The following is a 144,179-nucleotide window of genomic DNA, read 5'->3' as shown; positions in this document are numbered from 1 at the left end:
CTTGCAGTATGTCAGAATGTGACCTTATTTAGATATAGGGTCTTTACAGAGGTAATCAAGTTGAAATGCAGTCATAGGGTGGTTCTTAATCTAATATGACTCATGTCCCCCAAAAGGGGGAAATTTTGACACACACACACACACACACACATACATAGGGAGAGCTCCTCATAAAGATGAAGCAGAGATTGACGTGATGTATCCTTAAGTGAAGAAATGCCAAAGATTACCAGCAAACCACCATAAGCTAGGGGAGACTCATGGACCAGAATTTTTCTCATAGCTCTGGGAAATACCCAGTCCTGCTCATACCTTGACATTGAACTTTCAGCCTTTAGAGCACTGAGACTCTAGTTTCTTCCCGCTTTGGGTCACTCTCCAGTCCTTCAAATAGTTACATTAGTTACATCTTTAAAAAATTTTGTCCCAGGTTTATAATTGTCATTGGCAAAGAGGTTAGTTCAATTTTAGCTATTCCACTGTTATCAAAACCTGGAAGTCCATGAGCTAATTTTCAATCTTCGTTGAGTCCATGTTTGTCAACCTGTAAGCCAATATTTTTTGCCCCTGAATCTAGTCCAAGGTCCTGGATCTCATCCTAGGGTCTGATACCCTGTTCTCTGATAGTCTATAAGAAAAATTAGAGCAATATATAGGGGTCTTTAATAGAAAATATCAATGAGGGTGACAAAACATGAGAGACATCTAACTCTGGGAAGCAAACAAGGGGTAGTGGAAAGGGAGGTGGGCAGGGAGTTGGGGTGACTGAGTGACGGGCACTGAGGGGGGCACTTGGCGGGATGAGCACTGGGTGTTATGCTATATGTTGGCAAATTGAACTCCAATAAAAATATATATATATAAAAATAGTCAAGTAGATTGGTTATGACTGATCTTAAAATCTCCGATGAAAAACTCATTTTTCTTTTTTTGAGAGTGTTACATAGGACTTCAGCTGAGCCACTATTCAAGTACTTGTGCAGATGGAAACCTGCTCTCTGTGGAAGTCTGATCCTACCTTTACGTGTTTCTGCAAACCACTCTCATGCAGGTGTGTGTAGATTCACATGCTTATGTGCATGCATGTTGGTGTATTGGAGGGGAGCTAGAGGAATCCTTATTTGGTAACCACAAATCAGGCTCTTTTTGTTTAATAACACTTCAATTTTCTTTAAAATAAATGGCTGTCTTTTAGTCAACAATTGAACATATCTGTTTACTTGGAATGCTTACCTGTTAAATCCTCTGGAAGCAGCCTGCCAAGGACCTTGGAGAATTAGCCTGCAGGTCATTAACTATAAATTCCGAATTTTCTAAATTTACTCTTTAGTGAGTTCTATTACTAGAGAGACACACTCTGTACTATATTACTTTAGCTTCCCATAGAAGTGTCTTTTCAGAGAACAGTGATCTAATATTATGTCTTCAGTTTCCATCCAGTGTTGGTAACAGAAAGAGTGATATGAAGAATACTCTGCAACTTTTGTATAACTCCTGTTGAAGATTCTGTTCATTATATTGTTCAATATCTTATACAAAGGCCTAGGAAAATGGCATATATTCTTTTTTAACCACAAGATATTTTCTTCAAATAAAACCTTATGTGGAAGCTTAATGCCTTAAAATAGGTCAATATGGTTGAAATGGAAGCTGGAAGCCCTACAGCTGTGTCTTCCTTCTCCCTCTGCTTTTCTTTCTCCACCTCCTTCTTACCCACTACCTCACATTTCTCTACATAGTCATTTGTTGAAGATATCCTCTGAACATAGTGTAAAAATCATTAATGCTAGTCTAAGATGGATATTATTATGGGAGTTTATGCTAAGACATAGTTTGTCTCACCGCAGAAATAGTTGTGTTTATTTTGATATTGCCCAGATTGGTAATTGTATTTCCCTTTTTCCCTTGAATGACAGGAAATTTCAATAAGTGAGATGCTCAAATTTAGCATTTGTTCTTGTCCTAGAATAGATGCAACAGTTTGTCCCAATTTTTTCAACCAAAGGTGTAGAGGGTTGAATTTATTAAATCCCCAGTTCAAGATACATTATCATCCCAGAGTTGTATGTATATGAATTTGCAGGCATATATCTATTTACTTACTCTTATTATTTTTAAATTATGTTCTTATTCTTCATTTCCCCCATTTATACCCCCCATTGACAGCTCTATTATAATAGAAATAATGTGTAACTTTATCTTAGGGTATGTTCCCACAAAAGGTATTGTTTTATGTGTGTATTATACATAATATATGATATGTACAAAACATATGATATTCATGGAAATTTATTTCATACATTTCACACCACCTACTCTGTTTTCAAGACCCATATGCATTGCTCTGTGCAAATATAATCTATTGCTTTCAACTACTACATAGTACTGTCTGGAGAATATCCATCACATATTTTATGTCTTTTTCTCAATGATAGACACTGAGGTTGCCTCCATCTCTTGGTCACCATAAATAACATTGCAACAAGTATCCTTATACTTATGCCCCTTTGTAGCTGCATAAGAATTACTTTGGGATATAGACATTGGAGTGGTATTTCTGGGTTATAGCATATGCATCTCTTTAATTTCACTGGGTATTGGCAGATTATTCTTCAGAATGGCTGCACCCTGGGCAACCCCAGTGGCTCAGCGGTTTGCCGCCACCTTCGGCAGGGGGTGTGATCCTGGAGTCCCAGGATCGAGTCCCACGTTAGGCTCCCTGCATGGAGCCTGCTTCTCCCTCTGCCTGTCTCTCCTCTCTCTCTTTCTCTCTCTCTCTGTGTCTCTCATGAATAAATAAATAAAATCTTTAAAAAAGAAAAAAAGAATGGCTGCACCCAGCTGCATTCTCACCAGCAGTAATAAGGATACTTGCTTCTCCAAATCCTCAACAATTCTTGGCATTATTCATTTTATGTTTGCCAATCTGTATTTTCCTTGCTGTTTTAATTTGCATTTCTCTCATTCTTAATTATTTTGAGTAGATCTTCATATGCTTATTTTAGATTATTTTGGATTTCCTGTCTGTACACGACCTGTTTGTATCTCTTGCCTTTTTTTCTGTTGAGGTTACTGTTGCTGTCTTTTCCTTATTGATTTTCAAGAGTTCCTTGTATATTCTAGATTTATTATTTAATTGAAATATAATGTGAGCCACATAATCTTCCACTAGTAAAAAAAAAAAAATCTTCCACTAGTCACATTAAGGGAATCAAAATAAACCAGTGAAATTATTTTTAATAATCTATTTTATTTAACCTAACATTTCTAAAAAATTATTTCAACATGTAAACAACCAGTGTTTTTTTCATAATAAGGCTTCAAAGTCCAGTTTGTATTTCATACTTACAGTATCCCTCAATTTGGACTAGCCACATTTCAAGTGTTCATTAGCCATTTGTGGATAATGGCTACCATATAAGACAGTGAAGCTGTAGTTATAAACTATCTTTTCAGATTTACACATTGCAAATATTTTCTTCCATTTTGATATCTATTAACCTTTTTTTGAGGAGATATCTTTTCTGATCTAATATATGGTCATTTTTTATGAATCTTTTTATGTACTTGAAAATAGTTATTCTCTTGGGTGTGAGATTTTTCTTCATAAATATACTTTACATTTTTATATCATAATATTTTATGGGATTGTCCCATCAATTTTTGAGAGGAAGAGATGTAAAATCTCTCACCACAATTGTGAATTTATCAATTTATTCTTGTAATTCTGTTTCCTTTACACATTCCAGGCTATTTTGTTTATGATCTTCTTGGAGATTGCTTATTTTATAAATATCAAATGTTTCTCTTTGCCTCATTAAATGTTTGATACTTAAAAATACCACTACATTAGCTTCATTTATTATTTCTCGGTGTATCTTTTTTCCATGTCTTTATTTTAAAGCTTTTGTTATTGTTTCATTTTAAGTATGTTTCTTTTCTTTCTTTAAAAAAAAGTCAAATAATTCTTTAATTGAAGATAACAAAACTGCTACTGCAAATCTTTCTCTTTTTCATGTAGGTAAAATTTCCCCCAGCTTTACTGAGAAATAATTGACATATAACACTGGATTAGTTCAAAGGTGTACAACAGAGTACACACATACACACACATTGTGAAATGATTACCACAGTAAGTGGTAAGTTTAGTTAACATCTATCATCTTACATGGTTATAATTTATTTTTTGTGATGAGAACTTTTAAGATCTGTTCTCTTGGCAAGTTTCAAATATATAATACAGTATTTGTAACTGTAGTCACCATGCCATGCATTCTATCCCCAGGATTTACTCATCTTAGAACTGAAATTTTGTATCTTTGACTACCTTCACCCATTGCCATCCTCAAGTCCCTGCTTCTGGCAAACACCAATCGATTCTCTGTATCAATGAATACAGTTTTTTTTTTTAAGGTTCCACATATAAATAAGAGCATACAGCATTCGTCTTTTTCTGTCTGACTTGTTTCACTTGGTTATTAGCTTTTTGGATGTCATCTTTTACTACACAGACTTCCTTAGTTTTTATACTTAATTTGTTGGTTTTTTTTTTGTTTTATGTAGTCCTAGTTTATATACTAGGAAACATGTTTTTATTCAGAATATCTCTTTTTCTGTGTTTATCTCTCTCAGACACTCTGATATAAAATAGCTTTAGCAAAAAGTTCCTTAGAACGGGCTTCTAAAGTGCTTATATCTCTTAAAGAATAAAATGATATCAATCAGGATCTCTGCTTTTGGCAAGATAGAAAAACAGGGCTCTGACTTATGTGAAACAAATGAAAAAAAGAGAATACATGTGTATACACCCATATGCACTTATGTATACATATATAAAAATATATACACACGCATCCATATGTATATATGTATATAAGTTAAACCACAGCTTTCAAGTCTTTGGACTTCTGACAACAAAGGACAGTGAACCCTGAGAGATGGGAAACAAAAAGTGTAATCTCTACGATTTCCACAGCTTACTACCCAGAGAGATTTTAGGCAGCAGCATGAGGAGGGGGAAACGACATGGAACTCTGGTTTCTTGACTTGTGGATTTGGAGGTAGGTGTTGGGGATGCCTAGGAAACTAGGCCAGGGAAACTTGCAGGAGGGGAGAGTAGTAATAGAGAGAAAGAGATAGATAGATCAGTAGATCAATAAGGTGCTCTGAAGATCTACAGTAGCTCACTCATGACCCTTTAGCACATGTGATGAGGAAACTATTGAAGAGGAGAGAGAATGGTCCAAAAGAGCAGAATGAGCAAATATCAAACTCAGGCAGGGTCAAGTATAGTCTTGTTCCCACCAGAAAACATTACTCAATTCACTGAGCATTGAGTAGAGTAATTAAAAGGTCTTTGCTCCATTAATGGGAAAAAATTATACCTAGACCAAACATGGGCCTAGTCCTTTTTTTTTTTTTTTTTTTTTTTTTTTTTTTTTTTTTTTTTTTGCCTAGTCCTTCTTAACAAAGTGTAAAGCAAGACCCAGGAGGTTACAACTATTTCTATTAATGTAACTGCATCTCTGTATCTTAGAGCAAAGAAATACAAAAATATGCAACATTCAATGATGTAAAATTGACAATGTTTAATGCCCAATAAAAAATTACTGGGCAGGAAAAGAAGCCACAATGATGAGAAAAATTAATCAATATAAACTGACTTAGAAAGGACACAGATGATAAATTGGGAGATAGAAGTGCTAACACACTATATTGTATGTATTTTATATATTCAAGAAGCTAGAAGAAAAAGAATTTTCATTAAAGACATGAAATATTATTTTTAAAAGATCAAAGTGGAACTTGTAGAGACAAAAAAATATAATGTTGGAAATAAGCAACAAACTAGATTAGACACTATAGAAAAAAGATTTATGAGAAGGTCATAATAGGAACTACTTAAAATTAAACACACAGAAAAGACTGAAAAAATAAACAGAATACCAGTGAGCTGTGGGACAATTTTAAGCTGTCTAATATATGTGTAAGTGGAATCCACAAAGTAGAACAGAGGTGAGGGGGATGGAGATATAAAAATTTTTGAAGATATAATAGCCCCAAATTTTACAAATTTGGTGAAAACTATAAACCCATAGTTTCAAGAAGCTCCGTGAAGCCCTGATGTAAGACACATAAAGAAAACTAGAGCAAGGCATATAAGCAAATTGGTTAAAACTAGTTGTAAAGTGACAATATTAAAAGTAGGCAAGAAAAAAAAAGACACATTATATACTGAGGAATAAAGATGATAGTAGACTTCTCATGGGAAATGATGTAAATCAGAAGATAGTGAAGCAATACTTTTACAGTATTCAGGGGGAAAACTGTTAATCTAGGATTCTATACCAAATAAAAATAGCTTTCAAAAATGTAGGTAATGTAAGGAAATTTTCAGATATATATAAAACTGGAGGAATTCATTATTGGAAGACCTGCACTAGAAGAAATGTTAAGGGAAACTTTAGGCAGAAGGAAACAGATGCCAATGAATACCAGGTCTACACAATGAAATAAAGGACACTGGAAATTGTAACTATAAGGATAAATCTTGCCTTTTTTCATAATGTTTAAATATCTTTTAAGATAAGTAATTGTTTAGAGCAAAAATAATATGCTGTGTATTTTTTGGACTTATGTTAATATCAATATGTGACAAAAATGGCACAAAGCTAGGGAGGGGAGAAATATAATTATACCTTTGTATGTTGTTTTTACTTTCATTTAAATTCAATTTGCCAACATATAGTATAACACCCAGTGCTGCTATATGTTTTAATACCATACATTAACTGATATAATATTATTTGAGAAGAGTGATAAATTAAAAATGTATTATTTTAAGCCTAAAACAGCCACCGAAAGGCCTTACTTATAGCTAATAAACCAGCAAGTGAGATAAGATAGAATTATAGAAGCTACTCAGTAAGACAGTAGGCAGGAAAGGGGGAACAAAGATTAGATAGAACAAACAGAAACAAAAAGCAAGATGTTGATTAAAAGCCAACCCTATCAATAATCACATATAATGTAAATGGTCTAAAGAGCCCAACTAAAATGCAGAAATTGTCAGATTAGATAAAAGCAAAGTCCAACTCAGTATACTCTACATATAAAAAGCCAACATTAAATACAGAGACATGAATAGTAAAAGGATGAACTATACACCATGCTAAAATGAATGAAAAGAAATTTGGAGTAGTTCTATTAATATCAGACAAAGTAGGGTTGAGAGAAAATATAGTGATAAAAAGGTCATTTATATCATTCATAATGATAAAGGATTAGTCCATTAAGCAGACATTACAATTCTAAATCCTTATGTACCTAATAACAAAGCTTCAAGATATATAAAACAATAGTAAAAAAAAAAAAAGATTAAGTCTACAATTCTACTTGGAGACTTCAACATCCTTTTATTAATAATTGATAGGACAAATAGCAAATCAGTAAAAATGTAGAAGACAAACAACATACTAAATTGACCTAGAACACTAACAAAAGCACAAGGCACATGTTTAGGAGGTTTTTGTCAAGATAGGTCATTTTTGGACTACATAACAAATCTCAAGATATTTTTAAAAATTCAAAAAGTACAATATATATTCTTTAACCACAGTGGAATTAAATTAGAAACCAATAACAGGGCAGTCTGGGTGGCTCAGCGGTTTAGAGCCGCCTTCAGCCCAGAGCGTGATCCTGGAGACCTGAGATCTAGTCCCACATCAGGCTCCGTGCATGGAGCCTGCTTCTCCCTCTGCCTGTGTCTTTGCCTCTCTCTCTGTGTCTCTCATGAATAAATAAAATCTTAAAAAAAAAAAAAAAAAGGAAGAAAGAAAGAAAGAATCCAGTAACAGAAAGATCTTTGGAAAAATTCCCAAATATTTAGAAATTAAAATGACACATTAAAATGAGTAAAAAGAATAGTAAAAAATTAGAAAGTATTTTGAATGAAAATATAAACACAGCATGTCAAAATATGTAGAATGCTATCAAAACAAAGTTATAATACTAGATGCTTTTTTAGAATAAAAGGAAGGTCTCAATGATCTCATATTTCACCATGAGATACTAGAAAAAGAGAAGCAAAGTAAATGCAGAGTAAGCATGAAAAAGAAAATAATAAAGATCAGAATGGAAATCAATAAACTAGAAAACAAAAAATAAGGAAAATCAATAAAAAGTTGTTTCTAATAAAATCAATAAAATCAATAAAATCGATAAACTAATCAGATTAGGAAACAGAGAAGGCATAAATAATGAATATGAAGAATGAGAAAGGTGGGATCCCTGGGTGGCGCAGCGGTTTGGCACCTGCCTTTGGCCCAGGGTGCGATCCTGGAGACCCGGGATCGAATCCCACATCGGGGTCCCGGTGTATGGAGCCTGCTTCTCCCTCTGCCTGTGTCTCTGCCTCTCTCTCTTTCTCTCTCTGTGACTATCATAAATAAATTAAAAAAAAATTAAAAAAAAAAAAAAGAATGAGAAAGGTGATATCACAAAAGATTTTGCACTTATTAAAAGGGTAATAAGGGATTATTAGAATCAACTTTATCCCAGTAAACTCAACAGCTTAGTTAAAATGGTAAATTCCTAAAAAGAGAAATTACTAATACATATTCAAGAAGAAATAGATAACCTGAAAATTTTTTTATATATGAAATAAATAGAAATTGTAATTGTAAACTTTCCATACAGAAAGATGAAGTGGCTTCACTGGTGAATTCCACCAAATATTTAAAGAAGAAATACTATTTACACAAACTCTTTTAGATAATTAGAGGAGAGAGGGACTACTTTTTCTTATTCTTTCCATAGGGCTAACATTCATTTGATACCAAAGCCAGAGTAAACTATTATATAGATCAATATCCTGTACACATAGATGAAAAAAGTTCTTAACCAAATTTTAAAAACCAAATCAGACAACTTATGGGGCTGCCTGAGTGGCTCAGTGGTTAAGCGTCTGCCTTTGGCCCAGGGCGTGATCCTGGAGACCCGGGGGGTGGTGTTGAGTCCCACATCGGGCTCCCTGCGTGGAGCCTGCTTCTCCCTCTGCCTGTGTCTCTGCCTCTCTCTCTCTGTGTGTCTCTCATGAATAAATAAATAACATTTTAAAAAAATTATGAAGAGTATATATATTATGCTCTTCATATTTAGATTATTCTAAACCATAATCTACTATGGTTAAGTTAATTCCAGGAACACAAGTTTGTTTCACTTTAAAACTTAATCAATATAAATCACAATATTAAGAAACTAAAAAAGGCAAAAGCATATGATCATCTCAACACAGGCAGAAAAAAATATTTGATATAATTCAGTACTATTCCTAATAAAAACTCTACAAACTAGGAATAGGAGCAACTTATTCAACCTGATAAAGGGTATTTACAAAATTCAGACAGCTAATTCATACTTAGTGGTGAAATACTAAATCTTTTCCTCCTAAGATCAGGCACAAGGCAAGGATGCTAACTTTCAATAGTTCTATTCAACATTAGGGCCTAACCAGTGCAATAAGGCAAGAAAAAGCAATAAAAATAGCCATATTATGAAGAAAGATGTAAAACTATTTTTTTCTCAGATACCATATATGTCTATGTAGAAAATCGTATAGATCTATACAAAAGCAGCAATGCAATATAGCTTTCTTCAGATCATATTTTCTCAAATTATTATTTATAACATTATTAATGGTTGCATACACAGTACTCAAATAGTTCCTTTGTTATGAACACTACAGTTAATTTTCATATTATTATTAATGCTACAGTAAATATCTCTATTAGTTTAATTTTATTCACATTTTTGTTATTTTCCATTGTGCAAATTCTGAATAGTTAAAGTTGAATTTCTGGGTAAAAGATGATAGACATTTTTAAACTGATATGCATTATCAGTTTTCCCCAAGGCAGGTTGTCCTAACTATTAAATAGTATTTTGTTATTTTAGTTCATACTCTATTGTCACCTGGGTATTATTTTTAATGATGGGATGTGGGTTTTTAAATTTTTCCCTGTTGACCAATTATCCAAGCACCTAATAATAATAATAATAATAATACTGATTCCCTATTGATTTGAAGCATTATGTGACTATATTGAGATATTGTATATTTTCAGACTTCTAGATAAAATTTTCGTTTGTATCAGTACCTTTTCTAATGTTTTAGCTTTATCATTTATGTTAATAATTTCCAATGCTAGTTTTTCTCCAATTATTATTTTTCGAAATCTTTTTTTACTATAAAAAAGCTCATCAATTTACCATTTATATAGTTTCTAGAATTATTTCTCCAAATAAAAATACTGACTGGGATTTTGTTAGGATGACATTAAAATTTGTAAATTAAGCTTGATGGAGAATTGTGCATTTTGCTTTTTATAATGTTGAATCTTTTAATGGGAGACATGGTCTGTCCCCCTTCTTATCCAAGCTTTCTCTAAGTATATGTTTGATTTCCTCTTTAGCTCCATAATGGTTTAGGATAGCATTTTCCAGTTGATTTGGTATATGTGTGCATCTGCATTGGCTTTCTAATCTTATAATAGTGTCTACCAGAGAATGAAGATAATAGCTTTTGCTTCTGAGTAAATTTTTGAGTTTTTCTTTAGGGCCTGTTACATGGTCAACTTTCATAAATGGTCACGGACACTGGAAAAGAAGATATATTCTGTATAAACTGCCGGGTTTAATGAAAAAGTTAAATCAATTTTCTTAATTACATTATCTATATTCTTCTATATTCCTATTATCTCTATCAGGTCCCAAAAATATGTATTAAGAAATCTCATGCTTCTAATGTGTTTCTATCAACTTCTGGTATTTCCAATAGTTTTTTTTCATGTAATTTGATGCTACATTATTCAAAACATAGACATTTTATGTTACTTTATCTGCCTTGTGCATTTTGCCCTTTATCAATTAAATATGGACCTTTTTATCTTGTTTATTGAATATTGCTTTGAGTTCTACTTTAATATTAATCTTCTGGCCTCTGTTTTCTTTTTGTTCACATTACTCTGGTATATCTTTGTTCATCTTTTTATTTTTAAACTATCTGTGTCATTTTAAATGTATGTCTTGTAGATAATTTATAATTGGACTCTTTAAAATTCATTCTGAATGTCTTTGAATTTCAGTAGGTGAGTTTATCCTATTGTTATTTATTACTATCACAGAAAAGTTTTCTTCTACCTCTTTCATCTTATTTTTAGGACCATTTTTGTACTTTAGAAATATATATCCTTGTTTTATTTTTGGTAAATACATCAATGTTTCTTTTGTTTTCTTCTCTAAGTGATTACCTTTAGTTAAAAGTATATAATTACCCCTAACTGTCTTTATCAATGTCAACCAAATATCAATTGTCTAGTATTATCAAAATATCACCAATATTACCTAATACCTTCTAATATATTATTTACAAATTAGCATAATTTACTTCCCTCAATCATTCTCTTACTGAGAGTGTGTGTTAATTTAATATGTAATGTTTAGACTAGTAAATTACTGTGTATTTACTATCATTTTATGTTATATATATTTTCTTTTGATAATTATTTTTGACATTTCCCTTTTTTTGTTATTTCATTGATAGCAGGTGTTTTCATTTAAATCTTTGTCTTGGGATGCCTGGGTGGCTTAGTGGTTTAGCACCTGCTTTCAACCCAGGGCATGATCCTGGAGTCCTGGGATTGAGTCCCACATCGGGTTCCCTGCATGGAGCCTGCTTCTCCCTCTGCCTGTGTCTCTGTCTCTCTCTCTCTCTGTGTCTCTCATGAATAAATAAATAAAATCTTTAAAAAATTAATCTTTGTCTTAATAATTTCAGTATTTACCAGTCTTTTTACAGAATACTTTCTTCAGTGTTGTTATTTTTATTCATTTATTCCTGTCAGCTGTTTTGTCTTTAATTCGTTTTTATTTCCTTCAAAAAGACTGTGAGTGGCATATTTTTTTGCGTCCTTGTATATCCAAGAATATTTTCTATTGCTATTACACGTAAGCAACAACCAGCATAGAGTTTTCAGGCAGTAAGTCTTTTTTTCCTCAAAACTTTGTTGCTATTATTCCATTGCCTTTGGCATTTAAGTTTAAGATAGGTAAATTCTGAGATTAGCTTGCTATCTTTTTTTTAGGAAAGTTATTTTATTTTCCTTGACTATATTTTTTTATAAGATTCTTCATTTTATTCTTGATATTTGAAAGATGTAAGGTCTGTGTCTAGTTTCTTTCTTTCTTTCTTTCTTTCTTTCTTTCTTTCTTTCTTTCTTTCTTTCTTTTTTCATGGATGTGCAATTTTTCTAGCAACATTTTTGTTATTTTCCATTGTCAAAGATCAGTTGACTATATTTGTGTGGGTCTAATTTCAAACTCTATACTCTGTTCCATTGAGCTATTTGTCTATTCTTTCACATTGAATATCACACTGTCTTGATTACTGTAGTTTTATATTAAGTCTTAAAGTCAAGTAGTGTAATATTCCTTAGAATCAATTTATTGATACTCACAAAACAACTTGCTGGGATCTTGGTTGGAATTGTATTGACTCTATAGATCAAGTTGGGAGAAATTGACATCTTGACAATATTGAGTCTTCTTATCCATGAATATAAACTATCTCTCCATTTAGTTAGTTCTTCTTTGATTTACTTCATTAAAGTTTTGTACTTCCCCTCAGATATTGTGATGTGTTGCATTTTATTTCTGATGATTCTTAATCATGGTACCTTGTTTTCTTGTGGGTTTGGATGAAATTTTGTGTTGTGAGTTCATATTTGGTTGAACCTAATGGATGGGAATACTAAGAACATCTGATGGGTTATTTTAATCCAGAGGATTTGTGCTTACTTTTACTAGGAAGCAAGGAGCATTAGCGACCTATGACCTCTTCAGTCTCTTTGGAGGACCTCGGTTTAATAGGTCATCGGATTCATTTTCCTCAATTAGCATAGGGCTACAAGTTTAGTCTCTTGATTTTAATGATAAAGGAACTTAATTATAAAGCAATCCTGTCCTTATAGTTCTCAGTGCACCTTCTCTCAAGTTGTTCTTGCTTTCTCCATCTCACTCTCTTGTAGATTTTCTTTTCTTGAGAACTCAAAATGCCTTAAAAGGTGATTTTTATAATCCACTCAGGTCTAGTCCATTATAACTCTGAAAGGTTGGTAGTCATTTCTATATTTTATCCATTTCTGCTTTTCATTCAATTGTCTTTGAAATCTCAGCTTCTTTTCATTCTGTTTCATAAGAGGTAATGACTTGTTGCATTCTACTGAGAATACAGATTTCCGGACATTTTCTTTTGATGCCCGGAGGTGATCATTTTTCAGAGGTATGTTCTTCCACTGTGTCTTAGATGCTGTTCCATTTCTCTTGCTAAGTAATTCTCTTACTTTGAATTATTTTCCCTTATTCATCTTCAAACAAATTAAAATTTGTATTATTCTTTCGTTAGAGATTTCCAATAGCAGAAATCCCTGTTCTTTGTCTATTTGAGGCAAAATCTCAAATCTTCACTTTCCCAGACCCAAAGTTAACTTTGGGATAACTTTGGGTTATCCTAGGTTGTGTATACAACCTCTAGTCTGCCAAACTCTGGTAATAACCTAGAAGGCATCTTTTCCTTTTGCTATTTATTTGCCTTGTTCCCTGATCTGCTGAATGGATGGAATATATGAAAAGGTAGATTTCCTAGCTTCTCTGAACTTGTAATGAGTGGTCCCTAAGAGTTCTTGCCAAAGAGATGTAGAAAAATGCAGGGTTTAAGTTGGTGGCCAGTAGGAGGGAGCAAGAGATCAGGCAATAGTTTTTTGGTCAAAACTCAAGATCAGCACCAAGGAATGGCTCCTCACATTGATGCTTGGCATAGATCTCGGTTTCTAAGTTTGAGTCAGAGACTAAATTAAAAAGTCTTTGTGAGCACTGGGTGTTATGCCATATGTTGGCATATTGAACTCCAATAAAAATATATATATACAAAATACCCACAAAATAAATAAATAAATTAATTAATAAAAGTAAAAAGTCTTTGTTTTATGTGGTACAGAGTCCCAATATATCATATGGCAAGGATTGGCTAGGTGTTTTTCCCTAATACACTTCCATCTACTTTCCTGTAAAGTTCTCTTAGTTTTATTGGTTGTAAAGTTTTTTTTCAGTATCTTTGTTCATATTTTAAGAAGATATCAGAAGAGTCTACATTGGCTACCATGTTAACTGTAAGTTGAATAGATAGTTTTTAAATGGCACTAAATAAAAAATACTTGGTGATCCAACTTAATCGGTACTGTGAGATATTTCTATCCTTCTCTTTGCAAAGAGGTGCTTCAGTGGGATTTTCCAAGTTTGCTCTTCCTTAGTGAGGGCATAAAGGAAGCTTAGTAGTCAGGTTAGGTGGATGGGGAAAAAGAATTTCAAGCTTTTGAGGGAAATGTGGTAGACATCTCCAAAGTAGACAAATTGCTACCACTACTATTTTCTTCACTTTCAGAACTGTCTGGAGACAGCCATGAACCTCTGACTTGAAAATGGATCCTTACTTCATTCATTAATTCATCCACCCATCAATTTATTGAGCTCTAGTCTAAAGGTTGACATTAATTAAGGGAATAAGAAAGAGCTCCTCATACTTCCCAAGGTCAATTGAGGGTAAAGGTATTTAAATACCCAATTACAATGCGATGCGACAAGCACCACAGCACACATGGGCATAAGAAAGACAACAGAATAATTGATTCAGCCTCACAGAGAAATGAATTTTGAGTTGATTCCTGAAGTTTGAATCATTCACCAAAGGAGGAAATGACATACACAATCGAAAAGTTATTTGAAGCATGGTCTGTGAGGGAAATTGAAGTTACAGATGTGTTTGTATGTATTGAATGGGCAGGGGGTGGTAGACAAAGGCCAGCTTATGAAGGACCTGGCATATAAGGCTGGAAGATATTCTCTTCCCTGAGGATCCAGGCGGTCATTGAAGGTGACTTAGTCTACTTGAGCTGTCACAAAAAAATGCCATGGACTGGGGGTTTAAACAACATTTATTTTTCATAGTTCTGGGTGCTGTAAGTGTACAATCAGGGTGCCAGCATGGTTGAGTTCTTGGTGAGGTCCCTTTCCATGGATATATCTTTACATGGTCTTTCCTTGGTATGGAGAAAGATAGGGGGTGGAGAGAGAAAGAGAGAGGGAGAGAGGTCTTGAGTAGTTCCCTCTTCTTATAAGGGTACTAATCCTATCATGGTAGTCCTACCCTCATGACCTTATCTAAACCTAATTACTTCCCAAAGGTCCCATCTCCAAGTACTATCACTTTGAGAGTTAGGGCTAAAATATGTGGATTTTGGAGGGTTATAAACAGTCTATAGCAGAAGGATTTTAGATAGAGAATGACAGGATCAGCTCTGCATTCTGATACACAATAGCAACTTAAAAACACAAATAGAAAACCACTTACAAGCAAAGCAAAACTGTTTTTAGAGTGCTTTTTAAAATTAAAAATACTTTTTCCCACATTATCTTGTTGGATTTGTTCTTTGAAGCCACTTGTGATGGATTATTGGCCCCATTTTAAAGATAAGGAAACAGATCAGAACGGTTACTGACTTGACCAAGGTGGCTCGGCTAGTAGGTGATGGAGTGAAAGACAAAACTTGGGAACCTGGAAGAACACAGCTGAAGTATTTTCCCAACACTTGGCTCTGGGGTTTACCTGGGGCTACTTATTTCTGTCTGCAGTGAGGCCTGCAGCAAAGTTTAGGAAGCTGCTAATTTACTGGAGATGTAGTAAATGGCAGAGCTGGCAGGTGTAAATCCAGCCCAGTGCTCATCTGCTCTACCAGGATGGTAAGTACTCTAGATTTATGTCCCGTGTGAGTGATGAGTTCTAAAGGAACGGGCTCCTTACAAAATTGCACATAAACAAAATTAGCCTTGAAAATCTCTTAGGAAGGTGCCAAGTTGGAAACCTCAAGCCGTTCAAAAATGTTTTTCAGTGTTAGAACAGAACAGTGTGGATGAAATATTTGGATTCATATTTGAGGGTCTGCTGTTTGAAAATACTTGTTATCTTTTTGGAACAGCAAAATCCCACTTAGTGTGGTGAGATGCTCACACCAGGAGATGCATGAGGGTGGGTGAGAGCCCATCATCCGTTTACTCCAGGGCATGTGTCTACTGAGTGTTAGAATGTGTAGAACACCTAAAATTGCTCTGTCTCTGCTTTCATTTTTATAGAACCTTAGTAGTCGATTTGGGTGAATTAAATGTGCTTATGATGTGATTTTACTATATGCACAGATGATGCAATGCATTAACCCCTGGACTTTTTCCCACTGCACCTGGAGTTGACCTCAGGATCCATCTCAACTCAGAACTCATTCAAGGCAGCTATAACCAAGTCAATGGGAATTGGCATCCCTGAACTATGTTGATGTTATTTTTAAAGATATATTTGAAGCATTTTGAACAATATCAATTGCTAAGAAAACTTAAATGGACTCTATTATTCTAATTACAGAAGGCAGAGTTAGCCTAATCCCTATACCCCTAAATTGAGCCCCTGTGCTTGTGTGAAAGCTGGAGGAGGGTAGGAGCATGCCTGTAGAGGAGCAGAGTGAGAGATGGGCGAGTGTGGCAAAGGCCCAGGTTGCTGGAAGGAGAGGCTTTGGTTTCCTTTCTCAAGGAGCAGGACTCAGGGAAAGGGGAAGGTGGTGGGGAGTGCACTGACTTTCAGCCCAAATCCCTGCTCTGTCCCTCTGCCAGTAGACTGCCACAGAACTGTCTGAGTGCCTCAGTCCCTCATCTGTAAAGTGGCTGAGAATTCCTCTCCTCCTGTAGCTGTGAAGACTAAATGAGTGACAATGGCAGGTCAGAATGAGTCATCACCCTAGGGGATGGCCCCAGGGGACAATGCCTCCGCCTGATCCAAGGGCCTGCAGCTGAGGTGATTCCTACCGGAGACTTCATCCTCCCCTGCCCTTGGCTCCTGCATCCTTGCAGGGTCCTTCCTGCCGGATGCTTCTCCACACCAATCTGCCTTCAAATAAATCAATAAGTGGACAGATGAGCCAACTTGGGCATTAGAATATTTGCAAAGGGTGGCTCTCAAGACAATGGACGCATGAAATAATCTGTTTCGGCACTGGGTGAATTTGTTCCAACCAAAGGGCCATCACCAGTGTCAAAGACAGTTAGTGTCACACTGCCTCTGTATCTATTTCTTGTTAGCTTTTTAACGTTGAACAGTAAACACATTTCACTGTTTTGCAAACCTCTCCAAAAACAAATATTCTGACAGCAATGTTAACCATTTTCTCCCCTCCCTGCAGCTCTTCCCATCACTTTTCTTGTTCACTGGCTCTCATTCTAAAACTTTTTAAATTTGAGACCCTGGGAACCCGCTCAGTTCAGGACTAGGAGCTGAGGAAAGTTCTGACAGAAGATTTTTGCTCTTGATCTCCTTTCTCTTCACACAGCTAAAAATAGACATCTCTCCACCCCACGCTGTCAATTCCCCTGTAATTAGAAAGTCCAGCAGGTTCTCACCTGGTGAATCTTTACCCCAGCAGGATGTAAGGAAACAGGTGGTAAAAAGTGGGTGAGGGAGGTAAAGCTGGGGGACTGGGTGAAGCCAAGGTTTGGAGCTAAAAGCTGATGGTCAGGGCAGCCGGGTGGCTCAGCGGTTTAGCTCTGCCTTCAGCCCGGGGCATGATCCTGGAGACCCAGGATCGAATCCCATGTCAGGCTCCCTGCATGGAGCCTGCTTCTCCTTCTGCCTGTGTCTCCGCCTCTCTCTCTCTCTCTCTGTGTGTGTCTCTGTGTCTCTCATAAATAAATAAAATCTTTAAAAAAATAAATAAGTAAAAGCTGATGATGGTCAACGAAGGGGGAGGCTCATGCAGGAAGGATGGATTCTTGTTTCTGGAGGACATGGCACTAGGGGGCTGCTCCCTAGCCCAGCATAGTCAGGCATTCGGAGGGGCTGGGCACGTGAGTGAGACTTGGGTCTTCAAGGAGCTCACTGCCTTGTACCAGAGATGAACATATAAACAATCACAAAGTTGTTATGCATACAGGTATTCCTGAAATGATTTTTAAATGTTAACATTGCTTATTTCTAGATAGTGGTAGGAGTTTGACTGACTTATTTTGTTCTTCGTATTTTTTTATTGCTTACTTTTTAAGTAATGAACATGTGCACTTCATAAAAAGTGAGAAACTTATTACTTTAATAAAAATAACAATACTACATAGTGAGGTTTCCAGAAGTCCACTGCAAAATGAAAGCCCTGAGGCTTTAAAGTGAGAGGGGCCCTCTGGTTGAAGACCATTTCTAAACCAGAGTATAATTAGTTAAGTTTTTTTTTTCTGGACAAGCCTGTTATCTGAGGACACAAAGAGAGTATCACTGGAATGGAGTGTGAGGTGGGAAGAGGGGAGAGGTGGCACTGGAGGGCCAGGCATGGGCCAGGTTAGGAGAGCTTTATTTATGTACCAGGCTTTAGGTGGGCATGTGTGCTCCTCAGTCTGGGGAACGGGTTTACATGATGGCATGAGATGGTATGTCAGGGAGAACTCAAAGCCACAAGAGAAATAAACATAGTGTAATCTTCCTGGGGCATTAATTTTATTTGAACATCCTTGGGGAAGAAGTTGAATAATTCAGTAGCTAAGTAATTTAAAGTATGATTATAGCATTGGGATAAGCCTCTGGCTGGGTTCCAGGCCAGCCCCCCTAAGGGGGAGTCTGTTGGCTCTGCTCTACCTTTGGGAGAGTCTCTTGGGAAAGTTTGAGGAAACCTGCTATGGTGACAGGAAGTGAAGGGAAGTGTAACCATCCTTGTGTTTTAGGAAGGTCTCTTAGTGGTTGGCATGAAGAGGGAGGGTGAGATTTGAGGCAAGGAAGCCAATTAGAAGGTCTTCAGGATAGCTTGCTTTAGAGAGGTTGAGAGCTCACCATGGCAGTGGCCATGGGGGTGGGAGGTGCAGGCATCTGGCAGTGGTATTGGCAGGGATCTGGATATTGTCAGAGGAAGAGAAAGGACAGCTGGGAGTCCAGAAGGACCCCCAGGCTTCCACCATTAATGACTGGGGGATGAGGAAACTATAAACCACAAAGAAGAATTCAGGAGGAGGATGAAGTTTTGTTTTATACACCCAGATGGGGGTAAACCTGAGATCACTCAGGGAGAGGGTTCTGAGAGGGAAGTAAAGATAGACAAAGGAGTGACTGTAGTAATGGCAGCCATAGGATGCTGGTGGAGGGAGACCTAGTGATGAGCAGACCCCTGCACTTACTCCCCAACCACACCACACATCTTACAGGAGGCTAGGGGTCTGAGGCCAATATGGGCTCCCAACCTTTGCTTCCTCAACAATCTGCCAGGACTGCACATCTCCTTGTGTCTTTCTGGCAAATACTCTGTCACCTTTCAGGTCCTCTCTGACAACCTCTCTTGTAAGTGTAAAGGACAATCCCTTCATTATGCTCCTTCCCATACATAAACTTCAACACTACACCTGTAGCCCTTGGCAGAGTGCTCTGGGTCTCCATGACCAACTTCCTCCACCAGACTGTGGGCTCCTGTGCCCAGCTTTGCATGGAATAGGTGCTCAATGAATGCTTTCTGGATGAGTAAATGAATTGTCAAAAAAGAAGAAGAAAGAAGCAGGGAAAGGAATGTTCTAGAGAGAAAAGAAAGAATTCTTGGTCAAGAGCATGAAGTACACCAAAGAACAAAGTTATGTAAGGGCTAAAAAGCACTCATTTCACTTGGCAGTTGGCAGGTATCCTTGGCAAGAATAACTTCCCTGCCATGGTGGGGGCAGAAGCATATGAAAGCATGTTTACATTAAAATGGGAATAGGAGACACTGAGTGGAGATACTGAGTGCACACATATCCCCTAAGAAGCTCAGAATGGAAGGAGAGAGAGAAAGCAATAATGACAAGTGACATAGATTTGAGGAGAAGACTTGAGGGGGGAGGAACCGGTAGAGAGGGAAGAGCTGCCATTGTGAATGAATGACAGCAATCCATTGAGCTGGCAGTGGATGAGACGGAGGACAGAAGAGGAGGTGTTGGCTGTGAACCTGGAGACAGATGCCTCTTCCACTGTGAACAGGAGGTGAAGCAAAGAAGGTACAGGTTTAAGGAGATAGGGAATATTGTGAATGGGAGAAGAAGCTAACATCGACAAGTAGTCCCAAGACACAGTTGAGACTGGAAAATATCGCCAGTCCTCCAATCATCATGGTTATATGAATTCTCTAGCACTGCTCAGGTACCCATGTGCATCTGGACTGAAGGGTGTTTGTAGGGCAGGTGGCACAGAAGACTGAAGGCATGGGGAAAAAATGAAGGAGCCTGATGTGGGGAGAGTTGAAATCTTGACCTGAGTTCTTGAGTATAGGGAAGGAACAAGAGGAAAGGACACTGGGAGAAGATACAAGTTTCAAAGAACCAAGTATCATTGAGTCAAAAAGCAGGTGTCACAGAAGAAAGAGAGCAGGAAAAACTGTTTTTGCTTTTTATACTCCTTTGTATATCGTCAGTTGACATACGCATTGTCCATCGTTAGTTTAGAAGTTGCGGACAATATAATTATTTGCATATCATAAACATACACAGGTCCACACACGGACATATAGATATATCTCAAAAATAAATTGCCCCATCATTTTTTAAGCACACTGCATGGACTCTGATTACGATAGCAATGTCGCAGTGCCACCATACACTTTAAAAAGATACAAAAAAGCTTACTTAACCTTATCAGCTGAACAAGTAGTTAAGTGAACAGTAAAAGTCAGAGAATCAACTTGAGCAGGTGCTTTATTAAGATGGGAGTTTGTGGTGTGAGGGAGGGATAATGGAGTTTCTGAGGTGGAGTAAGTTGTGTCACACCCAGGAACTGTGAGACCAGGGTGCTGGAGAGCCACCCAGTTGCCTTTGAAAACACAATTGGTGATGTCTGAGTTGAAAGAGGGGCAGCCCGGGTGGCTCAGTGGTTTAGTGCTGCCTTTAGCCCAGGGCATGATCCTGGAGACCCAGGATTGAGTCCCTTGTCAGGCTCCCTGCATGGAGCCTGCTTCTCCCTCTGCCATTCTCTCTCTCTCTCTCTCTGTCTCTCATGAATAAATAAATAAATAAAATCTTAAAAAAAAAAAAAGAAGGAGAAAGGAGGACTTCATCTCAGGTACCCAGAGGCCTCAGGGAATCTGGTCAGTCTGGCAGAAAGCACATCAAGGAGTGGCTTTAGAATCTTTTCAGTTTTTAGAAGCCGATGTCAATGTGTCCCACTCTCTTCATTAAAACTTCCTGCCTCAAAACAGTGATTTTGGACTCCTATGAGCCTCATTCATTTAGACTTATAATAGTTCACTGTTATGCATTGTGATTTAATAGGCATTGTGCTGGATCTCTTTACTCCAAGGCAGGCTCCTGGGTTGGGAGAATCAGAGGGTGGTGGACAAAATCCTTCAAGGATATTTCATGGAACACCAGCCCTATAGGATGCCTCACCACAAATGGGTTCTGTAGTTAGATGTATTTTGAGGGGGGATGCCGATTTCAGCTCACTCTCAGGGGTGCAGAATGCATATTCTTAATGTGGGAAATTATACTCTTAACTCCATTTCTGCCACACCAACAATGTAGTTAATATCACAAATTCTGTGTAAGCCAATATTCAGTATTTCTATGCTTATGGTAAGTGAATCTTGTGTACTGTTGAGCCAAGTAGTGTACTGTAACTGTGTTTCCTTTCTTGTGTGCTCATTAACAGGGATTATAACAGCTTGCTTTTTAAAGTGCCATCCTTCTTCAAAGTAAGTAACCCTCCAATCCCACTTAAGTCAACTTGCTCTCTGTACCTGCTGTAAAGTTGCCATCTGGGGCTCTCCTTTTCTACCATCCTAGAATTTACCTTTCTTATTGTCCTGTCTAGAGCCCTGTTTCCTGGGATCCATGTTTTCCTCTTTTTCACTTTTTTTTCCACTAAATATCTAGGTGCTCTTTTTTTTTTTTTTAAAGATTTTATTTATTTATTCATGAGAGACACAAAGAGAGAGAGAGAGAAACAGAGACACAGGTAGAGGGAGAAGCAAGCTCCATGCAGGGAGCCTAACATGGGACTCAATCCCAGGTCTCCAGGATCACACCCCCAGGCCAAAGGCGGCACTAAACTGCTGAGCCACCAGGGCTGCCCTCTAGGTGCTGTTGAAAAGACTGTACCTTGTAGGTCTAAAAATATCTCTATTCTACTCTCATGCTTGAATCTTAGTTTAGTTGGGAATTTAATTCTATATTGAAAAGAAATTTTGCTCAGTACCCTACCACCCAGCAATTACACTACGAGGCATTTACCTCAAAGATACAAATGTAGTGATCCAAAGGAGCACCTGCACCCCAATGTTTATGGCAGAAATGTCCACAATAGCCAAACTATGGAACAACCCTAGATGTCCATCAACAGATGAATGAATAAAGAAGATTGATATATAATATAGAGAGTTATATATTATGGAATACTACTCAGCCATCAAAAGATGAAAGCTTACCATTTGCAATGATATGGATGGAACTAGAGGGTTTTATGCTAAGCAAAATAAGCCAATCAGAGAAAGACAGTTATCATATGATTTCACTCATATGTGGAATTTAAGAAACAAAATGAGGACCATAGGGGAAAGGAAGGAAAAATAAAATAAGACAAAATCTGAAAGGGAGATAAACTGTAAGAGACTCCTAACTCTAGGAAACAAACTGAGGGTTGGTGGATGGGAGGTTGGTGGAGGGATAGGGTAACAGGTGATGGGCATTAAGGAGGGCACATGATGTAATGAGCGTTGGGTGTTATATGCAACTAGTGAATCACTGAGCTCTTCCTCTGAAACTAATGATACAATTATTAATGTTAATTAACTGAATTTAAGTAAAATAAAATTAAAAGAAATTTTGCTCAGAATTTTGTCTTTTAACCTCCCATGTAGTTATTGAGAAATCAATTGTCATTCGTATTTCATGCCTTTTGATGTGACATTTTTTTCTCTATGCAAGAATTTAAGACATTGTCTTGACCCCTGTTGGTCTAAAATTTCATGATGAGGAGCCTAAATGTAGGATCTTTATTCGTTGGTTGTGTTGGGCAATCAGGGAGCCATTTCAGTTAGGGGACTGATATGTTTCAGGTCATGGGAGATATTTTTGTTACACATGTTGGATGGCTTTCTTCTCTCTGTTTTTTTTTATCTCTTCTCTTTTTCTGGTATGTCTATTAGATAATTGTTGAACTTTTTGGATTATTCTCTACATTTATTTATAGCTTTTAATCTTTCCTTTTTAGTTTCTTCGTTTTGGAAGACCTCTTTGACTTTGTCTTCCTGTGATTCTATTACATTTTCATTTTTTGCTATCATATGTTAATTTTTCAATAATTCTTTCTGTTCTTTTTATTATTTATTATTTTTTATAATAAATTTATTTTTTATTGGTGTTCAATTTACCAACATACAGAATAACACCCAGTGCTCATCCTATCACGTGCCCCCCTCAGTGCCCGTCACCCATTCACCCCCACCCCCAGCCCTCCTCCCCTTCCACCACCCCTAGTTCATTTCCCAAAGTTAGGAGTCTTTATGTTCTGTCTCCCTTTCTGATATTTCCCACACATTTCTTCTCCCTTCCCTTATATTCTCTTTCACTATTATTTATATTCCCCAAATGAATGAGAACATGTAATGTTTGTCCTTCTCTGATTGACTTACTTCACTCAGCATAATACCCTCCAGTTCCATCCACGTCAAAGCAAATGGTGGGTATTTGTCGTTTCTAATGGCTGAGGAATATTCCAGTGTATACATAGACCACATCTTCTTTATCCATTCATCTTTTGATGCACACTGAGGCTCCTTCCACAGTTTGGCTATTGTGGACATTGCTGCTATAAACATCGGGGTGCAGGTGTCCCAGCATTTCATTGCATCTGTATCTTTGGGGTAAATCCCCAACAGTGCAATTACTGGGTCATAGGGCAGGTCTATTTTTAACTCTTTGAGGAACCTCCACACAGTTTTCCAGAGTGGCTACACCAGTTCACATTCCCACAGTGTAAGAGGGTTCCCTTTTCTCCACATCCTCTCCAACATTTGTGGTTTCCTGCCTTGTTAATTTTCCCCATTCTCACTGGTGTGAGGTGGTATCTCATTGTGGTTTTGATTTGTATTTCCCTGATGGCAAGTGATGTGGAGCATTTTCTCATGTGCATGTTGGCCATGTCTATGTCTTCCTCTGTGAGATTTCTGTTCATGTCTTTTGCCCATTTCATGATTGGATTGTTTGTTTCCTTGGTGTTGAGTTTAATAAGTTCTTTATAGATCTTGGAAACTAGCCCTTTATCTGATACGTCATTTGCAAATATCGTCTCCCATTCTGTAGGTTGTCTTCTAGTTTTGTTGACTGTATCCTTTGCTGTGCAAAAGCTTCTTCTCTTGATGACGTCCCAATAGTTCATTTTTCCTTTTGTTTCTCTTGCCTTCATGGATGAATCTTGCAAGAAGTTACTGTGGCTGAGTTAAAAAAGGGTGTTGCCTGTGTTCTCCTCTAGGATTTTGATGGAATCTTGTCTCACATTTAGATCTTTCATCCATTTTGAGTTTATCTTTGTGTATGGTGCAAGAGAGTGGTCCAGTTTCATTATTCTGCATGTGGATGTCCAATTTTCCCAGCACCATTTATTGAAGAGACTGTCTTTCTTCCAATGGATAGTCTTTCCTCCTTTATCGAATATTAGTTGACCATAAAGTTCAGGGTCCACTTCTGGATTCTCTATTCTGTTCCATTGAGCTATGTGTCTGTTTTTGTGCCAGTACCACACTGTCTTGATGACCATGTTCTTTTTTTTTTTAACGATTTATTTATTTATTTATGATAGACATACAGAGAGAGAGAGAGAGAGAGAGAGAGGTAGAGACACAGGAGGAGGGAAAAGCAGGCTCCATGCAGGAGCCTGACGTGGGACTTGATCCCAGGTCTCCAGGATTACGCCCTGGGCTGCAGGCGGCGCTAAACTGCTGCGCCACCGGGGCTGCCCTCATTGTTCTTTTCTTTAATGGAATCCTATATTTGTTCCATAGATACAATATTTTCTCATATTAATTAAAAGATATTAACAGAAGTTTTTGGAAATTCTATTCTTTCCAACATTGTTTTCTCTGGGTTCTTTTTTTCCACAACTGTTCATTTTGGTTGCTGTTTTTTAGCATATCTCATGGTTGTCATTCATGTTTAAGAGCAAGATCTTAAAAATGGAAGCACTTGTGTGTGTGTGTGTTATGTGTGTGTGTGTGTGTGTGTGTGTGTGTGTTGAGGGAAGACGACTTCTTACATAGTTTCCCTGTAGAGTTATCAAGCACCAAGCAGGATATAGGTCTTTCTTTTTGGTGAGAAGATAAGAGAATTCAATTTCTTCAGAAAAGTCTATCTCCTCCTGGAATCTCTGTCTCTGTCTCTCTACTTCTACCTGTACCATCTCTATCTCTACCTCTATCTTTGTCTCTATCTGACTGCTGTCATTTTCAAAGTTGGATGGCAATAGGGAGCTGGGAGGGGGTGTTCTCACTATTCAAAATGTAGTATTTCATTTCTGTTTTTAACCCTGAGATTCAACTCTGCTTTTGTTTTGCTTAGTATTCCTGCACTTGTATCTGAAGCTTTTCCAGTTCAGTATAATTAGAGGACCAACCTCTGCTCTGCCATCTGGGCAGGATGGAGAGTCCTGTGGCTATCCAGGGTTGCAAAGAAGAAGACCTGGGAGCCTAACAGTTCCACATGTTGACTTCAGCCAACTGATAACTCTTTTTTCAGCCCTGCCTCACCTTCTGTTTCTGAGGTAGCTGTTGCTTCCCATTGCCAAGACTTCTGGGGTCCTTGCAGGGAAAGCCACAGATGTGAGAGCCCCTCTGCACTCTGTAGAGTACAGCTTTCTTAACTCTTCTACATCAGTTACGGTGCCTCTATTTCCTTTTATTCTTGAAAAGGGGAGCTGAAAGGTCTCTGTGAGGCACCCTGAACATGGATGATGGCTCTGTTCTTTCTATGCTCAGTTTGGGAGTAGGGATCTCAACCAAGGTTCTTAAGCCAATGACACCATGTTTATCTCCTGCAGGCATCAATGTACTCAGGCTTCCACTGAAGCTCTGACCATCCTAGGGCACTGCAGGAACTGGAACTCAGGTCCTGTTGCTAAAGATACTCACTCAGTTCATCCTCAGTCTCACCCAAGGGTCTAGGGAGCCTATCCTTTTCGTTTTATTGTTCTCCACTTCTTGAACTCAATCTCAGTTGAAGTTTATCATCCAGGTGTTTGGCATTAACCTCTGAAACATAATAATATTATATAATATTATTAATAATAATATAATGGCTAATTAATAAGTAACATAACAACAACAACATTGACATAACCCCATCGTGGGGCCTTTGAGTCAAGGCTTGGAACAAGGTTAGCCAACTTCTTATTTGGGGGCTGGGAAACACCCCAATACTTTTGAGCTTCCTATAGCAATGAGAATAAAAAGCACGTTAACATCTCAGTACATATTTAACCGTACTTTGCAGCTGGAAAACCTGGTTATATTTAACCATGGCTTTTCCAACCTTACTTGGCAACAGAATACCTTTCCCCCTTAATGTTTATTAACACCTGTATCAGTTGGAGTCCACAGGAGACAGTTGGCACACTCAAATGGAGATAATATAAAGGAGCTTAATTTAGAAAGGGACCAGATACAAAAGTATGGGCAGGCTGTAATGGGCAAGGTGTGAACTGAGGCCAGCAGCAATGGAGTTGCTCCTACCCCATCCTGAAGGGCAAGGAAGGAACAGGGGTAATTTGGCAGGATCACATTGGTCAACCTTGTCAGTATCTGTCCAGAGTTCCCTGCTCTGGATCTTGACCGTGCCTGTGCTTTACATCTGCTGTCTGGTGGGGTTGAGAACTAGCTGATGCTGGGCCTCTGCAGCCCCAACTTTGGGCTTCATCCTCACCACATCTGCCCCTTGACACCTGCAGGAGGTGAGGAACTTCAACACTGCCATGGAGTCTCTGTTTCTCCAAGCATTATCTTAACAATATTTCTAAGGTAGAAGGAGGAGGAGTGAGGGGTTTGATGTCTGATGCCCACTCCCAGACAACTAGGATCCCAGGACAGAGCTCAGTCTAAGGTTTAGTGTCCAAAAGCCTGGCTAGGGCACTGGAGTGGGAGTCACTTGTCTAGAATCTCAGGCCTCTGGAACCAAGGTTGATGCCTATAGAAAGCAGCATCCTTACCAGCAGGCAAGTGGTCAACCTGGAGAGATGAGGCAGTGAGGGGTGCCCTGGATATAAAGCAACGGGGCAGAAAGCAGGACAGCTATACTGGAAGTGGGCAGGAGAACATGGAGCAGGAGCAGCTCTCTGGGCTGGAGTTCCTGGTTGCAGTGGCCTTTGATATGTTCTTTGATCAGCATGTGGGCAGCAGAGGCACTCAGGCTGCTAGGATAGAGGGCACTGATGCTCATTGTCATGAGGTTTCCCACTTCTGCAAGCAGTTCTCTCTCCTTACCTCTACCTCATTCTCTCTGCTCTTCTCCTTTCTGTTCATTTCCCCTTCTCCTGTTTAGTTCCCCACCTCTGCCTCTACCTTCTCCCGAATCTTGTAATCTCATTTTCTTCTGTGTTTTAGTGTCTTCTCCTTTTTGTGATACAATTTTTGTGTTAGGCTGTGCTATCTATATATTTTAAATCCCAGAGGTGTATCTGCTAATTGTATTTTTAGGGAAATAATTATGCAAGTTAAGATGATTAGATAATGAAAGTGTTCTCTGGGGCTGGCCTCTTTACAAAATGATGATGGGATGGTGATGGGAATGGGGATCATTTCTACTTAAACTAGCACTACGGCACAGCTTTTACCAGAACGCTTTAGAAACATCTGGGATGTAATCAGATCCAGAGGGCCAGCTCTGGGAGCTGCATCCTGGGAACAAGAGTGGATATTTGTGGCCTCCCAGGAAGGCAATGATCAGGAAGCTCTATGATATGGCTTGGGGCTTACAACTCCATGACATTCCTATATCCATGTGAAGACACTGGAGTTTTGAAGACACTGGAGTTTCTGAAATGTGTACACTTGTGCCTGTGTGTGTGCATGCACCCGCACTCACACACACACACACACACACACACACACACACAGGCATGATTATGGCTTCCCTCAGGCAGAGGGTTTTGCAGATACTAAATTGCTGAAACACATCAACTCTGGAATTGCTTCATTGCACACTAATGGTGGCCGTAAGCTTCCTGCTCACTCACTCTTGACATATAAAAAATGTTCATAAGACGCAGGCCTCCTTCTCTGGGTCTGCTCATGATCTAGCACTGGGTACCTTGCAGGACCCTCCTGGCACTCCTGGACCATCACAGGTGCCTGCCTTCCTTTGCACCCAGCAATGTGTCAACCTCCCTAGGCAGGAAGAGATGGAGTACATTTAATCTAAGGTCAGTGGGCACTGGAAGAGGTGGTGGTGAGGAGGAGGGCCTGAGCTGGGAGGGGGACAGAGGAAAGAAGTTTTGATAGTGTTGGGTGCGTAGGGGAGGAAAAAGGGGAACAAGGAAAGCGTGCTTCCTGCTAGGGAATGGAAAGTCTGGAAAGAGTAATTGCAGAGGAGAATGGAAGGGCAAGGGAGATGAATTCTGGGGGCCTGCCATTTTGCAAAGGGAGAATTCAACGCTCAGGAGGTTAAATTACATTCCTGAGTCACATGGTTAGCAAATAGGGGGCAGGGATGCAAATTCAAGTTTCATGGTCTTCACACTGGTCCATTGTCCTCACACTGGTCCACCCTGCCCAGGGAATAGGAATGCAATAGGGTGTAGAGTTAAACCACTGCCCTCCATGACTTCAAGAAAGGGGACTCTGTAAAGACCCTTTGACAAGAAGTACCCACTGAAATACACACTGTCACTAGGAATTTGTGATCCATCCCAGCCTTTAACCACAAGAGAAGGGCATTCCTTTCCAGAATTAACTAGAAGTTCTCTCACTAAACCTTAAGCCCTTCTGCACTGTCCACCTTCCCATAACCCATGCCCTTGTCCCTGTTGTCCCACAGCCATCTTACACTTTGGGTCAATGCTCTTCATTGTTTTTCACAGGTAGGAGAGGAAGTGAGTGGTTTTACACCCAGTGTGACAGACAGACATATTGCCAAAGACACAGTAGAAGGGGGAAGTATCTCAGATAACAGATTCCTATTCTTATGACTTATTTTGTTCCTCTGACTTATTTTTAATTTGTCGGTACAAGCACAGAACAGCCTTAATCCAAGGGTGTTCCTGATTTCAGAGTCTCCTCCTCTGCAGCCTCCAGTAAGGAAAAACATGGAGCTGAATTCTTCCATAAAATTCTGCCCCTGAGTCCTGACCTCTCACCCACCTTTGTAGTATTCCTGGTGGGGGTCCCAGAGCCCCTACCACATTCACTGCAGGCAGGATTGCCAGGTTCAGCAAATGAAAATATGCAATGCTCCATTAAATATGAATTTCAGATAAAAACTAGATACATATTTAGTTTAAGTGTGTCCCATGCAATATTTAGGACACACTTACACTATGGAAGCGTTTGTTCTTATCTGAAAAGATTTTATTTGGAAGATGTATAGCTGGGGATGCTACTAGCCTGATTTCACCTGATTGGGTCCAGCTAAACCAGAGTTAGAAGCAAAGCACCCCAAGCCCTAGGACAAGTTTTGTAACACCACACCATTTCCTTTGGGAGCTGCCTTTTCTTCTCAGACCTCCTTAGTCTAGACTGAAGCACTGTGTCTGCAATATCAAGTTCATGGAAACAAATGCACAGCTGAGTTTTCATAGACTTCTTTTTCTCAGTGTCAGTGAGTATTTTTTTCTGACTTGTAAAATAATGCATGTTCACTGTTAAAAATTAGAGATTAAAAAAAGACAAGAATTAACAAATACTGGTAAGGATGTAGAGAAAAGGGAACCCTGGTGCACTGTTGGTGGGAATGTAAACTGGCACAGCTACTCTGGAGGTTCCTCAAAAAATTAAAAATAGAAATACCATACGATCGAATAATTCCACCATCAGGTATTTACTCAAAGAAAACAAAAACATTAATTAAAAAATATATAGATACCATATTTATTGCAGCACTATTTACAATACCCAAGAAGTGTAAGCACCCTATGTGTCCATCCATACATGAATGGATAAAGAAGATGTGGTATATACGTATATGACGGACTATTACTCAGCCATAAAAAAGAATGAAATCTTGCCATTTGTGACAACATGGTTGGACCTAGAGGGTATTATCCTAAGTAAAAGAAGTCAGACAGAGAAAGACAAATACCATATGATTTCACTTACATATGGAATCTAAAAACCAAAACAAATAAACAAAAAATTGAATAGACTCTTAAATACAGAGAACAAACCGGTGGTTGCCAAAGGGGAAGTGAGTGGGGGGGGGGGCTGCAAAATAGATAAAAGAGATTAAGAGATACAAAATTCCAATTATAGAATAAATAAATCATGGAGCTGGAAAGTATGGCACAGGGAATATAGTCAATAATATTGTGATAACGCTGTATGGTGACAGATGGTGACTACACTTATCATGGTGAGCACTGAGTAATGTATAGAATTATCACATCACTATGTTGTACATTTGAAACTAATACAGCATTGTGTGTCAATTATACTTCAATAATAACAATTATGGAAATTATAAACCAATTAAAAGAAAAATAGACATTCAGTTTAATTGTAGCAGATAGACTGTAGAGCGAGACTGCCTAAGCTCAAATTCCACTAGCACTTAATAGCTGTGTGGTTTTAGGCAATTTCCTTAACCTCTCAGTGTTTCAGTTTTTCAATCAGTAAAATGCAGGTAATAATAGTGATTTAAGTGGATTTTTGAGAGCTAAACATGTTTGTATGTGTTCAGGTGCTTTTAAAAGTACCAGGTACGTAAGTAAGCCCTGATAATAATAAGGTAAAATTTAAAAAATTGTCAGCCAGAGGTAAGTATTATTGATGCTTTTTTCTATGCATTTATATATGCATTCTGTTGTGCAGGTTTGTAACACAGGTTTCTATATTGTGGCAAATTACATTTTCCATCTTTGGTCATACCAATTCTGCTTAGCATGCTCTTCTATAATGTGGTCTGGACACTTCTCCATCAAGATGTGGAATGAACTCCTCTCCCCTTGAATCTGGGCTGCCTTTAATTGGGTCAATAGTATGTGGTAGAAATGGTATGCTGGTACTTCCAAGGCCAGGTGACAGGAATTTATTATGGTTTCCGCTTCCCTTCTCTGATACACTCACCCTTGGGTTTTTCCTCTCACAACTTACCCCTATGTTGGGGTAGTCCAAGGCACATGGAAAGCCCTCCTGTGGGTGTTCTGCTCAGTGCCCCAGCTAACTAGTCTGCTGGCAGCCAGCTTCACCTAACAGCCTGTTGGGTAGGCCAGCCTACCTGAGCCTTCAGTGACTACAGCTGCCACCTGCCTGCAGCTGCATGAGAGACCCTGGAGCAAGAGCCACACAACCACGCCCAGTCAACCCACAAAGATGTAAGGGATAATCATCAATTACTATGTTATTATCAAACAATTATTTTTTTTGGAGCCACTAAAGTTATGAGATGGTTTGTTATGCAGTGATAGAGCTGGAAATATATTGAAGGAAAATAATCAAGAACCTAATTTTAAATATGGGCAAAGGGTCTTCTGTTCACAGTTTCACAATTACTTTCACACAATTACTTTCAAGAAAAGGACATTTTCAAATAAGCTGCCCTGACTGAGCAAATATATTCCATTCTCTTTGGACAAGTTAATGACCAGCCAGGCTTGAGCCCTAAGTCATTCATGCTTGAAGGCAACTTAGAGATCAACTATAGTTCCTTGTCCGTTTGTTGGTTTGACAGATGAGAATCAGGGAGTGGAAATGACTTGCTCAAGGCCACCTGGGTATATACAACAGAACCTGGGCTAGGGCCCAGCTCTCCTTACTCCTAGCTTAATTTTTTTTTAATTGCAGCATGCTACTTATTTATGATGATGGTTAGGGGCAGGGTAGAATTGGGGGTTTACTAAGGCCTGACAAAGATGATGAAAGGGTCTGGGGTCCTGAAGTCATTTGGGCTCCTTCACAGCTATATCTAGCTCCATGCTTCTGGAGTGAACATAGCTTCATAAGAACATAGTCTTCAATTCATAGGTGCCTTTCATGCTGTCTGGTGAGGAACATGTGAACTATGGTGTGTCAGGATCAAGTCTGTGGAGAAAAGGAGGGGATGGTGGTTGTGCTGAAGGTCAGGAGGAGTAACAGGCCTCAGGACATGCTGTTGTCCTGGGATCAAACGGGTCTGGCAAGGGTGGAGCCTGTGGTGAGTATGGTTGCTGGCCTGGGCTGTGTCAGTGGGACAGCTGCCCCTGAGGCCTCCTGCTCACCACCATTCCACATGAATGGTTCAGATTCAAAGAATAGCAGAACTTGGCAGATAAGGAGGCAGTCGTCCTCCTTCCAGGAGGAAGAAGACATCAGAGAGAGGTGCTCAATGAGGAGACAATGTCAAGACGCTTGTGATGAGTTGGACTATGTTACCCACAATTTGCATGCTGAAGTCTTAACTCCCAATGCCTCAAAATGTGGCCTTATTTGGAAATAGGGTTGTTGCAGATTTAGTTAGTTAAGATGAGGTCATACTGGAGTAGGGTGGGATCCAATATGATTTATACCTTTATAAAAATGGACCAAATCTTTGGACACAGACACACATATAGGAGTAAACCACATGAAGATGGAGTGGGAGGTTGGGGTGATGCTTCTATAAGACAATGAACGCTGAATATTGCTAGCAAATCACTAGAAGCTGAGGGAGAGGCATGGAATAGATTCTACCTCAGAGCCCTCGGGAGGAACCAACCTTGCCCACACCTTGATCTTAGACTTGTAGCTTCCAGGACTGTGAGACAGTAACTTTCTGTTATTTAAGCCACCTGGTTTATGGTACTTTGCTATGGCAACCCTGGGAAATGAATACAATGTTATATAGGTCAAACATAGAGTTTTGAGATGAAAAAATAAGATGAAAGGGGCCCGAGAGTAATTGGTTGGAGGAAGGAAGGATGGGTAGGGGTGACCTTGGCTTATGGCAAACTCCAGTGGGAGATTCACAATGCAGGCCCCAGGGATTCTGGAACAAAGTCGTGCCATCTGCACTGGAGAATTATGCACCCTTTGAGAAATAGCTCTTGGCATGTTACTGGATCCTGGTAGAGACAGAGCACTTAGCCATAACCATCAAGTGACAATGCATCTGGAACTGTCTATTATGAGCTGGGTTCTGTCAAACCTGCCAAGTTAGGAAGTCAGACAGGTCCGGCAGACATCCATTGTGGTATGGAAATAGTACATCTGGGGTTGAATCCGGGCAGGGCCAAAGGGCATGAGTAATGTGCAGGAATAAACAGCCCAGACCTCCTTGTCACTCACCCAGTTGAACCAATGTCCTTTTCTGATTTGTGCTTATAGCCATATAGGAAAATCCCATATGTCCAGCTAGAAAAGAAAGAAAAAGCCTGAGCTTGGTTTACAGATGGATTAACTCAGTACATATGTGCAAGTCAAAAGTGGACACCAGCTGTGTTGTCCCCACACTTAGGGGTGGCCCTAATAGGCAGTAGAGAAAGAAAGTGTTCCCAAGGGTAGAGCTATAAGGGATACACCTGATTATTTTCTTTGTAGAGGAAAAGTGGCCCAAGCTGAATGGCCAATGGTCTGGTCCAGGGTCAGAATGCAAAAGGAATAGGGGACCATAAACAAGGAGGTGTGGAGTAGAGGCATGTGGTGGACATATGGGCACAAACTGTGAAGATTTTTGTATTTCACTCACCAGTAAGTATATTTGCATTAACTCTTCCCAGCAAGCATCCATCATCAACTGGGAAAACAGGTAGGTCTAAGGACTTGTTCTGTTGACATTATCCAACCTTCATCATCAGCCACCCCAGACTGGCATAATGGGCTCACAAGTAGAGTAGTTACAGTGTCAGAAAGGAAGAATCTGTGGTCCCAGCAGCATGGACTTTCACTTACCAAGGCTGACTTAGTCACTACTAATTCTGAATGTCTAAACTGTTATCACAGAAATCAATTCACTTAGGCACTATTCCTCAAGGAAACCAATTGGCCACTTAGTGGCAAGTTAACTATATTGGCCCCCTTCCATCCTGAAAGTGTCATAAGCATACTTTTTCTGGGGCTGGGTTTGCCTTTCTTGCCCACAAAACCTCAGCTTGCATCACTATCTAGGCACTTACTGAATGCCTGATCCTGAGGTATGGAATCCTACACATGCAGCATTTCATCAGAGGATCCACTTCAAATTAAAGAAGGTGTTGGTGTGGGACCAAGACTAGGGGATACAATGGTCTTATCACATACTGCATCACTCAGAGGCAGTCATGCTAATGGAATGATGGAACAAATGTCTGTAGGCACAATGGAAGCCCTAGCTTAGAGGGAACATTCAGAAGGGATCGGGTCATCATTCAGGATGCAGTATTTACTAAATCAGTAACCCTTATATGATGCTCTATATTCCCACAAGAAAGATGCAGTTTTCGAGGAATGAAGGAGTAGAAGCAAGGGCAGCCCCATTAACCATCATGACCCATGAGGAGATGTTATATGCCCTGTTCCTGCATCTTTGGCTTCTGCAGGGTTGGAGGTTCTGATTGCTGAAGGGGTGTATACTTGCCAGGCATCACAACAAGTGCACCATTGATCAAGTTATAGGATGTTGCCAAAGCACTTCGGACTCACTGTGCCCAGAGACAATGAGCAAGGAGAGGAGCCATTATACTTACAGGGCCAAATGACAGTGAGCAACAAGAAGATGCCTATCTACTTTTACACAATTATGATAGGAAAGAATCTGGGTGTTATAGACGAATGTGTTCCTCCCAAGTTTCTGTTTTGAAGCCCTAACCTCCCATGTAGCTATATTTGGAGATGAGCCCTCCAAAGAAGGCTGAAAGAGGTCATAAGAATGAGGCTCTGATCCCATAAGATTAGTGTCCATATAAGAAAAGATATCGGAGAGCTCTCTCTCTCTTTGTGAACATGAGCTAAGAAAAGGCCATGTGAACACACAACAAGAAGACAGCTGCCGACAACCCAAGGGGAGAGCTCCTGTCAGACACCAGCCCTGTTGGTACCTTGATCTTAGACTTACAGTTTTCAGAACTGTGAGAAAATTAATTTATGTTTTTTTAAGCCACCCAATCTGGTGTTTTGTTAGATCAGCCTGAGCAAACACTTCAGGTGATCTACCTGGGTCTCTCCTGAAGCTCCATTTCCTCATCTTAAGTATGAATGAACATATGCAATCGCCCTATCCTGAGATAAATGACTATCATGGGCTCTTAACCCTCAGGAATGGAAGTTTGGGTTACACCACCTGGGAAGGCACCAAGACCTGCCAAAGTCTTGGCGAGGCATAGCTGAAGTTGAGAAAAATTTTAAAAGGGTAGTGGAAAGGAAATTAGCTGTGGCCTCATGGTCAATTGCAAAGATAGAACAATAGTCCCAGAGATGGGGCACCAACTTCCCTCTTCTGATTCCCCCTCAGGAAGAAAAGTCCCCTGGAGCCTTTTAAGGGATGCTGCCCAAATCAGTATGAAGTAAATTTATTTGGTGCAAGAGGTGGACTGTAGTGTCCATGAGAACGTGCCTTCTGAATCCCCAACTACAGGAAGCACAGATGACCAAGGATGCCAATTACTGTGCTATAAAATCTACCATCACATTTATACTGAGGACCCACTTCCCATGAGCTACTTCCAGTCAATGAATGAGTGTGGTAGCTATGGTAAAGAAGGTCAATTCTTGGATGACACAGAACTGTCTGATGACTGCCATTGACTTGAGGGCTCGTGAACTTTCTTAAGACTGTATCATCCTTAGGATGCTTCTACCTTCTATTCCTCTGGGCTTCCTTTAGGGTTAAACTGGCATCATGGTTTGACTGTTCTTCCAGCCTTCCCAGAGTCCCCTCCCATTTTCTTGTATAGATATTTCCCATAAAAAAATTCTTGCAAGTTTAATCTTCTCTTGGCATCTTCTTCCCAGAGGGCCCAGAAAAAGCAGTTCATTTAACCTTTGCTCATACCTCTGTAAATAGACATTTTATTAAACATCTCTTCAAACATCCCAGCTAAGGGTGACATCTGTTTTCTGCTAGGACCTTGACTGATATAGATTGTTATAGACCATAGATACCATAGTGTTTCAGAGAAGAGAAATTAGATGGTGTGGTGAGAATAAGCAGCAAAGGAGAAGTAGATTCTGAAATATGGGATCAATCTGGGATTAGAGATGGGCATTTCAGACGGGGTATGAGTGTGTGTGTGTGTGTGTGTGTGTGTGTGTGTGTGCATGCCCAGCATAAACAAAGGTATTGGGGCAGAAACAAGAACCTATGACATGATTTCTCCAAGAGTCCACACTTTTCCCCAAGGATCTCCAACTTTCCTAAGAGAAGGAAATCCATTAAAATGCTCATTTCTCCATTTTCGTTGCCTGGAATCCCTGAGGAAGCTTCATCATTTCCCCCTCTCTCACCTCACTGCATGTCTTTCTGTGTGTATCTAGAATTCTTGTTCAACGAGTGCAGAAGCAGTGGCCAAGGCCAGATGGGAGTCCAAGAGAGCACATGAAAAGCAGGGAAAGGAACACAAGAAGAATGAGTGCCTTGAAGTTCTGGGGTCAGAGGCTCAGAGTATGGGGACTGAAATGGAACTGAAAAGCTCCATTTCTTAGGAGCCAAAGAGCCTAGCAGTTTCCTTTAGAATTCAGAGGGTGAGGAAAGGTGAGTTTGACCAGAGGCACAGAAACCAGAAAGCCAGAGAAAACAGATATTTGGACAGAAACTTCTATAGTTCAGCTATCTTTAATCCACAATTTCTTACTAAGGTGGGGAAAACTGTATTCTGTTCATTCATTCATTTAGCACATATTTGTGGAGTACCTACCACATGCTAGGAACTATTCAAGGCAGTGGGGATACACTATTAAATAAGACAGATGAAAAATCCCTCTCCTGATGGAGTTTGCATCCTAGTGGGGGGAGGCAGACAACAAATAAGTAAACCAGTAAGGAAAATAACATGTCAGAAGGTGGTAAGTCCTACAGAGTAAAGCAAATCAGGAAGGGGAATACATTGTGATTGGGCAGCCAGGGAAGGCCTTGCAGACCAGGCAGCAAAGAGCAGAGATTTAAAGGAGGGGAAGGAGCAAGCCCTGTGGATTCCTTGCAGAGTGGTTCATGCGGTGGAAATAGTGAGTGCAAAGACCTGAAGGCAGGGCTGTGCTTGGTGTTCTCATTAACATCCGTCTACTTAGTATCTCTGTAGTTGTCCTCTTGTACACAGTTGGGCTGTTATGTGGAATCTCTGAGTTCCAGGGGTTTTCATTTCCAGACTGCATTAATTTCATCTAACTGTAGCATCTCAGAGGCACCAGTAGTGTGACAAAAAGTTCTCATGATGGCATCAAGCCTGAAGTCCATAATCTCATGATCTGCATCAGGCTCAGAAGCAGATAAGGCTCCTCAAGTATAACTCCTCTCGTGTCCTCTCTCTTGATTCAGAGACTCTGAACCACTAAAAGACAAGTAGTACCCTGGTTTTTGAAATTAAAAAAAGTTGAGTCCTGGTGCACTTACAGGTGGCATGGCGCTGAATAGTTACTCATTCTCTCCCAGTCTCTGTTTCTTTATCCATAGGTGAGATGATGGCAACACCTATCACACAGGTCAAGGAGGAAATCAAATAAGACTGTGAATCTTAAGGTGTTTGTGAACAGCTGGCTTTTCTATAGCACAAATACACTAACTGGACCATTACTCTATTTCTTAATATTTTAGTTATTATTTGTGCGTAACAAACTGTGCCAAAAAATTGTGGCTTAAAACAACAATCAAGGGCAGCCCCGGTGGCACAGTGGTTTAGTGCCACCTGCCCCCCAGAGCGTGATCTGGAGACCCTGGATTGTGTCCCACGTCAGGCTCTCTGCATGGAGCCTGCTTCTCCCTCTGCCTGTGTCTCTGCCTCTCTCTCTCTCTCTCTCTGCATCTCTATGAATAAATAAATAAAACCTTTAAAAAAAAGACTTTATAAAAAAATTAAAAAAAATAAAACAACAATCAATTATTTGCTCACAGTTCTGAAATGAGAGCTGGGCTTAGCTGGGTGGTTCTTCTATTCTTCTACTGGTCTGGTGGCGGCTCACTGTTGTGGTTACGGGCCCCATCCCTAGCTCAATGGGTGCTGAATCTCCCAATGTGGACTCACTCTCATGCCTCAGCAGGAGCTTTTAGCTGGTGTCTGGTTCTCCTCTGCATAGTTTCTCCCTTCTTAACAGGAAAATCCATTTTTCTTTCACATGATAACAGCCATTTTTCAAAAGTGTGAAAGCTGCAGTTGTTAAGCCTTTGGAGGCCTGGGCTCAGTAGTCTCACACCATCACTTTTGTCACACTTGAGTGGCCAAAGCCAGTCACAAAGCCAGCGAGATTCAAGGGATGGATAAAGAGGTTTCACCTTGTAATGAAAGGAGCTGCCAAGTCACATTGCAAAGGTGTGCAACACAGATGGAAGAAATGGGCCTTCTTTAGAAACAAGATACTGTCGAAGGGTTGCAGGGTTCTTGTCTCATAGAGTCATGAATTCGCAGGCACAAAAGGATGAAGTGAAGTGAAAGTTTTTTCGGTGAAGGTGAGAACAGAAAGGAAAGAAAAGAGCTGTCAAGAGTGAGAGGGGTCTCGAGTGGCTTGCCACTGAGGACTTTTACGGTTGGTCTTTTATATAAAATTGACCAGGGAATTGGCAAATATGATGTCAATAACATGTATGACAAACATGATGGATTTGCAAGTATCATGAGACTATCCTGTCTGTATTTTGAACAAATATGGTAGATTTGTTACCTTCCCTTCTCTCTGGTTAATATATTTTTTTAAAAAGATTTTATTTATTTATTCATGAGAGACACACACACACAGAGGCAGAAACATAGGCAGAGGGAGAAGTAGGCTCCATGCAGGGAGCCTGATGTGGGACTCGATCCCGGGACTCTAGGATTAAGCCTTGGGCCGAAGGCAGATGCCCAACCGCTGAGCCACCCAGACGTCACTCTGGTTAATATCTTACCTATAACACTTCTTCACATGTGGGATTTCTGTGGGCCTGGTTACATAGCCCTCTGCATGAGCCTAGTTACGTAACCCCCTACTTGTCCCTCCCTACCTAGCCTCACCTGTCCTCTACTCAATACTATAGTCTTATCTTCTGGCCTCAGCAAATCACTCCTTGTAACATGCAAAATACACTCATCCTTCTCAGGACCCCCCAAAGTTTTATTATGCCATTGAACTTGAAGTCCATTATCTTACGGTCTGCATCAGGTTATCCCACAGATGAGAGATCTCAAGTGTGGCTCTCCAGGTGCAGCTTCTCTTGATCCAGCAACCTTGAACTCAGAAGACAAGTGCTCTGCCCCCACACCCTTAAAACGCAGTAGTAAGAAAGGAGCTGGATAGACCTTATGGATACTTTCATTTAAAATTGAGGAGGTGGGAACCACAAAACAGTCACTGTCCACAAGACTTATGAAGTCTAGCTGGTCACATGATGGCTTCTCTATGTGGGTAAGAGAACATTCCTTGATTAGGGCCTAATTCTCCTCCCTGAGAGGGTTACCTAGTCGGTTGTTCTCTGCGGCTTTTAGATTTTCCCCATGGGTTCTTGGCTCTACTCTGTGGCATGTTTTTTTTCTTTTCCATAGGAAATTATCCATGTTTATAGCTAAGTACCTTCTCAGCCTGATTCCTGCTTGTAGCAAGTGGACATCCAAGTTCCTTTTTATTTTGAATTATCTCTTTCACTTTTAGTCTGATCTTGTAGTGCTTTCACTGACAAAACTCTCTGAAAAATTTTTTAGGGTTTTCTACGAATCTTACCAGGATTCACTCCATAACCCCCATACTTCATCATAATTCTTTTTGACATAGACCTCAAACTACTGAGGGACAGTGCCCTCAAAATTCTCAGACTCCCTTTCTGTTCACCTGAGAGGGTCTGCAGGCCACTGCCTTTCAGAGATCTTATAGACATGTCCTTGACTTGATCTTTGTGTTGAGGTTATTGTATACTTGAGAATCTTTGTTTGGCTGGATATATAAGGGATGAATTTCTCTACATTTCTTCAGAAATATGCCTGAATTCTGAACAGTTTCTTCTTTAGCTTATTCCTTTCTGAAAGGATCTTATCGTACAATAGGAAGCATCTAACTGATGCTATCAACATTGTGTCTAGAAATCTACTTAGGCAATTCCATAAGTTCATTAAAAATTTCATATCATTTGAGTTACAACATGCAATATTTCTGCCAATGATCTTGCCACTATGTAACATGGCCTGTCCTTCTTCTAGCTTCTAGTAACAATCCCTTCACTGCCTTTCTAGCACACACTAAAACCCTGTCTACCATTTATCTAGTCTTTATTAACAATTGATTCCCTGCTTTCCCAGCTCCAATATGCTGTCTTGTCCTCAAGCCACCACATCTTGTAGATTTTTGTTACAGCAGCACACCTGTACTAGATAGGAACTGCTTTAGTGGTTTTCTAATGCTGTGCAACAAATCACTGCACATTTTTTCAGTTTCAAACAAGAGCCATTTATTTGCTCACTCTTCTGTAGTTCAGTGATTTGGGCAGGCTTAGCTTGGATGGCTTATCTCTGTCCCACATGGTGTTGGCCAGATTCAGTCATATGCTTGCACTCAGCTGTCAGCTCATCTGGGGCTGGCTGATGGAGATGGCCTCATACACGTCTTCCAATTGGCTGGGGCTATCAACAGAGGCGCCTTTGCTCCTTTCTAGGTGGTCTCTCCAGCACAAAGCCTAGACTTTCTACACTGTAGTGGCAGCATTCCAAGAGGTCAAGCCTCAGTGGGCAAGCATTTATAAATTCCTGGCTTGTGTCACATTTGCTGATGTCTCATTGGACACAGAAAGTCACATGGCCAAGCTTATAGTCAGTGTAAGAGTTAACTAAGCAAGGGAACAGATTCTGGGAATCATGGTCCATTGAGGGGCCATTTATATAACAATGTATCACATATGATGCCCTTATTGATCTGTTTTTGCTGACTTACCGATTTGATTTGTGGTAGAGAATTCTAACACTTACCCATTTCTTGATTTTTGTCCTCCTCTTCTTCCAGGCACATAGGAGGATTTCAATTACTCTCCTGTCCCTCCTTCGAGTGGAGTCATGAGACCAGTGGGCCGTGTGGGTTGTGGGTGAAAAGCTTATATTTTTTCCAGGTAGGTAACTTAATTGCTGGTGTGTGCACCTCTGGTCTCTTCATTTCTCTCACACTTTGTGAACCCTGAAGTCCCTGTTGAGAGCGTGGTAGTTTCTGTTGGCCTGGGTATGCAACTGAGTGATGGCCATGTGAAGCAGAGCCCCCGCCCTTGCTCCCACACATTAATTGCTAACCTACAGAGAGTTAGCAATTAATCCTTACTGCTTTAGGTCCTTGAAATTTAGAATTTGTTACCAAGCCTATCCCGATGGATACAGAAGGCTGAGTCCCTCTGTGCTCTATAGTTAACTCTAGTTCCCTCCCTGGGTATTTTTTCGTTGTAACTTAAGCAGCGAAAAAGTGAGGATATAGATAGCTAATGAGTGTCCAATGGGGAAGATGGAGGAAAAGGGGAAGGAGAAATGCATTGGGCCACTGAGGATCCTTGCTTATTTACCAAGCATTTATAAAGAGTCTCCTATATGCTTGGGCTCTGTGTACTGCCTGGGGCAGGCAAAAACGAATAAGACACGTGCCCTGGAGGAGGACACAAGCTACCACGGGAGGCTGGTCCACAAACAATGAATCATACTTGAGAGCCATGAGTGCCACCGAGTGGTGGGACTGATTTTCTATTTTCTTTTGTATTTGGCTAATTGTCCCTGCAGGCCATTTCCATAGAGAAATTCCAGTTATGGTGTCTGGGTGGCAGCCTCATTGGAGTATGTGGCCAGCCTCCCAAGGTGACATCTTTGAAGGCCAGCACTCATCTGGATTCATAAGGTCTGTGATTTGTTTAAAAGTCAGTCTCATTACTTTATAATCACATATCAGATTCAATCCTTGCAAATGACAAATACGGGGACAAAACAAAGCTCTTCTGAGGACTGCAGTTTGCAATTTTGAGGCAGGAGCTGTGGCTGCAATGGGAAAGTGCTTTTGAACATTCAGTGCCAGCTCAGAGCGGAGGGCCTTAGGAGGTTGGACAGCATTCACGACAAAGCTTTGAGACTCTGACATTGTAAAGCCGCAGTACAGTAAGGGATTAACCCATGAAATATTAACTTCTAACTAGTGTTGGTTCATGCATTTTAAAGGCAGATCTGCCTTGCAAAGTCTGGGATGCACGAGGCTAAGCTGTAGAATGGTGGGCACTTCCTGAGGTCAGACCCTACAGGGACGCTTCCAGTTGCAGTGAGGGGACTTAACCTACAGGGGTTAAGTGAGGTGTGGGTTGTGGGTGGGGCAGAGTTCAGCTTTAGTGGGTATGAGTTTTACTTTTCATACAACATGAGAAATAAGAGAAGTTTTCCATCCCTAACTCTAATTTAATTTATTGGGAGCCCACATCCTGCCAGGCCAAAGGACAACTCAATCTTTTTTTTTTTTTTTTTTTAATTAATTTTTATTGGTGTTCAATTTACCAACATACAGAAAAACACCCAGTGCTCATCCCGTCAAGTGTCCACCTCAGTGCCCGTCACCCATTCCCCTCCAACACCCGCCCTCCTCCCCCCTTCCACCACCCCTAGTTCGTTTCCCCGAGTTAGGAGTCTTTATGTTCTGTCTCCCTTCCTGATATTTCCCAACATTTCTTCTCCCTTCCTTTATATTCCCTTTCACTATTATTTATATTCCCCAAATGAATGAGAACATACACTGCTTGTCCTTCTCCGATTGACTTATTTCACTCAGCATAATACCCTCCAGTTCCATCCACGTTGAAGCAAATGGTGGGTATTTGTCGTTTCTAATCGCTGAGTAATATTCCATTGTATACATAAACCACATCTTCTTTATCCATTCATCTTTCGATGGACACCGAGGCTCCTTCCACAGTTTGGCTATTGTGGCCATTGCTGATAGAAACATCGGGGTGCAGGTGTCCCGACGTTTCGTTGCATCTGAATCTTTGGGGTAAATCCCCAACAGTGCAATTGCTGGGTCGTAGGGCAGGTCTATTTTTAACTCTTTGAGGAACCTCCACACAGTTTTCCAGAGTGGCTGCACCAGTTCACATTCCCACCAACAGTGTTAATAAAGAACTTATTAAACTCAACACCAAAGAAACAAACAATCCAATCATGAAATGGGCAAAAGACATGAAGAGAAATCTCACAGAGGAAGACATGGACATGGCCAACATGCACATGAGAAAATGCTCTGCATCACTTGCCATCAGGGAAATACAAATCAAAACCACAATGAGATACCACCTCACACCAGTGAGAATGGGGAAAATTAACAAGGCAGGAGACAACTCAATCTTAGCTGCAACTGGGGCTCCTTCCCCTCACTCTGTTTTCCTTGAGTCAAGAGTCATAGTTTCTTAAAAAGTACAGAATATTTGCTGGTCACACTCTAGTTCCGGTGAACATGTCCAGTGTGTAAGCCCACACAGTCCTTGAAGCTAGCTGCCTCTGTGCAAGCTGGCAAGGATGGCCTTTGTGAATACCAGCTGCCCTGAGCCTAGGATCTCATCACCTAGATGTGCCTGCAGATCTGCAATTTGCTGAGGTCCTGATATCTCCAGGGCATACCAGGGAGTAGGAAATGGATGCACATTACTCCCAGAATCTATAAATCTTTATCCCATCCTAGTCCTGTAAATCTTCCCAGCCCTCTCCAAGGTCTACATTTGTCACTCTGCTCTCCCTCTGCCATCCCAGTCCCAAGCCCCAGCACATGTTCTCTTTTCAGACAATCCAGTTTATTTGGTTTTTTGAGGGTTTTTTGGTCACAAAGATCACATGCTTTAGAAAACAAAGGTCTTTTAACCCTGCCCGGTGGGCAAAAGTGTTGCAGGGTTCTTAGACAGTTGAAGAATTAACCTCATGGACACAAAAGGTGAAGTGAACTGATATTTTATTAAGTGAAAGTGCAGAAAAGAAAGAAAAAAAGCTCTCTAAGGTGAGAGGGGTCCTGACTGGGTGGCCATGAGGGCTTTTATGGTCAGTCTTTTATAGAAAAATGATTGAGGAACTTGATGTCACCACCGGTAGCACCGTGTTTACTTCTCCTTCGAAATTTGGTAAATTTCAGTGGTCAGTTTGTAACTATCATGAAACTATCTTGTCTATAACATTTAAGACAAACAAAGTGGTCTCATATTTCCTTATCTCTGGTTTTGTTTGTAACTATCATGAAAATATCTCATCTGTAACAGTTCTCCACATCTGTGAGCCTGGGATGTCTGTGAGCCTGGTGGTATAGCTCCCTACCTATCTCTCCCTACCTAGCCCTACCTGTCCCTTACTCAAAAGAAACATAGTCTGTATGACTTGGAGCCCTACTTACCCTCTTGAGAAAGAAGAGTAATACCTCTCATTTTTTCCCTTTTTCTACAACAGTAAGACCAAAAATGCTATATATATATGTATATGCATGCATACTTATTTTTCTTTTTAATATTTTCTCATACCTACATATTCTTCTCCTTCTCTCCCTCCTCCGTGTCCTCCTCTTTCTACTTCCCTTTCTTCTTTCCTTTATACAGGTAATGAACCTTGAGTGTGGGTAAAGAGAAGAGTCAGAGAAAAAGCAAGGGCTGCAGACTGGATGGTCAGAAATTAAGCAGGGTATATATAAAGTGGTCATTATAGAAGATGAAGAACTGCTTTCAGAAATATGGATCATCCAAAGGGCACTGCATTTATGAGTATCCTCATGGTGTTTGACCAGCTGGGATAGTCTCATAAAGTATCTAATTGGAGCTAGACATATAGACTATCAGGGTTTAGGAAGAAACTTCTACTACCAGCAAGATATATAAAGGCATGACATTCTATTCAATGGCCTTTAACAAATATTTATCTAGGGCCTACCAGGAGCCAGGGAATATGCAAGGCACATCAGGGGCTTTGTGTAGGCAGAAGAAACTCATAATGTGATGAATTTCAAAGGCAGGAGGACACCAACAACACAAGGTCTGTCATAGCGAGCAGCTCTTGTAACCAGCTCCAGTATGTGGTGGTTATGGGGGAATCCACCAGAAGAAACCCCTCCTCTCCCTCTTCTTCCTTCTCTTTTTCCCCCTCCTCCCCCCTCTTCTTTTCCTCTTGATCCTGCTCTTTTTCCTTCTCTTCATCTTCCTATTTCGGGGTAGGTCTCAAGTATCATAACACTTCTGACCACTGGGGATCTCAGGTCCAGAGCCAGCCCAGAGTGGAGAAGTAAGGGTTTATCAACACCATAGATTGCTATACCAGGTTATATTTAATCCCATTTTAATGTTACTACGAGTAATTAACTAGTTTTCATGATTTTTGAAAGGATATAGAAATACATAAATATAAATAAACACATCTCATGCCGTTGATACTCTGTGAAAATTGGATTCAGTCTTCATCAATTTTACTCTGAATTCCTTTCCTTTTGAGTTTGAGGACTGGTTCATGATTACATTTGGGTAAACTGCTACTTGTTAATTTCTCTCAAGGCCTGGCTATTCCAATGCATTTGGGGAGTTTGCAAACCAGTCTTCATTTTGAGTCTGAATTTCCAAGAAAGAACCAGCAGGGTTTTGGCCAGTGACAGTAAATGGCAGAGAGAGCAAGAGACTCGCTGCTGCAATGAGATATAATTGAGAGACATCTCCTTTTCTGGTCCAGAGCCTTGGTTCATGTGGGGATACCCTATGACAACAATGTGTTAGAGCTCGCTAATCAACAATATCAGCATCCATAAGAGGGTACATAGCCTTTGGCATTTTTCTTTGGGAAAGAAGATCTCAGGCTAATCCAGACCCCACTTCTCAGGTCCCCAGAAAAGGCTAGCCAGAAGTGGGACCTGCTCCACTGGGATCCAGATTCTAGGCACTGAGTTTGTATAAATCTGCCTTCTCTTCCTCTTCCAGAGAAATTCTGTATTCTTCTTTGATAAAGGTTTGCAAATGGTTGTGTTTTAGGGGAAGTCTTGTAATAACTGCCTGATTCAATGTTTTATTTATATGTCATTTCCTTCCTTCCTTCCTTCCTTCCTTCCTTCCTTCCTTCCTTCCTTCCTTCCTTCTTTTCTTGTTAAAAAATGGGGTCTCTTCTGAAGCCTTAGAAATTTCAGAGACCAGTAAGTGAGGAGTAGCTGAAAGGTGGGACTCTATCTGGGGTGTGGTGGTCAGGTGAATCCTGGGTCTTTTTGCTTTTGTTACTCTTACATTCATATCAGTGCCATCAAGTCATAATTGGTTCAGGTATGTTTTTTCTTAGTCTCATATGCTGAAGTTGGCTGTTCATACTGGAAGGCTGTCAAAGGGTTATGGGCCCGTTCATAATTCTAATGCCTTTGATTAATGCTGGGGCAGATACTTCATGAGCTTTTCCGTCAGAGAAGGAAGCAGACATATGGTTTTAGACTAATATGCCCTGCAGCTTCCTGCTTATTTGTCCATGGCTTACATTTTTCCCTGCTGGATGACTTTAACTTTTCTGTAAGCTCTGATGCAAAAGGTCAGAGGGTGTGTAGCCTCCCTTGTGTTTGCAGTAATCAATATATTTCATTACCTGTCACATAGTAGGTACTTAGTAAATGTTTGAAGCTCTGGGAATATAATTTCTACAACAAAGCAGCAAGTTTCTTGGTCACTTTGTCATTTCCATTTGTCCTTCAGGACCTACATTCAAAAATGGAGATTGGACAAGTAACTCTCCACATAGGAAAAAAAAAAGGTTTCAAAAAGTAGGCGATAAACCCTTTAAATTGCTGTCTCTTTTCAGATTGTCTGACAGTTGAGGAGGTCCTGTCTCCTCTCCAACAAGGATGATGTGATGTTGACTCAATAAAATAGTAAATGGTAATGGCAAGATCTGAGCAGACTCACAACTTTGATTTGAACATTTATTTCTGGTTAAAAATCTCTCTTGAAATTCTCTTACTTGGATCACTCCACTCTTTTCTTAAGCCACCTGCATTCCTTTGTTCTGAATTGCTGTTTCACTGCCACATTAATGCAGATGTCTGGTCCCAACAACTCTCCCCAGCTCACACCTTGGGAGTTCATCCTCTCAGGAAACTAGTTTCTCCCAGTGGGCAGCTCCAGCAGGAGAACTTTTGGAAGAAGCAGGTTGAGACTCTTGACGAAGAGAAGGGGATTAATTATGAATCTCATTCAACTGCTCCATCCCTGCCTCTTGCTGTCACCAATAATTAAGAGCTGACAATACAGCTGTTTTCAATGAGAATTTTCACCTGGGAAATTCCAAGTTCTTTAGAAACATCATTTGAAGATCCATTTTAACACCCTGGTAGCAAAGTATAATGAACCCACTGGATGCATAAATGTAAAATCACTTGAAAAAGTATTAGAAAGAAACCATGTGTTACAGGGAAAGAGTACAGGGTCAGTGGCAGGAGAGGGCCAATTCTGAGTTCCAGTTCTCTGACACATTACTTGTATCATATGAAGCAAGTCACTTAAACCCTTGGATTATTCATTTCCTCGGCTGTAAACATGGAGATAATGAAATACACAGGATTTAGTGAACATCTACTATTAATTATCTGTAAAATGCAGATAATTAATAGCTACATCTTAGTGAATTTCTTGCCCTACCAAGACATGTTGCATTTTATTATCTGTGTCTCTCAAATCTATAAAGCATTTGAACAAAATCTCTCTCAGCCACACACACATACACACGCTTCAAGAGAATAGCACACATAGGCCAGGGTAAAAGTAAGAAAATAATGGAGGCAGGGTAAGCCTGGCCCTCAGAGATGTGTACCTGTATATGTGTGGAAGCATTAGTTGTCCTGTATCTTATCACTATAATCCCTCTGCCAGCTCCCATCAGGCCACCCCTGCTCATCTGGCCCCCCACAGTCCAGGAACATTACAAATAGAAATGCAGAAACTATTCATGCCTACATCAGCTTTGGCATTACAACACAGATCTTTGCAAATCGTAACTGAGAGAAAATAGATGCTTAGGACCAAAAGTCAAAGTCTGGAAGGACATAGGGTAGAATTTCTGGAAAGAACAAATGGGGAGCCCTACTGTCCAATCCTAAAAGACAGAGCTTCCACAGGCCGAGAAGCTGAAGCAGCATGAAGGTGAGACATTGTGAGCATCCCAAATAAGGCACCAGAGTAAAGCCATGAGGAGGGCCTGAGTGATGGAGAGAACACAGCAGGAGTGAGGATGCATTAGGAGATATCACAGTATAATTGATGGTCTGGGCCAGGTGCAACCCTCCACGCCTATTATGGACTGATGTTTATGTCTCCCATAAATTCATATATTGAAGCCCTAACCCCCAGTGTGACAGTATTTGGAGGAGGGGCCTTTGGGAGTAATTAGATTTAGATGAGATCATGAAGGTAGAGCCCCCACAATGGGATTAGTGTCCTCACAAGAAGCAGAGAACAAAGTTCTGTCTTTTCATGCTTCCATAAAGAAGAAGTCATGTGACGACACAGTAAGATGGCAGTTGTCTGCAAGCCAAGGAGCAGGCCTTCACCAAGAACCGAATCCGCTAGCAGCTTGGTCTTGGACTTGCAGTCTCCAGAACTGTGAGAAGTTAATGCCTGTTGTTTAAGCCACTTGGTCTGTGATATTTTGTTATAGCAGCGGAGTCATCAGCTAATGCTCCCAGCACCTAAAATGCAGAGACCCCACCAAATCCCCCGCAGTAGGCAAAGGCATATCGGGGAAAACATGCCTAATAGGCTGGGAAACCCTGAATCAACAAGAAGCAGAACCTCACTAGTAGGCAGGACAGAGGCTTGGGATAGAAAATAAGTTGAATTACAGAAACTTAAGAAAATTCCATCTTTGTGCCCCTATTTTTATGGCCTGAGAAAGCAATCCTTGCTTTTGTGAGGTGTTTCCATCTAGTTTCTGATTTCTGTCTGTGTTAGGATTAGCCAATGTATCCATCACCATCCCTCTTTGGGCTCATTGGCCCTCCATCAACTACATTTGAGACTGGAGAGCAGGAACGTTTGAGGCTCTCTCTTCCAACACTCTAGGGCATAAGGAGCATAGGGTCTATTCCTTTCTGCTGTGGTGCTGCCTGGGCATGCTGGCACGAGAGGTAGGGGACCCTGCATGCATAGCTCCTCTAGGCCTGCACCCAGGTCTCTGCTTCTCTTGGATCTACAATATTACCGGCTTGGGACCAGAGAAGGGGGAGGGAGAGCAGGCTGCAGGTCTTGTATTCTTTGTTCCTCTCTGCTTCTTGCCACACATTCCCATCCTCTGGTCTGTGCAAACATCAGCTGGTCAGAACAGGGTAGTCTGGCACTTTATTAGTTACTTCCAAATTTATTATTTATAGTATAAACCTTATGCCATGATCCCTTTATAGCTGTGGCATTTGATACTGCCATACCGGGATTTTGAGACTTAAAAATGTGTTCTCTCATTTGTTTTCTTTGCTGTGCATCTCAGTAGATTCTGAAGCTCATAAGCCGAGCCTTGGTACCTTTTGTTTCCTTTTGTTTTCCTGCTATAACGAAGCTTTTCAGAGGTAGCAAGTGGATGTTTCCAGTATGCTTTGAATGGAGAATCACCAAAATCATCCAAAGTAGTATTCGGCCACAGATGTATATCATTTATTCTCAGTGTTAGGCTTATGTCTTCTTGTGGCCAATAAGAAGAAAAAAATCATTTCAGGATTAATAATGTTCAAAGATTTTTAAAAAGTTGCTTAGGAGTAGCACGACTTTTTCTGATTTGAGATCCATAAAAATTCTGCCAGTAATCTCTATAGAAATATACAATGATAAGTTGGTAACATTTAGGAACTCTTGACAGTGAGTAAAGCATCAGATTTTCTACATCCACTACTTCTGGTATCTTCCCCCTGTGCCAACGACGTAATGAAGTGTAAAGCACCAAAATAATGAGATAATAAGTTAAAACAACATTACCTAAAGACTTGACTTTGATGCTCTTATTTGACCCAAGAGTAAAGTTAAGAATTTCTAGAGCACTTTTTCACAAAATGCAGTCCATGAAAAATCTGTGCCAGTATCCCCTTGTATGCTTAAAAATGCAGACTTTTGGGTCCCACCTCTGACCAACTGAGTCAAATTCTCTGAGGATAAGGTTCATGATTCTACATTTTCAACAATGGTCCCAGGCTATCCTTATATACACTAGATTATGTAAAACTGGAGTTCTTCACCTTTTTTAATGCCATGGACACTTTGGCATCCAGGCGAAGACTGTAAATCAGAGCAACATTTTAAAACGCAGAGTATGAAATGTACAAGATTGCAAGTGAAACTGATTATATTGAAAAACTCTCAAAATATTAAACAAATATACATTTGATACATAATGCCTGTGCTTCAACATTAATGCATCAAATAACAAGATCTAAAAGCAGATGTAATAACCACATAGCTTTGAAGAAATGATGATTATAAGTGCTGTTTTGAGGTTCTTGCAACACCTGTAATGTGATATGTTTTGAAAGTCTGTGATTTCCATTAGTGACAAAGTCACAGGTATTGCCATTGCTACGTTTGTTGTTTTTTGCCTACATTAATAATTAAAGGAAGTTAGTGAAAAACTAAAGATACTTTTTATTTCTCTTTAAGTTCATGGATCCCTCTCCATCCATAACCATGGGTTAAGAATAGCTATTTAGGGACACCCGGTGTAGTTGGTTGGGTGCGCAGCTCTTGATTTTGGCTCAGGTTGTGATCTTGGGGTCTTGGGACTGAGCCCCATATTGGGCTCTGTGCTCGGCATTGAGTCTGCTTGGTATTCTCTCTCCCTCTCTTTCTCCCTCTGCTCCTCCCATTTGTGCTCTCTCTCTAAAATAAATGAATAAATCTTTAAAAAAATAGTTGTTTAATGGGGATGAATGGAATGCATGAGGTTTGGGACATCCTGTATAAACAAAAATGGGTGTGTGTACCCATGCAAATATATGATATTTTTGCAACTATATGTGGCATAGATTGAAGTGATTTAAAGTTATAGGCTTGGTGAGAATGAGCTCAGCTAGTCAGTGTTAGCATTTAAAAGTAGATCCATATGCTTTGGCAATCAACTAGATGGATACTAGGTCCGAGGTCTGCAAATGAAAATAAAAGAACCTGTGTAATACATGTGACTGGGTGAATGCACCCAGTGCTTTCACACTTTCTCTGTTGAGAAGATCTAATCTATTCTAGAATACGCACATGTAGGTGAAAAAGGGCCAACCTCTATAATATGAAGCATCATAGCAATGACTTTGGCCTGGAAAGATTTCAGAGCAGGTGTTACCACTCAACCACTGAGACCATAAAAACACAACAAAAGATATTTTCCAAAGTGTGTTCTGCTACACATGTGTCTTGGAGAAGAGGTTCAATTAAAAAATTGTTTCTCTGGTCATGTAGGCTTGGGAAATTCTGCATCTAAATAATCCAATAATCTAAGTAATCCATAGTGTATTCACTAGGCTGGGAAATTAACAAGTAAGGAAACTTGTTTAATTTTGTTCACTGTGCACCAGAATTTCCTGGGAGCTTTAAAGAAATACCTAAAAAAGTATCCACCCCTCAGAGATCGTAATTTCACTGGTGTATGGTGGGGTACTTAAAATTTTTTTCAGGGAGGTGCTTGGCTGGCTTTGCTGGTGGAGCATGCAACTCTTGATCTCAGGATTTTAAGTTTGAGCACTACACTGAGTGTAGAGATTACTTAAAAATAAAACCTTTACATTTTCCCCCCTCAGGTTAAAGACTCTCGTGAATGCACCACTTCCCACAGACCTTGTATAATTTCCTGTGGCTGCTTCAACCAAGTACCACAATATGGGTGGCTTGAAAACAACAAAAATATATTCCCGCACAGTTCTGGAGGCCAGAAGTTCAAAATCAAGGTGTTGGCAGGACTGTGCTCTCTCAAAGTTTCCAGGAGAGAATCCCATGCTATGCCATCCAGGATGACCTCATCTTTAACTTGGTGACATCTACAGAGACCCTGCTTCCAAATTAGGTCACATTCACAGGTACTTGGGTTGAGACTTTAACTTCTCTTTTGAGGGGAAACAAATCAACCCCTGACAGATCTCCTTTGGGAAGAGTTACTGGAACACACTTTGAGAAGTGGTGCCCACTAGAATTTAAAATTTTGGGCAATGTAGCTTCCTAGTAAAACCTCCAAGATGCATTATTTACACATTCCTTTTTTCTCCCCCCAGTAACTGAACAATTTAAAGTGCGCTACAGAATTGTTAGGCAATAGAATGCCAAAAGAATGATTTCCTGCGAAGATGATTTTGGTTTTAGAGTGGTTGATCTAAAGTCATTCCTTATGACCTGAACAAGCCTTCCAGATAGATTGTCTGCTCTGACCACGCCTACTGCAGACAGTAGCCAGTTATCATCAGCAGAGGAAAGGGTGCTTACCTGTGTGTCCTCAACAGTAGGCAGGTTTGCTGCTGGCGCATCCAGGAAGAGTGTGACAAGCCACTCAGGTGCGTGCTTAAATGAACAAGGCCCCCAATACCCCTCAGTCTCATAGCCCTTGAAACTGTTACCTCGGCTAGAGGCTTCTATTATCTGGGAGGCAGAGTGGCCTAGTATTAAAATAAAATCAGGATTGGAACCCAGGCTCCGACTCTGAGGCCTGTGCTCTTCCTATTGCTGCACTGTATATCTCTGAGAATAGTAATGACGCTTGCCTTACAGGATTGCTGTGAGGATTCAGTGAGATGCTGTGGGTGCAGGTGGGTGTAAATGATAAATTCGGAAAAGAACAGAATCATTCTATAGAGTGATAGAATCAGCTGGAATGTTGGTCTTATTATTGAGGAGCACAACACTGATAATTGGCATTGGCTTTGAACATTATGAAGTCAGATGTGTAGCTGACTGCCTACCCATTTCCCATTCTCTGATATTTCTCTCCTTAAATCTTACCTGCCCTTGCTAAATGCAGTTCTGTGGTTGACCTGCTGATTTTAGTTCGTGTGGTTCTGGCTGTATAAAATGGAATTGCTGATTTCAACAGCCCTGTTATTAGGGTCAGAGGAGGGCTCTGGTTGGGAAATAGGAGGAAGCGACTCCTTCCTGTAATCAGAAGACTGAGCTGTCGGCAGGGGCTGCAGGGAGGGAGGGCACCTGGTGGATGTCCTGCTTGCCCTTGGAGGGAGCTTTCTTAGATGCCCAGCCTCTGAGGATTCTTCAAGATTCTGGAAGCGTAGTCTTTAGGGGAGCTGGCCATGCTGGCCATGTGGTAGAGATGAATAATACTAGGGCTGGTCACTGCAGGAACAGAGCCTTCTCGCAGGTGTGTGTGCTTGGAGTTCAATGACTGTATCCAGTGGCCAGTCATAAAAAAGAGAGGGAAAAGTGTCTTCTTAAAAATCTTGAAAATATCCAAAAGGCAAGTCTCATCTCAAATGTCTCCTTGTTGTGGGATTGCAGGGTTCTTGTCTCAAAGAGTCAAAGAATGAATCTCATGGAATAAAAGGGTGAAGTGAAAGTTTATTAAGTAAAGGTGAGAACAGAAAGGGAAGAAAGAGAAGTGAGAGGGCTCCTGAATGGGTTGCCACCGAGGGCTTTTATGGTTGGTCTTTTATAGAAAACTGACCAGGGGACTTGGTAACTTTCAGTGGTCAGTTTGTAGCTATCACGATAATATCTCATCTATAACATTTAAGACAAGCAAGGTGATCTCCTTATGTTCCCTTCTCTCTGGTTTTGTATGCCTTAATATTTCCACATCTAGGATTTCTGTGAACCTGGTCATATATGCCACTAAGTGAGCCTAGTCAGGGAAGTCAGGGGCCTCCTATCTCTCCCTGCCTGTACCTTAACCCTTTCCTTACTCATCCTCAACTGGCCTACCCCACACATAGTCTGAATTTCTATCATTGGGAGTCCCTTCTTTGGAGCTGAGACTTGTTGGTGCCGGGGTTTCTCTGCCAAAATGAAAATATCCCCAGATATGGGTGGGTTATGTCATAATTATCTGTTATCTGTAATGTTTTGGGATACATTTATTTGCTGCCCAAGAGTCTTGGGAACCTTACAACTACGTTGTAAGCCCCACCGTGCCAATGCAGCCCTCTAACAAGTCCTTGGTAAATGTTTGTAGAATTAGGATTGGGTTGAAAGAGATAGAAACTCTTACTCTGTGGGGGAGAGAATAATGGAGAGATGGCACCAGTGTGTGCAGTGCTACTTGGGAACTTTGTAATTTGGGGGAAAGAGACATTCAAGAAGCTACAGAGCGCAGTGTGACATCAACGATTTGAAGATAGGAAGATTTGGGTTGACCTTGTAATTCTATGATCATATGTAAGGTTATGTTAAACTCTCTGGTCTTGGTTTTGTCAACTGTAAAACAGGAATACTGATACCTTAACACCTCATGGAACCACTGTGTGGTTATGAAGATATGATGACAGTATAGTTTGTCTGTAAATGGTGAAAGGATGGACACTTTTTACTATTATTGGCATAGCTGTTATTGTCGTTATTTAAGGCAGAACATGCTCAGTGCTTTTCTGCCTTAAATGAACAATAATTTGTTTTATTTTTTTTAAGATTTTATTTATTTATTTATGAGGGACACACAGAGAGAGAGAGAGAGAGACAGAGACAGAGGCAGAGGCAGAGACACAGGCAGAGTGAGAAGCAGGCTCCATGCAGGTACCCTGATGTGGGACTCGATCCCGGGACTCCAGGATCACACCCCGGGCTGAAGGTAGATTCTCAACCACTGAGCCACCAGGCGTCCCACAGCAGCCATTTGTAGAGAATATCAGAGAAAGCACACCTGGAAGGGAGCCCGGTGGGGAAGTCTCAGCAGCACTAAGGGGGTGCTTTGGCCAAGTACAAACCTGAATGGGCCATAGCATCAAGGACTCTGAGCAAAGAGGGCTCAGAGGACAGCCTGCTATGGGCAGAAGAGAATCTCAATGGACAGAATCCTCCCTCAACTACCATCGATGGGGGTTACTCCCAGCTTCTAAGGATGGAGGAAGGGGATGCTGATATCCGAAGTGCCATATGGCCTCATAGTTTCCTCTAGACAGGGATGTGTTATGCAGGAGCATGGTTTCCCCCTCAGAATTGGCATGATCTGACTTTTAACCAATCTGTTGTCATTTTCATAAAATCCTAAGTGCAAGAACTGCAAGGGTGTTGTTGTATATGAACCTGACCTGGCTGGATGCTGCTGGTTTCTGGTGCCTCAATAGATGGCTAGGCCGGGTCAGGAGCTTCTCTTTAAGAATGTCATCTTGGATTGGCTCAGTTTCACCTGGGAGAGCTAGCCGGGGGGCACAAGGGGTTAAGAAGATAAGGAGGAAGGAAATACTTGCCCCAACTGGGAAACTGAGGAAGGCTTCCGAGAGGATATGGCACTTGAGCAGGGTCTTAAAAAGAGTGAGACTGGGACGCCTGAGTGGCTCAGTGGTTGAGCGTCTGCCTTTGGCTCAGGGCATGATCCTGGAGTCCCAGATCGAGTCCCACATCAGGCTCCCTGCATGGAGCCTGCGTCTCCCTCTGCCTGTGTCTCTGCCTCTCTCTGTGTGTCTCTCAAGAATAAATAAATAAAATCTTAAAAAAAAAAAGAGTGAGATTATAACACATGGGATAAGTTGAGGATGAAGCATGGTCCAGGGAGGATGGAGTGGAGGTGGTTTGGGATGGGAAGTCCAGAGCAGCAGAGAGGCAGACGCCCATGTGGCATGGGGCTGGGAGTGGGGCAGTGATCAAAGGGTGGGGAGACCTGCCTTGTTGACAATGACGTCCTTTAGGGAAAGAGCAGAGGTTGAGGTCTTGCCTCAGAAAGATAGGACATCTTTATAGATTTTGGAAACTAGCCCTTTATCTGATATGTCATTTGCAAATATCTTCTCCCATTCTGTAGGTTGTCTTTGAGTTTTGTTGACTGTATCCTTTGCTGTGCAAAAGCTTCTTATCTTGATGAAGTCCCAATAGTTCATTTTTGCTTTTGTTTCTTTTGCCTTTGTGGATGTATCTTGAACACCAATAAAAATTAATTTAAAAAAAATAAATAAAGATAGGACATCTTCGATGCAGGGTGGACTGAAGAAGCCAGCTCTCCAAGGGCAGGCACCCAGAGACGTCTTGCCTTGGTCAGAGGTCGTGCCTATGGTACAGACATGCCCTTGCTTTACATGTACCACGTAGGGCTCGTCTTCACATGATTTCCCTCCTCTATTAGTAAAACAAGTTTTGGCATTTTTCTGGAATTACAAGAGGGAGCTTCTTACACTTTGTAAGTGCTGACTGTTATCATTTCTGCTAAGTAGATGGAGAGCTTAAAGAATCCAGGGCAGTAAGCAAGGAAGAACTCTGTGCTGGTGGTTTCAGGAACTCAGAGCTCTCACATTCTTCCTTCTCTGCTCAATACCTATATGACTGCTTCCCCTGTCTGTGTCCTCACCTGTCAGGAGAGAAGACTGGTTAGGATGGTTGCTAAGAAGCCTCCAGTTCTGGAAGTCTAAGTGTCTGTATCCTGTTGACCTGGTGGTGAGGGCAAACTTGCCTACACAAAGCATGACAAAGCTGACTGCTAGCCAGTCAGTGCATCCTGGGGGTATGCTTTTAGAGCTGGACTGTTAGAAAAATAAGCAAACTACTTGCTTGTAATAATCTAGATTGCTTGGTTTAAGTTGGCCTGGTGTCTGCCGTTAATGTTTTAGGAAGGAGTATCTCCCCATCTCCCCAAACCCTTGGCAGAGCAAGGAGCTAGTGTGAAGATGGAAAAATGCTAAGTAGGAAGAGAAGGCCTTTGTTGGTGCCTCTGACTTTAAGAATTAGAGGTCATCCAGCCATGTCAGTCTGACCTTTGGACTCACACAATCTGGGGCGGGTTGAGTCTTAAAAGACTGTGAGTCATCATCCTCTCTCCTTTGCATTTTCCCAATGAAAATTTCCCTCAAAGAAATTCTAGTAGCGGAAATGATTACATAATTGCAACCCTGTTCTGTTGTTGCAATGTTTTCCAGCTGCTCTTACTATTTATTTCCCCTCAATACCTGTTTACGTTCCAATAGGAAAGGGTGCTCAATAAAAATGTTGCTGAAGAAAGAAAAAACGTTGCTGAAGACAGGTTACTTCCAGGGAGCCAGCGATTGCCCCTGGGATGTCCCCACCCCTGAAGGCTGCTCCATGTCAGCTGGCCCAGGGGATGACTCCATTAATTAGCTCACACTAGGACCCCTGGGGAGGACTAGCCTGGGCCTTTTGCTCCTTGGCCCCTCTCTCTACCCTTTCCCCACAGGCTAGGTTGCTAACGTGGATGGCCAAGTCAAATGTCTATAAAAAAATCCCGCTTCCTGGCATTCCCTAGTGGCTGTGTGACAAATCAAGGTTACCTTGAAAGGAATGCAGAGGGGGGAAAATCTATCCATCTGTCAAGATGTGAGTCACCAGCGTGATGTCATCTGAATCGCAACCTGATTCCATTAATTTTAACTGTGTAAGCACATAAAATACCAGAAGAAAATGAAACACGTCGAGTTACAGAGGCGCACACACTCACACTCCACGCCCCCTGCACCCCCCAACCCCCCCACGACACACAATACACAGATGTGCAGACACTGGTCTCATATGCCTGGGCATAGGTAGAAGGTCCTATTAGTGGAACAACTGGTTGTGCGGAGGGATGGCTTTTTTTGGCAGCGTTAATGAGGGTGACCTTCGGGTGGGGATATGCAGGCTGCACAGAATGGAAGGGAACAGGAGACCTTGGCATCCCTCTCTCTCGAAACATGGCAGGGCTTACACAATTAGGCTTAATTATGCTCTGCTCTGCCTTCACTGAATGTGTTCCATGCAGGTGAAGCCTGGCTTTCTCTCCCCGTGCCTTCCACAGCCTCTTTTCCTGATGCTCTAAACCTGACTGGCCTCCTGCTTTAGTTGTTGGAAACCAGACATAGAGGATATTGTAATGGTTGGAGACCTGCTTCCTTGGCATTATCTGTGTCCTCTCTATTCCTAGAGATGAGTCTCTGCCCACTTCCCAGTGGGTGTTGTGGGACATCTTTATGACCCTAAGGACTGTTATGTTGACAGAGACCATTGGGGCAGCCTTGTTGTAGCCATAATGGCTCAGGGCTGCAGCCAGGAGATGTGAGTGTGAGTCCCACTGCTTCTCCTGGCCTCAGTTTTGTCCTCTAAAAATGGGAATAAGAAAACCTACCCAGCCTACAGTGCTGCCACATATGGCTGCACAGGCTGGGCACTGCCCGGCCAAAGACTCTAGGAGGCATATGACTATGCGGTCCATGGAGCCCCCTGGAGTTGTGCAGAGCAGTGGCCCTGTGTGCCTGCTTCAGAGCTGATGTGGGGGTCACATGGGATAAATGATTATTTACTGCCTACAGCTCCCTGCTTTTGCTTATTTTCCTAGAATGTGACCTCTGAGCTGCCCGGCTAAGGTAGAAACCCATTGTCTCCCTCTCTGTCAAACCCTCCATCTTATCTCTCCCAGTCAACCTTGCATTCTTGATACCTGAGCCTCGAGTTTCCAAGAGGAAAAGAGAGGTGGAAGGACCTGCAGTGACCATGGCTTTGCTGGGGCTGTCCTGGGAAAAGTGCATCTTATCGAAGGCCTTGAAGGAGGCAGCTTACTGAATACAGGTTGGACGTCATTCCAGGGTGGGAAGGGTTGAGCAGGCCACGGGAAAAATGAGCACATTGCATGTGTTCCCCCACTCCATGCACCTGCCAAACCACTGGCATCCTGACATGCACCATTGTCTGTGGTTAACTGAAGCCTGGGGCAATGGCAGCAGATGAGACTCATAACACTCATGACAGCCATTAGTTTTCACCTCACCTTTATTTATCCTTGGTGGCTCTCCTCCTCCATCCTTCTCCAGCCACCAACAAAGTGGTGGACAGCTGGATTGGCACTGGTTTGTGTGATAGGATGCAGCTACGGTACCATGCTACGATAAATGGGTGATTATACACTACGGTGAGCCCCCAGAGGACTCTGGGATGGTTGAGGAGTGGAAACAGGAGCATCCTAGGAACACTTCTGTTTTGGGGACATTCAGTCTTAGGGAAGAGGCTCCACATAGAGGAGCAAAGCAATGCTTCCTCAATAGGTCGTGCAAGAGAAATAACCTGGAACTTTTGAAAAATATGAATTCCAGGGTTCCATTTCCTGAGACTGATCCAACAAATCTGGAGTGGAGCACTGAATCTGTATTTTTTTTTAAATAGACATTTAATTTGGGGATAATTTTAGGTTTACAGGAAAGTAGCAAAGTTAATTTGTATTTTAATAATTTTTAAATTGTGAAATATAAAGCACATATAGATAAGTGCCCCGAACAAAAATGATACCTTGATGATTTGTTAAAAAGTCAACGCCTGTCTCATCACTACATAGCTAAGAAATAGGACATGGTCAGTCTCCAGAAGCACCCCCTGTGGCTCTACCTTTTCCTTCCTACCCAAAGTTTTACTACTTAAGCATGCACCCCTAAACACTGTAGTTTAACTTTTCATCATGAACATTTAGTATGGTTTTACCTATTTTTGAACTTTTCATAAATGTAATCATATAGTATGTATTTTGGGGGTCTGGTTTCTTTTACTGGATGAAATCCATCTATGTCCTTGTGTATAGGTGCAATTTACTCTTTTCCACTATTCTATCTAATTCACTGTTATCCAGCATAGTAGTCACTAGGGGCATGGGGCTATTGAAATTCAAGCTGATTAAAATGAAATAAAATTCAAAATTCAGTTCTTCCTTTGCACTAGTCACATTTCAAGTGCTCAACAGCCACTTGTGACAAGTGGCTACCATCTTGGACACTGCAGAACAGAAAATTTCTCTCATTCCAGGAAATGCTTTTGGACAGCTCTGCTCTGGAAATGCTCAATTTTCTGAATGCATCAAGATTTACCCATTCTATTGTTGATGAACATTTTGATTGTTTGCAGTTTCCGGCTATAGTGAATAATGCTGCTGAAAATGTTTTTGTACTGGTCTTCTGGTGCCCATGTGTAAATATTTATGTTGGGTGTATATCCGAGAGCGGACTTGTAGGTCCACAAGTGTGTACATTCAGCTTTAGTAGATAATGCCACACTGTTTCTCTAGTGCTGCACTAATTTATGATCCCACCAGGATCTCCTTTCAAAAGCATCCCAGATAATTTTTGAAGATCAACCAGGTTTCACTGCTTAATTTATTCAAGGGGGTGGATTTTCTCTTGATACATGGAAAGAGACTTCTAATGACTCAAATTGTGTGACCGTAAAATAGACTCTTAGGAAAAATACTTCATCAGGTAGTGAGGACCCTGTCTTTAGAGGTATTCAAGTTGATGATGCACAACGTTCTGATATAGCAGCTTTAAAAAGAATTCCTAGACTTAGGAAGAAGTCTTTTTAAGTGATGTAGAAAGTCCTTTCCAACTGTGAAAGTCTCTGATTCCATGCCTTTTCATGACAATGTTTGGTTAGATACATGCTCAACAGTGAAATTCTTCATAGTTAGGCAGCATAAGGGAGAAAAGGCTGGTGCCATGGGGCTGGATTAAACACAAATTGGATCATTAGCCCCAGAATAATTGAGTTAGTTGTCTTGATGATCAATGAAGCACCAGGTACTCACTTAAGCCCACTGTTCCTACCTGCGCTCTTGGGATAATGGGACTGATGACCACCTCAAAGTCACTCTCAGCAGACGTTTATGTGTCCTCCTTATTTCTAGTTTAATGGCTTTATTGGATATGTGCCTATTATTATAACTGTCTCAAATCATTTTTGGAAGCAAGTGTGGCCTAAATTATAACACTTGTAAAAATGCCCTCATTCCAACATTGCCTGGTAGTCTGTTCTCATGTTTCTATGTTCTCTCTCTCTCTCTCTCTCTCTCTCTCTCTCTCTCTCTCTCTCTCCACTCATTTTTCCTGCTCCCCCTGGAATTCCCTTCCAGCCTTGAGGGGTTTGGAAATGAAGGGATTTATTTTAGGTCACAAGAGGAATAATCTTCCTGCTCAAGCACTCAACAGGCTGCCATTTGGGATAGAATGGCTTCCTTGTAACTCACTTGAAGACTGATTGTTTCTAGTAAGAATGCTGTTAGGGGATTTGGAGAAAGGTCTTAAATCTCTCTGGGTATGTGTGAGCAATGAGATTTCAAAGGGAAAATGAGAAGGAGGCTGCTCTACTAACCTGAGCCAATGCTAGGCCCATGAATGGCAACTATTTCTGCTCCCCTGATGATGACCTGCAAGCAGTGCTGTACTCTGGATCTCCCCTCAACCCGTAGAGTATTTTGAGTGGACATGTCAAAAGCCACCCATTTAGGATCCCAAACAACCTGTAGATATAGCTACAACTGTGCCAACATAGAGATGGGATCATGGTGCTTGCAGGGTGGTGGCAGCTATCACTCCGGCCCCACAAAATTTGAACTAAGGGATGATGTGTCAGGCTTTGTCCACCTAATTTTTCAGATGGAAGGGCCAATTGGGTCATGAGAGAGAATCCCAGAGAGATAACCTTGGAGCTTCTGGGGAGCCTTGGAGCTCCTTCTTATGTCCATTGGTTTAAGGAAATATCCTTGAAGGCTGCAGATAGAAGCTGTGAGAAGAAACTTAAGAAGTTGGCATGGTCAGACCTAGTACCCATGGTGTCTTCTCTCTGTGGCTTTTGGCTTGGCCCCCATTTTCTTGGCTCTTGGTTTCCCTAAAACTATAGGAACAAGGACAATCAAAGGGATATGTCTATAATGCCCTCTGTCCCAGGAGACGTACGAGGCTTAATTAGCTGGTACCCACAGGATGTTCTGAAAATGAGAAATGCCTAGGATTATTATCTATCAAATGTCACATACAAATATGCTCATGTTCCCATTATGGATGTGTGTGTTGCAAACTTGTTCAATCGAGTGTGACCCGTTTGGTAGTTTTAATTACAAATATCAATAAAATTGGTTGATATTTATGGGCGCAGACCCTTCAGATCTGGGGGAAGGAAGCTAATTGCGCAAGACAGTGCTGTGATTGAACTCCAAGGGAGGTGCGGGCTCCTGCTAGCTGGGTGCGAGGCTGAGACAGCTCCAGTCTCTCCGTGTTAATTAAATGTGATGAAATGAATATTAACTTGTAAAATAGAGGCCTGGGCTGGGTTTACTAGGTGGGTGGGACTGAGGCTGGGGAAGGGGGCTGAGGTGGCTGGACTCAAGTGTTGGTGTCTTCCTGAGAGGCAATAGTGGTTTGCATAGTGGTTCTCAACCCTGGCTGCACACAGAATTGCCTGAGGGGCTTCTAAAACGTACAAAGGCCTGGACTGTATGCCAGAGATCTGTAGGGGTGGGGTTGCCCTGGTTATTCTCATGAGCAGCCAGGACTGAGAACTACTGATGCTGACGCACGAGGCTCTGGGCTAGCCACGTGTTCCTGAGTCTCTCACTCTGAGCCTCAGTTTTGTCGTGCTTTGTTTTTGTCTATAAAAATAAGATTAATCAAAGCTACATTGCATATCTGTGATGACCAAATGAGATCAAAGGAGTAAAAGGGCTGGGTACCTAGTGGAGCCTCAGAAAAGGCTGGCTGGTTTCTGCAGCTCTGAAAGATCAGTACTCTTTACTGCTGGGAATAGAGTCATTAGCATCTTTAATCAGATGAGAGAGCCAATTCCAGAAACCCCAGAACCAATTCAGAAAACTCATCCTTACATTCTGTTTCTCTGGCACCACTCTTAGCACCAGGATCTATATTAGTCAGAATTTTCCAGAGACACCAAACCAATGGGATATCTACTCCCACATGCATACCCACATTCACACCCATGTCCACATCGACACCCACATCCATACCCACATCCTCACCCATGTCCACATCCATCCACATCCACACCCACACTCATGCCCATATCTACATCCACACCTATATCCATCCACATCCTTACCTATGCCCACACCCATGTCCACATCTATCTACATCCATGCCTGCACCCATGTCCATGCCCATCTACACTCACTTCCATGTCCATCCACACCCACATCCATACCCATACATACCTCCATATATGTGTGTATATACACACCCATACACATACACACATATAAAGAGATTTGTTATTGAGGTACTAGCTCATGTGATTTTGGAGGCTGAGAAGTTCCATGATCTGCTGTGTGTAGGCTGGAGACCCAGAAAAGGCTGGTGATACCATTCAAAAGCCAGAGAACCAGAGTGCTGGGAGTGGGAGATGATCAATGTTTCAGTTCAACCAGTCAGGGGAGAGAGAGAGAGAGAGAGAGAGAGAATGAAGAGAATCCTCCTTTCCTCTACCTTTTTGTTCAATTCAGTCCCTCAATAAATTAGATGATGTCCCCCTGTACTGGGGAGGGCAATCTGCTTTACTAGGCCTACCGATTCAAATGCTAATCTCTTCTGGATTAGCAATGTTACAGACACACCCAGAAATAATGTTCAACCAGATAACAGGGCATCCCTTGATATAGTAGGGGTGACACATAAAATTAATTGTCACGTTTCCCTTCCTAAGATTTAAGTGCATGTGAGCCAGGATGAATTCAGAAGACTGCAGGCCCCTGGAAGTTTAAGCCAAGGTGAATTCTTCACTGAGCACTGATAGCATTGCCTATGATAAGCACTCATCTTTCAACCGCTCATTTTCCATAGGAACAAAAAGACATCTCCAAGAAGGTGAGTGGTGCCAGGTCACAGGCTCAGAGGGCGTGGCTGGGAGTTGCTGAACCAGCACTGCAACCCCTGTTTGCTGAGTTCTAGCCCCCAGCTTGTTCCATTCCAGTTCCAAAAATTTGCCTTTTCTATCAACTGTGAGGAGAGCTGTCCTGTTGGTTTGCTTATTGAGTCACCTGAGATGCGGTCCCTTGGGAGAAATCATGCCTTGAGAAGCAGGGAAAGATGGTGTGTGATATATAGCTTTTGACTTGCTTTCTCACTTCTTCTATCAAGGTGCCCTGATTTCACCCACCTTCCTCATATATCATATCTTCCTGGCTTCAGACCCACACAATGTGGCCAAACAGGGTTGTTCAACACTCCCAACAGGCTCCATTGTTTCCTCTCATGCTGTTCTTTCACCTGGAATGTTCCCTAGAACATCTGTAACCAGTCATCTCCAAAAGCCCAGGGAAAAAAACCCTGCTTCCCTGTCCCCTAATCCTTTCCTGAAATGCCCTCCTTTGGAGAAACTACAATAGCAGTGTGTATATCTCGTACCTTATGGACTGCACATCCTTGTTTTGTTATTTGTGAATGTATCTGTCTCATTCCTATTACTGGACTGGATGTTGATGAGGGTAGGACAGAGCCATAGGAAAAGCATGATCTTGGGAATTAGGCACACATGGGCCTGAATTCCATTCCTGTCACCATTAGCTTTGTGATCCCAGGAGAATCATTTAGATTCTCTAAGCCTCTGTGTACTCATTAATTAAAATGAGGAAATAATTCCTACTTCTCAGGGCTGATGTGAGGATTAGTTTGATACATATTTATGAAAGAGTCTGGCAAAGAAAGGTTTTCATAGATGCCTGTAGAATGATTAAATGAATTGATATAAACTATCTGGCATGAATGTTGAAAAATCACTCTCACTTACCCTATAGTTAAAAATTGCATTTTGGGATGGTGGTGAGGAATTTAAAGCCCTTTGAGATGCTCAGAAATTGCAAGATTTGGGCCAAAGGAAAGGAAGGAAGTGGAATTTCGGGTGGCCATTATGAACCTAGAACCCTCACTGAATCCTTAGGACAGCCTCATGAAGTGGGGATTATTTTCTAGGAAAGACGGGGCTATCATATTGACTCTGCCACTTACCATGGGCCCATGGGAATTGTTTGCCTTCTTCAGCTCTTAGTTTTCTAATGTATGAACTAAGATAGCACTCCTGTGACACATGACTTACATCTATAAGAGAGTGTCTGGGATGTGCCTGGCACTCCACAAAAGGCAGCTATATGGCTGGTGTTACGATGATGTCTGTATCAGGAACAGCATGTCGACATGGCTGGAATAGCAGAGTTGGTGTGGCAGCCCTTGTGTGTCTATGCCAAGTGAGCCCTCTTTCTGTTGCGTAGCCAGCTCTGGGCAGCCTGTGTTAGTCCCAGATCACAGCATCACTGAGCAGGACTTCTCCATGGGTGTCCATGGTGCATCTTTTCAGAATTCTTCGCATTTGCTCCCATGAAAGTTCCGTCCATTCCTGTGTTTTCCAAAATCGGGCCTGGCTCCTCTCTGGCAAATCCCTACCCGACTCCATTTCCCTTATCAACCTGCAGATCGTCTCTCATTTGTCATCTTTATTAGCTTTTAATCTCCCATCAGTTTAGTGCTGGGGTTTAAGAGTAGGATTAGTGAGGGGAGTTTAATTGGATGATCCTCCATGGCCCCTTGAACATCGGATTCAATAAAAGTTTATGAAAAGATAAAATCGCAAAGGGTTTTACAGCCCCAGACACAGCAAGAGACTGGTTCAAGAACAAGGTAGCTGTTTTTCAACCTCAGATAATCCGTGTTTCAACTTGATTAAATGAGGAAGTGAGTTTTTCTGTCCCTCTCCTTTCCTCCCTGTTTCCTTATCCTTTTCCTCCTGGTGTAAGCAAGAAGCCACTTTCCGCCAGCCTCTCCTTCCCTCTCACTTTGATTCTCTCTGACAGGAAAAATAATGAAACCTGGGTGCACCAGAAAATAACATTTATTTCACGCAGAAATATGCTGAACCACCACTGAAGGTGGCTGAGGTGATGCATTTGATGGGAAAGAGGCCAGTCTTCAAGACAGGGCACGTGGTCCATGAGGGAGGAGGGCGAGAAAGTGCTCCTCAGCTGTGAAGTCCTGCTCATCCTGTACCTACCCTCTCCCACTTTCTGGCTTCCGTCCATGGAGAGGGTGAGGGTGGGGTAGACTGTGGGGTGATTTGTGAATTTGTTCATGTATTCATGCAGCAAACATTTATTGTGTGCATACTATGTGGCAGACACCGTGGAAAGCACAGGAGGCATAAAGATGAATAAAACCTCTTCTAACGACAGGAGGACATAGTCTCAAGGGGGAGATGGAGGTTTACAAGTAAGTTCTATTTTCTTTTTTGTACAACAACCACAATTGAAGGAAGGGATGGGCCAGAAGTAGGGTGAGGAAGGGTTCTGCACAATGAAGAGCATAGAATTTGGAGTTCCTGGTGGGAATCTGGTAGGTGTGATGTGGGTGAGACAAGAGAGGAGAGAAGCAAGGGAGGAGGTAGAAAGAGGATCTAATGAATGGGTGTTAATCTGTGGACTCCCTGGGCTGAAGATGTAAGGAAGATGTCCTGGTGTGGATGGCCCGAAGACATTTAAAGAGTAGTCTACAATACTCATCAATGCATTGTGGGAATAGTTATTTATCCATCTATCCATCCATCAATAAATGTAAAAGCTCATAATCACTGTGACCATGAGCATGCAGCTTCCCAGGGATTCACAGAAATTTGAGATTGGTTTTCGGATTTCTACGGGCCACAAACTGGGGTTTCACATCAATCTTAAAACACCAAGAGACCCTCAAGGATGTGTGATTTACACAACTCTTATCAAATATCAAGTGCAATTATGTCAGTGGTATAAAATAAAGCCAGAGCTTAAGTGAAGAACTAGTTGGCCCACCTTGGTGAGGTGATCTAGTGGGCATCAAATAAATCTTCACAGGGGGCCATGCTGAGTTAGGCTTTGAAGGGTGGGTAAGAGTTTGCTAGATGAATGGGAATAGGTGTGGGGCACAGAGCACCTCAAGAGGAGGAAATAATGAGGAGACAGGAAACACTAAGATAGTCACAAATGCTGGGGTGCCTGAGCAGATGTGAGTGCAGCAATGGGAGTCAAGCTTGTAGATATAAGCTGTAGAGGGAGTGGTGGGAGTCATGGAAGACCACTCATGCCAAATAAAGTGTGGTTGGTGGAAGACCACTGAAGAGTTTGCTTATAGGAGGATCAGACTAAAAAAAAAAAAAAAAAAAAAAAAAAAAAAAAAAAAAAGGAGGATCAGACTAGTATCTTCATTTTGGAACAACCATCCTGGCTCAGCATGGAGGATAGGGGGTGAGACTGGAATCAGGGTGGCTAGTCAGGAACAGCAGTCCAGCAGAGAGGTGACACAGGCTTGGATAACAACGTAAAATGGAAAAACTTTATAATTGGTGGAATATGGGGATGGGGCACAGAGGAAGGTTGTATCTCCAGCTCCCAGTCCGGTGCCCAGGTGATGCCATTGTCTGGGAGGGTGATGCAGGAGAATGTTAAGGTGTGTGTAGGGATGGCTCAGTTTTGGATATGGTGAGATTTAGGTATCTGTTAAGTAGGAAAATGTGCTGGAAGGCATGTGATGCATGAGATGATCCAGAGAGAATGTATGCCATGGTAAAGAGAAGATATGGAAGAGAAGAATGGGGAAGAGAGAAGAAAGGAAATGTGACCCGTGGATTTCTGATCTTTCTCCTGACAGTGTTCTAGGATCCTGTCTGCTTCCACACACCTGTGGATGGGGACGTTGGAAAGGTTTTACTTGTCGCAGCAATAGAGGATGACTCCACATTGTTCACAGATGTGTGGGGCAAGGGATGGGTGGTCTGGGTGCATTGCTCTTGATGTCTGGACCTGGTGCAGTGCCACTCCTGAGCAAAGCCCCACAGCAGCACAGAGCCTGTGTGTGGCTCAAAATGAGAATAATTTGATTAGGAGCTGGATGTTTGATTGGAACTTTTGGAATAAGAGCTCCAAAAGCTTTGTGGAGCTTGTAGCTTGAATGATCATAAAAAAAAAAAAAAGAATGCAAAATTGTGCATGCAAAGTTGGATATCAGACTTTGGAAGGGGTCACAAAACTGAAGAATTCTGAATTTATTAGCTTTATGATAAATTCTTCTTTGTGAGAATGCTGGAAAGCCCAGGAGGTGCATATGTGTGTTGAAGATATGGTCGTGGGATGGTGTGTGTGCACATACTGCATTAGTTTGTGAGGATGATCTAGGGAAAGAGGGAACCCAAGTCTGGGTACTTCTTGGACCTTGCCCCATCTAGCAGGGTGCTCACATGAAGAGGGGTCCTAAGACCATGCATGGAGTATATAGCCTGGAAGTCAGCTGGAGCGGCTGTCCTTTAAGCTCTAGATAAGATTGGCATGGAACTCTTGTTCCAAGTTTAGGGGGGAGCCCAATGCTTTCCCCAAGACTTCTATAAATTCCCGAGGGACTTATATTCTCATGGTCACCTTTATTCTTGAGTTGTACTGCTATCAAATTAGTTACGGACCCTCTCAATATTCCTGCTCCAGATTGCATTGACTCAGATGTGGAACTGATCCTCTTTCTGTGATTTATACACACATGTACACACTCATCCACTCACATACACAAGGTCTTTATGTATGAGGCAGGCTTTACTGAATAAGGATGGATATGTTGAAGCAACACAAATGATTTGGAATTGAGTATTAGGTATCATGAATTTCTTTCGGCCTCCTCTTTCCTTCCTGCCATTCTTTATCTACTTTGCTCTTCTCTTCCTAACTTTTGTTCTTTGCAGTTTAACAATCCCTTTGGATCACTGTTAACCAGCATCCTCTGCGATTCACCCTTTAGGCCAAGTGTATCAACTGACTATTGTTGTGTAAAAAGCTCCCCCACCCCAAATTCTATGTCTTAAACAATAAGTCCTTATTGTTTCTGACGAATCTGTGGGTAGTCCTGCTGATCTTGGCAAGACTGGGCTGATCTTGGCTGGGCTTGTTCAGGTCATCAGCTGGTGGGTCATCGTGGGGATGACTGGTCTAAGATGGCTCAATTCTCTTCCACGTGTCTCTCAGACTTATCCAGCATGCTACCCCAATGGGGTTGTCACAGTGGCTCATGTTGTCACTGTGATTGAAAAGAGGGAGTGGAAATGTGTGAGCATTTTGCTTAAGCCTCTGTTTTTATCACGTTTGCTGTCCACATGGCCCAGCCTGGAGTCAGTGTAGGAGGTGTGCTACAGAAAGGCACGGCCATGATACATCATGAGAAGCTGGGGCTGTTAGTGCAATGCATCATTTATACCATGTCTTTCAAGAAGTGTTTTCCTAAGAAAAGACTGTTCCCTCTAAGAGGCATCCTGGTTCCAGCTGTTAAGACAATAGTTTCACTCTGGTACATCTGATGCCTGCTTGGTATCTTATTAAGCAGCAAAATAGCCCATGGTATGACATTTTATAAGGGCTTAAGCATTTCTACATGAAAGGGACATTTTTGTAAAGTATTTATTTACTTTCCTAAATCTTATTGGCAGATCTAACCTCTATTTTTCAGGGACCTGCCTGAGTTCCAATAGACTGTTGAACAGAGGAAGGAGGTAAAGCTGAAGTTACTTTGCCAGCACTTGAGATCCATTCACCAAAATAAGAAACTGAGGCAGTGAGAAAAGTCTCGGTGATTCTGAATTCTAAAATGCAAATGCAATCACATATACCCCCATCCCCCGCTCCAGGAGCACGAGGGCAAAATGGACATCCATTATCAAGGCAAGGTCTTGGCAAGGTCCCCCTGGAAGGGCCTATCTGGGGAGTTGGAGAATGAGAGTCAGGGTGGCTTTCTGATCATTCTGAGTTGGGGGGGAAGGTAGGGTTGGGTAGGGTGGTTCTGCTCTGCGCCTCTCTCTTCAGTACATCCTTCTCAAGGTGTGTGTGTGTGTGTGTGTGTGTGTGTGCATGAGAGAGAGGCAGGGGGAGAAGAGATGGCGTGTGTATATTCATATGTCTATACACACATATATCAACATACCTCAGGGCTTTCTGCTGAGAGAGGCACAGCTTTGACACTGCTTTGCTCTGCTTTGTGTTAAGCCAGACAATAAAAGAAATGATTAGGGGCTTTCAGAGCAAGCACCTGACAATAGGGAGAGGTGAATGTGGGCTGATTGAAGCTCCATTTACCCCCTTCCTGCAGAGCAGGGAGAGGCAGGCAGGGATGGTCCCACACCTGCATTTTGCAGGACCAGTCCCAGGATGAAACCTTGCCCTCACTCCTCCTCCCTGACTCCCCCGGGGCCTCAGGGTTGGTTAAATTTAGTGTTCTGGCGTTTCCAAATCCATGCGATTTCTTCCAGGACTGTGAGTCTAAATGTCACCCTCGCTGCACAATCACTAACACATTGTGCTGATGGGGGTGGTTCAAAGGCTGTGTGGATGTGAGGGAAAGGAAAGTGCAGGCAAGTCTTAGGAAGGGGAAAGGGGAAAGAAAGAAAAGGAGGTGAGGGGAAGGATGAACAGGCTTGCTTCTCTCACCATGCCCAAACCAGCCCAAATGGAGTCACCCGGAAGGAGACTGGCCTCCTTGGGCAGAGCTGGTCACTTTGTAGTACTGTCTACAGGCACTGCAACAACTGTATAGCCCATCCTGAGGGGCTACCCATGAAGCTGGAGATGGGTGGTTGTTTCAATGAGCCCAGATCTAAGAGTGGTTCCCACTTGGATTCAGTAGGACTGTTGACAGACTTGGATCTGCTCCTGAGGGGCCTTCCCTGGGTTCAGTAGGGGAACAGAGAGAGTGTGCGGTAGTCTAGAGCCAAAGAAGTGAAGCAACGTGGGCCATCACCAGTGCTTGGCCTCCTGTTGGCTGTTTGACCAGGGGCCAGCCATTTTTCTGAGTCTTGGTTTCTTATTTTGTTAAGTGAGGATAAATATCTCTGCTCTACCCACTTTGCAGCCATGTGGTGAGGATTAGATGAGATGATGCACAACAAAAAGTTCGAAAAGAACTCATCTGGCCCCATCAGTGTAAGGGCTTTACACCACTGCCCAGATGGAGGAAAGTAGACTTTTCAAAAGGTAGAAAGGCGTGTAGTACCTCAGATCTGAGGCAGGACTTCTGGGCTAAAATCCTGCCCCACTGCAGACTAATTATGTAACCTCAAGGTGGTCCTCATATCCTTTCGATGCTTCCATTTTGTAATCTGTAAAGTGGGAGAACAGCGATGCCAACCTTATGGGGTCACTGTGAGATTTAAGTGAGTTGAAGTGTTTTAAGTGCTTGGACAACATCTGGCAAATAATAAGCCTTCAGTCAATATTGGCGATTATTATTTACCTTCCTGGAGTATCTTGCTTGGGGATCCCAGAGTTCTTTCCAGATAGATTTGATCTGATGATTCTGGAAACATTAATCAACTCATGTAGAGTTTCTAGCGCTCCCCACCGCCAAGCCGGGCATGCAGTTGTTGCTCAAGGTTTGCTGCTTTCTGTCTCTGTCCCTTCTCATCCTGCCTCATCTCACTGGGCCATGGGCTTTCTATTCTGTGGGTCCTGGGAGAGAGAACTCACAAAGGCCCTGATGAAAAAATACATCAGTGGTCTATTGTTATGGTCCCATTATACTCAGTCTCTCATTCTCAGGCCCAGCACAGAATTCTTCTTCATGCTTTTTGTGTTTGATTAGAAAGAAACCCCATGAAGAACATACAGCAATCCTCCTCCTCTACATACATAAACCTTGAGAGAATTCACCTCTCTGGGCCTCAGTTTCCCCCTCTGACCAGTGAGATCATCTCCAAGGGCTCTTCTAGCAAATCATGACACTTTTGACTTCATTATTCCTAGCAAATGACAGGCCCTGGCCCCTTTCCATGACTGTATCCCTGGCTATTTTAGTTCTTTTCTCTTGGTTTCTTCCTCTGGAACACGCCAAGTGTTTATGTCATTTTGGAGAATCCAGTAAACTGCATTATAGGGAGGAGACTGGGAGTAACACAGGCAAAAATCTGCTATTTTCACATGAATGCTTTAGGCAGTCAGCCATGATGGGAAATGAAGTGTGTGGGGAAAGTACAGGGTGAATAAAGAGGGCTTTAGTGAGATGATGAGCCTTTTATCGCTTGTGCCTGCGCGTGACATGGTGCCGATCTGTCAGCCCAGGGGCTGTGGCGCGTGGGGAATGGTTCTGCCTTGAAGTCTTCCTCTCCACTCCCACCGCAGGTCACATTTTGATGGGGGAAGAACTCGTGGTTCTTTACCCAAGTTCTGCTAAGCATAAAGCAGGAGGAGGAGGGGGGCCAGCCTGGCAGCTTGGGGATTCACACTGGGTGTGGGGAGCTGTTCCTGTGGATTACAAGATGCTGAGAGATTCAGGGTCCTCCACCCATGGATGGAGTGGCAAGGGCTCTTAAATCACAGTCCCTACCACCTTGACCTTGGCGTGGTTTCTCTGCTTAGCAGCAGGGTGGTTTAGGCCAAGTGCCAGGGCGTGAGGATCAAGAGCAGCTGGGGTTCTGACTAGCTTTGCAGTTGGGGGAGTGGGTGGGGAACAGTCACCCCGTCTCCTGCTCCGCACTGAGTGTCACTCAAGCTCAGGCCTTTTGGAGAGAGGACAGTGCCTACATGTTTTCACTCTGGGCATAAGGTTTTTTTATTTTATTTTATTTTTTATTTTTTGTTAATGAAAACCCTTTATTTTCTTAGAGCAGTTTTAAGTTGTCTTTTTTTTTTTTTTTTTAAGATTGATTTATTTATTCATGACAGACCCAGAGAGAGAGACTGAGACATAGGCAGAGGGAGAAGAAGCAGGCTCCCTTCTCTGCAGGGAGCCCGATGTGGGACTTGATCCTGGGACTCTGGGATCACGCCCTGGGCCAAAGGCAGGCGCTCAACCACTGAGCCACCCAGGCGTCCCGAGCAGTTTTAAGTTTAAAGAATAATTGAGGAGAAAGTACAATGGATTCCCCTATATTCCCTTTCCTTTCTCGCAGGTTCTCCTATTAATAGGTTGCATTGGGGTGGTCTGTTTGTTACAATTAGTGAGCCAATATTGGAATGTTGTTATTAACTAAAGTCCTTAGTTTACATTAGGCTTTACTCTTGGTATGCATTTTACAGGTTTGGACATGTGTCCACCATTACGGTATCATACAGATTAATAGTTTCATTGCCAGAAAAATCCCCAATGCTCCACCCTTTCATCCCTCTTTTCCCTCCCCACGGAACTCTTGGCAACCACCAACCTCGCTATGAGTCTACTATAGTTTCACCTTTTTCAGAATGTCATATGGTTGGAATTAGACACATGCAGCCTTTCGACTCGCTTTGCTCACGTAGCAAAGCGTATGCATTTAAGAGTTCTCCATGTCTTTTTGTGGCTTAGTAGCTCATTTCTTTTTAGTGCCGAATAATATGCCATTGTATAGAGGTGCCAGTTTGTTTATCCACTCACCTGTTGAAGGATAGCATGTTTGCTTCCAGGTTTTGGCAATTATGGCTAAAGCTGCTATAAACATTCATGTGCAGCCTTTTGTGTGGACGTAAGTTTTCAACTCATTTGGTTAAATACCAAAAGCGTGATTGCTAGATCACATGGTAAAAGGGTGTTTGGTTTTATAGGAAACTCCCAAACTGTCTTCCAAAGTGGCTGTACCATTTTGCATTCCCATCAACAACGAAGGAGAGTTCCTCTACTCCACATTCTTGCCAGCATTTGGTGTTGTCAGGGTTCTGGATTTTAGCCATTCTAGTAGGATGCAGTGGTCCCTCGTTGTTTTAATTCATATTTCCCTGATGACATATGATATTGAACACATAGAACAAAGGATATATATTTTCATTTATGAATAGCTTTAATAAGTTTTTAAAATCTGTCTTCCCCACCCCCACCCCAGCCAATAGGAAATTAGAGGCAAGTCTGTGACAGGGATATAAGAAGCAGGCATACAGCTGATAGGGTTGGGAGTCAGAAGACTTGACACTGGTCTTTGTGCCCCTGAGCCACTTGACCTTGGGAATCACTTCACTTCTGGTGCTCGGCTTCCTCACTTGCAAAATGTGGCTTTTGTACTGGATCAAGGCCACAAAAGTTTTCTCAGGCCAGTGCCCACCAGCTGGAATGAAAAGGGAGAGGTGTGCAAGGCTCAATATTGTGCCTGAGAAGTGCCGTGTTGCCAGACAAGATAGCAGTTCTCGAGAATGATCTCTAACTTCCTGTCCTGTTTACAATTCTATGCAACTTTAAGTGACAACTGACAGCCTGGCAGAGAGAAAGAAAAGGTAGACTTTAAACGTCGATGTGGTGGCTCAAAAAAGCTCATTAGTGTGGGGCAGACAGTGTTGTGAAGTTAGCAGAAGTCCTACCTCATCACCTGCTGGAACCCCCCACCCCCGACATTCAGGCCGATATAAGCATCGCTGGCTGGACTGTGAGCTCTGCCTAGAAGGAGAGGAATCCATCTGTCTCCTCATCCCTAGAGCACTGCACCGGAAGGTGCTTTGCTTATGTCTTCTGGACATCTTGCGAGTACCAGCCATGGTTCTAGGTACTGGGGATGCACTAGGAGGCAGGGAGACATAAGTCCCCACCCTCACGGGGCTTCTACCATAATGATGTATGTGAATAACAACAAAAAAATTAATTTGTTTTCTGTATATTCTGTTTCAGAGAGTAGGAGATTGTCATCCAATTTAGAAAAATGTCCACCTTAAACATTAAAAATAAGAGAGTGAATTTCAGTTACTTGGAAGCATCTCAGAAGGCGCAACAGAGTGGTAGTGAAGGACTGACTGATTTCCTGGCTGGGTGCAGATGGGTGGCACCCTTATGTGGCTGCAGCCTACTGTTCCATGCCTACCTTGGCCCAGGCCAGGGACCCAGCAGGGCTTGAGTAGCTTTTGTAGTTTAGGACTCCCCAGTTCTCTGAAGGTGAAGGGAGAGTCTGGGGAGGATGCGTTCCCACTCTGAGCCCAGAGGTCCCCCTGGGAGGGGCGTGCCACAGCGAATGAATGAGCTACACATACAGCCTGCAGCAGGCGCAGACTGGGAGGCTGCCGTGAGCGCTGGCTGCCCATCGCCTTATCTCCCTACAACGTCCCAGGGAGATTATTAAACCCACTTGAAGATCGAGTCACTTTCCTAGATTAAGTGTTGCCTGTAAAGAGTGGAAAAAGTCTAGGAGAGCAAGGAGATGCTTATCAGTGTTTGGGTGCTGCTGAACTCTTCTTTCTTAGCGGAGTGGTTTGGTAATGGCTTTCTTCCCAGTAGAATGAGATAATTTCTCCTTTTTGCCATCATGAAAACTTCCTGTGAGTAGTGACCTTGGCCCTCTCAGGAGAGGCGGGAGAAAGCTTCAGGTATCAGACAGACTTCCCTGCAGGATCTGGAAGGAGGAGGCTCACAAGTGGCTGTGGGGTGTTTGGGAACTCCCTTAAGGACAGAACAAGAAGAGACTGGAAGATGAGCGTTGAAGCCATCAGGGACTACATTGATCTCAGGCTCTGATGTGCCTGTGACTACTTGAGGATCTGGTATGTATTTCTAAGGAGATTTATTTCTAAAGAGGAGTACCCAGTAGGTGCAGCTGGTCCAAGACCACACTGGGGTATGAGAGGGTCGAGTCACCTATGTTATTTTACAGAGGAGAATGTGGCTTGACAGAAGCCACCCAGCTAGGAGGCAATGGAGCTAGAAGAGGATCACAGGTTTCCAGAATCCTAGGCCCATGTTACATTTTTTTTCTTCTTTGTAAAGACAGGCAGGTGTTGCCCACTTGCAGTAAGGCTCTGGAAGACCTTTAAGGTTGTTTGGAGTTCTTTCCTAGAACTTCAAGGTTCATGTACTTTCCCCCCTATTTGATCACTCAGACAATTACAAATATTTATAAACTCCTACATATCCTGAGCACTATGGTGATTTACAGGAGTAATGGGTAGTACACGAATTAAAAAAGGAGATGCGACTTTTCTTTTTCTTTCTTTCTTTCTTTTTTTTTTTTAGATGCAACTTTTCTATGCAAAACATAGTCAAGGAAAAACAGATGATTCAGGGCTGATAGTAATGTCAGACTGCATTCTTCATGAGGCTGAAGGAGAGAAAGCAATCTCTTTGGGTCCTGATAGTCAGGGAGAGCTTCTTAGAGGAGGAGGCCAGCTCCAATGGGGCTTTGGGGGATGCATAGGATTTGAAGAGATGGAAGGAGAGGCAGGTGGCTTTCCCTCTCACTGGATGGGCCCTTCCCATTCATTACTTTCTGTTTCTTCTCTATCTTCCTTCTCCTTTCTCTGCTTGTGCTCTCTCCCTTTGCTCTCTTTTCCTCTTATCAGTGCCATATAAGTAGAAAAATAAGGAACTTATGATCAAATATCTTCCCTTATCTGTTTAGCTTAACAGTCCTATAAGGAAGGCAGCACAGGGTGTTAAGCCCATTTAACAGATAAGAAGAGTGAGGCTCAGATTAGGGATTGAGGGTTTTCTTGGGGTGTCCAGCTTTCATTGTTACAACTAGGAAGCTCTTGAGCAAATGAGATGAGTTGGTCACTGGAATTTTCTCCTTACTTGCCAATCCCTTGGTGCTGGGGCATGACTTTGGCCCATTGGGCAGGCTAAATGAGTCATTATGGTGGGCTAGTCCAGTACATTGTCTTTTCCTTCAGAATGGGGAGCTGGCCACATAGAATGGAGGGTACAGAGGCATGTTCCATGATTCTGAGCCTATCTGCAAGTACAAGTAGGCACTTGTGAACCTGATCTCTGGATCATCCCTGGGGTGTCCTTTGTCTTGAAGTTGAGCACTCCAACTCTTCCTCTTCCTCTTTACCTTGCTAGAATGACCCTCAGCCTCTGGAGTTGAAGTTCTTCAACTTTGATGCTACTACTTAAGGACTTTCTCTCCCAGTAATAACAGGTCAACTATAAATGCACAGGTCTGTCCTCTCAAAATGACCCAAACTTGAGCATTAAAAAATAAGAGACTTGGCAGGGGTCTTTGCAAGTGACAATGTTGGAAGCATGGGATGGATGCAGAACTTCAAAATCTGTTCTTGGTAGGGATTCCTAAGTCATACCAGTTCAACCTCTCTCACTCAGTTTACCTGACTCCCTTTTGGATGCCTAAAAAGCTTCTGGTTTCATTACCCTTGATCTTATACAGTAACAGTTGCATGGATTTTGATTGCAAACATGGCTGTAAATATGAAAGCAATGAAAAACACAACATCTATCCCTTTATCACACAGTCTGGAGGGGAGCCTCTTTCACACCAGAGGGGAAGAATTGCTTGGGCTGAAAATCAAAAGAGCACAATTCTAGTTCCAGCTCCATGGCTAAATGACTGTTTGAACTCAGACAAGTCGTTTCCTCTTCCTGGATCTCAGATTTCTCATCTTAAAAGAAAAAATTGGATTGGAAACTTCCCTAAATCCAGTCCAACTCCAGGGTGCCTGATTTCTCTGCTTTTGCAGGAAAAACATGATGGTTCCTGTCTAGCAAAGTTGGAAGGAGCTGGAGATACCCAACTGGAAAAGCTAACAGCAATGGAAGAGTTGGAAGACATCACAGCTCAGCACAGGGGGTGGGGCTATCTAATGCAACAGCAAATGGCTCTAGGACCCTGATCATTCCTGTAGGCAGTACTCAACACTTGCCGACTGAGCCACCCAAGCACCCCAGTACTGTATGCTTACACAGCACTCAGGAGTTTCCGAAGCCCTTTCACAGACCTTCCACCCTTTCTTCCTCACAGCAACTGAATGAATTAGAGGGATTCACCATGGTTTTGTAGATGAGAGGTTAGAGATGCACAAGTATTAATGGGCAGACAGGACGCAACTGCAAGCCTTTTGACTTTGAGTCCAGTGCCATTTCCACTACAGGAGAGGTGTTGCCAATAATTTGGTTCATAGTGATAAAATGGTGTCATCATATATGGAAAATGGCTTTCACCCAAAATGGTAAAAATGATACAAGTTTCCACCTGAGAGCATAAGTTTCAGTTATCTGGAAACTTTGCTCACCCAGAATACTTCTTTGATTTCAGACAAAGAGGCATACACGAGGCATTATTGTGGTTCAGTGTTTGCAATCAGTTCCATGCTAAGTCATTAAGATGGGGGGTACAGAGTATATACAATTATCCCCCCCCCCATAAATCACATATTCAAGTGCACACAATTGGAGACAATATAACAAACAGTAAAGATGTATACCTGCCCTTCCTAGATTCACCTATAGGAAGAATCTACTCAGTAAGGGAAGGCTGCATCTTGCAACCAGGCATAGGCCTGTGTGGCCTGCAGGCCTATCCCCATGATGACAAGAATGATGAAGACAATGGCCAACATGAGATGGTTGCTTGTTATGTGACAGGCAGCCCTCTCAGAGCTTCATGTGCATTAAGTTGTTCACGCTTTACTCTAACTCCTCAAGGGAGGTATTATCACTATTATTATTCAAGATGAGGAAACTGTGGAATACAGAGATTAGCTGGAAGGGTCTGATACTCTTGTTCAGGTGAGCAATATCTGTCCCGTGCCATGTAGATAAATAGACTTCTACTTGGAGCTTGGACAACATTCAGTGTTCCTTCCCTCCCTCCCTTCTTTTCTTTCTTCCTTCCACATTCCTTGAATGTCTATTAATTCCAATAACCATGCACAGACTCTACCTTTAAGGAACTCAAAGTCCAAGCAGGATTTGGGAGTAGTCAGGAAGATGTAGACATGCGCATGAGTTTATCAGTTCATTTCCTTCCAAGATAGAATGAAGATTCTAGTAGAATGGAAGTGTGGGCTACCTGTAGCAGATACTTAAAGATAGAAAATGGATGAAAGGGATGGCAGTAGGAAAATCAAAGGACTTTAATAGCCTTGCCCTGTAGTTCACACTGGGCCTGCTGTAGCCTGTTTTCTTCCAAAGATACAGGGACCTGATGCCCTGGAGGAGTTTGGATAATGGATCTTGACTGGTAGAGATGGTTCTCATGTGCATGAGGCAGGCTCAGAAGGGAACTGGATGGATATTGGACACTTTTCACATGAGAGAAGAGCAGTTCCCTCACGAATCCCAAGGGCTGTGGATAAAAGACAGCCTTTCTAGGAAATACCAGCACTTTTCATCAATCAGTTAATTCTTAGATGTTATTCAAACTTGGAACAAAGAGCACTGCATATGTGCTGGAGGCAGGGCACACAGATGCTGAACCTGGGGCCCTGCCCACTGGGGGACTGGGGAGAGGAGGCAGGTGCTTTGCTGGGTGCGAGCTCGACAATGTGCCCAGTGCCCGAAGTGCAGTGCCCACCTCTACCGTGAGGAAGGTGGAAGCTGGCTGGGCCAGGTGGGCCAGCAGGTGATCGGGGAAGGATTCTTGGGTAGGGTAGGCCTTGAGGGAAGATGAAGATTGGGCTGCTGGGGCAAAAGCTATTTGGGGCCAAGTTTGCTGAGCAAACAGTTCCTCTACCAGCCCACAGGCTGAAGATGCTGAGAGGCTGGATGCACAGTGGACAGGCAGAGGTGGGAGGAAGAAGGTGGTAGAGACCGTCTCCCTCTCCTAGGCTGGGAAGGAGGCCCAGGGCTAACTGACCACCAGCACAGGTGGAACAGACCTTGACTGGAGGGATGTGGGACTGGGAATGACTCTCAGAGAGGGCTGGGGGAGCCTTGTCTAGTGGTGAGTGGCCCTTTGGCCATTCTCAGAGAACACTTCACATCATCTGAATGGTGGCATGAATGAAGACCTTCTGGATGAAGGTTTGTGGGAGCTCACTGGCCCTGGTGGAGAAGCAACATTCACTCCTTCAGTTGCCACCTCTGTCTGTCTCCCTCTCTCATTGGTCTGTACACACTACTCTCTGTCTGTCTGTCTTTACAAAGCCATTTTTTCTTTCAGTCGCCTCTCACTTTCTATTTTAGACAGTTTATCCTCTCTCTCCTCCATGCTCTTTTCCATATTTTATCACATGTGCCTGTGTGTGTGTTTGTGTGTGTGCACGCATCGGGGCTGGGGCAATTCTTGTGGATGTCAATTTCCCTTGCATTTTGAGGACATGGAACTAGTAGAAGATTAATGCTTGGGCAAGTGAGTGCAAATGCCCAGCTCTAGAAAGGCATGAGAAATGCTCCTTACTTCTGTGTTCCTGTGTGGGAATATTACTTTAGTAGGTGTATGTGTGTGTTGCATGTGCATGCATATGTGTGTCCATATGCGTGCATGTGTGCATGCTCAGGGTTGTCTGGAATGAAGCCACAGTGGCAGCCTACAAGAAAAGAAAGGTAGAGTAAGGTAGTAGGATCCCTGTTCTAAAGGAAACTGAGTGAAAATTCCCTCTGTACCCTCCCATAACCATGGGCACAGAGGCAGAGGAGAGATTTTGCTGGCCCTAAAGGAAGCAGTTTCCCAGTCTCTTGGAAGATGAGTTCATCCATCAGCAGGCATGGGAGTAGATGCCATGCCCTGCTCTAAGCCCTCACAATGTGGGATCTGCAGTCTCTCTCCTTGTTGAAGACTGTAACTCTATGAGGGAAAATACAGTACGGCTTCCTAACATGTTGGTCTGGTCTTGATGGTGAGGTGCCTAACCCAGCCCTTGCCACCCAGGAGGCACTCAACAAACATTTGTTGAATGGGTGTGTAAATTCAGAGGCAAATCAAGGGATTCCCAGTGAGCATGGTCTGTGTGGGAGAGTGAGAAATCTATCTAGTATTTTCAGAACAAACATAGTATAGTTGCTGAGTGTTGTGCATGGTCTCCCTACTACTTTCTCTCCTGAAGAATTTCAAACCTTCTTTTTAGCCCTTGGAACCTCCAGACCCATAGCTCATTCTTACTCCCTCTTATCAACGTGGTTTGGTGGGCTTCTGAATCTAGGCCTTGAGTTGTACACTTTCTTGCCATACTGGGATGGGGGGTTGGTTGTGGGACTAAGAAATCCCCCCCAAGACTTCTGCTACTCCTAGCTAACAGAGAGCAGAGTGTTGTCTTTTCGTTTAGGGCATGGAACACAGTCGCATGACTTGTCCAGGATCCCAGCCCGCAGGAGGGTGTGGGGGGGATGGGACTCTGCCTTGGTCTTCATGACCTCAAAGCATGTCCCTGGACCTTTTTGGTGTTCAATCCTGCTGTTTTCATAATGATGTTCAGTGTGAACTGAAAATGCTGCTGCGGTCACCTCCTCCAACCTAGAAGGAAACAAAGGAATCTACTGGGACTGTGATGCAGGAGCCTGGCCCCAGGGTTCTGGCATCAGGAAGGGAGCTGGTGGGGACGGGGAACAGATGGGTGACTTATGCCAGCAGGTGGGTGCTGCCTCCGTGGCGACATCAGGCAGATGCCCAGTATGGAGACTGGGGGTGCAGAAATGGGCTGGATCAGAGGAAAAAATGGGGGGAGTCTCTCTCCTCTGTATAATAGCCTTCTTCTGACAAGGAGCTTCTGTTCTGTTCCACTGGAAAGCTTTTAAGAACGCTGAAAAGGACAGGCAATTACAGGAAGGTTAGGTGCGCCTGATTGGATGTTGTTACAAATCACTCATTGTCATACACGGCGTTTGGAAAGGAGGCCATCGGGGATGATTGCCGTTTAGGGTAAGTGATTTCTGTTTAGAGTGAGCAAGCAGATGAAGGCTTGGCTGGCGCTCAGTGCCCTCTCTCCTTGTTTGCTGTCGTGCTGATGATTTTTCTTGGCACACTGGGGTCACTAGAGGTGCTCACAGAATGCACCATGGGAAGGTGCTGGAGATGAGCCTTCTAATTCCATCCCCACCTCACCCTAACGTTTACTGTACTGATGGGGAAACTGAGTCTATGGAGAAGGGAATAGACGGGTCCAGCTTCCTATAGGTCAGTAGAAGAGCTGGACCAGAGTTCATGTCTAGGCCCCAGTCCAGTGCTCTTGCTTACAGCAAGGCCCCAAGCTGAGGATCCACTAGGACTAGGTGTTTCCATCAACCTGCCTGGTGTGCACTGTGCACTTGGAACATATCTCACATGGTAGCCCTTGCAACTCGAGGCACTGCACCTAGCCGTACTGTACAATGGTTCCTCTGGGTCCACTCACACACTGTCACTTGGGATTCCCTTGACCACATGATGTCCCCAGGAGGCAGGAGACAGGGAACACAGCTGGACTGTCCTATTGCTCCCCTGGTATATCCTGATTTACCTTTCTCTGTGTCTCTGCTTCTGTCTCTGTCTCTCTCTGACACACAAAAGCACACACGCACACACCTCTCCTCTACTATTGTGTCTGAAATACAATTATAGTGGGCAAACTTCCTGGATTCTTGAAGTCTGTTCTATTTTCAGGTGTCTAAATTAACATGTAAGTGTTCTGGGAAGGATCACATGGTAAGCAACTAGGTGACAGCAAACAAATAGTAGAGAAACCCACAAAACAGGGAAAGAAAGTGGTAGAAGAAAGGGCAGCATAAGTAAATATCAGCAAATATGCAGTTTGGCCCATCAAAAACTTTCCCACAATTTTGTCAAACAGGAACCTGAAACAGAGGACCGTTATAGAATACACTATGGTTGTACGCCTTTGGTCCACTAGTTTTGAGCATGGAGCTCATAGGTTTATTGTGTCCCCTAGAATGGTATGTTGACGTCCTAACCCTTAGTACTCGGAATATAACTTTCTTTGGAAATGGGGTCTTTATGGAGGTAATCAAGTTAAGATGAGGTCATTAGGGTAGACCTTAAGTGAATATGACTAGTGTCCTTATAAAAGGGGAAATTAGCACAGACATACCCAGATTATGTACAGAGACTCAGGGAATGTGCTATGTGATGGCAGAGATCTGGGTGATGAATCCATAATCCAAGGAACACAGAAGATGACCAACAAACCACCAGAAGCTAGAAGAGAGGCATGGAACAGATTCTCCCTCATAGCCCTCAGGAGGAACCAACCCTGCTGACACCTTGACCATGAACTTCTGGCCACCAGAACTATGAGAAAATAAATTTCTATCATTTAATCCACAGTTAGTGCTATTTTGTGAAGGCAGCCTTAGGAAATGAATATAGTGATCTTCCTTCTCCACTATTTTTCTGTTTTACCTCCTATTATTTAACTGGACTTTATTTTATTGAGGTGAAAATCCTCTGGTTATAATAAGTGTTAATGTTACCAGGATTCGAAATAAAACTGTGATAGACCTGTGGAAAGATCCCACCATCTTCACTCCTGCCCCAAGCAGGAATCCATCCATTTAACCATATAACTGTTTGCTGAGGGCTACCAAGAGCCTAGTACTGTGCTCTGTGCTGGGGCATAAGGACAGATAAAATAGTCTTCACTCTCAAGGAGCTCACAGTCTGGTGGGGAAGATGGCCCCACGGACAGGTAATTGTGGCATAATGCTGGGGTGGTAGTGACCACCGAGTATTATGGGCACTTAGAACAGGGGAGGTGATCCCAGGAAGAAGTGGGAGGAGCCAGGGAAGGTACCTGGAGAAGACACCACGGGAGCTGAGCCTTCAAGAGATTATCCAGGAGGAGGAGCATCATGAGCAAGGGGCAAGCAACATGGAATAGCATGTGAGTACATATGTATGAGTGTGTGTGTGTGTGTGTGTGTGTGTGTGTGTGATGTCCTGTATAGCCATGGACCCATCAATGTAAATTGTGCCAGCCTCTGTAAGGCATGGCAAGCCTTGCTCAGGTTCGATTCCTCATGAGCTGAGGAATGCCAGTTCCTAGCATGGTCTCCAAGCTGACTTAGAGCCCCTCTGCAGAATGTGGGCTAAATGTGGGACTTTGTCTTCAGCTCCTGAGTCAGTCTTTAACCTTGCTAGTGTCTTTTGCCTATACTTCCAAAGGGAAGTTTCTGAAGTTCTTTTGCTGATAATCCTGACTTTTTTTTTTTTTTTTACAGAATTTTCCTTTTTTATCCCTAAACCTTTGAACTAACCCAGGATACCTAAGTCTATTCAAAGATTTTCTTTGTATCTCTCGGCCAGGGTCTACTCAACATGTGTATATGTTTATGTGTGTGCATTTGTTTCACTTAAAACTCTTTTTCATTTGAAAATGAACATTAACATAGCTCTTTTTAAAAAGATTTTATTTATTTATTTATGAGAGACAGAGAGAGAGAGAAAGAGAGGCAGAGACACAGGCAGAGGGAGAAGCAGGAGCCCTATGTGGGACTCGATCCTGGGACTCCAGGATCATGCCCTTAGCCAAAGGCAGACACTCAACCACTGAGCCACCCAGTTGTCCCTTAACATAGCTCCTGATCACGTTTGGGAGCAATGCCTTGCTGCTTACTAGCTGAATGTCAGAAGCTGAGCTGGGAAAGTGGAGAAAAGAACTAGGTTTGGAGCAATAGCTTCACACAAACATTTAGAAATTTGCCTAAAGCCCAACTTCACATATGAAATGTTCTCCCAAAATCAGAGTAGACTTCCCTTATGCATTGTTCTGGGACCAAGCTCTGAAGAGGCAGATGAAGAAAGCCATTAACATTGATTATCAGTGATTGGAGGATGCCTATGGCATAATTTATTGTTTTATTTGCTGTGAATGATCCTACCGAAGGAACATGCAGCCAAGAATGAGGATACCTGGATTCTAGCACTGGTTCTACTATAAGTGACCTTGGGCAAGTCACCGTCATTCAACGTAGTCTTGGTTTGCTTACCTGCAGAATGTCCCTTCCAGCTATAACATTCTGTTATCTTTCTTTTATGTATTCCCATCATCACGGACCTGGAAATGCTCATTGTTCTATTATGGTCATTCGCAAGTCAGGCACATATGAGAATGGTGTTGTATAGTAGAGTCAAATTCATCACCTGTTACTTCCTAGATAATAAGCCGGGGGAGTGGAGTAAGGTCAAAGATGTGTGTGTGTGTGTGTGTGTGTGTGTGTGTGTATTAAACTCTCTTTTCCTGAGACTGGGAATTATAGTGGTGTTCAAAGGATAATTCACAGCTCCAGGAATGACTATCTGAAACAGCATGATGTACTGAAAAAAGCATAGAGTTAAAATTTGAATTCTCGCCCTGCCACTGACTAGCTATTGGGAACTTGCAAATCACCTAACCTCTATGAACCTTGGTTTCCTTCTCTGTGAAATGGCTATAACTGTAGAGTTGTGAAAATCAGTTGATGTATTCAAAAATATTTGTTGAGTGCTGGCTGCATGCTGGGCATTGTGTTGGGTGCTGACAATCCAAGATGAGTCAGACAGACTGGTTCCTACCTTTTAAAGAGTTTATAGTTCAGTGGGAGAGACAGGCAATAAATAGCTAAATTAACAAACACACAAACAATTAATCAAGTGCTATAAAAACAGAGTGTTAAGATGGGGAATAAGGGTGGGAGAGGCTCCTAACTTAGATAGGGTTGTCAGAATAGATTTCTCTGGGAAAGAAGAGAAGTTGGCAAGGGATGTACAAGTACATAGGAGAGGATAGTTCACTAGTGGGCCCTTGAGGTGTGAGAGATCAAAAGATATGATATATGAGGAAATGCCTTGTCAACAATATGGCATTAATTCATATTAATCTCCTGATGCCATTCTCTGACAGCCCTTAGGTCTGCCCCATATTTTCCTCTCTTACGCCCTTACAAAAAATGTCCTCACTCTAGTGTTCCCCTATGCCTATTGCCCTCATGACATTTTTCTCATATGTGAGTAGGTGTGTGTGTGTGTGTATATGTGTGTGCGTGTGTGTATGTGTTGTGGGAGGATAGTGTGTGTGAGTGTATGCACATTCCTATGTGTGCATGTTTGAGGAGGGAGGACTCTATAGGCCTGTCACCAGCTCATACTGAGAACATCGCTTGGATCACTTATCCCAATGATTAAATTAAGCCCATTTTCACAAATAAAATCAGTTTGCAACTCTCAGCCAGGGACAGAGTGATCTGGCCCGCTTTCCTTGCTCTGCTTTTCCCAAAGATAAAAAGGTTTGCAAATTGTGACATCCATATCAAATGCTAATGGCACAGTGGGGCCTCTCCAAGAGAGCTGATAAACTTCTCAGATTGAGGGCAGACTCTTAAGGGAGAACAGCTCCAGATGTAATATTTGGTGCCACATCCAAGAAACACTAACATTTTGGAGTGCTCAGGAGTAAAACTCTAGGAAATAGAAGTCAGGGAGGGATTACTCTGGTGGATTTGATCCAACAGAAGAAAACAAAAGCTGGTCATCTTCAGCTTTCTCCAAGGACCTGAGCTTTACTGTGTCAATTCTAGAAAACAAACAAAAACGAAACAAGGAATATCTAAAACACTAGTCTAAGGGGTAAAAAAATCCCCAAACCCAAGATTCCTAATCTAGAAGAGCCTTCCTCATGCTGAGAAGAGGAAATTGAGTCCTATGGATATAGCGTGTGTCAGAGGAGCCCAAACAGCAGCCCCCAGGCCTCCGATCTCCCTGTCCTTCTCTGCCCTGTGCTATATTCTTGGTGGGACATTCAGGGGTGTGGGAAAGCACTTGTGTTTCTCCATTTCATGGTGTGACCAATACTTACTAGTGTTATAAAGTCTGAGAATCAAGACATTAAACCTCAAATATGTAGCATGTCCTATTTTCCTGTTGGTTTATGCATGAGCTCTTAAATGTGGGCGGGCGCTGGTGCATGTGCCGTGGGAAAAGGCTGCAGGAGAGGCCCTGGGCATTGCTGTGGGGGAGCAGAGGACTGCATCCCTAAACGAGGAGGGTCTCTCTGACTTTGCCTGACAGTCACAAATAAGTACATTAGAGTAACCATCTTAATGGGAAATAAATTGGAGGGTTAGGTTAAAGAAGTCTGGGAGCAATTTGCCATTTGTTCCTTCAAGGGAGACTCAGCAGAAGGAGCAGGGGCTTTTTCATTTCCAGTCCTGAACATTTCTAACTATGGCTCCTGAGAAGAGATTAGGCAATAAGGCCAAAGGGGGTGGCTCTGGACAGGGTGGAGTTGCAGGCCTAGTGTAGAGGGGTGGCAGCAAACGACAGCCCTCCTGGGCAGCAAATGCTCTTTACCCAGAACCAGCACTGCCCAGCTCATGGCCTTTGTCTGGAGTGTTGTTGGGTTCACTCTGCTACATTTTCTTTTTTAAAAATTTTTATTTATTTCTTAGAGAGAGAGAGAGAGAGAGAGTGAGCAGAAGCAGGGAGAGGGGCTGAGGGAAAGGGAGAAGCAGGCTCCCTACTGAGCAGGGAGCCTGATATGGGACTTGACCCCAGGGGTGTATCAGGCGGGACTCCCTTCTGCCAGGATGAAGAAGCGACGCTTAGTCAGTCAGTGGTTCCCTCCCTCTCTCTGTCTAAGTTTTGGGGAATCTACATAGAGCCAAGACTTATGGCCATGCAGGCATCTATCCTCACAGATGTCCACACAGGCACATTTATTTATTTATTTTTTAAATTTTTTAAAAAAGATTTTATTTATTATTCATGACAGACACACACACACAGAGAGGCAGAGACACAGGCAGAGAGAGAAGCAGGCTCCATGCAAGGAGCCTGATGTGGGACTCGATCCCGGGTTTCCAGGATCACATCCCAGGGCCAAAGGTGGCACTAAACCGGTGAGCCACCCGGGCTGCCCCACAGGCACATTTATTACCTTGACCTGGTTCTGGGGCATTAGAATATAGTCATCTGAGGAGACATTCCTGCTCAATGGGGCGCTGCTTCTCCCTACCCTCTGTCCCTTCCCATCCCCCTGCTTGTGCTCTTTCTCTATGTCTCAAATCAATCAATCAATCAATCAATCAATTAATCAATCTTTAAAAAAATCAATGAAAAAGACAGTAAAACAGAAAAATAGGCACAAGGTATGAATAGGTAGCTTGCAAAAGAGCAAATCTTAATGGCCAGTAAACACATTAAGAAATTCTCAAAGTTGGGGTGCCTGGCTGGGTCAGTCAGTTAGTCATCCTAGTCTTGATTTCAGTTCAGGTCATGATCTCAGGGTTGTGAGATCAAGCCCTGCACTGGGCTCCATGCTCAGCAGGGAGTCTGCTTGAGATTCTCTTTCCCTTTCCCTTTTCCACTCCCCCCCCTCTCTCTTTTAAATATTTTATTTATTTGACACAGAGAGAGAGAGAGAGAGCACAGTCAAGGGGAGCAGGAGAGGAAGAGGTAGGGTCCCTTCTGAGCAGGGAGCCTGATGCAGGACTTGATCCCAGGACCCCAGGGTCATGACCTGAGCCAAAGGCTGATGCTCAACTGACTGAGTCACCCAGGTGGCCCCCCTGTTTAAAATAAATAAATGAATAAATAAGTAGATCTTAAAAAAAGAGAAGTGCTCAAACTTACTAGAAGTCAGAAAAATGCAAATTAAAGTAGTATTTTGAATTATCACTTTACACCTAACAGACTGGCAAATATTAAGAAGACCAAGAATATCTACTATTGGAGGGGATGCAGGGCAGAGAGTATTTACATACACTGCTGGAGGAAATGTAAACTGTTGCAGTCTTTTTGGAAAACAACCTGGCAATAGCTAGTGAAATTTAAAAAATGCATATTCCTTTTTATCCAGCAGTCCCACTTCTGGGAATCTATCTCATAGAAATAAAAGCACTGGTGAGTAAGAGTGTATATGCAAAGTTGTTTCAAGGGGAGTGCCTATCATTGGGGATAGTTGAATAAATTACAGTGAGGGAAATCATCAGCAAAAATGAAAAGGCAACCTACCTAATGGGAGAAGATAGAGCCAATAATGGGTTAATAAAAATGTATAAAGAACTTGCACAATTCAATATCAAAAAAACCCAAACAATCCAATTAACCAATGAGCAGGAGACCTGAATAGAGACTTCCTCAGGGAAGATATACAGATGCCAATGTGCACATGAAAAGATGGTCACTATCACTCATCATCAGGGAGATGCAAATCAAAACCACAGTGAAATTATCACTTCACACTGTCAAAAAGGCTATAACAAGTGAAGACAAGGATGTGGAGTAAAGGAAACCCTTGTACGCTGTTGGTAGGAATGCAAAACTGTGCAGCCACTGGGAAGAACAGTATAGAGGTTCCTCAAAAATTTAAAAAGAGGTGATCCAGCAATTCCACTTTTGGATATTTATCTGAAGAAAATGAAAATACTAATTTGAAAAGACATATGCACCCCTGTGTTCACTGAGACATTATTTACAATAGTCAAGATAATGGAAGCAACGTATGTATCCACTGATAGACGAATAGATAAAGAAAATGTGGTATGTATACAATGGCATATTCCTCAACCTTAAGAAAGAATGAGGTCTTGCCATTTGTGACAACATGGATGGACCTAGAGGGTATTACGTTAAATGAAGTAAGTCAGAGAAAAGACAAATACTATATGATTTCACTTATACGTGGAATCTAAAAACCCAACCAACCAACCAAGCAGCCAAACATCAAAACAAACAGAAACAGACTTATACAGAGAGCAATCTTGTGGGGGGTGGGGAGGAGGGGATAGGGATGGGTGAAATATGAGAAAATTAAAAATTAGTTATAGTTTTTATATAATTTTATAACAGTTCAGTTATAAAGTAAATAAGACATGGGGATACAATGTGCAGCATAGGGAAAATGGGTAATAGTATGTAACAGCTTGTATGGCCACAATTATACAGTTAGTGACAACTAGACGTGAACTAGATTTATAGTTGTGATCACTTCCCAATGCATATAAATGTTGCATCACTATGTTGTGGACTTGAACTTAATATAGTATTGCATATCAATTATGTAAGTATTCAATAAAAGAATACTACGCTATGCCTGTTCAAAGTCCAGTTAAAGATGTGTTCATCATGACTGTCCTTTGCAGTTAACTGTGAGTCCTCCACAAGACTTCTCCAAGTCCAAATTCAACTAAAAGGGGTTTAGATATTTCTACTGGCAGTTTTTGTGTCTTCAGCACCTCTTCTGCCCAAAGATAGGAGTCTCCATGACTGGGTATTCTCAAACTCTTAACAAAAAAAATAAGGCCTCTGTGTTGCCTCAGAAAACGCCCAGCTACTCTTGGGAAGCTGAATTTGGATAGTCTATTAAATATAAAATGGCAAGAAGGGTTAAAATTTAACCTCAAATCAATCAGCAAGAAATACCCAATTTATCATTCTCTGCCTATGGGTTATATCACCCACCCTGGGGGCCTTTTGGTTGTTAGGACTGATGAGTGGGCCAGCATGCTGACTCTCCTGTTCTGGCTTTGTGAAAGCTCCAAGACTGGGTGTGGCCCCATACCCTGGCCCACGTGAGATTCTGGTCCTCTCTGGGTGGAGGTTTCAGCAAGACCAACATTTCATGGCTCCTGAAGCCCCTCATCTGATCTGTGCTCCAAATGTGCCTTGCATTTTGGCTCCTAATCCTACCTGATTGTCCCTCCTTTGAAAAGCTTAGGATCTTACTGAGGCATGTTTATTTCTGCTTAAAAATAGGGTTGTTACCAATTTAAAAATATATATTATGAAATACCATAGATATGAAAAAGGTTTATAGATTAATATAACAAATGCCTGTGTAGTCAACACTCACAATGAAAAGTTCCCCTGTGTGCCATTCTCCTTGCATCTCCCTACCCTCTGCTCCAGGGTAAATAACTGCTTTTTGGTGTTTGTCATTCTCATGCATTTCATTTTTAATACACATATATGTGTCTCTAAATATTATGCTCAGCGGTTTAGCACCACCTTCAGCCCAGGGCCTGATCCTGGAGACCCGGGGTCGAGTCCCACATCAGGCTCCCTGCATGGAGCCTTCTTCTCCCTCTGACTCTCTCTCTCTCTGTGTCTCTTGCAAATAAATAAATAAAATCTTTAAAAAAATATATTATGCTCTATATATTTTTAAAATTTTATGTAAATTGTACCATAACATATCATTCTACTTTTAAAAATTTTGTTTCAGTTTTATTTTTACTCTGAATTACGTTTAAGAGATTTATTCATCACATATTAATTTCTTTGTATTCCCGAATAGTTTTTCATTGAGCATACCTCAATTTATATGTTCATTCTCTTGTTGATGAACATTAGGTTGCTTCCGATTTTTGCTTTATAAATAATGCTGCATTGAATATTTTTATACACATTTCTAAGAATCTAGGGTAAATACTTGGTAGTCAATTTCCGGGATTCTAGGTACGGTGCCAGATTCCTCTCCAATGTAGCCAGTATGTGTTGTGTGTATGTTCCTAAACCTCTGCATCCTCACTAGCAGTATAGTCAGATGTTAATTTTTTGTTATTATTGTTAATCTGATGGGCCTGACATGGCCGCACTTAGGATTGTACATTTTTCTGATGTCTAGTGAATTTGATCTTTTTTATTGTTCTTTTTTTCATATTTTAAACTGGATCTTTTTCTTCTACGAACTGCATGTCATATCCGTTGCCCATTTTTATATTGGTTCATTCATCTCTTTCTGCAAGTAGGCCTTTAGATATTCTGAAAACTAATTATCAGTTGGTTGTATGGCTTGCAAAGGTCATCTCTCAAGTTTTGGCTTGTCTTTTTCACTTCTGTTGAAACCTTTTGACAATTATAGAATGTTCCCACTGTAACATGGTGCTAAGCTCCAGTGCCATGAAGTGTGCTGGGGAGGCTGTGTGTGTCGGGGGCAAACTCAGGGACTCGGGCACACGTATTTCTGTCACTTCCTTTGGCCATCAGCCCATGGAGTGATGCGGATAAAAAGGAATCACAGGGTGGACGACAAGGCAGCCTGTGTTCTCTGCTTAGTGATTTTCCAGGCACTTAATGTACTACTTTGAATCCCATGGTAATATTTGCAAAAAGCCTCAATCGTAGAATAACTTAATTAAACATTACTTACAAGAGTTTAATATTCATTATTTGGCTTCAATTACTGTCTTTGCCCCCTCCCCTCCGTCTTTCCCACTGGATTGCTCTCTCCCCTCTTATTCCGAGGGTCTAATTAGACTAATGGCTGCTGCTTGCAGTGACCTTATGTCTGTTGAAAAACAAAACAAAACACAAAAAAATAAAGGCTCTCTTTGGTTTGAGTTCCCCGATGGTCTTTGCATGTGGCTGCCCCAGCTTCTGAATTCCATATTTCTTTTCTCTTTCAAATGCCTGATCCTACTTGTGCTGCATAGCGGAATTAATGATGTGTATTTGAAAAAGGCTTGGCAGCCAAATTGCAACAAATACAAGAGGGCTGGGGCACTGGAGAGAGGGAGGAGTAGGAGAAAAACTGAGCCTTCCAGCACTGACTCCGCAGCAAAGACTGCAGCTTGCTCGGCTGGCTGCTGGCAGGGAAAAGCTTTCAAAGGAGGGGGCACAAGCACAAAGCAAAGCAGGTTCTTTCTTATTCTTTCTTTCTCTGTCTTGGGGCTTAATAGCATCCTTGGCTCCCCTCTAAGCAGGTTCCTTCAAAGGCTTTGTGAGTCTTGCTTGTGCCCTGCTGCAGTCTGCATCTGCTGCCTCTGGTTCTAACCCCATGGAGGGTCCTTGTGACACTGGGGCTCAGGACCAGTCATGGGTGGAGGAGGCCAGTTGAGGGGTTGTGCTTTGCTCTTTTGGCTCAAAGGTCATATCCATGTACATGCACAGAGCCTATTTCAGGTGCCACACATGGGGCTGGCACTGTGGGGGATGCGCACATGGAAAACTCCAGTCTCTGTGGGGTCAGACAAAGGCTGTAAGAACAGCACTACCAATTTAGAAGGGAAGTGAAATAAGCCTTATCAAAGGGCATGGGAATCCCCGGACAGTGAGGGACTGGTTCTGATGGAGACTGAGTGTAGGAACAGGGAACCGACCAGGACTAATACAGGATGTGCTACCTGAGGTGTGCCTTAGGGGCCAGAGGACTTTGGGTTAATCAAAGAGGGAGGGAGGACATTCTTGGCAGTGAAAAATGAAGTGCCAAATGCCCACTGTGTTTGGGGTGCGGTGCTTGATTCCATGTGTCTGAAACACCAGGGGTGCTTTGAGGAAGCAGGAGGCTGGTGTTCCTGGGAAGATGTGACTAGTTTGGATCCAAGTGGTGCAACCTTGAATTCCACGCAAGGCAGTTTGGTCTTTATACTGGGAATACACTAAAGGCTAACACATGAGGAATGATTCAGTCAAATGTGTGTTTCAGAGTCATGGCTCCTGAAGTGGTGAGAAGGGAATTTGTGAGGAAAAACAAAGAGACAAAGCACAGAAGAGAATGGAGCCAGACCAGTTGGGAAGCGTTAGCCCATGTGAGGGGATGATGGGGAATATGGACTCGGAGTTACTTGGGAAGTAAGTTTGGCATGATGTGGTGACTAATGGGTTGTGGTGGTGGTCATAAGCTGGTCAGCCCTGATCATGAGCCTACTGCTAACTCCCATGGGGAGAGGCCAAGCAGAGCAAATCCACAAAGAAGGGCTGGCCACAGTGGTCCAAGCACCAGATCTAAGGGGACTGAGCCAAGTCAAGCTTGGTTCAGCCTATACCATAGGCTCAGAACTAAGGAGGTAGGCCAGGGCATAAGGACAGGGCTTTGCAGGTGATCCCAGGGAGGATGTGGGGGCACCAAGACCTCCTTCTAACTTGGAGTTCAGGATTCAGAAGTAGTGAAGAGCCCAGAATGTAGCCTTAGTTCAAACAATCCCCACTTTTTGCTGTTTAGGAAGGGGATGTGCCCGCATACAGCTTATACACTTAAAGGCCAGGCTTACCTCCAGATCACCCAAACCACCTGGCTTAGGAGCCATAAAACTCTAGAGTCTGTCTACAGGCAACAGGGGCATGTTCTCTCTCTCTTTTAACAATTCATATTGGTTTGCAATTTCCTGTTAATGTTTGGGTCTTGAGCAGAGGGGAGCAGAGGGGAGCTGGTTATTGTTGGGATCATCCGGGCAATGCTGCAAGTAGAATAGCCTCACAGTAGATCAGAAGAGGACAAGGATGCAGGAGGGGAATGAACTTGCTCCTAGGACATGGCAATTGAATGACACCATTGAAGTTGTAACTTTTAACTTCTTTTAACTTCTATCCCTATGGCCCTGTATACTGGAACAGAGAGAATCTTCTTCATTTTTCTTAGGTCTAGGACACCTGGGCCAGTGGTTGTTGGACATCTAGGCCTGCCTATACAATGTGAGATCTGTGCCTGAGGCATATATTAGGGTGAATCTTTGTTCTTATGGCTAGATTCCAGAAGGCTGAGCAAATTCAATATGGCATTGAGTGGTGGTCAAGTGCTCTGGATTTCAATCTTGTCTCTGTCATCTACTAGATATGTGTCCTTGAGTGAATTACTTAACTTTTCTGCGCTTCAGTTTTTTCATTTGTAGTGTGGGTAGGATGGCCATACATTCCTGATAGTATTGGCTAATCCCTATTGTCCTAGTGTAATTATTAATAGTGCCCCCTTTCACTGTCAAGTGTCTTTTTTTGAGTAATAAATCATGTGGTTATACTAAATATGAGATAATAATTGTATCCACCTCATAAGATTACAAAAATTAAATATGTGAAAGCTCTTAGATTAGTGTCTGACAATACATAGGCATCTGCTATTAATTGTATATTGAGTTTTATATTAGTTTCATAAGGCTTCTATAGCAAATTTCTACAGACTAGATGGTTTAAACCAACAGGAATTATTTTTTCACAGTTCTGGAAACTAAAAGACCAAAATCAGGGTATCAGCAGGGTGGTGCTTCCTTCAAAATCTCTGGAGAAGAATTTGCTGACTCTTCTAGCTTCTGATGGTGGCCAGCAATCCTTGGCATTCCTTGGTTTGTGGCAACATCACTTCAATCTCTGCCTTTTTCTTCATATGGTTGTTTTCCCTCTGTGTATGTCTGTGTCTAAATTTCCCTCTTTTTGTAGAGATGCCAGTCACTAGGATGCCTGGGTGGCTCAGCAGTTGAGCAACTGCCTTCTGCTCAAGGCGTGATACCGGCGTCTTGGGATGGATTCCTGCACTAGGTTTCCCATGAGAAGCCTACTTCTCCCTCTGCCTATGTCTCTGCCTCTCTTTCTGTGTCTCTCATGGATAAATAAATAAAATCTTAAAAAAAAGATACCAGTCATTGGGTTAGCCCCACCCCCCAATCCAATATGACTTCTTAAATTGGCTGCATCTATAAGAACCTATTTCTAAATAATGTCACATCATAAGTTCCATGTGGACGTGAATTTTGTGGAGACATTGTTCAACCCAATACAGATATATACGCCTTATTTCTCAATTATACTTGAAGCTACTTGACTTTTATACCTAGCACAACACTTGGTATACTAGCTAGCACATAGTAGGTGGTTGATTAATTATGGATAGATGGATACAGTGTTCCTAATGGGTGGCCTTTGTAAATTTATTGTGGAGGTAGTAGTGGGACAATGAAATTATGGAAAACAGGGAGAAGAAAAAAATATTTCTTTTTGTCATCTGTCCCTTGACTCAATGGGAAATCCTAGTTTCTAGGAGCTGTCAGTCTCATTGCTTGCTTACCCTTTGGCTAGACTTTAAAAATAAAATAAAAAAAGAACAAAAATCTTCAATCATTCTAAAAAAATTCAACCACGCAAATCAACAACCACACACACAAAACCCAACAAAAAGACCCCTCGGCACATCAAGAAGATGCTGATACCAAAAGCTGAAATAGCTTTTCCATAATGCAATGAAATATATTAAATTCAATAGACATCAAAGGAACTTCGGGAGCAATTGCTGAATTTCCGAAGTAAACAGGGCTTTCAAAAGAAACAAAAACAGCACTGGGATCTTGGGGGTAGGAACACATTTTGAGGGGGCAAAGCATGGAATCCCCAGGCTCTTGATCAAAGGGTGAATTCTTTAAAGAGTGGTAATAAACGAAGGCTTGAAAACTGTTTTTGATCCAAACTGCCCCAGGTATGGGTACTGACTGCAAACAACAAATCTATTTCCAAATAAGGGAGGCTGACGATTCTCTGTCCTCAGCCTTACATTTTGTGGGTTTTTCCAAATGAGGAAATAATTCCAGACAAAAAGGATCCATATAAGTAAAATACAGCCTCATACTGGCTGCAAGGCAGCATAAGGCCTTTGTGTATGGAATAGTTTAATGACAATTGTAGTACTCTCAATCTTGAAGACATTAACTTTTTAAATTTAAAAATTAAGTGTATGTGTGTGTGTGTACTTACATACCTACTTGTACACCTGAATGCCTACCAGAGAGGTGGACGGGTGCTCCCAATAGGGGAAAGCTATGGCCCATAAACTGGTCTATGGAATTAATTCCACTCTTTCAAGGAGAGTGAGTAGGTTTTTTGGAGTTCTTTGAGATCACAGATGCATAGATTCCTGGAGTCTGGGAGTCATTGAAACTCCCTCTCATAGTTCAAACAAATAAAATGGAGAGCTAAACAGGTGAATGACTTGCTCAACATCACATAGGTTCATTAAATGGCATTTCTCTGCCAAGTAGTTGACTTCATAATTCAACTATGTTCTCCATTTGTATAATTAGTTGAAGGATATGAGAATTTTCCAGAGCAATTATGTTCATCCAAAACCTGTGGCATAATGGTTCCCAAACCTGACTCATTTTTAGAATCATCTGGAATCCTTTTATTTATTTGTTTGTTTATTTATTTATTTTAGAGAGAAAGAGAGAGGAGAGAAGGAGTGGGAGGGATAGAGGGAGAGGGAAAGAGAGACTCTTAAGCAGGCTCCATGCCCAGCCCAGAGCCCAGTATGGGGTTTAATCTCACGACCCTGAGATCATGACCTGAGCCAAAATCAAAAGTCAGATGCTTAACTGACTGAGCCACCCAGTTACCCCTGGGATCCTTTTAAAAATTAAATTGTTATTATAAGTAAAGTTGCTATGAACATTCACCAACAGGTATGTGCTTTCACTTCTCTTGGTTAGGTACCTAAGAGTGAAGTGCTGGGTCGTATGGTAGGTGTACATTTAATGTTTTGAGAACTTACCCACCTGTTTTCCAAAGTGGTTATGTAAGTTTATGTTCCCATCAGCAGTATATGAATGTTCCACTTGCTCTTCATTCTCACCAACACTTGGAATGACTAGTCTTTTTAATTCCAGCCATTCTAATAAGTGTGAGTGATATCTCATTGTGGTTTCTATTTGAATTTTTCTAATGACAAATGATGTTGAGCATCTTCCCATATGATTATTTGCCATCTGTATATCTTTTTTGGTGACTTGTCTATTCAAATATTTCCCCAATTTTTAGACTGGGTTGTTTATTTTCTTTTTCTTTGTTGTAAAAACCCTTTACCTTCTTTTTCTTTTTTATTGAAATATTGTTGACACAGTATTACATTAATTTTGGATGTCCAACAGAGTGATTTGACAAGCTTGTACATATTTTCTTATTATTATGGTTTGCGAGCTTAAGTGTAAATGCGCATAGAAGCTTTATTTGTAAGAGCCTCAAACTGGAAGCATCCCAAATATTCACTAAGAGGCAAATCGGTGGACACATTGTGGTATATCCTTAAGATGGAATCTACAAGGCGATATAAACGATGCATTGATACACACAAGACCAATAAATTTCAAAATAATCACGCTAAGTGATAGAAGTCAGGCAAAAAAGAGTACATACTATATGATCAATAAATGTAAAATCCAGAAAATACAAACTAGTCTATAGTGACAGAAAGTAAGTCTGTGGTGGTCTGGAGATGGGGGAAACAGGGTAGGGCAGGGTGGGGGTGAGGGGAGAAGGATTACGAGGGCTGTGAGAGACTGGATGTTGGGTGCTTGATATAGTCACTCTCTTGATGGTGCCATGGTTTCATAGGTGTTTATGCATGTCAGAACTTGTCAAAGTGTTCACGTCAAACATAATTAGTTTATTGTAGTTCAGTTACACCTCAACAGATCTGTTAAAGCAAGAAAAATGAAAAAAGCCTGTAATAAAATGCAGATTCCTGGACCTCACCTCAGAACTATTGTATCCTATGGGATCCAGGAATCTGGGGCAGAAAGAGGATACCAGTTGTGCTGTGAAAGGGAAACATAGTACTTGATCAAACAAACAAACAAAAAAATCTAGACTAGAATTTTCCATCTACCACTTACCAGCTGTGTATGCCTGAAAACAAACCCAAAACCATATAACCTCTCTGTGTCTTAGTTTTTTGCATCTGTACAAATGGTACAGATATCTGGTAATAACTAGAAAAATATTTTCCTAGTACTCTTTCTTGAGAGGCTTACACTAAGTAACCAAATGGAAATGCCTGGCCCAAATAGTTCTCTATAAATGTGGATTCATTTAATTTCAATTTTCTCAGGAACCTCCAAAAGAGGAGTGATTGACTCTGGGAGGAAAGCCAAGGTGGGGGTTAGAGAGTGTGTGTCTGTATGTGTGCATACATGTGTGCCTTGTGAGGTTGACTCCGACAAGCTGAGGTTAGTTAGCACAAAGGTCCCTGAGGACTCTGGGAAGGGACATTAGCATCCTCATCCTGATCCACTGACTTCATGAATTCCCTCCCAAAACACATTAGGGAACAACCCCAGCTCCCACAGGGATTGTGATGATTAATGTTTGTTCCTTCTGCATTAGGGCTAAGGCTGGAAGCTTCTCTTTTTTGCAGTCCTTCATCATGCTGTTAACTGGTTAACTGGCCCCACTCGTGCAGCCAAAACCAAAGGGAGGCAACCAAAGGGGCGCCTTCAAAGACGCGCCTTTCTTTACTTCCCTGCGTTTTCCTCCCCCTTTGTAAGCTCTGTGCCTTCGCTCCATTGTCAGGCCAGCTACAAAGGCCCTCCAGGTGCATGTGCATGTGGGAGTGTGACACATGTGCATGCACGCTCGCACGCACACTCTTCTTCCATCCGGGGCCAGGGTGATGAATTGTGGCGTTTGAGCGTCTCCTTATCGCAGTGGTGCACATGTGCTCCGATGTGTGTGCCTGTGTGGTGTGGGAGGAATGCAGTGGGAAGCCCGGAGTCAGAAAATAGAGCTCCTGGCTGCCTTGTCCCTGCCCTCTTTGTCGAGATGGAATTTTAGATGCGGCTGGGTGTCTTGTCAGCAAGTCTTTTGCAAAATAAATGGAGGTAATTTTTTTTTTTAAAGCTGATTTGTTCAGTGTTTAGCCTATGGAGAGAGTGTGTACAGATGCCAGTGAAACTCTTGATCCAGCAGACAAAAGACAGACAAAAGACAGCCAAGAAAGAAGAAAACAAGTCTTTATTGAGTACCTACTGTGTACTGAGTCCTTTCATGCACATAAGCTTTCATTAATCTTGGAACTTCCCATATGCGGGAGGTACTCAATAAATGCTGCTGGGCATGGACTGAGTTAAAAGTTGGGGGATTACCTCCATCCTCTGGTAAATCACTGATGGCCTGATGTACCGAAATGACCCTCCAGCAAGGAAGTGTGGGCCACAGCAGCCAGGACAGGGCAAAGCAACATCTTGAATTTATAGAGCATCATTGCACTTCCCTAGGAAATCAGACCCCTTTTTGAATTTATTTACTGGCTTCATTAAGGACACTCTGCTTACTCTCAGGCTGTAGGCTACACTAACAGAATTAACAGGAAAATAAAACTACAAGCAATTTAATAAGTTCTTTTGTCCCAGAAACAGCTCTAAGACGGGGAAACATCATTTCTCCAGAAACAAGAGCAGGGAAGTGGCAAAGTCTCCTTTTGCCACTCACTCTTCTGCTATCTTCTCTCTTTGGGGGCAGGGAATGTGGGATGTTAGCACTTCCGGAACTTCCCCTCCTCATTTATTATATTGCCATACTGTCTTCAGTGACGCACTCCAGCGTGCGTGCCTGTGTGGTGTGGGAGGCATGCAGTGGGAAGCCCGGTGACGATTGTACTGGGAGGGATCAGTGCATGTACTTGTCAAAAATGTTACTACTGGAGGGTTTAATTTTATGGGGAGCTGAAGGGTGTTCTCTGGGTAAAGAAGGTGTTAGGCATCAACAATCACTGGCTGAGATAAGCAATACACATATGGTGCTTTCTTACACACATCTCTACCCCCATTTAATTCTTACAGCCCTCCTGTAACACAGAAAGGTAGTACTGGCCTCATTTTATAGATGAGGGAACCAAGGCTCAATTTAAGAAAAATTTAAAATGTGCTGAAGGCCAGGGAGTAGTAAAACCAGAACTCTGATCTCAGGTCTTCTGACTCCTGATACTTTCTCTTCAGTGACTGGGGGGGCCCTGTTTTCTGCATCAGAACTCCAGGCACACAGTTTGAGCAGGATGAGTATTTACACTATTTTCCTCAGGGCGATCCTGGCTAATTAAGGTGTTCTATCTAGACAACCATACCATATTGCTAGGCTGGAACCCACCAAACGTGAGCCGGGGAAACTGGCATGTGTGAGGTAGGGCAGGCTCTAAGTTGACATGTCAAGAGGTCAGAGGAAGCACAGATTCTCAGGACTTCTGCTTCCTTGGCCCCTGGCATCATCCAAGCAAATGCTACTTCCTCTTTATGATCACCAGATGGTCCCCCAATGTAGATGGAGCCTTAAAACACAACAGCTTTGAATTTGATTATTGATTTACATGTATGATTGGCTTTTAGTTACCCATCTGGAAACTGTTGCTGGCTATCCATTCTGTATGGGCAGCCTTGCCCTAAATGCCTGGCCATTCTCCTTGTGACTGACAGCCAGGGCAAAGGGAGGGAAAGAGGATTAAAAATTGGATCTTCACTTTCTTTTCTATTGACAAAGGCAGTTTGTTCTCAGTTCACTGGAGTGATTCTGTCTTAGGTTCTTCGAGGATGGAAATTTCATTAATATTTAATAATAGCGATAGCATCAATAGTATTAAGAGAATCCTTTCCAAATACATAGAGTGTTGAAGTTTGCAGAGAACCCAGTGAACAGCCACAGGCATCTCAAATGCAACTTGTCCCAAACTGGGCTGTTAACTTTGCTGTTCCCTTTTCATGGTGTTTTCCTGACTCAGAACTCACTGTCATCATCCTCAGTCCTGATGACCCGTACTACTCTCCACATCCAGGCAACCTCCCAGTGTTTGAGTTAATCGGTTTAGCTTCTGTAGCTTGCAACCAAGGACCCTGACTAGGACAGGTTTCTGCATAATAAGCCCCTACTCTGGGCAAGACATCAATCACCCTGGGTGCTGTGTGAACAAAATAAAGAGTGTGCCAGCCTGTGGCTCTCTGAGCCCACGGGTGCTGGGTTACTACTGTCTGAGACCTGGTCAGATATCACTGATGTGGACTCCTCTAAGCTAGTCAGAATCAAAGGAAGACTCCGAGACAGCATTTAAAGCATTTGAGAAGAAAGGAAGTTTACTTGCGGAGAAAGTTTTATTTTTATTTTTTTTATAACCATTTTTTTTAAGATTTTATTTATTTATTCATGAGAGACACAGGGACATAGGCAGAAGGAGTAGCAGGCACCATGCAGGGAGCCTGATGTGGGACTCGATCCTGAGATTCCAGGATTATGCCCTGGGCCGAAGGCAGGCGCTAAACCGCTGAGCCACCCAGGGATCTCCACAGAGAAAGTTTTCAAAGGACTGACTTGTCAACTGCAAATTATGACACTTCTGTAGAGGAAAGAAGGCACAAGATTTTCCAAAGTTACCAAGTTTATGGTTAGTCTGTTCCATATGGACACACACACGCACACACACACACACAGTTTTCTTACACGATTATCCTATTGCAGAAGATGATGATGAATCTTCAGTTATTAGCTTTGGAAAGCCAGGGACAGAGCTGTTCACGTTCTGGAGTCAGTAACCTACCAGAAGGCTCAAGGCTTTCTGTACGTTTGATACTAGAGCCAGACAGGGTGATGCTGGTTTTCTTTTCCTTTGTTACGTGTGCACGCACAGCTGACTCTTGCCAGCTTTGGTTGTTATGTACCATAAAGTCGCTGTGAGCACTGACTCCGTGAATGCTGACCATTGCTTCTAAAGAGGTACAGGGCAAGGCTCCTGCCAACTTCTGCTCACATTCTAATCAACCGATCACTACATAATGTTATTTTAGGTATGTTTCTGTTTAAAGACACCTTAAGAATTACATATTGTTGGCTCATTAACATCAAACTCCCTGCCAACAGCACTAAAAATCATGCCTGAATGAAGCTTCTCTAACACACAGGATTTCTCCATGAGGCACATTGCAGCCTTCTTACACTTAGAAACGCTAGACAGCATTCCAGTACTGCACTCGGGGGCCGTTTTAAACAGAAATCACCACCAGAAAGCACAGAAATGCAAACACCATGGCACTACATGGACTTTGGAAAGGGCACTTACTTCCAGCATAGGAGCTGAAACAAGAAGGCAGGGTGGTTCACCCTCCACTGAGAACACATGTGTTAGCAGGTCTCTGACTCCAGCGCATTGCAGCCCCTCTTGCCTCCCTGACCCTGGTTTGGCCATGTCCCCGGTGACTGGCTGCCTTTGGATTTCTTTTCTACTGGGCTCACTGTGGCTGTGGAACAGGAGTAGCCATCCTTCCTGACCTTCCTCTCTGGTTCTCTGAAACAGGGTGTCAAAGCTTCTCCCTGGGTGTGCTTATTTGGCAGGGAGGTATCCTGGAGTTAGGGAACTGGGTAAGAATGGAAAGGGGACTGGGTAGGGGAGGGGACTGGGTAAAAATGAAAAGTGGTGGGGAGGGGGCTGAGGCTGAGGGCCACCTAGTGTTTCTGCTACCCAACCAACGGTAGCCACTGGGAGGTATTCCCTCCTCCTTTTCTTCCCTCGTCTCTTCATCCCTCCTCCCTCTCTCCATGCCATCCCTCCTCCTCCTCTTCTTCCCTCCTCCTCTTTATCCCTCCTCCCTCTCACTCCCTCTTTCTCCTTCCTCCCCCGTCTCTCCTTGTTCTCACTTGGCTTTATCCAAATAGGCAGCCCAGTGGATTTGTATCAATAAGAAGCAATCAGCAACAGCCATAATACTTGCAATCAATATATAATTGCATCAGGGTTATTCCATTACCTCAGGCCTGGTGTGCTGATTACCACTGAGGCCCTGTGATTCCAGCAGTCGTTTGCCTGAGCTCGGTCTGGTAGAGGAGCATGTGGGAGTGCTGCCAGGCCGAGCCCTAGGTTGTCCACCTCCCCAGGCCATCAGGGTCGGGGGCTGCACAGACACCAAGAAATCAGGGACAAGGGTGAGAGTCCGCTGGGCTGACAGGAAGGCAGCTCCAGAGAGGCCTGGGGTCAGGCAGCAGGGTCAGTAGGACTAGAGCCGAGAGGGTGGCAGTTCGGAGTGGCTTCCTGGGACACAGAGCCCTCATACCACATTAACTGACATTTAATTTGTACCATTTCCATGCAGACAGTGCTTCCCTATATAAGACCTCACACCAGCCCCGGGGGCTGATTATGACAAATTCCCATTTTACAGACGAGGAAGTTGTATCCTGGAGGACAGACAGGACTTGGCACCCCTCGGCTTGGAAGTAGAGAAACCATGACTCAAATTCAAGATTGAATTTAAGTTCTGAATTTGAAGTTGAGCCCAAGGTCAGTGTGCTTTCTAGTGCTCCCAGAAACAAACAAGCAAACACCCCACTGCTTTTGTATGGCACTTCTACAGATTTTTTTTTTTTCTACAGACTTCTCATTGGCTTTTTCCATAATTCTCTGAGGAAAGCAGCACAGTATATAACACCCATTTAACAGATAAGAAGACTGAAGCTTGGATTAGGGTGACCAACTGTCCAGTTTGCCCAAGACTAAGGAAGATTCCTGGGATTTTCAGTGCTAGCTGGACAAGTCCAAGAACAGGTTGGTCACCTCAGTTCAGGTAGAGCTTTGTTGATTTGTCATAGTGGCTGAGGGACTCGATTCCTTTCCCACAGCGCTGACTACTGTAGTGATAGTGCACCCACTTTCTCGTGTCTCTGTGAAGACTCACATAATAATAGCGAACACAGCAGCTGTGATGTAAGGAGCGCTCGCTCTGTACTAGGGCCTGTTAGATATTTGGTAATAATCGCGAGCTCTTACATGGCACTTACTGCTTTCCAGGCACTGTTTTAAGAACTTGACGCAACTTAACTATGTCGGTTAATCCTCAGTCAATCCTTTTATGGAGGAGAGAACAGAGCACAGAGAAGTTAAGTACTTGGTCCAAGGTCATACAGCGCACGAGGGCTGAAACCAGGATTGGAATGTAAGCTGCCTGGCTGCTGAGTTCACTCCTGTATCTACTGTCTCTCTGATCTCGGCTAAACACTTCAGGCAACAGCAGGTATCATTGGCGTGATCTTAGAGAAGGTAAATTGAGGCAGAGGGTAAGTTCTGGTTAAGTGAATGAGTGAATGAATGAATGCATGAGAAATCCTGTAACTTTCTCAAGATCCCAAAATGAATGGTGCATGATCTCCCCATAGGCAATGGAGTATCAGTCAGCAATAAAAAAGGAATAAATATTAAAGATAATAGAAAACAATATGTTGAGGGAAAAAAGTCTGGCAAAAGGATGCCATTTACATGACATCCAGGAGTAGGGTCAAACATCTATAGTGATAAAGCTCAGAACTGTGGTTGCTATGGGGATCGACTAGAAGAGGACATGAGGGAAATTTCTGGGGTGGAGATGCTCTCTATCTTGATTGGGGTGCTGGTCAACATGACTGTACGAATTTGGCAATGCTTGTTGAGTTGTATACTTAAGGCCTATGCATCTCATATGTATATTTTACCTCCAGAAAAGAGAAATCATGAAAGAACAGATGAAATAGAAGAGACAGGATTCACAACTAGGGGTGTCTGACCCCCATACCATACTCTGCCTGCTGCTTGGATATAAAGTGCTTTCATACTCAGTCGATTCCAGGTGGTGGCCCAGGTGAGCCCCTAGCATTAGAGCAAGCTCACACATGGTGGTGCCACCAAGGCAGAAGCCGTTTGAGCTGCCTTACCTGAGCACCTGCTCTGGGCTATGCTGAAGTAGCCCCTGCAAATGAAGATGCATTAGACCCAACTCTGGCCTGGAGTAGTTCCAGTTTGGCTAGGGATTAGTACAAGAATGATTGACCACAGGAAACCGCCCCCATTGGGCAGACTCCAGTCCTGTTTTGTAGGAACAGAGATCCTGGACATGTTACAAAGACAGAGTTCCAGCTATAGGGAATAAGGATGGCATTCAACTATTCAACGTGCACTGTAACATAGAAATATGGTGTGCAGAAGAAGTCAGAAGCTCAGGAACTGTAATGTGGGTACAGGGTGAGAGCTGGCTTTGGTTGGGTGTTGGGGCAGAGTCAGCACGGTCAAGGCTGGTCAAGGTCTACTACTTACTAGCCTGAGACCTCAGGTGTAACTTATATCCTTTGTTTCTCAGTTTCCTCATCTAAACCAAGGACAGTGGGAATCATGATAATACTTTCCTCTGAGGATTAAATTATTCAATATAGGTAAGGCAGTTAGATCATGGTCCTTATTATCACAAACCTTAGTAATTTAGAGCTCTTAAAATGGCACTCAGTAAAGGGCTCTACCTGTGGACTGTGGTTTATTGTCCAGAGATGGGCTCAGCGAGATGCAAGACAGGAACTAGGGGAGTCTTTTTTTGAAAAAAGATTTTATTTATTTATTTGAGGGAGACAGAGAGTGAGATCGCACAAGCAGAGGGAGGGGTGGAGGGAGAGGGAGAAGCAGACTCCCTGTTGAGCAGGGAGCCTGATGTAGGGCTCGATTTGAGGACCACCGTGGGATCATGATTTGAGCCAAAAGCAAATGCTTAACTGACTGACCCGCCCAGGCACTCCAGGAACTAGGTGGGTCTTAATGAGAGAAATAGAACAAATATTATTATTCCATTACAAAGGACAACATATCAAGGCCTAGGGAGGTAACATTAGTCTGAGATTGCACAGCTAGTTAGTGGAAGGCCCGGGGCTGCTGTCAGTTCCCCTGTTCCCTTGTCAATGCTGCTCACACCAGCTCAGAAACCTGCTGGCACCCCCAGAGCTCTGGACTCATTACCTGTCCCTGACCTTGTTGAGGAACCAGGGCTGCCTGTCTGATCTTCAGTTTATATCATGTAGGGCATCCTGCCTGGGACTTTGCTGGTGGGTAGGCAACATCCTCATTACGTTCTGGCTTGTATTTATGTCAGAGACGCCTGTCATCATGTCACCATGTCACCTTGATCACATATTTAGCTGTCAGATGCGGAAGCTTGGGGGCTGTAGTCTGCCATTTTTACAGAACGCACTATTCTTCGCTGTGAGTCTCTGAACCTGACCCCAATCTCTCCTTTGGTTTTCATGTCTCTACACCTGGGGATGTCTATATCTGCAGCAGATCTTGCCCCTCCTATTTCCCGAGAGAGAGAGAGAGAGAGAGAGAGAGAGAGAGAGAGAGAGGAGGGAGATCTTTAGCTACAGCAATGTTGGGGAGAACATGGAGCCTCCTCCTATCAGAAAGCCGGATAGGGCAGAGCTATGAGGAGCAGGGGTGGCAGTAGATGCTGGGTGTCAGTAGAGCCTGGTAAGTGGCAGCAGTCATGGCTGGCGATGGCTGGGACAGCGGCTGGGGCAGTAGGCAGGTGGTACCTGGCCCTGCTTCCTGCGTGTTCTGGTTTGGTAGGACTCAGGAGGTGTCTCCCAAGAGTAGCCGTCCTAACATTTGCAACAACAGGAATTTCAGAGTACTCAACTTCCAAGAAAGAAGAAAGCCAAACAAACAAGGGGAATCGATTCTGATTATTATAGGCAGGCAAAATTGATTTAGTTGATTTCTTTCCTTCCTTCCTTCCATCCTTTCTTCAACAATGCCTAACTATTAATTAATAAAGCACCAGAAATCAGAAAAAAAAATTTTGGCTTCATTTGGAGAGTTAAAATGAAGCTTAGATAACTTAATTGGGGGTGGTTAACCCAGATTTTGATAACATTAATTTCTCCCTTTGAGATAAAAAAATATCTTAACACATCATCAATACAATGCACACAAACCACATGTGGTGCTACAGGAGCAGCACATTTAAGACCCAGCTGAGGTTGGCTTTGGCTTACAGGTATGCATTGTTCACCAGAGGAGCTGCTCCACTCCTCTATGCTGACTTTGCAGGAGGTGGTTGTAGGGGTAAATCCTCTTGGGTCCCAAGAAAAATGCCTTGGTTTTCTGGTGAGAATCAGAGAAGCACCAACCTCATTGATCTTGGGGCCCTGAGAATGGCCTAGATGCTGTGCATGTGTTTTCTGTACAAGCTCTTTATCTAAGAAGAGACTTCTACAAATGTCCAAATGTGGATTGGCTGACGTGTAGCCTTTATTTAGTGTAGAGTTTGTGTTTCTGTTCAGGATACCAGTACAGGATAAAGTGTGACTTGTGTCAAAAGGTTCTTGATCTTTTTCTAGGCTCAGGCTGTGTGCCGCTCTGCTGAGTACTGCTAGGACATGAAGGGTGAGCCTTACCATCTGGTGTTTGTGTCGAAACTCTGCAACCCTACTCAACAGTGTGTGAGGCCAAGGGCAAACCACATGTCCTGCCTGGTGGCAACCACTGCTCTGGGTGGGTTAAATCATGTTTGAAAATGAATACACAGAAGGCAAAAATGCCACATAAGTGTCCAAGGAAAAAGACAATAGAAAAAGAAACAATAAGAGGAAAAGCAGATTGCGATGAAAGTGGCTTGCAAAGAAGATGGCTAAAATATAAATGCAGTTGAAGGATACCTAACTCCAATAGAATAAATAAAATTCACATGGAGGTAGTGAAGGCAGGAGTTAACACTGCTAAAACGCAAATCACTGGTGAGAACAAAATCTCCTTGTATTCAGAGGGAAAGAATAAGGAGATGGAAGTGATGAGGAGATAATAGGTATGGAGAAGAGAGAAGGAGATCCAATCTAGGAATTACAGGTATTGGCTGAGGAATAAACCAGAACAATTTATTCAGAAACAACAATCAAAGTCATAATTGAGGAAAATGTGTCTTGCAAAATGGCCTAAATGTGCAGGCAAAATAAATTTAAAGGGGAATGCATCCATATACATACTGGCTAAATTTTTGAACTGAAAAGATAAAGTATTACAAGCAAGCTAGAATAGAGGAAACCCAACTATGCTGAATATATAGTTACAAAAATTAAAATTAAAGCATATCGCAAGAGCTCTCTGCACATGGCCCAGAACAACAGGGCAGCCATGTGGCACAGACAGGGCTCTATGTTTATCAAATCATTTTACTTTCCTCCTGGAAACAGAGAAAGACAGAATTTCCCGGTTTCTTCTAATATAAGTGGGCCAGGGACCAGTTCAGGCTGATGAGTTGTGGACAGAAGTGACACATACTACTTCTGATTTGGATCTTTAAATCTGCTATGATATCTGCTAATCTCTTCTCTTTCTCTGCTCCTCCATCAGCCAGATGCTCAGACTGTGGCAGAGGACCCAAGGGGACAGTGCAAAGAGCCTCAGTTCCTGATTCACCTTCTGGGAGGCTCCCTCTGAGCCCCACATGGGCTCTGTAAGTGTTAACCACACGAGTTCAGTGTCTTGTTATAGTATTTAACTTGCTCTTATATAAAGGGCTAGAGAGTTTTGAGGGAACACAATCATGATTCAAGTACTTTTTTATTTAGTCAAGCTATCACTTAGGTATGAACATAAGAGAAACATAACCAGAAATAAAAGAGTTCAGAATATGTAACCTTCCTGAAATGGTTTATGCTTCCTTCCTGAAAAAAGTATTTAAGAATATATTCCAGTAAATAGAGAGATGTATCAAAATAAAGACCCTAGCATGGGGGAGGTTATCAAATAAGAAGCCTGGTTGAAGCACTGAATTGCTCAGTCATGGGGCAAGTCTGTATAATTCTTGTTAACACAGCTATAAAGAAGCATGGTAAGTAAGAAGTTTGTCTCAAAAGTGGGAAAAAAACCTGAACAAAATTTGGCTCTAATACTCCATCTTTTTCCAGGAAAAACAAAGAAATGGGGTGAAAGAAGAGTAGAAAGTAGTAAAAAGCATTCTATCTTTCTCATCTTCAAGGGGCAAGTAGATAGACACTTTTATTTTTGATATTGATTATGGGAAGAATAAAGCTCAAAATTATTTTCTAAAACCCAGAAGAGCCATCAAAAGAGTTAAAAATATGTTTTCAACTATCCAAGCTATTTGAGAAAAGAAGTCAAGGAAAATAATTCATGGTCTCTTTAATAAATAGAAATTTAAAAAAGAGAGAATTACAAGGCAAAAAGCAAGCATAATAAGTAAAAGCAAGGTACTTTCATAGAAATAATAAAATGTAGTGACAGAAATAAATTGAGATATATAATTTATGGCAATAAATAAAAGGGTCAACCCTCACATTAAAATACATAGACTCTCAGGTTAGGTCAAATAATAAATGTCAACTATATGCTGTTTACAAGATATAAATCCAATACAAAATACAAAATGACTGACAGGGAAAGATTAGAAATAAAAGGCTTGGTAAAAGATATCAGGAAAACATAAAAATTCAAGAATGACAATATTAATATAACAACAATTGAATTGGAAAATAAAATCCAGAATAAAAATGTAACAGTCATAAACCAAATAGTAGATGATGCCAAATCATTTAATATCAGACTATTTAGAGCAAATGCATTAAAAGATATGAGGAGAAAATAACAAAAATTATTTGTGGAGAGATGACAATGTATTTTTCTCAGAACATAGCAGATGAGGCAAGGGAAAAATAAATATTTATAAAAATATAAAAATGCATAATAAACTTTTAATCCTGTGAACAGATAGTGAACCTTTCACCCATTCTCAGAACAGTGATAAAAATTAAAAGAAAATCTCATTAAATACTGAAAATCAGTGTTTATGTAGAACACTGACCACTATACAGAAAGAATAGACTATAAAAATAAGTAAGGTTTTTGAAAAGGCACACCTGAGATCTTGGAAACTAAAAACTGTTCAGCTTAATAATTTTTGGGTCAAAGAAGAAATACAGACTGTCTATCAAGTAGCAAAAATTAGACACCATGTAAAAATTTATGGAGTAAAGTCAAAGCCATACAAAAGGGTAGATTCATGGGCTAAGTGGTGTTATTAACACATTAGTAATAAAAATGAAATATTTGATTAAATATTTAAGTAAGCAACACAGAAAGACTACATATAGAAAAAGGGGAGAAACTGAGGAGCTTTCCTTAATTAGTAGTGTGTAAATCCAGAAAGTTCAATAGGAAAAAAGGAGAAAAAAGTACAAACTAGGATATTAGAAAGTAGATGGGACTATAGATGCTGAAGTTAAATGCTTTTCATGAGATTAATATACTGTATTCTGTCCTATTTTTTACAATGCTGATTATAAGACATAACGTTATAGCAAGATGTTAATCAACAAAATTGAGTCAAAAATAGAAAACTTAAAGAAATTGTAAAAAAAAAAATTACTGTAGAATTAATTTCCCCTGAATGATCTTGACCTAATGTTGTTGATCAGCTCAGTCGATCAAACCTCAAGAAATACGTAATTTTTAGGGGGAAATTAACCATTTCCAAATATATAAAAAGATGGAAAACTTTCAAAATTATTTTATGAAATCAGCGTAACCCTAATAACGAAACACAAGTCAAAAACAGTTTACTTTGTGGAATGGAAATAACATTCCTTAGATAAAATGTCATCAAATCACACCCACTGCAATGTTAAGAAATGAATGCTATATCATGTCCAGTTAGTCATTATCTCAGGAATGGATGAGAATAATGTAATGCTATGAATTCTATTAATACAATCCAAGGATCAGTGAGGCAGTGAAAACTTCAGTTGATACCTTAAAAGACTTTTGATGAAATAACCATTTAAAAAAAACCTCTTGGTAAGAATTTAATAAATGTTAATGTAAGATCACTTACCTCAAAGTAATAGTTCAATATCAGATGTGATGGTGAAACACAAAAGAAATTCCCACTGAAGTTGCAACAGTAATAAGGATCTTGCAAGACTAGCATCATCCAATGGCATTCTGTGTGTTTTAGCTGTACAACAGTAATGAATAATATAGCTAAATGATGAGATACCATAAGGCAGTGATTCTCGAAGGGGGCAATTTTATCCCCCTAGGGACATTTGGCCATGTCTGGAGCCCCTTTGGGCTGTTAAGACCAGTGGGGTGAGGGTGCTATTGGCTTAGTGTGAGAAGATCAGTCATGCTACTATACATCCTATGTCTGTGCACAGGATAGACTCCCACAACAAAGAATGCCCACTGGCTAGTTCTTTTTTTTTTTAAGATTTATTTTTATTTATTTATTTATGATAGACATAGAGAGAGAGAGAGAGAGGCAGAGACGCAGGCAGAGGGAGAAGCAGGCTCCATGCAGGGAGCCTGACGCGGGACTCGATCCCGGGACTCCAGGATCGAGCCCTGGGCCAAAGGCAGGCGCGAAACCGCTAAACCACCCAGGGATCCCCCACTGGCTAGTTTTAAAGAGCTGTAAGCATCTCAAACCCACCTTTCCCCAAACTGAGCTCTTACCATATGCCAGGTGTCACATGAAAAACTTTACTTATTTCTCACAAAGTCCCCATAAATCAAGTGCTGTCATTATACTCTTTTCACATATGAGGTCATTAAGACACTGCAGGAATTGTAAGGTCACACAGATATTCATACTGAGGCAGGGTTTGAACCCAGGGCATCTGGCCACCTTTCCCCCTACAATGAAGTAGCCTGCTGTCATTGAGTGCACACACAAAATTACACACACACAGCATGATGATCATCCCAATTTTTTTTTGAGCAGACAGAGAGGGGCAGACAGAGAGGGAGAGAATCTTAAACAGGCTCCACGCCCAGCACAGAGCCTCATGTGGAGGTCTGTCTCACTGCTGCAGGATCATGATCAGAGCTGAAATCAAGCCAGGCACTTAACTGACTGAGCCACTCAGGCATTCCAATGATTATCCCAGTTTTAGGAAACATTATATATATTTAAATAAAAGTAAATACAATTTGGTTGGTAGTAGCAGTAGTGGGGTTTCTCCAGTATCTTTAATAGACATGTATTATTTTGTAATGAGAAGACCCAAACATCCAATAAGTCATATAAAAGGATGGGTGGAACTAAATGTAGTTTTGGCATCCTCTTTTAAAAACTGAGAGCTCTGAATGGAGAGCTATGCTGCCTCTAGGTTGATTTGTACTATTCTAGAACAAACATCACGATTCAAGTGCATGTACTTAGCCTCCCTTTGTAGCTAGAAGTTCTGACTGAAACTGATTCAAACAAAGAGAAATGAGTTGGCTCATCTAACTGAAAGTCTGGAGAAAGGGCTTGGTCAGCTTCAGGCAAGGCCCGATCTTACAGCTCAACGTGCTTGACCTTGACATATTTTCTCTTGCCATTTCTCGACTGCTTCCTTTCGGCTCTACTGTCAGCAGACTTTCTCCTCTCTTTCATATTCTGTAGGAAAGAGCAAGTCTCCTCAGGGGTACTGGCAGCAGTCTAGATGTTCCCTCAGACCGGACCACCTTTAGGTCACCTGGTGACCAACTGGTGGCCTTAGTCTTAAGTCCCACTTCTGGAACCAGGCATGAACTCAGCATCCCTGGTGTCCTATGCTCCCCAAATAGAAAAAGGCAGCCCCAGGCTGTAAATCAGAACATTTACATCCATTGGGAAATGGATGGTGGGTATTAAATCAAGCCAGATACACTGCACTAAGGGACTTCCAAGGATGGAACGGCTTTGTTAAATGTCTACTTAAGCATATTGTTATCTAATATTGTAGACAATGTGTCCTCTATGTTCACATCAAGGAGTGTCACTGAAAGATGGAGTCATAGACAAGGCTTCCAGGTAGAGAAGGGCCTGCGGAGATCCTTCAAGGATAGGTGTGAGCTGGATAGGCAGACCGGGGAGGGGCATATATGGGTGTTTAAGACTAGTATGGCCAAGACCGGGCTGTGTGAAGGGCAAGAACCCACACAGAAATAAAGAAGGGCAGTGAGGAAGACTATGTGTGCAGGAAGGGGCTAGGTATAGAAATCGAATAGTTTAAATCTTGACTTTGCAACTCTGTGTCTCCAAAAGAAGAAACAGTCATGGGAGGCCTTTCTGTGAAGGATGTTCATAACTCATTGTTAACATTTTGTATTACCAAGTTGTTTTACTTTTCTGCTCTCATTTTCTGTATTTTTACATCTGCAAACTGGACATAATAGCCCAGACTTGATATGCGAATTAGATAAGGTTATGTCTTGTCTCTTAAAAGACTCTGCAAACTATAAATTGGTAAATAGCAGGTAAGGAAGGAGGGTTTCAGTGGAGTGTAACAGGAACTAGGGGGGCAGACTCAAGCTGTAAAAGTTTACAGGAATAATTGAGTCCCATCTTTCCCCCAGCATGCACCGCTCTGACTTCTTGGGGCCTCGGGATCTCCTTGTTTCCCCACAACATGGCCAAGTCATGTGAGAATGGGAGTGGGGCCACAAGGAGAAGACTGGGTGCAGATACCGCAGCCCAGCTGGGCTTCGGGAAAGGAGGGGCCAGGAGAAGCAGTTTCTGAGAAGGGGCAGTAGTGCCCTCGGAAGAGACGAAATGACTTCTAGGGTTGAGTCTGCCAGAGACCATAAAAACCTCAATGTATGAAATTAGCTTGATTCTCTAAAATAGTTACATCAAGGCGGCTGTCAGGAAATCAATAACACTCTGTAATTATGTCCATAAACATGCTGAAGAGGCAGGACAGGTCAGAGGCAAAGGAAGGGGGGTGGCTGCAAGGCCTTTGAAGACATGACTCATGAAGCTTGTGGGCACCGGAGCCACCCCAAGGGGGGCCACCTCCTTGCTTCTGCCATGATTAATCTAGGGGGAAGGAAATTCAATTTGGCAAACATTTATTGAGCATTTACTTTGGGCCAGGCTGGGGCAGCTGTAGTCAGCTAGGCTTTGGGTTGGCAGGCCAGCCCTTCTCATCCAGTTCTTACTTTGGAAACCTGCAGGGGGAGAAGTTCCTGGAGTTGACATTGGGCTAGTGAATTTGGACCTTTTAAGAAAAGAGCAGTGTATGTTCTCATTCATTTGGGGAATATAAATAATAGTGAAAGGGAATATAAAGGAAGGGAAAAGAAATGTTGGGAAATATCAGGAAGGGAGACAGAACATAAAGACTCCTAACTCGGGGAAACGAACTAGGGGTGGTGGAAGGGGAGGAGGGCGGGTGTTGGAGGGGAATGGGTGACGGGCACTGAGGTGGACACTTGACGGGATGAGCACTGGGTGTTTTTCTGTATGTTGGTAAATTGAACACCAATGAAAATTAATTAAAAAAAATAAAAAAAAAAATAAAAGTGCAGTCAAAACAAGAAAAAAAAAAAAAGAAAAGAGCTGAGAGGCCTCTGCAGACACTCGGAACACAGCTAACTTTGCTCCTGGGGTTTCTAGTCGCTGATACAAAGCTCTTTTGTACTCAAAAGCGCCTCCGTTAAGATTTAATATTGTCCTTTTTGGAGAAGGAAGACTAAAACAATTTCCTAGCACTTAGTTCTATGCTTTGCCTATATCATTTTATCTTCTCAAAAATATTGTGAGCTGGGAATTTTTATCTCCATTTTATAGATGGAAATATTGAGGCTCAGTACGATGAAGTGATCTTTTCAGCATTATATGCAGGTAAGTGGACATTTATGTATCGCTTATACTTTATAGCCTGAATTGCTTTAATTAAATTGTCACAGTGGCGGTTAGCCCAGACTCATGGCTGACACCAATTTTGCACAGAAAATTGGAATGTGAGAATATGGAGAAAAATGAAATGTGAGGTTTTGTGTGTGAGCTGGGATTGTAGAGAGAAGCAAGAGGATAAATTTGAGCAGAAGAAATAGGAGAGAAGTAGGCAGGTCTGGGTGAGTTTGGGGGTTAACGGACTGGACAGATGGGGCAGGAATCATGGAGCTATAGAAGGCAGCTGGGAGGAGAGGTGCTGAGTGAGAGGTGGGTGGGCTGGATTCTTGTGTCCTCCTGCCCGGGGCTCTGGGAAAGGGTCTCAAGACATCCTTGTCCAAGACATCCCAGTCTGACTCAGACTGACCAACCTGTGCCTAGTGGTGTATTATGGGTGGGAATTCTTTTCTAGCATTTCACAGGAAATGTGTATGTTTTTCCAAATGCTGAGAAAAATCAGTTGAGAAAATGGGAACATTTAAGTATTATAAGTCTCCCGCGAGGGACACCTGGGTGGCTCAGTGGTTGAGCATCTGCTTTTGGCTCAGGTTGTCATCCCGGGGTCCTGGGCTCCTGGGATGGAGTCCCACATCAGGCTCCCCACAGGGATCCTGCTTCTCCCTCTGTCTGTGTCTCTGCCTCTCTCTGTGTCTCTCATGAGTGAGTAAATAAAATCTTTTTTAAAAGTCTCCTGTGTAGGGTATCCCTGAGTGGCTCAGCGGTTTAGTGCCTGCCTTCGGCCTAGGGCATGATTCTGGAGTCACAGGATCGAGTCCCACATTGGGCTCCCTGCATGGAGGCTGCTTCTCCCTCTGCCTGTGTCTCTGCCTCTCGCTCTCTCTCTGTGTCTCTCAAGAATAAACAAATAAAATCTTTTAAAAAAAGTCTCCTGTGAGAATTTAAGCTTAACAATTAACATAGAAACATTACTGCTTTGAAAGAATCCACTAACATTAAATCGAAAATAAGAACAGGAAACGCTGGCCCAAGGAGTTGAAGGTGAAGGTCAAAGTTTGCAGGAGCCTGGACAGGTGCAGGTAGGCCAGCAGTGTCCGAGTCCCATTGATCAGTCTTGCTTGCTGTCTTGCCATGAGAAAAGTATCCATTGCCCTGTCTGTGGCTAATGGAGAGTCACTGTTGCAAATAAAATAAATATTAGTAAGCTTTATACCCATGGAATACTTTACGGGTGGTGTTCCAAGAAATAATATGTTTTGGAAGTGAAATATGTCTTCAAATTGCAATTTCGACACGTGATTCTGTGTAGTGCTTTGAGGAGCACTTGTAGGAGATCTGGATGTTGTCTTGTTCCATTACTACTCAAAATCTTTATAGCTCAAATATTCACTGTCGGGTGCAGTTCTTTGCAAATACTTGAACAGAGAAATGCAGAGGGAAGACATGAACGCTGTTGTAGGAATATAACATTAAGTCAGAAATGGATTTTAAAATCTGAATTAGCAAAAGCAATAACAAATCTGAAGGCAGAACCAAAATCAGATTGGTAGGCAACATGCTTTCATCATTACCAAAGGGAACAAGCTTACAGAAAGCAACAGTTGCTCTAACACTCAGCTCCAAGTTGCTTTTGGACGTGTTCTTACTGATTTGATAAAGGTCAAAGCAAGATGGAATAAATTCTTTGTGTCTGAACTATTTGCCACAAAAAAAGAGATCCAAATGCTATGAGCTATTAATGCTTATGCTCTTGTGTCAGCTGTCATTAACCCTATCAGGTATCTGGTTACAAAAGCCATGTTGTAATTAATCCCCCAAAGGTTCCAAATTGTATTTCTAAACAATTATTACACGTTGATCTCACCCTGATATAGACATCTGATAATCAAAAGCATTAAAGAAGGAAATACTGACAGAAACAAATGCCAAATAAAAATCACTTAAAAATGAAAAGATAATACCATAATTAAATATTATAAGGCTTAACTGGTAAATTTGTAAAGCTGATGCTAGTTTAATGTGGTGCTACTGGGAGAGGTGTCAGCTCTGGAAGGTTCTCAGTCTTTGTTTTCCCTTCTAAAAGGCTATGTGGGATCCCTGGGTGGCTCAGCGGTTTAGCGCCTGTCTTCGGCCCAGGGCCTGATCCTGGAGTCCTGGGATCAAGTCCCATATCGGGCTCCCTGCATGGAGCCTGCTTCTCCCTCTGCCTGTGTCTCTGACTCTCTCTTGCTCTCTGTGTCTCTCATGAATAAATAAATAAAATCTTAAAAAATAAATAAATAAAATAAATAAAATAAAAGGCTATGTGGCAGACACTGTTAGTTGCCGTACAGAAGTCATTGCATCTTCTTCCTGCCAACAGAATCTAGATTTTATTCAAGTACTGTGATGAGGAGGTGCTTCATGGACCCTTCTCCCTCTCCTGGGGAAAAATGCTGAGCAGGCAAAGCCAGTCACAGAAATTGCATTTCTTCAGCCAGGGCTGGGTAGGCGTGGGCTCGTGGCCCTACTTGGCTAATGAGATATAAGGGGACATTTACTGGGGGGGGGGGGGGGGGTGTTTTCAGTCTTATAAAATGGAGAGACACTTTTTCCCTTCTGACTGCAGCTCTGTGGGGGAGAGCTATCAGCTGTAGCGATTTTGTGACCAAGAGGGGAGTTGCCAGCTTGCTGAGGATGCAGAGCAGAAAGCTGGGAAGACTTGGGGCTCGGGGACCTCTTTGTGTGAGTTTATGGACAGTCCCGGAGCTGTTGCATCTCTATCCTGAGACCTCTTCGCATGAGGATAGTGAGCACCTCTGCCTGTGTGGGCTGTGCTTGGCAGTGAAAAGCATCTCAAATACAGATAAGCCCTTGCCCTCTCATGAGATGCGTTTTGTGGTGAAACACGCAGGAGGACTTTCCGAAAGTTAAACACTTTATAAATTGAAGTCATTTATCTTTACCATACACATATACCCAGATATCAACTGGTACAATTTCATGCCTTGTGACTGGATAGCCAGGGAAAAATTGGGTGGCAGGAGGTCTTACTAAGGTCTCTCAATTCACCTCATGTACCTGGCCAGCTGCTTTGCTGGTGTATGCGACTGACTCTGCTTTCACTGGAGGCAGTATGCTCTGGGGGGAACTACCCTTGCGTTGGTTGTCATGAGACCTAGTTTTATCTCTGCAAATAGTTAGCTGTGTGACCCTGAGCAAGTTAAATAACCTCTCTGAGCCACAGATGCCTCCTCTGGAACATAGGGATAATAGCCTGTATTCTTCTCTGCGCACTTGCCAGCATCAAATGATGGAGCATATAGTTTTCAAAGTACATGACAGGAAGGTGATGGTGATTGCTACGGATTGCCATTTTGTATCTCCATCAAATTCCTATCTTGAAGCCCAACTCCTAACGTGGTGGTGTTAGGAGGTGGGGGCCTTTGGGAGGTAGAGCTGTCATGAGTGGGATGAGTGCCTTTATGAAAGAGACTCCAGTGAGCTCCTTACTCCTTCCACCATGTGAGGACACAGAGAAAAGATGGTCATCTCTGGACCAGGAAGTGGGGCCTTGGGTTCTGCTGGTGCCTTGATCTTGGACTTCCCTGCCTCCAGAACTATGAGAAATAAATGTTGTTTGAAAGTCCTCTAGTCTGAGGTATCTCTGTTGCAGCAGCCCAAATGGAAGGAGGCAGTGGTGATGGTAATGATGGCGATAGGGAGACAGAACATGAAGACTCCTAACTCTGGGAAACGAACTAGAGGTGGTGGAAGGGGAGGGGGGTGGGGGGTGGGGGTGAATAGGTGACGGGCACTGAGGGGGGCACTTGATGGGATGAGCACTGGGTGTTATTCTGTATGTTGGCAAATTGAGCACCAATAAAAAAATAGATTTATTATTTAAAAAAATGATGGCGATAGTGATAGTGACAAAGATGAGTTTGCTCCACCTGGTCATCAGGAGAATTCTGAAAAATCACAGTAGAGAGGGTGGCAGGTGGATGGAAGAGGATAATGGTACAGGTGGGAAATCTGTGAACCCTGAGGTATGAAACTTATGGGGGGGTAGATGTCAATGCAGCTGAGAGGAGCACTCAGAGAGCTATGGGTAGCCGTTTCCTCAGCGCCCTACTGCACACCTCCTGAGTGGACACGAGACCTCGTCATATGCTTTGCTCTGATGCATTCAGAAAGGGTTTCAGTTCAAGTGGATTTTTTTCTCCTAACCCAAATCCGATCTGAGTGGCCCTAAGCATTCAATTCCAATCCTCCCTTTCCTGGATCTGCCCGTATGGCAGCAGAGCACTGGACTTCAGCCGAGCACTGCGTATTTCTGTATTCTGTGTGAACACCCAGACATAAAAATTCTTTCCTGACAAGTGTACCTTTCTCCACAAAATCAATGTTCCTCTTAACTTTTTGTAAATTGAGTCATATTATTAATACGGTAGGAGAGCTTGCTAGCTGCGTGAATCCCACGGTGACCTCTCAGGTACAATAGCCAAGCGGGTGAGGAATAAAGGTTGGAGTCTGGCTAAATCAGATTCTTCAGTGTAGAGCATGCTAACTGTCCAAAATATTTCCTTCCATTTCTCATGATCCTTCCCTCACTAGTCCTGTGTATTCTATAGGTAGGAACATTAGTTCCTCATCATGCTGGGCACAGCCATGGTCCAGCCCAGTAAACTCCTACTCAAACTTAAAAGCCCACTCCAATTGTCCCCTCCTTTCTGCAGCTTGCCTGGACTATTCTATGATTAATGAATCGTTAGGTTTTATTTTGATCCCCTGAAAGTTTTCACTGCATGACTTAGAGGTATTTGTTTACTTTTCTGTCTCCCTTCCTTTGAATATGAGTTTCTTAAGGGCAAGGATCATGTCTTAAATATCTTTGTTATCACCTGCACTGGCAGGATGCCCTGCATACGGAAAAAGTAATCAATAAACATTTGTTGAATTAAATTGAATTTGTAAGTTAGATTTGCTTAAGGGAGAACACACCTGTATTCATTTCACAAAACGATTCTTGGCTATGATTATGCCAAAGGATCTCTTTAAAGGGTAAGCCCCCTGGTGTATTTACAGCAGGATGTAATTTCAAATTCCGCATCACTTTTTTGCAGGAACACATTTCCTGTTTAAAGTGGGATGGGCCAACATTCACACTTTGAGCCCGCAATCAGCGCCTTGCTCACATGCAGGCACAGCTTTCACAAGATTAATAGTTCACAGATTGATAGTTTTTTTTTTCCTCTACCCTCCAGCCTCTGAAGGGAACTCCTGGGCCTGCAACGCTGGTGGGTGGGGGCATCCAGGGCACAGCCTGAGCTCCTGCCTACAGTGTGCTGAAGACAGGGGCAGTGGTGGCAGGCCCATCCTCTGGAGCCGAAGTGCATGTGCTGCCTCCTATCTCTCAGCTCCCATAGCAGCCCATTTCAATTCACCCCAAAACTGCCAGTCTGTCACCACCCATTAAAGGTGTTTGTAAGGAACTGCAAAATATTGAGGTTGATGCTTTTTGGCACTAATATTGTTGTTCATGCTAATATCCCCTGTAATGCCAGCATCATATTAATATTTCTTGTAGACACTCAGACTTGTCCTCATCTCCACTCTTCTGATCCCTTGCCTTGCCCTGCAGCTTATTTTTAAGGATTTTAAGAAATTATTGATCACGTGATAAAGGGGAGCAAGAAATCAAACTTGGCCTTTACTCGGCTGTAATATGGCTTGTGGTGGAATGGTCCTTCTCTAAACGAAGCTGGAGGATGGCTTTCCTCTTTGACCAAGGCACGATCTGGTGGATCTTTATTCACTCATTTATGCCCTGGAAACTTACTGGGCTCAGCTGTTGCTCGGGTTCTGTGCAAGGGGCTGGGGGCCAGAGACAAGAGTCAGGATCCTGCCCTTCTGACGGTGGTGGTGGTGGTGGTGGTGGGGGGGGGGAGTTAGGTGAGCTGTAAGGGGGTGCAGGGGAGCTCCCCCACCCTTGACCCAGAAGGCTGCCCTCGGCAAAGATTGCCTGGGGTTACTGACAGCAGACAGCAGGTCTGTTATGCACTGAATTATGTCTCCCCCATCCCTGGCTTCAAACTCCAGTGCTTCAGAATGTGACCATATTTGGAGATAGAGTCTTTAAGGATGGGATTACGATAAAATGAGTTCACTAGGGTGGGTCCTGATTTATGTGACTGGTATCTTTTTTTTTTAAGATTTTATTTATTTATTCATGAAAGACATACAGAGAAGAGAGAGAGGAGAGACATAGGCAGAGGGAGAAGCAGGCTCCATGCAGGGAGCCTAATGCGGAACTTGATCCCAGACTCCAGGACCACACCCTGGGCCAAAAACAGGTGTTAAACTGCGGATCCACCCAGGCATCCCAATGTGACTGGTATTTTTTATAGGAAGAAGGCATTAGAAGAGAGACACACACAGGGAAGGCCGTGTGAGGATCCAGGGAGGAGACAGCCATCACTAAGCCAAGGACAGAGGCCTCGGGAAAACCAACCCTGCAGAGCCTTGATTTTGGACTTTCAGCCTCCTGAACTGTGAGAGAAACCCCCCTTCCGTGGCACTTTGTTATGGCAGCTGTAGCTGACTAATACAGGCCTTAAGGCCTGTGTCTTCCCAGCTGCATCAACTAGACAGTCCCTATCTGGGGGTGATTTGGAAGCCAGAAGGGTGATCGAGATCCCACAGGGAGACGATGTTAGTGGAGAAGAGAATAAGGGAACACTAATACTCCTTGTGAACTGGGCTTCTCAGGCTTCTCTTTCTTTACAAAATCTAGCGTAGGGTGCAAAAAAATAGTCAAAGCTATGCACAGAAGGCATGATGGACCTTTACTTGCAGGCCTGTGCTAAGTGAGTGCTGGTGTCACCCAGTGCTCTCTTCTGGTGGGCACAGGCAGAAAGCAGGCGGTTAGTGTGTTGTGTGATTTTTCCAGTTATTTGTTAATGCCTTTATGTTTATAAAGTTCTTCCTTGTATCTTAATCACATGCACCCTACACTTTGTGTGCATAGAGTATGTTATTTATCATCCAGAATTTATGAAAGGGGAAACGTAAGTTCAGAGATGTCCCTTTGAAGACCCCTGCCTGCCTTCTTAGCTGGGAGGATTGCTTGTAGGGACACCTTCTGTCCAGAGAGCAGCAATGGGTCAGGCCTATGTCCATCAGATGACCTGGAGCAGGCTACTTCTGTCCAAATTCCACCCCATATGGCCTCCCCAAGCAGGGTGTATCCTGGCCTCCAGTGGAAACCTAAGCAGTTATTTTATTATAGTAGATTTTAGGATATAATTTGCTCCATTATTTAGTAAAAGGTGGGATTTTTCTTGTAAAAATGTCCTTATCCCAGCAGGCTCTTCCCCCCACCCTGCCCCCAGCCACCCCTATTTTATATTTCTATTCTTACATTCCTCCCCATTTGGGTCCTGGCCTTCTATGCCATCATCTCCACCTTTACCAAGCACCACCAACCAGATCCCAGCCCCAAGCCCTGTGTCTTGTATGTGCTGCAACCCTGGGCTTGGGCAAACACTAGCAGGTCTTCCGTGGCTCAGCCTTTGCTTACTTTAGAATGGGGAGAGATGAAGAAGCCAGAGAGAAGCCTCAGAAGCTTCAACTTCAGAGCTGTGTCTCTACTACAGAACCACTGCTGGTGTCCTTCCGGGAATTCCTGAAGGCAAATGGAACTTGAAAATAAATCCTCTGGCTAGACCCTCTGGTCTAAGCTACATGAGGACTTCTCCCTCTGGTCTAGGAGGAAACCAGCTAATGTGTACCTACTTCTTGATAAATAATAACCTCAACCTTGTTTTGCTCAAGGCACATTCTCCTTTCATCCTGGCCTGGTTTTCATTGCAGAATGTTCTTGGATGAACTCTGGGCCATCTGGGGTGAATGGCATCATGTGCAGAATTTTTCTCTGATCTCCAGATTTCTCTCCTGATAGCAGGGGAGGAGATTTCAGTGCACACTCCCCTACGTGCTTTGTCTAGGAAACTGTTACTCTGCTGGGGCTGGAAGCCAGGCCTTCAGGTTCCAATCCCACATCCTTTCTTGCCTATATATTTTGAAAGGATGTCTAGCAGGCAGTATGATTCTGGGTGAGCTTTGACTTGGTGGTAGCTTTTTTTTTTTTTTTTAAAGATTTTATTTATTTATTCATGACGCACGCACACACACACACACACACACACACAGAGGCAGAGACATAGGCAGAGGGACAAGCAGGCTCCCTGTGGGAAGCCCGATCCGGGACTCAATCCCAGGATCCTGGAATCATGACCTGAACCAAAGGCAGACACTCAACCACTGAGCCACCCAGGTGCCCTGGTGGCAGCTTTTTAAGTCCTGGCATACAGGGGGTACTCTTTTGTTAATCCAGACTGCAGCACCTTTGTATCATGGTTACCAGATGATGATCTAAGTGTAGGCAGTATTGAGATAAATAAAACAAAATCTTTCCTCTCATTGAAAATAAATTAGGGATGAGGAACATGTAAATTAAAAATTGCAATAGAAAGCTCATGGTTCTGCCCTTTGAGAATACCACCTTCCTCAATGAACCTCAGGACGAACATTCTGAAGGAGCTCAGACATAGAAAGGAATAATCCCTTCATTTTAAAACTGCAAAGTCTGAGGCCCAGAGAAGAGAAGAAAGAAGGAAACTCATACCTGGAGAGCTAGTGTGGCTGGCAGTGTGCTGGGCTCTTACTTGCACAGTGACATGTGGGGAGTGGCTGGTGTCAGGGCAAAGCAGAGACTGGACTGCAGGCTCAGTGTTCCCCTCAGGGCTTGGGGTAGACTCTGTGTTTTCCAGGGGGACCCTTCCCTGCAGGCCCTCCAGTAGTCTCCAACACCTGCAAGGTCCATTACAGCGCCCCAGGGGGCAAACGAGCTGCTCCCATTTACCAGGGAGCCCTACTCTCCTAATTTCTCCTTCTGGGAGCAGTCCCGCCTGGCCAGCTCAGCTGGAGTCCTCTTCAGGCGCTGCTACCCTTCAGGATGAGGGGTTCACCTTTCTGCCTTCTCCCACGCTGCACGTCCTGGAGGCAGGGCTGGAGCTGCTCCTTCCATCAGGCAGATGGGGAAACAGCGGTCTGGCACAGGCTCTTGGCCGGTAGGGTCAGAGCTGACAGCCGCCTTCTATTTTGGTTCCATTCCTGGACTTGCTCTTTCACCCCTGGGTTTGTTTCCTAAAAACTGCTTGATGTGGCCAGACTGAGGCTTGGTGTCCAGCACCCCTGAGCCATGTGTGTCTCCCAGTGCCTGGGCAGGGAGGGTGGCTGTTCCTGGGCAGCAGGGGCAGTTGTGAGCAGCATGTGACAGTCAGCAGCTCCCATGTCCACTTCCTCTGCTCTTTTTGGGAGATGTGTCTGCACCCCTCCCCCCCCCACCAGCCAGGGCTCAGCTCTCTGCACCCCCAGCATGACATTTCCACAGTGGTGTGACTGGTGCTGATGCTGAGCAGGCTACAGTGGGCTAGATACGAGGGCCTCTCCCCTGTCCTACCCCCTGGGGAAGGCCAGGGCCTGCGGGTCACAGTGGCTCTAGGCCAGTGCATGTGGCCGGACCCTCTGCTTGGATCCCACCTCAGACTCCGGCTTTATTATTTTTCCAGGCACCGTGATTATCCCCCTAATCGTGCCAGGAAATGAAAAGCCACAGACGGTCTCTGCTCGGCGGCCCTGTAGAGCTCTGTTGTATTATGAATGTGAAAGTTGATTGAACCTGGGAACAATTTGAGGGCAGAGTTTCTGAAGTGACCTTGATAAGAGGAGGCCTCACCCAAGGTGGAGGGCCGCTCAGACCGGCTCCGAGCGCCAGGCCGAGATTCGGAGCTGCCAGTGTTGCCCCCCTGCAGGCCCGAGTGGCACAGAATGCCTCAGCCAGGGGGCCCCAGGGCTCAGCCAGCCCAGCCCCGGGTGGCACAGAAGAGGAAGCACACGGATCCCCCAAGACCGACTCACATGTTCGGGCCTCTGCAGAGTTAGGGGCCCCCTGCTCTGACTCCTACCTCCCAGCTCACCTGTCTGGTGATTGACTCATGTCCACAGTTTTCTTCCCCCATCGTGGGGAGGGGGCTTTCTCTGCTTACTTGTGTTCCCCAGTGTCGGCTTTCCAGGGTGAACGAGTGTCCCCTTTATAAGTGCAGTGATGATGATGATGACCAGAACGGGGAAATAACACTGACCATGTGCTTTGGGTGTTTTAAATATCACAACTAATTTAGTCTTTGTAACAATTTCAAGGGAACTCAGGTTCATTGCTTCCCAGTTTGTCACCTGCCCACCACCTCCTTTCCCACACTCAGGTCAGGTATCTTTTTTTTTTAAGTATTTAAAAGATTTTATTTATTTATTCATGAGAGACACACAGAGAGAGGCAGAGACACAGGCAGAGGGAGAAGCAGGCTCCATGCAGGGAGCCCGACGTGGGACTCCATCCCAGGTCTCCAGGATCTTGCCCTGGGCCGAAGGCAGGTGCAAATTGCTGAGTCACCCAGGGATCCCCAAGATTTTATTTATTTATTCATGAGAGACACACAGAGAGAGGCAGACACACAAGCAGAGGGAGAAGCAGGCTCCCTGCAAGGAGCCCGATGTGGGACTCGATTCCAGACCCTGGGATCACGCCCTGAGCTGAAAGCAGACGCTCAACCGCTGAGCCACCCAGGTGTCCCTCTACAGCACCTGGTATTCCCAGGTGGTCTCCCATCCAAGTAGTAACCAGGCCCAACTCTGCTTAGTTTTTGAGATCAGATGAGATGGGATGCATTCAGGGTGGTATGGCCGTAGAGGACTCTATCCTATCAAGACCTAATTGCAAGGGAATGGAAAGAAGGGGGAAGGTTCTTCCCTTCTGGCCTTTAATCTAAAACACAAATTTCTGCCGGAGAATTTCTGCTTATCTCCCCTCTTTTCCTGTCTCTCTCTGCTCGCCCTCCTCCCTCACCTCATGTCCCCAGTGTGTCTGCCGGCGCTCCTGGACTGCCTCTGCAGCCAGCCGATCCCCTGCGATGTGTACTTGCTGGAGAGCTCAGACAGACCGAGCCCTGCTGCAGCCTGTGTGCACTGCTCCACGCTTTCTCTGCTCTTTGGCTCTGCCATGAATATCTTTAATTTCATCATTTACCTCCTGCCTCCTCTACTGAATGTCATGAATATTATTTCCACAGATAGCCTGCTCATTTTTAAAAGTGTGTTTGCTATTCTGTGGGCTTGAGATGGGACAGCCCAGGTGCACACAGTGAAAACAACTTATAAAATGAATATTGTGAGGACCATCCTTCCTCCCTGAGGCAGAAAGGGGCTACCAGGCAGAAAGGGGAAGGGGAGTTAGGCTGGTTCATTTGGGCCTGGGTCTCCAAGGGCTCCCATACTACAGCAAACCCTATGTCCATGGCTTCTTCTTTTTTTTTTTTTTTTTTAATTTTATTGGAGTTCAATTTGCCAACATATAGCATAACACTGTGGCTTCTTAAAGCTATTTTCCCAAGTATACAGCAGATGCTCATTCACAAACATGTATTGAGCATGCATTGCAGGGGACATGCTAACTGTCTTATATGCCATATGTGCTAAGTACTGTTCTGAGTGTCTGACCGGCAGTCACTTACTGAATCCTGGTAACAACCTGAGCAGCTGGGTAATGGTGTATCATCCTCAGCATGTTACAGATGAGGAAACTGAGGCACAATGAGGTTAAGTAAATTGCCCAAGTGTGCAAAGCTATCAAAAGGCAGAGCCGGGAGTCAGACCCAACTGGTGGGACCGCATGTTGCCTGTCAAGGCTCTCCTGCTTCTTACTGGCCACATAACAGTCCTGGAAAAACCAACACGGCGAGGCATGTGTGAGTGGTACACACATGAGGTGCAGCTGGTGTTCTGAAGAATAAAGCTCTCCTGGGCTTGGGAAGGCAGAGGAAACTTTTTGCAGAAAGTAGCACTGGATCTGGGTGTTCGTGGAGGGATAGGATTCAAAGGGGGTAAAGGAGATGGGCATTTTAGACAGGAAGAATGGAAACATCAGGGACAAGGTTTGAGAGGCCAGAGAGAGAGAGAGGAGGGGATGGGGAAAGAGAACTTGTGTGTGTTGGCCTATGAGGAAGGGACAAGGCTGAAATCCATCCAATCTGTCTTCTGACATTCTGTTGGCAGAAGGTCTGAGATTCCTATTTGGGGGATCTGAGCTGAGGTGGTGAGGAGGAGCTCTGGGCTGGTAGGGGCCGACAGGGAGAGTGACCATGAGCCCTCTCTAACCTTATCATAGATTTGCTACAATGTGTTTTCTGCTTTCCCCCCTGCCTTTCCAGATGTAAAGCACCTGCCTGGTGCAGACTGCCATTTCCAGCTTTCTTCACCTGTCATGCTTTTAAGTGTAAAAAAAACCCAAACATATATTTATTTTATGTTATTTACAAACTATAATGTTCGGAGGGAAAACAAATTGAGATTTCTGGGCAAGGAGGAGGCATCTGATGTTCTGATTCACTCAGCCAGCAGTTGCAGATGCCTTTGGAGGAGAACGGCCCCACCTGGGGGTAGGAGGGAAGGCTGTGAGGGACAATGGTGAAGGATGGGGCACCCAGAAGGAGGAGGGTGGGCAGTGAAGCCTTTAGTGTGGTGTTCCTGGGATCCAGCCCTCCCAGGTCGGAAGCACACCATTTGGTTGCAGTAATGAACAGTGGTGAGCAATGGCAGTGCTCTTGTTGGTGAGCCTGGCTGGGCAGCATGTACTCTGTAGTGTGTGTGTGTGTGTGTGTGTGTGCACGTGCACACGCACACAGGTGTATGCTCTTTGGTGATGTTGTGTGTGCCTACTCCCATATTTCTTCCTGAGAGATTCCAACCTACTCCCTGTAGCACAAATCAAGTAGAGCTCTCATTTTCCAAGCCTCATTTGGTAGCTATGACACCTTTCCCTGATGGAGGAGACAAAGAAGGGGGAGAAAGTAGAGGCAGGACATTTCACTTTATGTTGATGCAAGATTGTATTAACTAAAATTGCAGAAAAATTGTCTCCATCTCTCCTGTCAGTGGTTGCTTGTTTACACTGGGTTCCCAGCTCTCCTGAGTCATTAGGAAACATGGCATCCACCTCTACCCAAACTTTGCTACATCCTCCGTCTTCCCTCTCATGAGGGCTGGACTCCTGATCTCGGCTGATCTGCACAGCTCAAATCTATGGTCTTTGTGGGAACTCTTGGAAGAAAAACCCTGGATATCCTCCTACAATTGAGGCAGTAAGAACAGAAGAGTTGTAGTGACCTATTAGCCCCCAGACGAAAGAGCTTATGTGCAAGTGGCCCCTGAACAAGGGAAGGTTAGGGTGGTGAATGATGAATAGGGTCCTCATAATGTCACCGGAGCCTCTGGATGAGTCCAGGCATGAAGCTAGTCAACTCTCGGACTTGGCAGGTGAGGAAGGAAATAGATAGTGTTTTTCTCCTTTCCATCACAGTTTATGTCACTTGCAGCTGTCCTAAATGGTGCTGTGCTGACCACAGTTTGGTGAATTGAGCAACTGAGTTGGAGGAGAAAAGGTATCAAAGGAGGCCTAGGAGAGAGACCCATGCTTGCTAACCTGAGGCTGTTTCTGAGTGACTTCAGAAAGTTGCTCATCAGCTAAGATGGAGCTGGGGGAGCAGGGGATGAAACATAGGGCTTAGCTCCTCCGTGTGCACCTGTCAACATACTACTGATGATTTAAAGAGGGGAAGAGTGCAAAAACTGGCAGGACTTGCAAACTGCTTGTCCCGTTTTGTGGCTGGAGAACCAGAGACCCAGGAAAAAAGCATGACTTATCTAAGACCACACAGTGTGTCAGTGATGAATTCTTTATTTTAATTGGATTTTTCCAGAGCATGGAGTTGTTGGGGGTGCTGAGGCTGCAAAACCCACTAGCGTTGGTGCCTTTTTAATAGAGCAGCAGACAGTCCTGGGGTTGGAGTTGGGCTCAGGGGTGTGGAATTTAAACGAAAGACTTGGGGGCTTAGGGATCCTACCCAGTCACAACTGTGTTCCCTCCTAGGATTTCACTTTAAAAAAAAAAGATTATTTATTTATTTGAGAGAGAGAGAGAGTGCAAGAGAGAGCGAGGTGGGTGGGGGGATGGAGAGAGAGGGAGGCAGAAGGAGTCTGGTTGAGCAGCCCTGTTACAGGGCTCAATGCGGGGCTCAATCTTACGGCCCTGAGATCATGACCTGGGCTGAAACCAAAAGTCAGACACTCAACCAACTGAGCCTCCCAGGCACCCCACCTGGGGTCCACTTTTAAAGCAAGCCACTGCCAGCTCTACTTTTCTTCTGTCACTTGCTGCCCAGCTCCATCTGGAGCTCGCCCCCTCCTCGTGGCCTCTCATCCTTCCCTCTGGGTGAAGTGGAGCTTCATTAGTGGCTGGGTATGAGGATAGCCCAGGTATAGATCTGGAAGGAAATTGGCTATAGGTTGGTGGTCAGGACGGACAGAGCCAGTCAGGGGAGTGACATGAGAGAGGCTCTGCTTGGGGTGACTTCCAACCCCCAAATGGCAAAAATGAGCATTCACGTAGATCGATCCATTGATCTAAGCTCAGAATCACTCTTGGAGGAAGACAGTTTCTGCCCCCCGAGGTCTGATTTAGTTGTCTCTGACCTTCTGAAAGGAATGACCAAAGATACAAATACATACACACGTACACACATGTATATACACACACTCACACACACACACACATACACACACAGAGCAGGCTGACTTTTTTCTCCTCTGACTCTGGAGCTGAAGCTGAAGTCCAAGCTCTCCCACAGGACACAGGAAAGCCTGCTGCTAGGGCTCCACAGTGTACAGCAGTGCCCCCCCCCCACCCCTTCTTCGTGGCTTCACTTTCTGCGCTTCCAGTTACTGACCATCAACTGAAGTCCAGAAGCGAATGATCCTCCTTTTGACGCGTCATCAGAAAGTCAGTAGTTGCCTGCCAGGAAGTCACAGTGCCTGTGTCATTCCCCTCCCCTCACCTCATCACAGAAGTATTTTATCATCTTGTGTCATTACAAGAAGGATATGTACAGTGCAATAAGATATTTGGGGAGAAGGAGCAACCACATTCATGCAACTTTATCACAGTATATTGTTATAATTGTTCTATTTTATTATTAGTTGTTAGTCTCTTATTAAACCTCATTTATAAATGAGACTTTATCACATGTTTAGGAAAAAACTCTATATAGGGTGTAATACGGTCATAGTTTCAGGCCTCCACCAGGGTCTTGAAATGTATCCCCCATGGGTGAGGGCACTACTGTGCTCAAGAGATCAGCAGTTCCATTCCTCCTGATGCTTCCAAGCCTCTCCTGTTTGGGTCTCTCAGTTTGCAGAGGGTGTGTGAGTCCATTTGCCTGGAAGGTCCGAGGAAGTCGAGCTGCAGCACCACTCTATTGGCATTGCTGCACCTCAGGCAAGTCACTGCCCTTCTCCTGGTCCCAGGCTTCTTACCAGCCACTGTTGACTTCCCTGCCTATCTTTAAGGTTCTCTGCCTTGACCCCTGGCTTCCTTTCTGGTTACTGATTTGATTTTCACAGCCTGGCTCCTCTCAGCTCTTCTGGCTTCTTCAGGGCTGGAGAGAGCGGCCCCTGTGAGGTCTGAGGGGCAGGGGGCACACCTGACAGCACCTCACCACAGGAAGGGCCTTCCGGGCCTGTGCAGTGACCCAGGAACCTGAGGGCCCCTGGGGGCGGGGGGGGGGGGGGGTGAGTCGAGCAGGGCCGAGTGGAGGGGGGCAGAGAGCATTCAAGTTAGTTGCATCTGATTCCGAATCCTGCAAAGATAAAATTCAGATGATTTCAAATTGTCACATACAAGCGTTGTTAGATTCTGAACTTTTGCAATAAGAGTAGTGTGTGCATGTGTGTGTGTGTTGTGTGTACATGTTTTTAATCTACTCACTCAAAAAGTTATTCACTCCTTCTAAAAGTAGAGGCCAAGCCGGTGATAAATTGCTGACTCTTCGACATGAATATTGTTCAATTATTCACAGATGTGTTTGGCCTGACAAAAGCCTTTGCTTCAGCACATTTCTCCTGTTAACCAAAAGCGTTCATGTTAATGTAGAATCAGCTATCATTAGCACAGACTTTCAGCAGCTTTCAGCTACTCCAGTGTCTTCTTTCTTCACTCTATCATTTTCTCTTATGATTTAATTAGTGTGAGGCTGGAATCCTGGATCTGAATTTATCCAGAAAGTTGCACGGACTGAATGTTGACACCTGCTGATTCCCCAAGCTGGGCTGTCTGCTCCATTCTTCACCCACTAAACTAAATTGTGAGATATTGGCTTTGCAGTTCTCCCCCACTGGCCTTTGGGGAGACCAGCTGGCCATGCCAGAATTTTGGGTTCAAGACAGAGGCTTCTTTCTGTAGGCGTGGCCTCACCCCTTCCACTTTGGATTAGATTGACCCGAAGGGCTCTGCTTCATGAAGGGTGTGCCTTTCACCACCCTTATCCTATTGCCTGGACTGTCCGCATAGTCTCCTCATGTCCCAGGATGGTCAGGTGCCTCAGAGACCACCAAGGGCAATGGTTTTCAAGCCTTTTGTTTTCAGCAGCGCAGCTCTTTCAAAGGAAATTTTGTGCAGAATGTTAAATGTCTGAGACAGAAGAGAAAAGCTATCCTGGAGGAAATAAGGTGATGCCATGTGCTCCCTCTTCTCCCCAGACCCAGAAGCCTCTCTCAGGAACTCCAGGGCTCTGCAAGTCACAGTCCTGAAACTATGACCAAGCAAAGTCCAGCTGAGGAAGGCTGAGACTTGCCCAAGGTAAGATACTGGTCACTGGCAGAGCTGAACCAGGATACAGTTGCTTTGAGAGCTCTGTCGGTATTCTCTCTTAGTTCCTTCTTCCAAGACTCTTCCTAAATACCATGTCCTTCATTAGGGAGATCCTTCAACACTTAAAATAGGTTTTGTTCATTTTTTACTCAACAAGTGTTGAGCTCCTCCTATGTATGAGGCACTGTTTTATGTTCTAAGGAAGCAACAGGAGAGACAATATGTGAAGATATTTGCTCTCAGGAAGCTTATATTCTACTGGGGAGAGAGGAAAAAATGAACAAATGAATAATTAGATAAATGAGGAAAAATAAAGCCAGGAAAGGAATGCCAAGGATCAAGTGGAGATTACAATTAGAAACAGGTATTCTTTTACTGGAAGATGCGATTTCAATGCTGACTTGAAGGAGGTGCAAGAGTAAGAACAGATGAGTATCTGCCTGAAAAATGGCCCAAAGAGAAGAGACAGTTCACACAATGGTGCAGAGGTAAGAATGTACCTAGAGAGTCGAAGGAAGTGTGAGGGGGGCCAGTGTGTCTAAAATAAGAGATTCAGGGGATCCTTGGGTGGCTCAGCAGTTTGGCGCCTGCCTTTGGCCCAGGCATGATCCTGGAGTTACGGGATCGAGTCCCACGTCAGGCTTCCGGCATGGAGCCTGCTTCTCCCTCCTCCTGTGTCTCTGCCTCTCTCTCTCTCTATGTCTACCATAAATAAATAAATAAATAAATAAATAAATAAATAAATAAATAAATAAATAAATCTTTAAAAAAATAAAATAAAATAAGAGATTCAAGGGGAGGCCAGTAATAGAAAGCCAGAGAGGTAATAGGGCCAAATTATTTATGACCTCACAGGTCATCGTAAGGTTTGTGCTAGCACTTGGATGAATGGCAGGCCACTATCATGGTTTGAGCCAAGGGACTTAGGTTTTGACGGGATTATACCTGCTGCAGTGTTGCATGAAGATATAGGGGTGCTACAGGTGGAAGTAGGGAAACTTCACTATGGCAGTAATCTAGGGGAGACATGATGATAGTTTAGCATGTGTGGTGGTGACTGTTAACAATCCGAATATTTTTGAGGGTAGAGCAACAAATTTTCTGAAAGATTAGTTGTGAGGTGTGATGGCAAGAGAATGGTCGAGGGTGATTATGCAGTTTTTAGCCCGAGCAAATGAAAAGATGATCAAGATGGGAAAGGCTGTGAAAAAAAGTGGTTGAGGGGATATTAGAAGCTCAGTTTTGAAGAAGTCCCCTTTAGTACCTGTCAGACATCTAAGAGATGAAGTGATGTGACGATTTGTCCTCTTGTGATGTTTGTAACCCCCCAGCCCCCAAAACAATGCTACAAGTTTCAAAAGCAATTTGATCATATTCTGTGCAGGATAACAATTCATTGTGCATGTATATGACTATTGTTAGGACAGTATAAGCATCCTGGTGTTGGTTGGGAACCTTATTCATCCTGGTATCCTCTGCTGCTTCAGCACATGGCCTGTGCTTAATAAATACTTATTGCTGTGAATTCAACCAACATTGTGGAAGAGCTACAGAATTTAAGAGCAGCATGACATAGTCTAACATCTTCCAAATTGTTTTCTGCTGAGCACTAATCTCTTAGGATGTTCAATTAAAAAACCAAGTCTGTAGTCATATAAGTTTAGGAGACTCTATATTCTACACCCTTGTCTTTGAGCATCAAAAAACAGAGTTGCATATTAAAAGGGATTAAAAATCCTTCAAAAAATCCTTTGAAATATATCGAACACTGTCCACGTCAGTGTCTCCCAATCATATCTGGCTATTGATCTCTCTCCTCATGTAGACCTTGCAGTGTCTTCTGGAACTGGTTGAATAGAACATGTCTTGGGATATGTTGGGAGACAAAAAGAATGCTGGAATTAGGACTCTGAAGACCTAGGCTTTGAGCTCTTACAGTGTGATCTTAGACAAACATTATTACCTGTCTGGGCTCTGCTTCTTCATCAGATAGACTCAGACTAGTTAATTCTATGGCTGAAATGTGTAACATGCAAATTTTATTCATTTCTTTTATTTATATTTCTCCTAGGTGCAGGGCTGGGTTTTAGCAAATTAGTAAAGACCCCCATGGTTTATATTTAGCATCTAACTTATCTCTTCTTTCTGCTTTCCCCAGTCTCCTCTCAGTTTCTCTAGGAGAACTCATGCTACCTGTTAGCCATCCAGCCTCCTAACATTAACATGTGTCTTTCTCCTTAATCTCCAACCCTTACTTGCTCTCTGGGTACTGCATTAGGTTCCAGAGCTTTCCTGCCTTCTCCTTGCCTCCTCTAATCTAAATATTGTGGGGAGATCTGGCTAGTAGGAGCTACCTAATGTTTGCTGAGTGAACAGATATCAATGGTTCAGACATTGCTCCTCCCAGGAAACCCCATTTTCTGTAGCTCTTCTGGAGATTAGTGCCTGGATTTAAAGAAGAATGTCTCTGATGGTAAGAACTTTAGGACTGGGGGGTAACTTGGGTGCACGTGGGTCCTGTGACCCTCCATAACACACTAGAAAGAATATTACTTTTTTGGTTTCTGTATAGGAGTCTTGTTGGTATGTTAAGAAACTTGGCACATGATGTCTGTGGAGAGCAAGAATGGAAAAAAGATGTTCAGAACTCCCCTGAGTATAGCTTACCTAAACATGCTGGATTTAAAAAGTGTCTTTCAAATGCATGAATGAGCTGGTAGGAAAGTAAGGGAATTCTTTAGAGACCAAATTCAGAAAGTCTGAATTAATCTAGGCTCTGGAGCAGGCATGTGTTCTTTTAGATTACACATATAGGAAATAAGAAAAAGGGACTGGGATCTAAACAAAGTGGGAATACCCATACATAAAGCTGGGGTATCTCAGTGGGTGACCTAAAAAATCACACACCCCACAAAAGGAGACGATAAGAAAGTATGCCCTTAGGCTCTGGATATTACAGAATTAAAGAACATATATCCCCAGAGAACTCTTATCCACAAACTCTCCATCATGTAGACTTGGTGTCTGGATTTATATTACAGGTGACCTAAAAAACTGTATTCTGAAAATTTAGTTTTAAATAGTCCCAGGTTAGCAGTGCCCCTAGGCATTTGGAAGAAACAAATATAAACACTCTCTGGAGAAAAACTCTAAATGCAGGGCTGGAGAATTCTCTCAGATAAAGGTCTTAGGAACATGAACTCACAATGAGAAATCAATAAACACATGGGTTCACAAACCACCATTAGCAAGAGTCAGCAGAAACAACCAACTACAAAATTAGAGCTGCAAAGACTGCAGATATTGGAATTGGCAGATAGAGAATTTAAAGCCAGGATGTTTAATACATCCTTGGAATTAAATAAAAGTTTGTTGAAAAACAGATCATGAAGTTATAAAAATATATCAGAAAGATTTTAAAAAGGAGCCAAATAGATATTCTACGAATGAAAAACATTTATAAATGAAGTTAAAACTTACTGGATAGTCACAGGGTTAATGAACAGAAAAATAGGTTTGGGAGAGAGTTTGAGAATATCAATGGCACAGTGACAACATCCAGCATTTCTATTATTGGAATTAAAAAAAAAAGAGGCAAAAGAAAGAATAAGGGAGAGGCTACACTGGGGTATATAATGACTGAGAACTTTGCAAATTTGACAAGAGACACTATGGCTTAAATTCATTAAGTCCATGAAACACAGTGAAACTTCAGGACACCAAGAAAAAGAGATCTTAACAACAACCAGGAACAAAGGACAAACTATTGCAGAGAAAAGAAAATGAGGCTAACAGATAACTTCTCTTGCTAACAATCAAAGAGGAAACTAGGAGAATGAGCTCTTCACATTTTGGAAAGAACATGACTGTCACATAGAACCTATATCTAACAAAACTTCTTTTAAGAATGAGGAGAACAAAAAAAATATTTTCAGACAACCAAAAAGTAGGAGTGTTTACTGACAACTTTCACTTAGGGAATTTCTGAGAGTTCCTAGGAGGAAGGAAATCTTGAAGTCCTTAAAATCTCAAAAGGAGGGCCTAAAATATTACAAGAATGGTGACCAAAGGAAATAATAAGTGGATAGATCGAAATGAACATTGTGTAAAGTAATATTAATCATGCCTAATTTGTGGAATAAAAAAAATTTAAAAATCCTGGACCATTACATATAAGTCAGGATGGAAGTGATTGGATTTAAAGCATTCCAAGACCTTTGTTTTTTAGGAGGATTAGTAAAGATGATTTATGTAATAGATACTATAGTTGTACTGCACGGTCATCCGTGACCTCAAACTCATGCTGACAGTATCCCCCCCTGATGCACCATGCTCCTTCTCTCTCTGGGCTGCAAGGATTTCTCCAAACCTATGGGTGACCACCAGGTTCATGTGCAAAAGCAGGATGGAGGTTTGGGTGAGTTATTGTCCCTGGGGGCAATTCTCAACAAATGAAGAATGGAAGGTTATAGATAACTGCCCACATTTCCCATCTTTCAGATGGTTAATTGTAGAATTTATTTCTCATGCTCCTCAGAAAACTTGGTAGAATCAATACCCCATTGGCCATGTCACTGTCCTTGATAAAGACCCTTATCAGGGCTTTCTCTCTTCCCTATCTCCTCATTCTCTTACTTCTGCTTCTTTAGGTTGCCTGCTAAATATCCAAGTCCTTGTCTTATATTCTGTTAATCAAGGAGCTCAAACTAAGACAATTAAGTTATCACTTTAATTTAATATCTAATTTAATTTAATTTAATTTGTTAAAGTTAATTTAACAACTATTAAAAGTATAAAAATAGCGTGAATAACTTTTAAAACCAGCATAAGAAAAGATGGAATGGAAGGGAAACTCGGTTAATCTAAAAGAAGGAAGAAATAGGTTTTTTTTTTAAGTTTATAATAAGATGGTAGAGATGAACCCAAATGTATGAGCAATCACAATCAATGTAAATGGGCTAAATGCTCCAATTAAAAGATAAAGATTACTAAACTCGATTGAAAAGCATAGCATAGGGGGAAAAAAAGAGATAGGCATACCAAGAAATAGACTTTTAACTATAGGGAACAAACTGATGGTTACCTGAAGGGAAGTAGATAGAGGATGCATGAGGTAGGTGATGGAGATTAAAGAGTGCACTTGTGATGACCACTGTGCATTACATGTAAGTGTTGAATCAGTATATTGTACGCCTGAAACTAATATCGCTCTGTATGTTAGCTAACTAGAATTGAAATAAAATCTTTTAAAAAACCCCAAAAAACAAAACAAAAATAAAAGCATAGCAAAACAAAGCAAAGTCCAGATATATGCCAGTTATAAGATCAAAACCCAGAGATACAGAAAGGTTGAATAGGCTAGGAAAAAATCTTACACCAGGCAAATGCTAAAGGAAAGCTAGAATAGTATTTTTAGAGGTTAAAGAACCTCACTGTCTTAGGGTGCCTGGGTTATGCACCTGACACTTGATTTTGGCTCGGATCATGATCTCAGGGTCTTGGGATTGAGCGCCACGTCCTGCCCCATGTCCAGCCCCAAGTCAAGCTCTGTGCCTTACTTGAGATTCTCCCTCTTTCTCTCTCTGCCCCTCCTCCAGCTCTCTTTCTCTCTCTCTCAAATAAATAAATAAATCTTTTAAAAAATGCAAATCCTCTCAGTATCCATTGATAAAAGCTTCAATTTGCTATAAATATGTAACAATACTAAGTCTGGGTGTATCTAATAGTATAACTTCAAAATATATAAAACAAAAATTGATCCAACTATAAGGACAAATTGACAAATTTACCACCTAAGTGAGAGATTTTAACATCCTGCTCTCAGAGACTGATAGGTCAAGCAGATCAAAATCAATAATAGCAGAGAAGGTCTGTATAACACATTTAACAAATGTGATTTAAGGGATGTATGTAGAACACTGCACCAATAATTGGAGAATATACATTCTTTTCAAACACACATAGAACAATTTTACAAAAAATTGATTGAGTACTAGGTTGAATGCATTTAAGAGTCTATCTAACAGATATTCTTAGCCAATGATGCAATTGTATTAAATAAAAATAAGAAAATATAACAGAAATTAATGAAATTCTATAATGAATATATAGTGGAAAAACAATAATGAAAATAATATAAATCAAAGCTTGTGGGACACAGCTAAATTGGTACCCACAGATGAAATTATGGCCTCAAATGCTTTTATTATAAAGAAAGAGAAGCTGAAAAAATAAATGAGCAGCTAAGCATCCAACTTTAAAAGGTAGAAAATAATAATAGAAAAAGTCCAAAGAAAGAAGTAAGGAAATAATAAAGGAAAGGTCAGGAATTAAAGAAATGAGAAACAAAAGTCCAATAGAAAGGAGCAACAAGAGTACACATTTCTTCTTTGAATGTCCAAATAAAATTGACACACCTCTGCAAGACTGACCAAGCATGACAGTGAGAAGAAACAAATAAACATTAGGAATGAAAAGGAGCTCAACTATGCATTGAGGCAGCAGAGATTAAAAAGTAATAAGAGGATATCATAAAAAAATTCATGCTAATAATTTCAAAACTCATACAAATTGCATAAATTCTTAGGAAAATTAAAAAATCACTAAAACCACCTTAAGAAGAAATGATTCTGTAGAAGGGTATTGACTCAACATTTAGAAATGTCTTCAAAGAAGGCACCAGTCACAGACAGCTCAATCAATAAGGTGAGTTCTACAAAGCTTTCAGGGAGCAAATAACTCTAAACTTACATAATGTCTCAGAGAGCTGAAAAGAGACAAGCATATCCTCATTATGAAATCCTGACAAAACTAGTAGAAGAAAGGAAAGTTATGGGGCAATTTAACTCATGGCTTTTTCTGTAAACATCCTAAACAAAATACTAGAAAAGTGAATCCAAAACCAATGATAACTTTATGACCAAGTTTATATTGTTCCAGGAAGACAAGGTTAGTTTGACATTTTAAAAAAAGTAGATTTAGTTTACCACAATGGCAAATTGAAACATCTAATAAAAAACAGTCAATTATTTATGGTAAATGTCTTAGCGAACTCAGAACAGAGGAATATTCCTTAGCCAGATACCTATGTCAACCTGAAGTTTATAGCCAACATTATATTTAGTGGCCAAAACATTAAAAGCACTCCCTTTAAGGTTAAGAACAAGAAAGGATCCTTGCCACAACTACATCAATAATACACTGCAAGTCCTAGCCAATGCAATAAATTAAGAAAAAAATCCATTAGGACTAGAAGGAAAGAGATAGTATTATTTGCAAATAATACAATAAAAAACTCAAAATAATCTGCAAAAAAGGATTCAAAATAATAAAAGAATTTAGTAGGTTGTCATGTTTTAATACAAATATCAGTTGTATGTGTATACTTTGGAAAGAATCAGAAAATGCAATTAAAAATGCTCGTCATGGTAGGAAAACAAAATATAATGTATCTAGGGACAATAAGAACAGAGATTTCCATAGTAGTTATCATGGACTATGCACTATTCTAAACATTCTTTTTATATTAACCTATGTAATCCGATCACAATGCCATGATGTAAGTGCTATAAATTAGTCTCATTTTATAGCTGTGGAAACTGATAACCAAAGAGATTACATAAGTTGTCCATATTGTATGGTTAGTAAATTGCAGAGTAGGAATTCAAATGCAGCATCTGTTTTCAGAGTATGTGCTCTTAACTACTATTCTACAATTTTCTTTTGGAAAAAATAGCAAAACTTCTTTGAAAGACATAAAAAAATTAAATAGAAAGGCATACCATGCTTATGGATAAGATAACTTAATATTATAAAGATCCCGATTCTCCCAAAATTGATCTATATATTCATTGGAATTCCAATCAAAATCCTAACAGGATTTTCATGGAACTTGACCAGTTAACTATAAAATTTATATAGATGAACAAAGGGTCAATAAGAGTCAGTTCATTCCCAAAAAGTAAAAACAAGGGAGAAGAATGATATTTGCACTATCAGATAACAACATAAAATGCTAGTACTATAAAAATAAAGAATGTGCTTTTGGCACAGGGATAGACACAATAAAAATCTTATAAACTGACCCGTGCATGTACGGAAATTGAGAGGTGACAGAGTGAGTCAGTGGGGGAAAAGATGAGCTCTTCAATATGTGGTAGTCTATCCAGATGGAAAACAATGAGAATGGATTCCCACTTCACACTATACACAAAAATTAATTCCCGATGGATTAAGGTCTTACATGTGAAAGGCAAAACTTTAAGACTTTTAGAAGAAAATGTGAAAGAATATTTTTATGACCTAAGGGTGGTGTTTATTTAAAACAACACAAAAAACCCTAATGATGAATAAAAAGATCGCAAAAACAGGGTAGACTGAAATTAATAATTTCTAGTTATTAGAAAACAACAGAGACCGGACAGACAAGCAACAAACTGAGAGAAGAGATTTGCAGTATACATAACTGGCACTGGTTCAGGGTCCAGAATATAATAAACAACTTCTCTAAATAAATAAGGAAACGACTAACAGCTCCAAGGAAAGTGGAACAAAAGATATGAGCAGAAATTTCAGCATGGAGTGTGAATGGCCAATAAGCATATAAAAAGGTGCTCAGGGGATCCCTGGGTGGCGCAACGGTTTAGCGCCTGCCTTTGCCCAGGGCGTGATCTTGGAGACCCGGGATCGAATCCCACGTCGGGCTCCCGGTGCATGGAGCCTGCTTCTCCCTCTGCCTGTGTCTCTGCCTCTCTCTCTCTCTGTGTGTGTGACTGTAATAAATAAATTAAAAATTTTTTTAAAAAGTGCTCAAACTCTTTAGGAATCAAGGAATTCACATTAAAATCATGTTGTGATATAGTTTCTTACTGCCTAAATAAACAATAATCAGAAAGTCTGAAAAATACCAAATGGAATTAGTAAGAGTGTAGAGCCAAGAAAACTTTCTTCCACTGCTGGTGGGAGTACTAATGGCTACGGTTGATTTGGGAAACAACTTGTCGTTACCTAGTAAAGTTGAAAGTAGGGTATCCAACATTTCCACTCATACATAGTCTAGAGAAATTCTTGCAAATGTGCATCAGGACAAAGGTACAAGGATGTTAACGGCAGCATTGTTCTTAATGTTACAAAACTGGAAACAACCCAAGTGTGCATTGACAGCAAGATGAATAAATACATTTTTGATGTGCTCATAAAAGGAGTACTATACAGTGATGGGAATGAGTGAATTATGGCTCAGTGTTCCCTATGCAGGAATCTCAGAATGATAATATTGAGCCTAAGAAACATTTGCAGAAGAATAAATAGGGTATAATTCTACTTATATGGAGTGAAATCAGGAAAAACTAAACATTATTTTGTTCAGGAATTAAAGATATATCTAGTAACACTATAAAGCAAGGCAAGGTAATGGTGAATATAATTCAAAGTAGTAGTCTCCCTAGGGAGTAGGTAAGAGACTATGAATTCAAGAGGGGGTATACATGGGGATCCCCATGATACCAATTACATTCTATTTCTTAATTTAGATAATAGCTACAAGTTGCTGCATTTTGTTATTATATATATTTTTAAAGATTTTATTTATTTATTCATGAGAGAGACAGAGAGAGGCAGAGACATAGGCCGAGGGAGAAGCAGGCTAGGGAGCCGGATGCGGGATTCCATCCCTAGACCCAGGATCACTCCCTGAGCCAAAGGCAGCCGCTCAATTGCTGAGCCACCCAGGTGTCCCTATCATATTATTTTTATACTTTAAACTTGATATATACTTTGTAAGTGATACATTTTCCAATTTAAAAAAGAGGAAAAATGTTTACGGAGAAACTTCCTCTTTCAAATTGTGAAGTGTTACCATTCACCTTCCCCAGGCTCCTGACGACATTACAAAAAGGAAAATAGAAAAAAAAAAATGACCACATTTACTAAAACAAGGAACTTCCCAACCCTTCACAACAAAGTATGAAGTATCAGTATCAAAAAATGGACACTGAACTGAGCAGAGGAAGTACGCTGAAAGCGGACACTTGCCACCTTGGGCTATGAGCAGGATGCAGACTTCCCTGAAGACCAGTGTCTCCATCCTGAAACATAATGATCCTTTGGTTGGAACAGTGAGTCCCAGGGGTGTGACTCGGCCCCAGGAGATGTAGGATGTTCCTGGAGAGCATACTGCATGACTTTGCAGAAAGAGAAGACAAGGGGAGCGGAAGGAGGAGTTGATGCTGGTCATTTCCATGACGGGCTTATTGATGACCTGGCTGTCTATTCCAGCCTACTGCTTGAAACCCAGTGGGCTGAAAGGGAGAGGAGATGGTCCACAGGTCCCAGATTCCTCTTAGTGGGACCATGCTTCCATTCTGCAGCTACTGGGAGTGTTGGGTGCTATGACCCACAGCTGCCCTTCTCCAGAGAACTTCTCACAACATAAGAGGAGCTGCCTCATCCAGAGATGCTTGGGAGGTTATACCAGAACCCTGGGTGGAGCTCCCAGCTCCCAACCAACCGACTAATGTGAGGGAACCTTGTGCTGGGCCATTCTGTGTACCAGTCCTGCCCCAGCATCAGGCTGATGGTGGGATTTCAGCCGAAACTCCATCCTCTGCTCTATCCAACCTCCTCCACTCCTTTACAGGTCCTTTGCTTGAGAATTGCTTTTCTTGTCTCTGCTTTGAGAGCACCTAATGTGTATAAATTCTGCTGATTTTTTTTAAAAAGCTCTTTTCCCCACTTCCTTTTACCTTACTCTTCAGAAGGTAATTAACTTCATTTACATATACTTTATTATTTTATTTAAAAAGCAAATACAAAATCTTTGTATAGGAATAATAAATAAAGACTGGGTAGGGTGGACAGGGATAAAAAAAGCTACAGGTAGATGAAAAACATATCAAGAGGAATGAGCAAAAAACTACAAAAAACTTCAGATGACTATTAGGTCCAAGCACATTAAATTGTTTTTTTTTTTTAAATTTTTATTTATTTATGATAGTCACAGAGAGAGAGAGAGAGAGAGAGACAGAGACACAACACAGGCAGAGGGAGAAGCAGGCTCCATGCACCGGGAGCCCGACGTGGGATTCGATCCCGGGTCTCCAGGATCGCGCCCTAGGCCAAAGGCAGGCGCCAAACCGCTGCACCACCTAGGGATCCCTGAAATTGTTGATTTTGACCATTATCAACTCACAAAAACACAAACTCATGTGGTCCCATCTGAATAGGTTTCCAAATTCTTACAGAAGTTACAGGCAATATAATCTCTCCAAAGTCGCGCTCAAAAGGAAGTAGATGGTTTGAAGAAAAAAAACAAAAAAAAAGACAACAGAAAGAAATGGCATGTAGGTTAGCGGAGCTCCTGAAGAAAAATGGAAGATAAAACAGAAACATTATGGAGATGAAAGCCACATTAAAAGCAATAAAAATAAGATGAAACTAACTGAAAACAATGACATAGTGGCTTCAAGAAATCATAGTAAACAAAATGGGAAGTGGAGTGATATAATCATGATTATAGAGAAGGTAATAGATACTGCTGTCTTTGACAGGGTTCCCTATAAATAGGCTCTGAGGTGGAGTGATGCATGCAGAAGGTTTACTGGCATATTCTCAAGCAACACCTCTTCGGGAGACAGGCAGGATTGGGCAGAGGGAAGCTGACCTGCGATGTGGGTGCAGCTGAGGTCTGAGCAGATTCCACGTGGAGCTCTGGAGTAGGGTGGCCCTTCAAAGGTGAAAGAAAAGAGCTAAGCCTTTGCTTCCCCTCATTAGTGCAGCCCATCATCAGCCCTGGGCTGGTCTCTGGATGAGTCCGTTTCCTATGGCTGAGGGCTAGTCCCAGTGAGCAATGCAGCAACTGATATATCTAGCAGCTGGGGGGTAGGCACCTTGGCCTGAACAAGGAAGCTGGTGGAGCCCTACAGCTGAAACCTTGACATTTTTGTAGAGTCCCTTCCTGTTCTCAGCACCGCTGGGCTGGCAGCCTTCTGTGTCACCCAGTAAATGGGCTATATAGGCGGTCTCCTGAACTCAGAGAAGTCTTTCTTTTTTTTTTTTTTTAAGATTTTATTTATTTATTCATGATAGACATAAAGAGAGAGAGAGAGAGAGAGAGGCAGAGACACAGGCAGAGGGAGAAGCAGACTCCAGGCCAGGAGCCCCACACGGGACTCAATCCCAGGACTCCAGGACCACGCCCTGGGCTGAAGCCAGGCGCCAAATCGCGGAGCCACCCAGGGATCCCCAGAGAAGTCTTTCTTAATTAGGGACATTTATGTAACACAATAATCTGTCCTTTACTTTTGAGGGAGTGAAGCATGCCCCAAATCCCTGGGCCCTAAAAGCTTTACTGAATCTCAGAAGGGTGTATGTGTCTGCAGAAGACCTCCAGCGTGCTTGCCTCGGCCTACTCATCCACATCATCAGTAGAATGGGTGTCTAATTGGTGTGTTATCTGTTGTGTGATCTGATCCTTGTTATTGGTCTGCTTAGTAGGAGGGAGGGTGATGGGAGGTCCCAAGAGGGACACACATTATCTTGTAAGGCACCAGTCTCATTTAAGGTTCCTGCGTGATTTTCAAGCAAGGGGGTTTCATTTTGTTCTGGCAGAGTGGGCTACTTCTGCATGCCTAGCAAGTTCTGGGGAATCTGGGAGTTCAAAATTCTCAAAA

At 42.5% G+C, this 144,179-nt stretch overlaps 1 pseudogene; it reads right to left on the bottom strand.

Moving 5' to 3' along the window:
- Nucleotides 1-125,384: 125,384 nt before the first annotated feature.
- LOC112925548 (5S ribosomal RNA) lies at nt 125,385-125,503 on the bottom strand (annotated as a pseudogene).
- Between the last annotated feature and the right edge of the window lie 18,676 nt (nt 125,504-144,179).

The sequence above is a fragment of the Vulpes vulpes genome, chromosome 9, assembly GCF_048418805.1.
Source record: "Vulpes vulpes isolate BD-2025 chromosome 9, VulVul3, whole genome shotgun sequence".
Taxonomy (NCBI): Eukaryota; Metazoa; Chordata; class Mammalia; order Carnivora; family Canidae; genus Vulpes; species Vulpes vulpes.
Note: the sequence above shows the minus strand (reverse complement) of the source record. Positions and strands in the feature narration are given on the sequence as shown.